General features: G+C 39.6%; 3 protein-coding genes across 3 annotated transcripts; all 3 read left to right on the top strand.

The window, feature by feature from the left end:
* The first annotated feature begins 8,099 nt into the window (after window positions 1-8,099).
* On the top strand, window positions 8,100-22,780 carry LOC128464624 (complement component C9-like). The gene is made up of 11 exons (XM_053448106.1): window positions 8,100-8,228; window positions 9,149-9,242; window positions 10,747-10,891; window positions 11,260-11,410; window positions 12,075-12,213; window positions 12,525-12,746; window positions 14,144-14,384; window positions 14,814-14,942; window positions 17,987-18,159; window positions 21,690-21,918; window positions 22,514-22,780. Exons 1-11 carry the CDS (start codon window positions 8,140-8,142, stop codon window positions 22,666-22,668), a joined length of 1,767 nt encoding a protein of 588 aa, XP_053304081.1. The 5' UTR covers window positions 8,100-8,139; the 3' UTR covers window positions 22,669-22,780.
* A 4,379-nt stretch (window positions 22,781-27,159) lies between these two features.
* On the top strand, window positions 27,160-37,902 carry LOC128464640 (complement component C9-like). The gene is made up of 11 exons (XM_053448107.1): window positions 27,160-27,247; window positions 27,868-27,952; window positions 28,514-28,658; window positions 29,382-29,532; window positions 30,154-30,292; window positions 30,534-30,749; window positions 31,554-31,794; window positions 31,941-32,069; window positions 34,776-34,954; window positions 35,548-35,776; window positions 37,613-37,902. Exons 1-11 carry the CDS (start codon window positions 27,165-27,167, stop codon window positions 37,768-37,770), a joined length of 1,755 nt encoding a protein of 584 aa, XP_053304082.1. The 5' UTR covers window positions 27,160-27,164; the 3' UTR covers window positions 37,771-37,902.
* A 12,454-nt stretch (window positions 37,903-50,356) lies between these two features.
* Window positions 50,357-93,549, top strand: FYB1 (FYN binding protein 1). The gene is made up of 20 exons (XM_053454514.1): window positions 50,357-50,435; window positions 50,897-51,429; window positions 57,272-58,337; window positions 73,510-73,672; window positions 76,885-76,928; window positions 79,510-79,532; window positions 80,183-80,229; window positions 81,562-81,685; window positions 82,078-82,234; window positions 82,790-82,931; window positions 84,597-84,619; window positions 85,802-85,865; window positions 87,475-87,612; window positions 88,360-88,379; window positions 88,903-88,966; window positions 89,860-89,968; window positions 90,637-90,799; window positions 91,391-91,424; window positions 92,909-92,940; window positions 93,516-93,549. The coding sequence occupies exons 1-20, from the start codon at window positions 50,357-50,359 to the stop codon at window positions 93,536-93,538; spliced, it is 3,048 nt and encodes a 1,015-aa protein (XP_053310489.1). The 3' UTR covers window positions 93,539-93,549.
* The last annotated feature ends 9,318 nt before the right edge of the window (window positions 93,550-102,867 follow it).

Raw genomic sequence — 102,867 nt, forward strand, 5'->3', positions numbered from 1 at the left:
TGTTAAAAAAAACAAAAAAACTGATGACATTAGTGGAGATATATTGAGGAGGAGATTTTGAGGAGGAAAGAGATAATGAGATAAAGGAGAGATGGGAGATATGGGCAGGCATTTGTAAGGGCAGTGTGCCTAGATATTACAGTCTATCCATTACAATTACGGTTTTGGGCCTAAAGAGTATAGAATGAATAAAGGGTGAGCCTGAGAGGAGTTCTGAGAGGAGCTATGAGCGCCATCTAGGTGCCGGGTAAATCCTGTGGATGAAATATAGGCAAGTACTCTGTGTGTTTGCTGGGAAACGTCCTTATGCATGCAATCCGAGTGCTGGGCAAGTCGTTTGAATGCAATCTGGGCGCCGGGGCAAGTCCTATATAAATAACAAATCCCGTGAAATAAAATGTAATATTAATGTTCATTTTAGGTATGCATTGGTTTCATGGAATTACTCATAGAAAAGCAATCCTGCTGTCATTAAACTTTACATTGATTCTTATTGCAACAAAATAACAAAACTTTAAAAGCATGTCCCTTCTGAGTGACCGATATATATATATACAGCGCCAAAGTAAAATAGTTAATATTTTGGGGGGTTCTTTACTATGTACAAACATATTGCTTAAAAATGTGTCATAGAGCCCCACTGCCAGAACATTTTTTAATTATGACACAGTTCCTTATATAATAGGGACCCTAAATCATAAGTGACATAATTTATATTATATGAAAAGATTTTCACTTTAACCACATTATGTAAACTATGTAAATGAAAATACATTTAGGTTGTGCATTTGTATTGTAATTTAAAGGTGTAATTTTAATTTTCCCAGTAATGCCACTAATATTGCCATTCCATTCAGTGATATACGGGAATTCATTTTTACAATTAACCATTGGTACAAAAACACATTACTAAGGATTCCATCCGATCTTCTACGATAGGAGATCCAGGAGGGGTGACACCATGAGTTGCTGAACTGGTTGTCAACAAACCTAGTGACTTGGCAATTTCTTGGCTAAGTTTCCTAAATACCCGGGCACGTATACTATTTGGTCCTGGGGCTTTATGTTTTTTAACTTAATTAAGCAATTTTATCACCAGGTCTTGTGTCAGCCAATCACAAGCTTTTTGGTTCTCCATTTGTATACACAGAGGCAAAAACTAATATAACATTTCTGCCTTTTCCCGAATTTTCTTTTTACTAACTCACCAATTCCAGACTTCAACAGACCAACAGTTTTTTGTTGTTAATGGGTTTGTCTTTCTGTCATCTGCTATCATTTTCTCATTATCTACTTTAGCCATTCTGATTGCCCTTTTACATTTTTTGTTACCATCTTTATATTTTATTAATGATGATGCTGAACCCTTTAATTTACACGCTTTAAAATCCATTTTTTCCTTATTTCCAGACTACCTAGTCTATTAAGCCACTTTGGTTTAAAAATGCTTCTTTTTTATTTATTACCCAATGTGAAATATATTTTTGATCAATCCCAGGCATGCCCTTAACCTGTTGAAGTCTGCCGTTCTAAAATTCAGTGTTTTGGTGGAACCTCTACTAGTTTTCTTTTAAGAATTAATCTCCAGTGTTGCCATGTAAAGGTCACTGTTCCCCAAATCCCCCCCCTACTTGAATATTCTCAAGATTGTAAGTTTGTGAGCAGGGCTCTCTCCACCTAGTGTATTGGTTTGTCTTACTCTCTCAATTCTAGTCTTGTCATACCCCTTGAATATACGTATTGTAAAAAGAGCTGCTTAATTGGTTGGTGCCATATAAATAAAAGATGATGATAATAATAATAATAATAATCTATTAAGGGTTTGTTATCTGGATCTGGTGATAGCAGCTATCCTTTCTAGTTGATGCCTCCACTAATTGTGACATTAACTGATCAGTTAAGGTTAAAATTTGCTCCCCTTTGCTAAAATTACCTGTTCCACTATTCCAATCAATGACTAGGTAATAGACTTGTGCATCAAGTCCAAAATCATTTTGTATGACAGGGAGCAGGGGGAGAGTCAGTATGTGAGACAGTGTCCTCCTGCATAGGAGTGTGTACACACGCAGTACCTGCAATAGAAACTGCTCGAAATTATAATATAATCCTTGCTTGAGATAAATTAATGCACAGCTTTCCATGCAGACACTGAAATTGTCATTTGCATATTAATTATGCACCTCCTGAGATTTTTACTTTTCTTTAATGTAATAAAGTTTTACTTAATGTAAGGAAGACTTACTTTAATGAGAGGGTGGTGGATATGTGAAACAGCATCCTACCAGAAGACCCTTAAGGTCCACAGGACCCCTGGTGTTAGTACTTGTATTTAATGTAGTAAAGTCTTAATTAATGTATGGAAGATTTACTTTACTGTGGGGAGGTGGATATGTGGAAGAGCCTTCCAGTAGAAGTAACTTGAGCTCCAGAGAACCACTGAGATCTGTCACCTACCTAACTGATCTGCTGTCCCCACGGAGGAGAGGGAGACCCCCCTCCTCCAACCTGCAGCCGCTGCCACCGCCACGGAGGAGAGGGAGACCCCCCTCCTCCAAACTGCAGCCGCTGCCACTGCCGCGCAGGAGAGGGAGGCCCCCTCTACCTATCGGCAGCCGGAACCGCCGCCATGGAGCAGAGGGAGACCTTCCTCTGCCAGCCAGCCGCAGCCCTCGCAGCCACTGCCACGGAGGAGGGGGAGACCCCTCTCCTTCGGCCAGCAATCCCAGTTGCAGTTGCAGAGAGGAGGGAGTCCTCCCTCCGTCTTTCAACAGCCGCAGCAGGCGGCACGAAGGAGAGGAAGACCTCCTTCAACCTCCGTGGTAAGACCCGGAACTGCAGGTACCTATACTTATAGGCTACGGTCTTAGCACACTTAAGATGGCTGTGGAATCCTACCTATGGGAAGTGACGTCAGACATTTTTGAACTTTTGGCGCCAAAGTCTCTCATTGACATCCAGTCACTTCCCATTACTATTTAAACCCTCAGTACTCAACCAGTCCTTGCCCTCTGATGGTCGTACCTATTCCATAGTGTTACTATGTGCGTTCTGGTTCCCGATTTCTGTTATTGACCCCGGCTTGTTATTCGTTTCTCCTGACCTCTGGATTCCTGACCTCGGCTTGTCATTCATATTTCGTGATCTCTGGTACCCCGACCTGCACCACTGTCTCCTACCTCGCTGTGCGTGACAAGATCTTTATTTTTTCTTTTTCTCATCTTAGCCCCTCTCTGATATAAGTTTGTGCTTGTCAGGGTTACTCAACTGTTTGATAACGAACTGTTTTATTTGGAAATCCCTTTACAAAATAACATTAAATCTTCAAATATTGTCAGGACCCTGGTAAGCAGGTCGGGTAGGAGCCCAGTAGCAGGGGATACGAGGGGTTCTGTTTGCACCCCACGATGCATGACGGAAGTGATGTGGTACGGACAGGCGAAATAACACACAGCACAACAGAATATGAAGAAAGGTACTGTATTGTAACAGGTGATATGACCAGCAAGTAAAGGCAGTAGTCTCTATGCAGGATGCCCACTGGCAGGGCTGACTGGTACAGAGGCCCACTGGGTGGGCTGACGGCAGGAAGCCCACTGGCAGGGCTGACGGGTACGCAGGCCCACTGGGTGGGCTGACTGGTACGGAGGCCCACTGGGTGGGCTGACTGGCACGGAGGCCCACTGGGTGGGCTGACTGGCACGGAGGCCCACTGGGTGGGCTGACTGGTACGGAGACCCACTGGGTGGGCTGACTGCAGGAAGCCCAACTGGGAGGGCTGACAGGTCCGGAGGCCCACTGGGTGAGCTGACGGCAGGAAGCCCAACTGGGAGGGCTGACAGGTCCGGAGGCCCACTGGGTGAGCTGACGGCAGGAAGCCCAACTGGGAGGGCTGACTGGTCCGGAGGCCCACTGGGTGAGCTGACGGCAGGAAGCCCAACTGGGAGGGCTGACTGGTCCGGAGGCCCACTGGGTGAGCTGACGGCAGGAAGCTCAGGTACAAGACACGGGTAGCTCAGGTACAGGCAGGTAGCTCAGGCACTGGCAGGTAGCACACGGTACAGGGCCAAAGCAGAGCGGTCCATGCACCTCAATGCAAAGGCCCTGACTACAGGGCAGGGCAGGTTAATAAAGGCAGGGCTTCACTCAGGTGATCAGACCCAGCTGACCTGGTAATCTGATCCTGAGCATTGCAGAGAGAGGGAGAGGGTGGCCACTAGTGGTAGCAGCCGGACATAACGGCAAAAGTAATCATACATGATCCGGGCTAGCAGGGTGGAATCCTGACATATGCCCACCGCAAGGAGCAACCTCTGGGTGCTCGTAGGACTGCGTATGGCAGTAGTGTCACCGTCTGTGGCGGGACAACCTAGTTCTGGCACGTAGCGCTTCCTCAAACACATGCTGATCTTCACGGCGTATGACAGTTCCATTGGAAGCCACTACACGGTCTGGTGGCAGCGCCTCAGGTGTGCTGGCCTGGGTGTTCCGGACCTTAGCCACTGGTGGCACAGATGCGAACGTCGTGGTAAGTACAGAAGTCGGACCAGGCAAGCATTCGCCAGGGGATAGGAATACCCCCTGTACACTGTATCCCTCTGAGTGCTGTTGACTAATACCGGGACTGGACTGTGTGGAGGCAGGAATGGAGGAACGCCTACCAGCTGTTTGATCACGAAGATGTTGCTCATAATATTTCAGCTCCTTTCTGTGCACAATTGTCCCATTGGTTGCTAGGACATAACCAGGAGCCCCAAGGGAGTGTCTTGCGGTTTGGAGTCTCCCGTTCTTACTCCTGTGAGTGATGGGAGTTGTGGTCCCAACCGCACCAACAGCCATGGTGTTCTCGTTCTCAGGTTCGTCCGCTATAGCAGCCTCAGAAGAAGCATCGTCCATGTCAGGCCAGTCAGGGTCGTCAGACATGGTCTGGAGGTCATCTGACATGACTTCAGACGACGTAGGTAGTTCAGGTTCCGGGAGTTGGTTAACTCTTGGATCGCCATTCTGGGGAAGCGACAGGGTGTGCTCCAGCTTTGCTGCATTCTCTCTACAGGCAGGTTCCTGGGCACGGGGTTTGTCTGAATTGGGTGCAGATGGTTTGGCTGGTTTCAATGGACAATATGAAATCCTATGACCAGTCTCTCCACAATAATAGCATAGGTTATCTACTTGCCTTCTTTGTTTTTCCTCCTTGGTGAGTGGCTCACGCTTGTAGCTCTTCTTAGGAGCCTTCTTGCTTTTGGTCTCTGTCTTGGTCTTGGTATCACCATGGTCGGGTTTTAAAACAGTCCGTACAGATATACATATCTGGAGAAGACATTCCGCCAGCAATTCCAGTACTGCAGGTATCCCCGCGGACTCCTTGTATTGGCCTTTGCATTCTGTCAGGACCCTGGTAAGCAGGTCGGGTAGGAGCCCAGTAGCAGGGGATACGAGGGGTTCTGTTTGCACCCCACGATGCATGACGGAAGTGATGTGGTACGGACAGGCGAAATAACACACAGCACAACAGAATATGAAGAAAGGTACTGTATTGTAACAGGTGATATGACCAGCAAGTAAAGGCAGTAGTCTCTATGCAGGATGCCCACTGGCAGGGCTGACTGGTACGGAGGCCCACTGGGTGGGCTGACGGCAGGAAGCCCACTGGCAGGGCTGACGGGTACGCAGGCCCACTGGGTGGGCTGACTGGTACGGAGGCCCACTGGGTGGGCTGACTGGTACGGAGGCCCACTGGGTGGGCTGACTGGTACGGAGGCCCACTGGGTGGGCTGACTGGCACGGAGGCCCACTAGGTGGGCTGACTGGCACGGAGGCCCACTGGGTGGGCTGACTGGTACGGAGGCCCACTGGGTGGGCTGACGGGTACGGAGGCCCACTGGGTGGGCTGACTGGTACGGAGGCCCACTGGGTGGGCTGACTGGTACGGAGGCCCACTGGGTGGGCTGACTGGTACGGAGGCCCACTGGGTGGGCTGACTGGTACGGAGGCCCACTGGGTGGGCTGACTGGTACGGAGACCCACTGGGTGGGCTGACTGCAGGAAGCCCAACTGGGAGGGCTGACAGGTCCGGAGGCCCACTGGGTGAGCTGACGGCAGGAAGCCCAACTGGGAGGGCTGACAGGTCCGGAGGCCCACTGGGTGAGCTGACGGCAGGAAGCCCAACTGGGAGGGCTGACTGGTCCGGAGGCCCACTGGGTGAGCTGACGGCAGGAAGCCCAACTGGGAGGGCTGTCTGGTCCGGAGGCCCACTGGGTGAGCTGACGGCAGGAAGCTCAGGTACAAGACACGGGTAGCTCAGGTACAGGCAGGTAGCTCAGGCACTGGCAGGTAGCACACGGTACAGGGCCAAAGCAGAGCGGTCCATGCACCTCAATGCAAAGGCCCTGACTACAGGGCAGGGCAGGTTAATAAAGGCAGGGCTTCACTCAGGTGATCAGACCCAGCTGACCTGGTAATCTGATCCTGAGCATTGCAGAGAGAGGGAGAGGGTGGCCACTAGTGGTAGCAGCCGGACATAACGGCAAAAGTAATCATACATGATCCGGGCTAGCAGGGTGGAATCCTGACAAATATATATATATATATATATATAAGGGTAAAATGTTAAACGTTTATTGTATCCATTTACAAGTTCATGAAAAACATCCAAAACCAAACATGGCCATAGAACTCTGGTTTCAGTGTTTCCAATGCCATTATCAAAGTGTTCACATACCAAAACACCTATACTAAGGGGATAGGCCTCACTCTCTAATTCAATACCTTGCTAGCCTGTTATAAAATATTACAACTACACTGACCAGTTTAATTCCCTGTTGAGTCCTGTTGAGTCCTGTTGTATGTAATGCATTAAACTAAGCCTCATTTTATTTATATTTCTGAGCTCTTTCACCTTCTGTGTTAAACTTCTAGTCCCACAAATCTAAGAAGTATCCTAAGAAGATCCAGGGACACGTGGAAATGATCTGTCTGTGAAGCACGAAGCTATGATAAGCTAAGTAACACTTGTGTCAAAGTTGATTGACATGTCCCTAGCAGACAGAATAATGAAATACCCCCAACAGTTTACACTTGTCTTGGACAGGTGCTGTTATTCCTTATAAAGTTTGGATTTGGAAATATAATTGAGCAACTGGTATTTTTATGATTTTAAGCTCTACATATAATACTGAGAGGTATAGGCAGGGCCGGCCCAAGACATAGTGCCTGGGGCGAAGTTTAAAATGACGAAACCCCCCCCCGCCGACACCACTGCTCATTATCTACCCTTCCTCTCCCTACCTTCTCATTATCTACCCTCCTCCCTCCTTATTATCTGCCCTCCTCCATCCCTATTATCTACCCTATCCTCCCCCTTCACATACCTTCCAGCAGTCCTGCGGCGAGTCTCCCTGATCTGCCGCTGTGCAAGCTGCTTCACTGCTGAGTGGCGGAAATTACGTCAAATTCCGGCGCTCAGCATTACAAGCCGGAACCGAGACCGAGGAGAGAGAGGGGTGCTGAGCGGGTACTGACAACTTGGTAAGCGAAAACCACTCTGCGCCCCTCTCTCTCCTCCGCTTAAAAAAAAAGGCGCTTGGGGTGGCAAAGTGCTGCCTCTTCAAAAGTGCCGCCTGGGGCAATTGCCCCACTCTGCTCCATGGCAGGGCCGGCCCTGGGTATAGGGTTTAAGAAAGTTTGCTCTAGTTCTTAATTTCCCTTTAAACTTGGATGTAGGCTTTGGTATCCATGTAATATGTTGGTGTCTCCAGTAAATGAAACCATGAGGAAAGTCCTTTTCCAGTAGGTTTATAAGGCAAATGGTTGCCATGGGAAAGTAAAGCTGTGATATATTATTATCCAATGCAAGGCACGAAGTTAAAGTGAGATGTAAGTCCAAGATGATTATAACTTCAGATCATGGTCTAGAAAGAACTTTTCTTTCTAGTTTTCAATATCTTTTTTATGAGATTTTTTTGTTTGTTTTTCTTAGGAAAGAGTGAACCTTTGGTTGTGTTATGTTTGATGCTGTTGCAAAACCACCCACTTTTGTAACTATGTAACTAGGTAAATTTGACCTCAATAGTGTCCAGAACCTTTAAGTACATACATGTTCAGTTGAACAAGTGAATATTTTCTCCAGACCCTTCACCAACCACCATGTCAATCAACATTTTACATTATGTACTTGGAGTGACTTCTGCATTGTGCATTTTGAAATCCGGTGTTTTCACCTCAGGGGACACAAGGTAAGCTGGTATTTGAAGATTAGGACAATATCGCATGATGTCTCAAAGGTTGTGGTTGGGCTCAATTGATTGTACCTTGAACTTAAATTGTGGCTTGTTGATTTGTAATATATCGAGTACATATGAACGCAAACCATATAATTTCAATATGTGTCTGATTTTATACATATATATAAGATGTTTTCAGATAAATGGACATCTGAGGTCACAAACAGCTTATATGACTCTATATTCTGTAGGCTGGGAGTTTTGGTCCAGTAAATATTATCACATACTTCTTTAGGGAATATACCTCAGTTCTGGCTCAAGCCAGCTGCCGGCTCGTCATTTGCTGAGAAGTACAAGCCACAATTAGCAAAACATAGCCTGTAATCAACTGCTGGTAATTGTGGCTATCAATTCCGATATCCGCCCAAGCATTTGCTCATGCACATGGGCCATTTATATTGCCACAACCCAAATGTTTTTTTTTTTTAACTCCAGCTGCACAGTTTATGATGAAACTCAGCGACTGTGCCATTGGCACACTAACCCGCTTAACAGATTAACACACATGGTCTTTGAGACATGAGAACCTTTTATTAGTATGTTAATCGCTTCGGTAGAGCAGTGCAGGACGGTGTTCACCCCCCATGAATGGCTTTGCCCCATGACTCAGAGTAGGCATCCCTTGGGACAATTGTGGTAAAATTGTCACCACAATATCGGAAAATACTGTTACGCTTTTCCAGATATAATGGCCGCGTTAACTTTTGAAGAAATGACTGAGGACTTCACATATGTGTGGTCTTTGGGAAACACTTTAAGGGGCAGTACAGAATCTGCTTTGTTCATATATAATACTCTGATATCTTTAATACATTGTTTAATAAAAAATAAGATACCATGAAACTAAAAAATGATTGTTTGTATTTGAATAGCCTGGACACAGAAGTTAATGCCCCGCCACCAATTGACTGTGAGCTGAGTAGTTGGGGCAAGTGGAGTGAATGTGATCCCTGCACTAAACTACGGGTAACGGTCTAATTTTCACACTCATTTGCTGGAAAAAATATGGTCAATTCATACACATGTCTGTACAAAGCGATATCCTTTGATACCCGTGGAAATGGCATTTCAAATTGAGGAACATTTAAGATTAAAACTGTAGGGGCTGTGTAGGTACATCGTTTGAAGATTGTTTTTTGGAAAAGTGTGATAAATTAAGCAATAAGCACAACCAAATGCTACGTAGAATTGAAGAGACTGTATTATTTTCTGCTTACTGGAAGATAGATCATAAAACACATTGTACAGCGCCACGGAATTTGATGGTGCTATATAAAACAATAAATAATATTAATAATAACGTGATGCATAAGAAGTTATTCTGGAGGGACACCACAACTATGACAACAAATGGAATGTTCATGTGGACCACTTAATCTGTTGCTATGGTGATAAGACCACTTTCCAAACCTTGTATCAGGATTGATTTTATATGTAAAATTTGTGCGTTATGAAGTGATGGGGATATGCCTTTTGACCTATTCCATTAGTGTCATGCCTTAACTCCCTATCATTCTCTTGTGTTACGGTCTTTGTATAATGTTTCCAGTTAGCTGCTTTTTAGTCATGTTACTGTAATCTACTAGACAAACACCTTGTCTCCTTACCAGGGCCGGCCTTTGGGGTGTGCGACCTGTGCGACCGCACAGGGCGCCACACTCCAGGGGGCGCCGCCGCCGGGTCCGCCGCCGCTGCCACCGCCACGGGGTCCTCCGCCGCCGCCGCCGCCGCGGCGTCCTCCTCCGCTGCCGCCGCCGCGGGGTCCTCCTCCTCCGCCGCCCCCTCTGCACCTAAATGAAAACGTTGTTTTTTTTGTTGTTGGTTTTTTTAACTTTATTTAACATGGAGGATGTTAAATAAAGTTAAAAAAACCAACAACAAAAAAAACAACGTTTTCATTTAGGTGCAGAGGGGGCGGCGGAGGAGGAGGACCCCGCGGCGGCGGCAGCGGAGGAGGACCCCGCGGCGGCGGCGGCGTAGGACCCCGTGGCGGCGGCGGAGGACCCCGTGGCGGCGGGGGAGGACCCGGCGGCGGCGGCGCCCCCTGGAGTGTGGCGCCCTGTGCGGTTTGAAGGGGCAGAGGGGGGGTAGTTTGAAGGGGCAGAGGGGGGGGGTAGTTTGAAGGGGCAGAGGGGGGGGTAGTTTGAAGGGGCAGAGGGGGGGGTAGTTTGAAGGGGCAGAGGGGGGGGTAGTTTGAAGGGGCAGAGGGGGGGGGGTAGTTTGAAGGGGCAGAGGGGGGGGGTAGTTTGAAGGGGCAGAGGGGGGGTAGTGAGGGGGGGGCGCCAGAGGAGTAGTTCGCACAGGGCGCCGGAACACCTAAGGCCGGCTCTGCTCCTTACCATATTGTTTTGTGGTAAACAATAGAATAGCCCAGTCTTAATCACTCAGACTGACACTCTGAAATAAACGGTCAGCTGATTTTATCCATTAATGTTGGTGTATTTTGAAACATGTCGTTCTGTCTGTGAAGTATCGTTCACGGAGCATTGTGAAGTTTGGCCAGTATGGCGGAAGGCCTTGTCGGCATTCATTGGGTGACAGCCAATCCTGCAAGCCTGACAAAATATGTGAGGAACGATCTGTTGACTGCGGGAATGATTTTGAATGTGAATCGGGTAAGAAATCTCATTTTTATCAGCAATTTTGTTTTTTTAATAGAGTTGGGCACAGCAAGCGAAATCGATTCAGATAAAATCTTTGTTTTATTTTTGCTGCATTTATTTTCGAGTAATTTTGAAATTTGGAGGTATTTTTTGATTGGAGAACGACAGCAGCGGTAATAGCAGGGCACTGGGAGTAGGTTGACACTGGCACATATCCCCCAAAATTAGAAAAAGGCACAGGACAGGCACTGCCAGACAGACTGAACCCCCCCCACCCCGCGTATTAGAATATTTGAATATTATTTGAAAAATATTTATTTGTACACTTCAAACATGATGAGAAATAAAAAATGAGGAGGTTTTTCCCTTTAATGCTATAGGTAGATGTATTAAGACGCGCTTACTGTGTAATGGTGATAACGACTGCGGTGACCATTCTGATGAACTATGTGAGGATGGACAAGATCCAAAGTCACCCTGTCGCAACATGGACATTGAACTGTCTGAGCTCGGGCGAACTGCTGGGGATGGGTATGTACAGTCACGGAGAGAGCTCCCACCTATGCTACATAGGCAATTCCCCCTGGGTTATGGCACCCAATTCAGTTGAAGGACGGGACTGGCACGTGCTGGTTTTAAAACATTGCTGACTTGCTTCTCTTTGCTGTCCAATGAAATAAACTCAGTGGGCTAATTTGCTACGACTACTAATCACAGAGGTTGATTGGATACTTAACGTGGACCTGTCAAATGCTAAGACCCACCTTCTTAATGCATATCAATATTTACTGAAATTACATTGATATTTTAGTATCCTTTTGTATCTACATAGCAGCAAATGCAGCTAATAAGGTTGAGTTTTAAAAAGGTAACATCGTTCCTTGCTTGCATGCCTTGGAACTACACAGTGCCTTCAACGTCCTGGTCTAGAGCCAGGCTAGTCCCTACAAGATCTGTGGCTAGTATAAAATAGGCAAGGCGAATGTCGGGATTGGGGATGGGTACAGCTACACAGCTCTCCCACTCCCTGGACATCAAAGGCTGCATGGAGAACATCTAGCTAAACTGAGTATATCAAATACCACCGAACAGAAAAACATTTAATTGTGCAAGGAGCTGGGTGACACTTTCACTTTACCATGCATTTTGTTGAGAAAAAAAGTTAATATGGTGTTGCATTTTCTTATTATTTTAGTTTGAACATCTTAGGCATGGACACATTGAGGAACCCTTTTGACAATGAATATTTTAATGGTATTTGTGATAGAGTTCGTGATGGTAATACCAAAACATATTATCGCAAACCATGGAATGTTGCTGCTTTGGTGTATCAGGTAGAGTATCTACATACACTTATATATGGCTAGGATATTATTTTATATAGTATGGAGGATACAGTATACTGTATATCCGAGGTTGATCTGTACATTATATCATACCTCTGAACATTTCAGATAGACACTTTACGGGGCTGTGGTTAAAAGTGTGTCTAGAGGGCAGGGCTTTGTCACCATGTTTTATGGACTATTGCGACCTATTGATCAATTGGTAGAATTTATAGGGTTTTCTTAAGAACAATAATGTATTGTATTTACACAATTTAATAAAGCTCTTATAGGTAACAAATTGGTTTGTCTTATTGCAGACTAGATCTGATAAATCATTTACCACTGAAACCTTTGAGGATGCTAAAGATGTGATCCATAGGATTTCTGAAGAAAAGACCAGTGAATTTGAAGCATCGCTGTCTTTGAAAGTGACGCCCACTGAAATAAACAATGACTCTGTAAATATCACAGGAAAGTTGGGGATAAATACATCTAGAAATGAAAGCCTTAGCAACCTCAAAAAGTACGAAGAAAATAAGGTAATGTCAAAAGAATCTGTGCTGCTTTTTTTAATTATATATTTTAGATAGTATTAGAAGATGTTTGTTTCAGAAAGTAATATTATCAAAATTATTAATGAACAGTTGAAGGGAAAAAACACTTTTTTGTTTGTCAATTATAGCCGTCCAAGCTATGTGTTGGCTCAGCTTGTTTCTGAGACATTTAGCTTGTTCGTTCAGCTTGGCTCATATATAGCAACATCCGGCTCTACAACTTGACATTGCAATTTTAAAGCTTTATAACAGTTAGTGAGTCTTAAGACTCAACCATTTGAAATACCCTGGGGTGTCTAGTTTTCCAAAATATTTAGCGTTTGATAGCGGTAAATTGAATTGACCAGCTTCAAAGTTGTCCCAAATAGGAATATATGGTTTGATAGGGGTAAATTGAATTGACCAGCTTCAAAGTTGTCCCAAATAGGACATTGGTGCAAGAAGACTAGATGTAAAATTCCAGGTTCAAAAACTGAAATGCGCACGATAAACCTATGCATGGCTGGTATCACTGTATTCAGGAAATGTTGCTGAACACATATGTGTTGTTTTTTAGTAACCCTTTAAATTCTCAGTAAATGTATACCTGAATTGCAATCTGTGTGAAGAAATCACCAAATTTTTACCTCTGCATAAGGCCTGGCCTTTTTAGCTTTGCAAAATATGTACATGTTGGGGTGAGTCAGGGATTTATGGCAGATATTAGTGTTACAATGTTGCAGGGGGTTGATGTATTTTATTTAGTTTTGAAAGTGGTGGGGCCAAGGACAGACTGCAGCCCATCTTGGTAACCACAGAAGAACCGACATGACTAACCCTCTGGATACCAGAACAGACTTGCCCATCTCTATTAAACAATTTACACTGATTGCCAATCAACAAAAACCAACTGTAAATAATTTTAATGAATGTGCTTTATCATTACTATTGAAGAATTCCTTCACTTGGTGGACACTGGATGAGTGAAAGGGATTGCTGATTAGTTGGGGGGGAATCAGGCTGAAATGTATGGCTTTTATAAATGTCAATCTCAGCATGGTGACCAATGTCACATGGTAAGTCATTTTTCCCCCTTATGCAATTAATTTGCTGCCCTCCAAGCATCTTTTCTACTCATTCACCCTCAACCTGGCCAGTTGAAGAGTTTACATATATTTTTTGTATAGTTTTTTGTTATGCAAGTAGGTTTTATCTAAGATATTCTTTAGAGGTCCACCGTCACATCTTGGGTTTAGAATTTTTTCAGTTTATCCCGTAGTGCATGGAAATTTCATATTTCTGACTATTTTTGTCAACGGAAAACATTTTTGTTGCACCAAAGTTATAACGTTACAAGATATTTTATTGCTTTATTTTTCATGCATATTCTTCTTTTACTGCAGACAAAAACATTCTTCAAAGTGTCCGGATCTCTTCAATTAGCAACATTTCAGATGAGAACGAGAAGTCCTATGTTATCAATTTCTTTTCTCGAAGATTTAAGAAGTCTTCCAACTTCTTATGAAAAAGCAGATTATTTTTCTTTTCTGGAAATGTACGGAACCCATTACACAGTTTCTGGAAAGCTTGGGGGAAAATTTGAGCTTGTTTATGTGTTGGATTCCAGTGTAATGAAAAACCAAGGTAACTGTCATTTCTTACATTTTATTAACATTTATTAGATTTAAAAAAAAAAAAAAAACATCTTGTCAAAGCTGTCCAAAGAAGCTGTCCAAAGAATCCAAAAATAAACTTCAGGATTCTCTTTTTATGAAGTCACTTTTGAGGTTTTGAATGGTTAGGTATGGCCCGATCAAAAGTAGCAGTTTTGACTACGAACTTCGTGTTCTCGTTGACCAATACCAGCCGTATCTATTTTTCCTATTGAAAACATCTATATATTTTTCTCTAAGTTAATGATTTCCTAATTATTTGTTGACAGCTCAAACTAATATTTTAAACTCCCCCCTTTCTTGGCATAGTCTGCTATTTATGAAAAAAGTTAAATGTTAATATATTCAGACCTTTCTTCCATGTTTTAAGGCATGTTATTGCATAACTTTTATATTCCAGCTATCACTACAGAAGATGTAAAGGACTGTCTTGGATTTAACCTTGATGCAAACGTCGCCAGTCAAGGAGTCGATCTCAAAGCTGAAATAAAGAATCCTAAATGCACACAAAACAACCAATATGATGAAAGTGAGTGCTATTATTATTATTATTATTATCATTATCATTATTATTTAACATAACACTTTTAGGAGTGTTTAACCTCTTCACTGTTTTAGAAGTAATGCAATGAAGTATAATGAAGTATACTGGAAAGGTAGTAGATAAGTTGAACAACCTCCCAGCAGAAATGGTGGAGGTTAATACTAGACTTGTGCATTCGTATTCGGGCGAACATGAACACTAACACAAAGGGTGTGTTTTCGTTGTTCACCCCGAACATGGCGGCGGCAAACGTATACGAAAACGGAGACACACAACACAAACAATCTTTGTGTTCATCTTCGTTTACTAATCTCCCTGGTCCCTTCCCTATCTAGCTTACCTTATCTATGCAGCATTGCAGGGGTTAAAGGGAGCAGAAATCCGTAGGTTTGCCATCAGGAGTTAAGGGACTGTGCAAGTGACTCTATTGGTGGCCTGCAGGGGCCTCCTCTGGCATCAACCAGTTGGCATCAACCTTTAACTCCTGATGGCGGAACTTGGCCTGGGGAGACCATGGCCTCCCCGCTTCAAGAGTTAAAAGGTCCGTATGAGCGACTCTATTGTCCCCCGGCCAAGTTGCGGCACCATGATTTTAAAAGTCTGTACGAGCGACTCTATTGGTCGCCAGCAGGGGGCTCGTCTGCCATCAACAAATGAAGTGCAGGTGCCGGCGACCAATAGAGTTGCTCGTACGGACCTTTAAAATCCTGGCGCCAAAGCTGCTGCGTAGTGCATACCGCGTTAACCCCGTATTAACCCCTTCTAAAAAAAAACTAAGAGAAAAAACGAACACGAAGAATGCACACGAATATTCTCCCGAAAAAGACATCAAGCAATACTAAATCTAAGGCAAGACCAAGGATTGATTAAGGTCTATGCATCAGGAAAATTGGGCAGGCGACATGGGCCGAATAGTTATATTCTGCTGTCAAACGCTTCAAAGGCTTCATGAGATGTTATTGGATCCAGAGTGAAATGGATATATATTGCCTTTATCAATGAGAACCTTAAAGAAAATGAACATGGATGGAATTACTTTCCTGGCATCTCTAGTAACTAATACCACCGGTGCATTTGTAGGAGGGTTTGCAAGCGGAACATAAGAATATAAAGGGTGGGACTGATGGCAGAATGTTCATTTATGGGACGTTTCAGGAAATAGAGCCATTAGCGTGCGCGGTGAGGTCAATCAGCAGATTATCAGTATTTATATACTACTTTGGCAGTGATCTGCATTCACCCAAGAACTACTAAATGTACAAAAGTAAAACTAAACATTATACCCTATTAATATAATTAATATAAGCCACAAACCAGAGGTTTATTTTATTCAAATGTTTTAGTAACCACTTCTGAGCTTTCTTACTAAAAAAATAAAAACCTCACACATGCACACAGACTCAGGCAGTCTCTCGCACAGAGAGACTCAGGCAGTCTCTCGCACACACACACAGACTCAGGCAGTCTCTCGCACACACACACAGACTCAGGCAGTCTCTCGCACACACACACACAGACTCAGGCAGTCTCTCGCACACACACACAGACTCAGGCAGTCTCTCGCACACACACAGACTCAGGGAGTCTCTCGCACACACACACACACACACAGACCCAGGCAGTCTCTCGCATACACACACACACAAACACACAGACTCAGGCAGTCTCTCACACACACACACACAGGCTCAGGCAGTCTTTCTCTCACACACACACAGGCTCAGACAGTCTTTCTCTCACACACAGAGACTCAGGCAGTCTCACACACACACACAGAGAGACTCAGGCAGCCACACACAGAGACTCAGGCAGACTCTCTCACACACATACATACACACACTCAGGCAATCTCTTTCACACACAAACTTAAGCAGTCTCTCTAACATACACACACAAACTTGCACCCTGGAGCAGGCATGAGACATAGCTCTACAGAGAAATGAGCAGGATGCTGCAAGCTGGGAATAGGGAAGCTAAGCAGAGTAATAGCAGAGACATAGCAAGCAAAGGGGACAGAGCGAGCAAGGGGAGGCCGAGCAAGAAACATAGCCAGACAAGACATACATGGTACAGGACACAACAAACTAGAGCAAACAAGGCAAGGAACACAGGGGATGGAGTGAGGAGCCAAGATCCTGAGACGCTTCTCCTTTAAGTAAGAATAGGACATCTTAACTGGGACATGGGGAGAGGAGAGAGGAACCGAGATCCTCAGATAATTCAGGGAAAAGAGGGCAAAAGGCACATAAAAGACAGACACACATGAATACAGGACTAGCCTAGGACTATAGGATAACAATTGGAGATTTAGTCACATCATATGGCGTTAGTATGCTTAAATCTACACACAGAACAGAGAAGGACATACCTATAGACTGCTGACTGAGACAAACATAATGGGTGGGACACACCTTATAAAGGAAACAGGAGCTGAAGCTAAGAGCAGGACTGAAACAAAGTATCAGAAGTAAACGTCAGAGCACAAGGAAATCCAGGAATGGATTACAGCAAAGGGGGAACTGTAGCGAGACAGGGCAGCTGTAGCGAGACAGAGGAGCTGTAGCGAGACAGGGAAAACCAGAGATATGCAGCTCTGCAACCTGAATGGGGCCTGACAGGTGAGTTAACCTGAAGGAGTTGAGACTTGGGTAGAGTCAGATAATCCAGGGTAGGGCAATTCAAAGAATAGGAGCAGTCGTTAAGCAGTTGTTGAGCAGTCCTGTTTATGAGCTTGAGAGGTAGCGATTAGAGCACAGGACTGATGAGTGGAGGAACCGTGTAGTGGGTTTGGAGTACAGTGAAAAGATGCTGGTAGGGGAACACGGAAATCTGTGTAGGTTCAGTCAGGATTTTAAATTCAGAATATAGAGAACCAGTGAAGAGCTTGGCAGCAGCATTCATTGTGAATTGTAAGGGGGCAAGGTAAGAGGGAGAGCCGATAATTGTTTCTTGTAACTTTTATATAAGATGTTTGACATATACATGTTGGTGTATATTTGACAGGGACTTTAAATGCAACTCTTTTGCAGATAACCCAATAAAAAAATCTGTGATTACTGACGTCATCAGTTTTGTTGAGGGAGGAACAGTGCAAGCTGCAATACTTCTTGATGAAAAGCAGAAAAAACAGGACGTTGATGTAGAAGACTTTGTAAACTGGGCCTCGTCCATAGTCGATGCACCGGTTGTGATAAAACAAAAGGTAAATATTCTCTTTACTTCTTGAAAGACTTACAAAAGAGGAAGAAAAGTTTAACACAGAAATAAAAACTTTCTTTCCGTACTAGTTCTAAAATTAAATTGTCTGAAGGACCAGTTATTACAATAAATGTTTACTGAATAAACACATTTAAATAAGTATGTGTGTATAAAGTACAAAGTCACATTGTCGGACATTGCCACACATCTCACGTAAGGAGTTCAATTATTATTATTATTGTTATTATTATCTTTTATTTATATCGCTTTATTGCATTTTATTTATATTTTGTGTATTGCTATTTCTAGTCTATGCATATTTTTAACTATTAATATGCATCGTGCTTGAGATCTATACTTGTATTGATGGACACTGTTTTTAAGTTTTATATTCATTCATATTTGATATCATCTGATTGCATTTACTTCTCTATTTACGCGACAATTTAATCACTTGTATTTCTGTCCCATAGCATTTGTCTTTTTTGCGGATATATTTTTAAGTAAGATTTTACATACTTAATTAGATTGTATTCAGCTTTTGGTAAATTTGGCAATTTATACAAAGCTCCGAAAACGAGGCCAGACGCCCCCATGAATCAGATTAAAATGAAGCCAGAAAAAAAGATTTTCCAGCTGAAATTTGTGGGTCCACATTCACTCATACTCTCTTACACACTCACTCTCTCACACTTGCATTCTCATTCACTCTGTCATGGTCTGTAAATGTTTCCCTAATCTACCAACCACTTCCACTTCTGTATCTTCTTACGCATCTTTTCCTTTCTCGTCACTTTTCAATCTTCAATCTGCTATCTTCTTTCTTCCTCCCCATCTCCACGGACATAACCTGGCGGGAACCTCCATCTAAATGGCAGCTCTTGTGGTGACGTCCTCCTCCGATCCTCCAATCGGCGAATCGTACGAATCGTTTTTGGCCCATTTGCACATGTGTATTATATACTTAAGTGAGTTTGTAACTGAATTACTATCTGTTTCACATTTTTTGTTGGTATTAGTAGTATACCATATATACAACCCCGGCCATAAATACAAGATCAATTGATTTGCTGATGTTGGCATGCGACAATCGGTCAAGTTAACTCTTTACTGACTGCTCAACTGGTTAGCGATTAGACCCAAACGAGTAAGCTGTTACCACCAAAATATATCTATAGTAAAACCGCAATAAAACTGGCCTCCCAGTTTTTTTTTTTTACCAACAAAATGTGGACACTCGCTAATGCTTTTCAAGCACCCAGAGACTACATTCTACTGATTAAATCAAAATAGTTTTAGGTGATGTGTGCTTTTACTTTGTGAACTCACTGTTTCTCTTTATAGTAAAATCACTGTGAGGTCAATGTCCAAAGCCAAGTAAACAAACAGAATCTGTCCAAAGGTCTGTTTGCTTTGAACCATGTACAGGAGGGGTTTATTAATGGTTGCCACCTTTTGCCAAGCTGCTTCCTGGACACTCTTTGAGATGTTGTGTGCGGGAAGTGGTTGCAGCATGGTCATGGTTGTGACCATGTGAGTTAACAGCGATAGCTTAAAAGTTTGTGTTCTGTGTTGGAAACAGACACTTTCAATTGTCCAGAGGCTACCCGATGCCCTCTTGTGGAATGTAGGCTCACATGGCCACCATCTCAGCATTTCCATGGACATAGACATAAAGAGGTAAATCCCAGATCTGGGACATACCTCTTTACTCCTGGACTGTCCAGGTGGCAACAAAATCTCTCAGCAGATGATTACATACCAATTGATCTGAGGACCTTATTTATTTAATTGGGGTCTAAACTCTAGTGTTTTATAATTAGACTTCAGGTAACAAGACAGAGGTCAAGTCTGACCATAGGGCAGATAGGCCAAGTCAAAGGTGGATTGCTATTCCTACCTTTCAGTTGCAGGGCGTATGTAATCATTGAAACCGGGTGGTCTTGTCTGCTTTAAATGCTTAGGGTGGTAGATAAGTGGAACTGCCTCCCACCAGAAGTGGTAGCGGCTAATACAGTGAGGGAATGTAAACATGTAAGCATACGTTATGTCAGGGCTCGACAAATCCCAGGCGCCAGGTCGCCATGGCGACAGAGAATTTTGTCCTGGCGCCTAGGTTTTGTCAGGCTCTTACACTCAGAAAAAATTGTGGATGTAAGAGGCTTAGTCACCACACGGGGGCGCTGCTGTCTGCCCAGAAGTCTGGGCAGACAGCACAGCCATTCCGAGCCCGCCCCCGAGCCTGAGATCACTCCCACGGAGTGAGCCTGTAGGCTGAAAACGCGGTTGCTGGAAAAGCAGCACTCGTGTTTTCAGCTGCCACAGGCAGCCTCAGGGAAGGGGTTTGTGTGTTGATTGGGTCCCCACACAAGTCTGGGGACCTCACCCAACACCCCCCAGCTGCCTGATCGCTCCATGGGAGCGACAGCGCAGCGTTAACCCCTTCAATGCCGCGATCGCGGCATTTAGGGGTTAATTCCCGTTTTGGGGGCTTTGCTGCTGGTGGTCTGCCTGGAAGCCCAGGCAGACCAGCAACAGCAAAAAAACGAGCCCCCACAAGCCCTTTAATGATTCCTGTAGGCATAGAAGCCTACAGCAGTCATCATAGACTCCCCCTGCAGTGGCTGGTCTATAGACCAGCAATTGCTTCCCAGCTGCCAGAGGCAGCTTCAGGGACAGGGGAGAGGGTTCTTTGGTCTCGCCATGAGTGTGGAGACCAGCCCCAACCCTCCCCTGCTGCCTGATCACTCCATGAGAGCGACAGTGCAGCGTTAACCCCTTCAATGCCACAATTGTGTATGACACATTCGTGGCATTGCAGGGTTTAACATTTGTCCCAACAAGCTTGTGGGGACTAAATATCTGTCAATGCTGTGCTCCAATGGAACATCAGCATCGAAAGAGTTAAAAAAATGAAAAAAAATTAATTTAAAAAAAAAAAACAAACAGCACTGACCTGAAAGTCCAGGGTGCTTCCAGGTCAAACGCTGTGAGTTTAGTAAGTGGGCTGATGATGATCAGATCCCTCCTGACCAACTGTTAGTTTAAAAAAATCCTGGCTCCTAACTTTTTTACCTGGCGCCTAGATTCACAACAAATTTGTCAAGCCCTGCGTTATGTATATGTTATGCATAAGACTGAATATAAGGACTGCATAAGGATTGAGGTTTTTACAGCAGCAAAAAACAGGCAGTCTAGATGGGCTTGATGGTTCTTATCTGCCTTGACACTCTATGTTTCTGTAAGTATTCAGGGTGGAGACAATCTTGCAGAATAAATGGACTGAATGGTTCCCATCTGCTTTCAGATTCTGTGGTTCTACATGTTTCCTATACCCAGCTAAACTCAATGCCACACACGCACACACACTAACTCAGTGTTATTTGTCCCTGTTATCAGGCTTTCCGGTGTTTTCTGTCTCTATTATAAATTGCTAATATTTATTACCTCTACATAGTCAGTGCATAGTCAGTTCTACTTATGTAGTAATCATAGTAACATTTTTTTAAAATTATTTTTATTATAAACCCACAGCCAGCTCCAATTTACAACCTAATTCCTCCTGAAATGTTTAATGCCTATACAAAGACACGGAACTTAGAACGAGCAATTGAAGATTATCTCGATGAACACAGTGTGTGCAAGTGTCAGCCTTGTCAAAATGGCGGCACAGTGATGGTTATTGACGGCATCTGCCTGTGTAAATGTCCTATACGTTATACCGGTGTGGCCTGCCAGACACCAAAATCAGAACTGTATGAAAGTAAGTAATTCTATGAAAATTGTGGGCTTTTTAAAAAATGTTTTCCCTTTCCTTGCACAAGACAATCCTAATGAATTCCCTTGTGATATCTGGCCTTCCAATCTAACTGCCCTCCATGCTCTCTCCATGTCCTATATCTCCTTTAAACTGTTATCACTTCTTCCCACTGGCATCTAGGATTTTACCCGTGCTGTACCAACTCTTCTGAGGTCCCTACCTCAGCCTTTGAGACTTTAAACCCTTACTAAAAATGCTTCCCCTTGTGTGCCAGTATACCTTAACGTGTGTTAATGTTTTTGTCAGTTTTGTAAATTGTCAACTTTAATTTTCACCCCCCCCATAATAGTGCTACAAAATCTGCTAGCACTCTATAAACAAAATGCAACGTAATGATGTAAATAATTAACTCTTAAATACCAAATTTGGAAACTCGATACACATCTTTACTTCATTTCATCGTTAGCATTCTGGGGTAATTAACTCTCGCTTTAATAAAGTATATAATGAATTGAATTTACCTTTAATTTTGTGATTATATATATATATATATATATATATATCAGATATTAACTGTATAATACATTTGTGTCTACAGGAGAAAGTGCAGTGCATGGAAACTGGGGGTGCTGGTCACCTGTATCATCATGCACCAACGGAGAAATCAAACTAAGTCGCACGTGTGATAACCCTGCACCTCAAAATGGGGGTAGACCATGTGCAGGAGACAACACAAGAACTTTGCCATGTTAGTAATGCTATGGAGAAACTTTGTGATAAAAGCAAGTGGGAAAAAATGAAGCACTAAACAAAACAATAAAAAAATGAAATGTGAAGTAATTAAAGGAAGAATGAAACAGCAAAACATTGCGTACTTTGACATTGTTAGTCTGCTATAGGTTTTTAAGCACTTGGTGCTTTGGCTAGTAGTCCAATAACTCCTTGATGACTCATTCAGACCTTGACATCTCTTCCTCGCTCCTTTAGTGAGCCATGGTAGCCATTATTGGGTGGACTCTGTTATTTTAGTTTTTGACCTTGGCTTATCCACTCAACCTTGCTTGTTCTAAGCTAGCTCTTCAGTTTGAAGGAGGCAGATAAGTCCCTATAGTCAGTGTACCCGAAGGACTAACCAAAGGTGGACATGACTAGCAGAAGAGCTTCTCTCCTCAACTTAAAACAGACTTGAAAAGGAGAGACATGAACATAGCACTCTTCACCTACAGATACAAACCCACTGACTCGTAGTAATCAGCTTTGAGAAACCCCTCTTTTTTTACTTGAAATTACTACACAACAGCTGCTATTTTATGGTAGTTCTAAAACATTTCTGTGGGGAAAAAAATTAAGAAAAATAATGACCTTCTGAGTTCTAGGGAAATGAGGACAAGATAAGTACAGACTTGCTACAATGCATTCCCTGATGGTGGGGGGAGACAGAGAGAGATACAGAGTACAAGTGCTTTTAATATTTGGTGTGACCACCCTTTGCTTGCAAAACACCATCAATTCTTCTAGGTACACTTGCACACAGTTTAAGGAACTTGTCAGGTAGGTGGATTTAGGCAGCTTCACTTGCTTCTCGCTCTTGACGTAATCCCTGACAGACTTGATCATGGTGGCCATACCATCACTTCCAGGAGGTCTTGTTCTTGTTTATGTTAAAATTAATTCTGACTTTGACTTTATGTTTGGGGTTGTTGTCATGCTGCAGAATATATTTGGGGCCAATCAGATGCCTCCCTGATAGTATTGCTTTATAAAGAGAAGAAATGGAGCTGCTGAGAATTGGTCAGGGAAACAGGTGTGGTCAGGGGAGAAGATGAGTAAGAGAGTGCGAGAAAGTGAGTAATAGTGTGCGAAAGTGGATCAGAATGCGAGAGCAACAAAAGCAATACAATGAAAAATTGGAGCTCTCTGCTTCATTTTCGTTTGTTTAGTTGGGGGAACCAAATCAGCAAGGAACAAAAAGAATAGGGCAAACAAGAACTGAAAAATTTGTCCGAATCGTTTTTTGGCACATTTACACTTATTAAATACAAGGAACGGAAAAACACAAAATAAAGCACACACATACAGGGAACTGCATGCACCATATTGTGGCAGCATGCAAAACAGGGAGCCTGACACAGAGTCATATTTGATTCACTTTGAACCCGCCAAATGAGGTTTAAAAATGGGCAAAAGAAAACAGCTAGGGTACTGCAATGTAAATGTAGTGGCACAGGAGCCCGTAAAACAGCTTCCACCCTTCTGCAAAGCAACCACAGAAAACAAGAAAGACGCTGGGGGCAGGTGCTGGTGGTGAGAATAACGGGGTTGCAAGGTGCTGGGAGTAAAGAGAAGGTGATGGTGAGAAGGTGTCAGTGATGAGGAGGAGAAGGTGATGGTGAGGAGGTGCCAGTGATGAGGAGGAGAAGGTGATGGTGAGAAGGTGCCAGTGATGAGGAGGAGAAGGTGATGGTGAGGAGGTGCCAGTGATGAGGAGGAGAAGGTGATGGTGAGGAGGTGCCAGTGATGAGGAGGAGAAGGTGATGGTGAGAAGGTGCCAGTGATGAGGAGGAGAAGGTGATGGTGAGAAGGTGCCAGTGATGAGGAGGAGAAGGTGATGATGAGGCGCTGGTGGGAAAGAAAAGGTGGTGGTGGTAAGGAGGATCTGTGACACACATTGTTTATTATACACCTACATGTGAAAATCTTTATTGGTCTTAACATCAGTGCCCCTTTAAATGCTACAAAATAATCACAAAAAAATTAACAGTTTTGCCTGAAGAAGGATACATTATTTCCACACTTTCAAACCCTGTTATTAAAAATGATCCAGTGACCCGGGTGCCAGTAACTTGGAATTTTAAATTACACTCTTATCCCTAGATCTGTCAGTAAATATCTAAGTTTATGTGACTGGGAAGGTCAGAAAGCCAGAGTCTGATTCTTTGAGTAAATATTAACCTTGCAAAATGTAAATAAAAAAACATTCTGTCTGTAAATGCATGGCTATTTTCTCTTCGGTATCAGGCAACTGTGAATACACAGACACACACTTTAACATACCCAGATACTCAAACTAACAAATCCAGACACACACACTAACACACCCAAAGATACATGTTCACACACACTAGCATACCCAGGCAAGCACATACTAACATACCTAGATAAACACAGTAACATACCAAAAGACACATGTTCACACACTAAAATACCCCCAAGCTTACAAACATACCCAGAGACACATGCTAACATACCCAAACACACTCTTTCACTAACATACCCAGACACACACTAACACACCCAAAGACACATGTTCACACAATAAAATATTAACGTATACAAATATACCCAGACAAAGACACATCCTCACACACATATTAACATACCCAGACACACACAATCTAACCAATCCTTGCAATTTACAGGACTTAAAGGATCTGCTACTAAAGTTTTGGTACAGATACCACAGCAAACCTTCAGAGGTCTAGCGGAGTCCATGCCTCGATGGGTCAGGGCTGTTTTGGCAGCAAAAGAGGGAACCTACACAATATTAGGCTGGTGGCCATAATGTTATGGCTGATCTCAATATATATCCCTATACTGTAATTGTTGCATAAATATAAACTACAAATAGGAGATAAACTTGTTCTTTTGTTATTGCACTTGGATGCAGAAATTGTTGAAAATGTCCGGGACTCCCAGGCAAAAAAATTGACACTCTGTCACTCAAAAGGTTAAAAGTGGAGTGCTGAGATATTTCAGGATCATATCCCTATGCCCAATAAAAAGTAAGTGGAGCGGAGGGGGCATAGGCAGTGCTGCCCTGGGGGTAGGCCTAGGGCAGTGCCCAAGGTAAGTACGCCACTGGTCTAAACCGTTGCAAGTCTAAACTCTAAATCATTATAAGATCAAAGCAAAGTTCTGGGACATCCAAATGGATCAAACTAATTGACAATTGAATTATGTTACATAAGTCGTACAACTATTGCAGAGCTTCTCATTTCGTTTCTGGCCCATTCATTTTTTTGCGCAAAAAATATAAAAATCTAAATTTTTAATTTAGAAACGAAATTCAGTGCCCAGTGCCCACAGTCATTCTTATTCACTCTCTCACACTCACTCGCTCATACTCTCATTCTCACTCGCTCTCACGATCTCTAAATGTTTCCCTAGCTTCTCTGCCAACCACTTCCACTTCTGCATTTTCTTGTTCTTCATCTTCTCTCTTTTATCTTTTCTCTTCTGTCTTCAGCTGCATCACCAAGGACATAACCTGGCGCAAACTTTTGCCAAATGGCGGCATTTCCGGTGATGTCCTTTTGCCCGATCCTCCTGTTGGGGTGGAGGACATCACTGGAAGTGCTGCAATTTTGACAGACGTTGACCTTTTGGTGACCTTTTGAAGGATCAGACATAACTTGAAGAATCAGACATAACCTGGAGAATCGGGTGGGAGGACACCACTGGAAACGCCAATATTTTGGTGGAAGTTTGCACCAGGTTATGTCCGTGGAGATGCGGATGAAGAGAGAACATAAAAGAGAGACAATGAAGCAAAAGTGGAAGTCGTGAGCAGAGAAGGTAGGGAAACAATTAGAGAGAGTGAGAGAGCGTGTGAACGAGAATGACAGAGTGAGAGAGAGTGCTTCGTTTTTGTCCGCTTCATGAGGGGTCTGCCCTCATTTTCATGGCTTCATACGAAATACGAATTTGCCAAAATTCAGTCACTTGCTATTCGTACGAATCCCAATGCACAAGTCTACTATGTGTGGTATGTTGAATTGAGCAGTGATGCCATACTGATATAAACAAAATCAATTAAAACTCTATTCCTTATCCATATAAAAGAAAAAAATACTAAACAGTAAAAATGTATTTCTAAAATCTAACGCCTAGCTACTTCTGCACCACATAAAAAGGATACGTATAATGTTAGATGTAATGACTGCTAGCTGATTCTTTTTTCTTCATTATACCTAATGAGTTGTTATTATAGTTCAAAGTAAAAAAAAAAAAAATCTGTTTTGTTATTTTTCTTACATTTTATATTTAACTCTAAAAGCTAAGAGCTAAGTCAATTGCAAACAAGAACGCAATCAATGGCTGGTTACAACTGGCCTCCATGTCTGCTAATCCATGTGATAAGCGAGTATTGTCTTTTAATGGAACCTTATATTCTGTTTATATTCAGTTAATGAATGACAGTTTGCATTATATATGGGGTGCAGTTAAGCCTTGCTTCGTAAACAGTCACAATGGCCAGAATACATTATATCCTACGACTGAGTCTAGTGTTATGTTTTATAACGTGTGCTGTATCTGGACCCAACAGGGAGAGGTAAGCTGACTTTATCTTTACTTGAGATACTGAATATAAATTTACAAAATCCATAAATTAAGAAATAGTAATGTTAATGTGAAACGCTAGAATCCCCTGCTGTTCTATGCATAGGACTATTGTTTTTATTGAATGACTTGGAACCAGTGGAGGACTGGCAAGTGTGGAGGATTGTCCTTTTGGATTGTTAAGATTTAAATGATATTTTACTTGCAATTCCACATGTTCCAGCCCCTCACGGAGGTTTAGACAGGACTGTATATAGCCCACATCGAGAACACTGTCTGCAAAAGGTGCTTTGGGCTTCTTTATTTCTTGGCCACTTGGCTAGACTTGTCCCTCAAGCTGAATGCAGCCAGTCCTCCCCAGCTTGGAATCATCTGAGGAGTATATTGAGTACACTGGAAATTTCCAGAAGTTCCCTGAAAGTTGGAGTTTGTGGGTGAAGTCAAGAGGTTATTTAGCATCGTTTTCGTGTGTTTTTAGTGCACCCACGCAAATTATATATTCTAATATTCTTTACTCTCAAGTTTATAGCATAAATTGTTAACTCTTTTATTATGTGTTTTCGTCTCCAAAAAAACTAACAAAAAAAAACGTATTTTATTCAGGCTGACAAGAGAAGCCAATGCACCACCTCCAACAGACTGCGTGCTGAGCTCCTGGGGCAAATGGAGTGAATGCGATCCCTGCACAAACCTCCGGGTAACTCACCCACGACTGTAAAGAGCGGAAAACATAGGGGTGCAAACAAAATACTGAGATTTGACTTCAGGAACACATAAAAGTGTTATTTCACTTAGAAAAAGCATTAACTGTTTGTCAGTATGCTAGCCACTCTTTTGTATTTGTTTAGATCCGACCCATCTACTCTACCGATTGTTCCTGATATAGAGAATTCAGACCATAATCCGTTCTTTGTGTTTTCTTAAGACAGGATAGCCATATTCCTATCACATGGACGTTTAAATTCCCTCATTGTATTAGCCTCTACCACTTCTGCTGGGAGGCTGTTCCAATTAATCTACCACCCTCTCAGCAAAATAAAACTTCCATGCGTTACAAGCTCAGTTTTAGCTTCTGGCCTCTTGACTAGGTGGGACAGTGTGTTCTTTTCTATGGTCCCTGTATATATATATATATATATATATATATATATATATATATATGCATGTACTGTTAGTTTGCCTATAAGTTGGCACAGTCAGGTCGTATATAACGCCAGATGCCAAATGCGTTGTAACACTCACTCTTCTTACATTAAAGCATCGATCTCGTAGCATTGAGAAGTTTGGTCAGTATGGAGGACTTCGCTGTCTGAGTTCATTGGGAGAATCTCAGCTCTGCAAACCAAGCAAACCTTGCAAGGAAGCCCGCATTGACTGTGGAAATGATTTTGAGTGTGAATCAGGTAATTATTATCTTTCTTTATCAAACAATGCCTCAACAACCTTGTAAGACTTACTTTTATCCTTTGCTTAATCTTTATTTATTTTTTTATTTAACAGTAATATTGTCGTTTTAAAGGACCGTTCTACTGTTTTTCTAACGGGAAAGTACCCATACATTTTGTAAACATTGAGGACGGGAAGAAAGATAGTACAGTATATAAAATGTTTATTGCATGAATAAATGAATGAAAGGCTATATACTGTCTTTCTTTCCGTGCCCAGCAGTTACTAAAACAATTTGGTTTATGCCAGTGGTTTGCCTTTATCACTGATTTGTTTGTGTTACGACCATACCTGGGAACTTCTGGGCTCCGGCTACCCGGAGCTTTCCCTTGCGGGACGCGGCCAGGACTGCACACTGACGTCGCTGGGCGGTCCCGCTGATGTCGGTGGGCGGTCCCACTGATGTTAATGGGCGTTCCCACTGACATCAGCGACATTCCTGTTAACATCGGGGGCGTTCCCTATGACGTCAGCGGGAAACAACCCCAATTAAAGGAAAAATGGGCGGGGAGCGAGGATTCGGGTCTTGACCCAGAGAACCAGAGGAGAGTTCCCAGGTATAGTTATTGCACCATATGTACAGTGATTTTTTTTTTATTATTAAAATTCATTATTTTCAATAAGCCTGATTAGGGTTATAGTGGATTTTGATAAATTGTCCTTTGTCCTCTAACTCACAGGTAGATGTATAAAGAGAAGATTATTGTGTAATATCGATAACGACTGTGGAGATCATTCAGACGAGTTATGCGAAGATGATCAAGAACCAAAGTCACCTTGTCGCAGCATGGACATCGAGTTGTCAGAAATAGGAAGGGTTGCAGGAAATGGGTGTGTATGATGCAGAACAGTACTAAAAAAAATTAAATGTTTTTCTATAAGCATTACATTTTTTTTAAAAAAAATGGGTTTGTTTATCTCCTTTTGAGACCCTTCATTTTTTTTCCTGTGGCCCTGAATAACCACAATCGGACATGTTGTCTCTGTAAGTCAGTTTGTTATGTTACATACTACTTGTTATGTCCTGTCCACGCATTGTACAGCGCTACGGAATTTGATGGCGCTATATAAAACAATAAATAATAATAATTGTGTCACAAAGTAAAGCATCCTTCACGTGACATATCAGTCAGTAGAGAATAGTCACTATCATCATGGGCTGATACACACATGTTGGGGTCAAAATGTTTTGAGTTTGTATTTCTCATTTGCGCAAGCTGTGTACACTTTATAGCAGGTAAAACTGTAAAACAATGTGCGTTTTTTTATATATTGCACTTTTAAAATATTTTTATCATACTAAATGATTATATGGATAAATAAGACAGAATTCAATTACGGTTGGAATAGCAGAAATGTTGAAAAATGCCTTTGTCATTAAGGGGTTAAATTATTATTTTTTTTGCCCACATAGAATAAAAACATTTATAAGTATATTCTAATTCCTTTTAGTTTGAACATTTTGGGCATGAGCTCCAGGAGAAACCCTTTTGACAACGAATACTTTAACGGTGTTTGCGAAAGAGTTCGGGATGGTAACACAAAAACATATTACCGCAAACCATGGAATGTCGCAAATCTAGTTTATCAGGTAAGGAAATGAAAACTTATAGAGAACAGAATTTTATACAAATTACACCATGCTTCTCTTCCTCACTAAAGCTGGTACCATGGATATAAACATAATATAGAGTTAAGGTTGTCAGCAGGACCAGACATTTTCATGTATTTCTGTCAATAGTATCCTATTATTTCTATGAATTTACACATATTTGTGTTATATACACGTTTTAGAATGCTCACACGTTTGACCTTTTTGTTTTTCTTCTAAGACTAAGGCTGACAAGTCGTTTACCACCGAGATCTATGAAGATTCTATTGAACTGCTAACAAAAATCATTCAAGAAACGACGCAGGAATTCCAAGCGTCGTTGTCTCTAAAAGTGACTTCAACAGAAGCGAATGACACGTCGGTTACTGGAAGTCTGGGAATAAACACATCAAGGAATGAAAGCATACAGGCTATCAAACAATATGCAAAAACTGGGGTACAATTATCTAATTATTTATGATAAATCAAAAATGAATTAATACAAACAAAATCTGCCATTGCCTTCTGAGATACCTGAGGAATCATTGCATTAGAAATACACATACTTATGGCTGATAACAATACAGCCCAGTTTGAGGTCAGTCCTGTCTTACCTACAGAGTTTGGGTCATACGAGCTGTCCTCAGTTTTGAACACTCACTCATCTTCATATTCATTGAGTACTGTCAAGTTGAACTCTGCTCACCTACTTCAATGGGGACTCGAGTCTGTAGAAAAACATGGACATAGTTGCACCTCCAATCTCCTTACCAACAATTTGTCTGTAAATGGCAGGTTTTAACTTTTAGTGAAGATTTATATTGCTGTTCTAGCTTTCGCCTTGCAGGTTTTGAGTAATTAACTTGGGGCCCTCATGTCAGCAAATACCTTAATGACTTCAGTCCAAATGACATCATTGCAGACATTAAGTGAAGGCTCTGTAGGGATCATGGCGAATTCTCATGTTCTACCCAATAACTCACAACAAATGTTCCAAAAAACTAAGGGTTCCATCAAATCAAGGTCCAAGATAACAAAACGTTCACCTTGGTAAACCCATGTTTCGAGGGTAATACGTTCTAAATCTTTAGCAGATCATTTTTGTCCCATGGAGTGCATGTTCTAACTCTCTAAACTGCAGGTTCCAACTCAATTTCAACATTAACATCTTGAAAGTAAAATATCCATGTATACATCAAGTGCCTTTCATATATTTTTTCTAATGACATCTTTTTCTTTTTCAAATTGTTTCCTCATATAGAAAAAAACATTTATTAAAGTATCAGGAACGTTGCAGTTGGCCAGCTATCATATGAGGACTCGAGGTGTTATGTTGTCTTCTTCTTTTCTTGATGATTTAAAAACTCTTCCGACCACATACGAAAAAGCAGAATATTATTCATTTTTGGAGATGTATGGAACCCATTATGCATTGTCTGGAATACTTGGGGGGAAATATGAACTGGTATACGTTCTGGATTCAACAACTTTAAAAGCAAAAGGTATGGTCATTTCATTCTTTTCATTATTTATCTGCATTCTATTGTGTTCTAGTAAAAATCTAAAGGTTCCATTGTCTTCTTTCTGCAGCCCACTTTTTCTCTGATATTTCTGTTTCTCTTGACATTTCTATATGCTTTATCTACAGACATTACAACCAAAGATGTGACAGAATGCCTTGGATATGATCTTGGCCTGAGCGTGGCAAGTGAAGGAATTGAAGCGAAGGCTCAAATAAAAAACCCGAAATGCAGCAAAGTTTTGTCTTATGAAGAAGGTAGGCCTTCGAAGCTACTTACTACCATAATTATGAGAGGAACACAATTTGTTAATTAAAGCCAGTGCCAAGCCTTGTTAAGAAACATAAGTGATGTGTTCCTCTTTCTCACATGCCCAAAAACCTTGGGTGGCTTCTATTTTAGTATAGACACATGCTACATATAACACGCCATACATTTTATGGGTGTGATTAGATGCAAAAATAACGAACAAAGCGCCAGCTTAGACCATATCAGTAAAAAGCAAGGCGAAAGCAGCTATCCCGCACGGGTGCTCAAGCAACAAGGAGCATCCACTCCAACACTGATATCAATCAGAGAAAGGAACACCGGCACTCCACAAAGACAGAAGTAATCAAATTAATGTATAATGTAAAAAATATGTTTTATTTGGATGCTTGATCCCATATATATAAAAATATGATGTAGAACAAAATATATATCCACCTCTACATTTATACTATGTCATTGCATTTCTCCTCCATTGACATATAAATCCTCCTATAATTTGTTTATGAATTTGAGTGTTTTAGGTGATGATTTGTAATCCCTATTCATTCCTTTGAAAACCTGATACTAGAAGCATTATTTCAAATACCTATGCATTCTATAGAAACGGTAGATTATGTAACTATTAAACTGAAACGCAAAAATAATGATTAAAGACTGATAGAGAGCATATTATAAATACATTTGTAGTGAATGCATTGATATTTTTTTATTTTATTTTCCCTATTTTATACTTTGTCTGGAAATGCCCGGGTATTTCTGTACACAGAAACCAATGTAAATGAGGAAAAATGTAACATACAAACAATATCAAAAGATCATATAATAGTTACTCATTACAAAATGACTCTTACTTGTATAATAATCATATAATATGGACAGTAGGGGGCAGTGTTGTATACTCCTGACACTTAAATAGACTTAAACAAGAGCGTGCCAATTACAATATTGACTAATGCAACATTGATTGCGTATATACAGTTTCCTCAGTGAAGAGTTTTTGATTTGCTTAAAAAGAAAAGGGAAATATATATAAAATAGTGTGTGTATATACTGTATTTGTATAGTTTTCCAGTGAGAGCGCTTTGATGTATGTTATTGAATAATATAAGCATGCATAAAAGTGAGGTGTTAGCGTGTGTGAGTGTACGATGTTGGTGTGTGTGTTATCGTATGGCATTTGTGTGAGTGTATATGGTAGCATATATCGTTAGTGTGTGTATTAGTGTATGGTGTTATCATTCATGATCATATAGTATTGGAGTATGCGTGTCTGCTACTGTGTTGCTATATATTACAGCGTGTATTTTAGTGCATGGTGTTGGCATGAGTGTGTATATGTCAGTTTTATGGTGTTGAAAAGTAAGGGGTGAGCATACGGATAGCGGTGTCTGGTTTATGGAGAGGAGGAGCAGGGAAAGAATATGTCTGTGTAGATATGTGTAATATGTGTTTAATATGTGGTGTTAGAGCTTGCGTGTTAGTATAGCTGTACGGCAAGAAAAGTTAAGGATACAGCGCGAGTGTGACTCCAAGTGCAATATGTGTATACATTTATATAAAGAGATAACCCACTATCAAGTAATGAATTAATAATATATATTCCCAAACTCTAAAGCGCTAAATACATTCTTAGATCCTGTCTACTTCACCAAGGGCATGAATGGTAATTTTCAAGAATATTAACTCTTTCAGTGCTGAAGTGTTTACTTATTAATAGATTAGATATCACGCAGCATGCATACATAAATACCTAATATAATATAATAATATATATATATATATATATATATATATACAATATAGTATCAATATGAAGAAAAAAACACAATTCAATGATATAAACAATTCAGAAAATACATAATATGTAAAAAAAAAAAAAAAAAAAATCTTTGAAAAAGTTGATCTACCAAAGATAATACTACAACCCTAACATACAAGGCCAATCACAGTATAGAACAATTCATTGGCGAAAGAGGATTGGAAACATTACTTCACAGAAAAATAAAGTTATAGTAAATATAAGAAATATACATAAAATATTATATATATTTATAAATAAAAAATAATTTTAAATAACTCTTTAGTCCTCTAAAATGCTTATAATTCAAAATCGATGTTTAAACCTTGCAGGTTCAGGGAACATCCATCCATAGTTTCTGCCCTATCCCGATCCTTAATATAAGTTATTATTTCTAGTACCACAAATACAGTGTAGCTGCCTGATATTATTGATGTCTAGCTCTTTAATAATTGTTAGGCGGTACACTTTTTGTTTTAAGGTGGTTGCTGTCCCTAAGGGGTTTTTTTTCCAATTAGCGTTCCTCCCAGAGTTTCCCATAGTATCTTTTGGGGGACTCATTTGGTGAGACCTTACTTATTCCCCAAGATACCTTCTTCAAGAGAAAATACACAAAATACTAATTCATAAGCAAACAGTTCTAGAATCAAAATGTCTTTTACAAAAGAACATAAGAGTATTTACAAGTAAATGGAAATGTTCTCTTTTTTATGTTTTCAACATTTCCTCTCCATTTTCTCACTTTTACCCATTTTTTCATGATCGCATACAGGCATTATATGGAAAAGAGATGTTTGATCACTGCAAAGAAACACCATTTCACCCTTTGTATATAATTATGATTGTCCTCTTGTAGAAATTTCTACATTGTTTTATAAAACATTTACATTTCTAGGAAACACACTTAAATCCGGTGTGATCGAGAACGTAATATCTTTCGTCGAGGGAGGAACATTAAGTACTGCAACAGGTCTCGATGAAAAGCTTGGCAAGACAAACAAAGACGTCGGTGTGGAGGACTTTGTTAAATGGGCTTCATCCATAGTCGATTCTCCGGTTCTGATAAAACAAAAGGTGCAGTTTTAATTTTTCAACTAAAATTATTTGCGTGATTATGCATGTTCTAAAAGTAGATTATTTGGCAAATTAAAGTGCAATATCATTCCTAGTCCTAAAATATGTTACAGATCAGCTGAGCGTGAAGTCTAAGGGCTGAGGGAGCAGGTGGCTGCAAGTAGCTCCAAAAACTTGAGGTTTCCTTCTTGTTTTTTGAGAATCTGGATGACAATGCTCTGGGTTGCAGCCCTTCAGCCACACCTAGTGATGCCCCTTATGCTTTATATGTCTTAAATATAAGCACATTATTACCAGGACCCTATTATTCAAGGCAGTTGGCTCCCATTTCTAGAATGCTTTTTAGATGCTTAAATCCCAAATTATCTTGATGATTGGTTCTACGAGATGAACTCTAAGGCTGCATTTTTACTTTATTTTTTACTTTATTTTTACAAAACATGTCACTAGGGATGTCCTACCAAACCTGATTACCCTACTATAAAAGATAACATACCGTAAATAGAAATACATTTCTCACAATATCAGGCTCATTTGGTACCATCTGGCTTTATTTCTAATTACGTTTTGTTATTTTATTCTTATATGTACAGCCAGCTCCAATTTACACCCTTATTCCGCCTGACATGAAAGATGCCTATATAAAGTCACGGAACTTAGAACGAGCGATCGAAGATTATCTCGATGAACACAGTGTGTGCAAGTGTCATCCTTGTCAAAATGGCGGCACGGCGATGGTCATAGATGGTGAATGTCTGTGTAAATGTCCCGAATATTTTACCGGAGTGGCGTGCCAGACAGTGAAGTCAGACCTGTACAAAGGTAATAAAGTATGCAGGCGTGATCAGTCCTTAAATCACATAGCATAAACTGTCAAATATAATTGCATGTTTTACGTTATATCTTTTCCCATGAGTGTTATATAATTTCAATATAAATGTGTGCATTGAAAACCCCTTATCTGACTTTTACCATGTATAGCTCTAGTCACAAATGGTAGAGTTTCATTGAGCTGGTAGTCAAGACAAGCTTCTCAGGCCAACTATCGCAAATTACCAACATAGTTATATATTAAAGATCGTGTTTACCTTTTCTTCCAGCTGAGTGACAATTTACTTCTGCTTTTTCACTTACGTGATGCCATCTTTATTTTTCCTACCTATGGGAGAGTGTCGGTGACACAGTGTCGGGGAGAGAAACTTGTATTTCTTATGTGCTTTGATCAGCTTTCACTGATCTCCGCCAAAGAAAGTGTGAGCCTCTCTCCCCTAGTGTATGGCGGCCAACAGTCTCCTATAGAAAGGCTTTGTCTAGGAGACCCTCCAAAGAGAGTCCCAGGGCTGAACTGCTACTTTTGTCAAACACAGCACTTCACCTTGTAGGGAAGGTGTAATATTTAATACATAATTTGAGATATCTCCCCTTTAATGATAAAATCACGTGTCTAGCCTGCGTTATACAGAATATGCGCCTCGCTTTAGCTGCTTCATAAACATTACCCATTTTTTCCGACAGCTTCAAGAGGAGCTTTCACCATTTAAGTTTTCAAAACAATTGTGCAGTCTTCTTTTTTTAGAACAGTTTTGGTTTTTGCATTATATAATGTTTTCAATTAGCCGCATCATAGTCATTTGAATGTTTTTTTTTCTAGATCTTTTATTTCAGCCCTATCACCCCGACAAAAACCCTAGGTCCTTACCACACTCATCATACACCCTTATCCCCACCTTTTTAAGTGTACGGCAATCCCAAATCTAAGACAAGGACTAATTAAGGTCTGAATCTTTACATCAGGAAGAACTGGACTAGATGGGCTGAATGGTTCTTATCTGCCATAAAAGTCTATGTTTCTGTGTCTTGTGGTAAACAATAGAGTGGCTCAGTCTTAATCATCCAGGCTGACTCTCCAAGTAATTAAAGTCCATAGAGGACAAGTAAGAACCTCTATAACATAGTGGTAAAGAGCCCAGTATGGTGTTTTTAGCAAGGAAAGTCACCCAAAATATCACACAACTGCCAAAAACGACTGTATATTACTGTAATGCTGAAAATATTTCCTTTTAATGTGACTATCCTTTTCAGCTCATTTCTGTGAAAAATCATAAGGCCAACTGTCAGCAAATGAAGAGTTACATTTACAGACAGGACCAAATATTTTTAATTTTTTACAGAAAAATATTTATACCCATAAGAACGAAACCCAATTTTAGAAAAAACATCTAAAATCTATGGGACTTTTTCTACAAGGTGTATACATTTTGCTTGATCGCTCCAGCTATCACGGCTGATTTCATACCTTGGAGGTCCAGGCTACCCAGGAGCTAGCCATGAATGATTGGCCACGTGATTGGCCAAAAGATAAAACTGTATGGGAGTGTGTAGAGAGTGGGCACGACTAAACAACACTGAGAATGAGCTCAGTCACCCAGAGATCAAAGGAAGCAGCGCTTTACCCAGAGACTCCAGGTAAAACCTAGAGAGTTCCTAGGCGTTCTCATTTCCAGACCTCTAAAGACTTAATCTTCAGGCCCAGAGAGTGGCATTAGGCTCCAGCCATTATCCATAGAAGTTCTTCCTGTGTGTTTCATGTGACACTACTGTGGTTACCTGCCGTATGATAGTACTGGTGATATTAAAAGCCTTTTTGTTTTCTTACAGGGCAACCCAAACCTATTGATGGAAACTGGGGTTGCTGGTCTCCTTCGTCATCATGCCTTAACGGTGAAATAACCCTAACACGCCAATGCAACAATCCACCTCCGCAAGCAAATGGTAAAGATTGCGATGGCGAAAGAAGAAGAACCGTGCCATGTTAAGAACAAAGTTTTTTTCTTACCGCCAATAAAATTAAAAAATTGAGAACTGTAGAAAGTTTTAGTTGCCATATATGAATAAAAATAAATGGATTTTCAGAAATGTGTTTTGTCTTTTAACCAAAATGAGCTGGTTTTCTAGTAATTCAACTAGAAATACTATACTATACGCCTTGCAAGCCAGCTCAGGCTTGTGTGAGAGATTCAGGGTCTCTAACGAGAACCCTCCCAGACTCAAATGCAGAAATTACTCCAATAGATTTCATTAGGAGCCCTTTCTTGTCAGTGACTAGCTCATTTTAGCCAAAACTAGAATAAATTATGAAGTTTGGAGGGACCATTATGCTGCTGCTCTGGACTTGTCTTCAGCAGGTAGCTTTTTTATTTGTCTTTTTTTTTACATAAATGCATATTAAATAACTTAATAGTACTTTAAAATCGATTTCTTTTTTGGTGGATCTGTACCTTTAAGATAATTACATTATTTCTGATCTAGGCATAAGACTACAGCACATTCACAGTACATAGACTTGTTCTTTTTGTGCTATACATTAAAAGTATATTTCACCCATCATATGCACTTTAATGGTCCCAAATGGTTGTCCCTGCAGAGTCCCTCATATGTATTTGTCACTTTCTCCATCCTCCACCAAAATGGCTGCATATGGCTAGATACGCATGGGCAATTGTGTGAGTATGGCAACCAAGCCTGTGTATGACTATTCCTCCCTTATTTTCGCTTGAATTTGATTAGATAATGATAGTTCTGCCACCTTGTGCCACGTATCTCACTTTTCCTATGATAAAATGATATCTTATTGTTAACCTAATGTCTTACAAAAAATGATACCGATGAATAATAGTTTTAATAAATATTTACTGTGTGTTCAAAAAAAATATATAAATATATATATAAATATATATATATACCATATATATATATATATATATATATATATATATATATATATATATATATATATATATACACACACATATTGCCCTTATCATGGATAATGACACGAACAGTTTTCTTTGTTAAACAGAAATTATTGCAACAAAAAAAAAAAAGTAAAACGGGAAATTGAAAATACTGTTATAAATACATAGATATGGCATGCATAGTTGTAATGTGAAAGGAAATCCATGATGTTGCTTATGACAGCAGCGCATAGCACTAGGGAAATTCGGACTCTGGCTCATGATTTTCTTTTAAATAAATATAGGAAATGTTATAAATAGTAATCTTTAAGGTTTCTAAACATAGTACTCGTTAGTCGAATGTGTAATAATTATATTTATATTTGCATCCTGCATGAAGACTCAATTCTTAAAGATTTTAATGTAACTAACTATAATTTACAAAAACTCACTACATTATGTGCTTTTCAGCCTTTTGGCTAAAATCGAGTGAGACCCTGTAAGACTGAGAGCTTGGTCCTCTGGCTTGGAGGCCGAGCGCATGACGTGTATGGGGAGGATCCAGTGGATACATCCCCGCCTGCTGAGGATCTCATGGGTCCCCAGGGGTCAGCTACTCCCCGCATTACCTGGAAAACTGAGGCGTTCCTGGCACCTGTGGGCTTTAAAGCCCAGACAGTCCCTTGACTCCATGCTGAGTTATATCCTTGTACACAGAGACAAAGAGTTATAATATATTCCTTGCCCACCCTACCCCTACCGATATTATCAGACTTCCTGGCTTTCGAACCTTGGCTTCCTGTTTTGACCCTGCAGATTGGACTGGCCACGATTTTTCTTACCCCCTCATCTGTTGCCGCATTCTGGACTTTAATATTTAGTTATTTGGTTCTCTGCCACTGGGTTCCACAAATAGGGAAGCTCCCGTTACAGTAGTGTCCTTTGGCTCCTGTCTCTCCTCGAAGACTTCAGTTGACACTCATGAGGGGGGACGAAAAGATCCAAACCTCCTTCAGCTGAGAAGGGAAGGAAGGTTTGGCTTTTCCTATCAGTTTTTCCACAGTGACGTTTAGTGAGTGATTTTTAAATTACCTCCCCACACAGAAGCATTAGCAACAATGAAACAAGGAGCTTTCTGTTTGAAGATTTTTGGTTTACAAGTAAAGGGCTATACCTTATTCATTTAACTAAAATATTTAACTAAATAAATATATACACACATACATACATACATACACACTATACTTGTATAATAAGTTAAACATACTACACCTCCTAAATGCCGGCGCTTTATAAATAAATGTAATGTAATCTCATTTACAATATAAATGGAAATAATGAAAGTGTAATCCAAAACTCATGGAGAGATGGAACACTGTGGATACGGAGACCACATACAAAGTAGCCAGGCATCCGCATAATTGGGCCTTTTATGTTTAAGTGCCTAGCTTGACACCAATGTCTTTTAGTATAATTTGACATTAAAATAATATTCCTATGAGAGATCTGCTGTTTATTTCTCTAAAAACGAAATACAATTAAAAGGAAATTGATGATATTTTTAACAATAAAATGCAGTGAAAAAAGGAAAATTAAAGAGGAACCAAACGCCTCATGACCAGAGGTTGCTCATAGGTCAGAGGAGTGTTGACAAAATTCTCTCCCATGGGCAAGTCCAGCCAAGTGCCCCAGTAGTAACTAAGCAGCCCTGGCTTTTTTAGGTAAGTGGCCACCAAACGACATATGTGTGTGCAGTATTGGTAAGTATGAACCCCCTTTGGCCACCGCACAACCAGCATTTGCCCAGTGTGTTACATGGTCGGGCCAGGCCTAGAAGACAACATGCTCAACATACACTCTCCAGTCCTGTCCAAAAACTATTTAAAGAAAGGGATGACTCAGAGACCCTACATAGGGAACAGAGAAAGGTTCCAGTCAGGATATAAATGCTGTCTAAAGTCTTTGATACTCTTGGCACCCTAGTGGTTATTATATGTGGGTAATTTCACATTCAAAAAAAGTTTTTTAAATAAAAGTAACCCAGGGGGCAATAGCACAATAACCTCTTGCCAGCCTTCCCCTATAATATGGCAATACGTCCGACATATATTGTATGTTTTTTTCCTGTAATACTTTGGTTTAGTGAATTCCCGGGGTAACCACATCTAGTTTTTACTGCGGCACAAACACACACACACATGCTGATTTTATGATAATGGTGAATGCATCGCAAACAAAAAAGGGGAAGTGTTTAATGATAGCGACAGATCTTATGCATGGAATAATTACTAAACTACGGCAGTACATGTTCATTACTCGCACGATCACTATTGGTGTCAGAATGGTAAGTTAGTATGCATTTTCCTTTAACTTAAATGGATTTTATGGGATAAATAACTGACTTGGTGAATTTTTTGCCTAATGCAGTTTGCAAAAACCATTCCAAAATAGCTTGCACAGCAGGAAAACGATAGACTGGGTAAGAATCAAAAAAGAAACCAAAGGCTGGCCAGTAATCAATATAGCGCAAGTGTTTTTACTGTCCATTATATTTAAATCTCAGGGTATGCAGAAGTTGTCCTGAGATATAATTTTTTTAAATTTGAGTTGTAATGTGCTAGCTGAGCTGTCTTAACGTTATATTTGATAAAGAAAAATAATATTATTCTAATTATGATTTTAACTGTTTATTTTTTTGTGGCAAGCCAATAAACACAGCAGAAAAATGTATACATTTTCACTACAAAAACTCCCCGTAAGGGATATTGCATTAGGTATGTATGTATAATATATGTATTTATTCATGTGCTTGGCTGCTTATTTGCTTATTTGGTCATGTATTTTGATCTGGGCTATCACATTGTAACCAGTGTATTTCATCGATTTTTCGTTTGCTCTTAACCAATATATAAATGAATGCAGTTAAAATAAAAAACTGTCAGTAAGAATTCAAATAGTCTCGACTTTTTTCCCCGATGTAAAGAACAGGAGTGGGCTGGCCCGGGGGGCAATTTCCACCTGGGTTACTCCACAATTTCTTAAAAAAGGGCCAGTCAAACTTGCACCGGCCTGCTTGCGGAGATGAAGCATGACGGGGTCGCATAATGCCATGTTATGTGACTCAGTAGAGGTAAAAGCCTCAGAGAAGCTAAAGGGATGAGGTGAGAGAGGGAGGAAGGAAGGCAAGGAGGGAGGGAGAGGGGGGTAAGGGAGAGAGGCAGGGAGATAGTGAGAGAGATGAATAGAGTTAGAGACGGAATATGTATGTATGTCAGTATGAGTGTGTAGGTGTCAGTGTTAAAATAAATGTGTATATGCAGGTGTTAGCATAACACTGTTAGCATAAATGCATATGTAGGGTGTATGTGCTAGCACAAGTGTGTAGTGTGTGTGTGTTAGCATGAGTGTGTGTGTTACCACGAGTGTGCGCTACAATTAATGTGTTAGTGTGTGTATAAATATGAGTGCCAATGTGTATGTTAGTTATGGGGGGGGTCAAAGGCCTAGGCTTTACCTGGCCCAAGGCCAGAAGGTGCCAGCTCTCCCCTGGCAAAGACTCATACTTTAATCAGTCTTTGGACTCATCTTAGATCCAGATGGCTTTATGTCTATGCCATGCATCAACGTTTAACTTTTTTTTAATTTGAGAATGTCATTTCAGCGGCAAGGGGGTTTCAGCACTCTGTATAGTAAGACTATGGGTGGACACCATTTAATATAGAGGCATTGATCCTGTAGCTACTTCCTAAATCTCTCATCCACAGGGAGATTGTACTTCTATAAAAACAAAAATCTTCTCTAAAAACATATATTCCAACTCACGGAAAAAAAGATTAAATTAAAGTAGAATTATTATCTTTGCCCCTGAATTCTAAGTTCTACATGATGGTCTTTAACAAGCACATCCAGCAGTTTCCCGAATCAGGGTTGATTTGTTTAAAAAAAAAAAAAAAAAAGGTATCAGGCAAGTAACATGTTCAGGTTCGTCACATTTTGATGTACTATGGGTATTGAAGCCTTTTCTTAAGGTCTTATGTGACTCTCTATTCGGGTTGAAGAGAAAGACTCAATGTCCCTAAAAACCTGAAACCTCAGCTAAGCTGACCCTTGAAAGGAGCTCTATATTCTTGAAAAAAAAAAACGGGAATTATTTACCACTCACAACTTGTGGTATACCTGCTGCCATTACAGAGGAGTTAGAGTTTGTAGGTTTGCATAATACATTGAACAATCAATACACTAGTCCTTTGTTATAATGTTCTCACAATACCAACCAGTGTTGTCTCATGCAAAATGAACACACAAAATGTTCTGCAGTATGATGTGAAAGACTGTGATGCATTCTGTTAACTCATTTTTTTTTTTAACAAGAGGAAGGATCTAAGGATTTGCTGATCGTAGATGTTGTAGGGCTGCCATAGCTAGCACAGATGTTGCCGGATCACTAAGTAGCATTTGTGAATTCAATGCGCACTTCCATTCTATCGTAAAATTTCAGGCTGAAAGCTCAAGGGAAGGCTACAGAAACATAGAATTTGACGGTAGATATGAACCATTCGGCCCAACCAGTCTGCCCATTTTTCCTTGTGTAAAGCCTCAAACCTTAATCAGTTTTAAATTGCATGTTTAAATTCCCTAACTGTATTATGGGAGTCTGTTTCATTTATCCACCACCCTCTCATTAAGTTACAGCTTTGCCATCTAAGCCTTGTTCATTTTCCCTCCTGTACTTTGTTAAATCCCAATATAAATGTAAATGTTTCTATCACATCCCCTCTCTCTTCTTTCCTTCAAGCTATACATTTTGGTTTCCCTTAGTATTTCCTGATATATTTTATCTTGCTAAACGCTCACCATTTTAGTAACTCCCATCCGAAGTAGATGGGAAGCTGCCTCCTTTAAATAAAAACTCTAAATGTAAAAATCCTGGTGTCTGGCATTCGCTAATCTGCATTGTATTTTATAAAATATGCTAATTAAAAGACTTTTGCATTTTTTTGGATTCATACAAATTGCAAAATTACCGAATTTTGGTAGCGCTGTCATTTTGTCCTAATTTGAACTCAGGGCAATATGGCTGCAGTCCTCTTCTTGGTTATAATATTACATATGTGCTGTAACCAGATATTCATATCCTCTTTCAATACAATTCCATCAAGCTTCCAAAGCTTCAAGCATTCCCTAAATAATGATAAACTGTCACTTACTGGCATAACATCATTCATACACACTAAATTCACCAGCTTTCTCTGTTGCATCAGAATAAAATAGGATCTGTCACCTCCATTAAAATGATTCATTAATACTATCTATATTTATTGATTAATAATATCAAATAGTATTTCTGTTAACACTTAAACCGTCAGCATGGAGCCATTGATTCTTGCTCGTGCCGACAGGAGAGACTCCATGGAGTCTTATGACAGCCTGATCTCCTGTTACAACGGGGAACGGTCCTGGTGCAAAGGCCATAGGACGTACTATTACTTCCTTATAGTCATCTAGCACATGATTCTTAGATGGTAATATGTCGTTAAATGGTTAATAAATGTTTTACTCGTGTGAATGTTGCTTTAAGAAGTTCCTACTTACTTTACTTTCCAGCTTCCCTTTTTAAACCAGTTCCTTTTTTAAAAAGATTGTTCCTTTATTTTGCTTGTATCTCCTTTGGCAAACTGTGCTATTTCTTTCAACATATAAAAGCCTTCTTGGAAACAAGCTGAAAATATAAAAGATGAATGTTAAATATTAAGCAAAGATACATTTCCCTTAGTAGAAAAAAAAGAAGATCTTTGTACACCGTGTGTCCTGGTAAAATGTAAGTACTGTAGTATATTTATTGTATTGTCATAAAGGTCATGTCTGCAAATGCTGGTTGTGCCCGGAGTGCGGATATTCTAAACTCCCTACTGGGATTATCTTTAAAACAAGTAGTTGAGGACCCAACTCGTAAGGAGGCCATATTGGATTTAGTGTTCACAAAGGGAGATTAGTTAACAGATATTTCTGTAGGTGAAAGTTTGGGATCTAGTGATCATCAGTCTGTGTGGTTTAATATCCGAACAGTGACTGAGTCACACCACACAAAAACAAAAGTTTGAGATTTTAGGAAAGCTGACTTTTCTAAAATGAGAATATGTGTAGAGGAGTCGTCATCAGACTGGGACAATTTAAATGGTGTTCAGGAGAAATGGGATTAATTAAAAGTTGTATTATTGAAGATAACAGAAAATTGTATTAGGCTGGTCAGTAAGAGTTAAAAATTAAAGAAACCGCTGTGGTACTCTGCAGAAGTGGCCAAAATTGTAAAAGGCAAGAAGTTAGCCTTTAGTAGATACAAAAATACCCAAAGTGAGGAAGATAGACAGATCTATAAAATTAGGCAGAAAGAGGCAAAAAAAGTTATAAGATCTGCCAAATCACATGCAGAAGAGAGAATTGCCCCCAAAAAGGGAGTTACGACGTTTTTTAGATATATGAATGAGAAAAGGAAAGTAAAACAAGGATTAGTTAGATTAAAAACGAAAGAAGGAATGTATAAGATGATAAAGGTCTAGCTGACTGTCTCAATGAATATTTCTGTTCAGTTTTTACAGATGAAAATGAGGGAATGGGTCCTCAATCAGGGAAAAATTTAAAGTCATTTGAAATATGTGAGTTTATCGAGGCGGAGGTTCAACTTCAGTTGTCTAAGGCAAAGACAAATACGTCGATGGGGCCTGATGGGATACACCCCAAGTTATTAAAAGAGCTTGGTGGTGACCCAGCAAAACCTTTAACAGATTTATTTAACAAATCATTGGTAACGGGAGTCGCCCCAGGGTCTTGGAAATTAGCGAATGTTGTGCCCAGTCACAAAAAAGGCAGTAGGGAGAAGTCGGGCAACTACAGGCCCGTAAGTCTTACATCTGTAGTGGGTAAATTAATGGAAACAATGTTAAAAGAAAGGATTGCTGAACATCTGAAGTCACATGGGTTTCAAGATCAAAAACAACATGGGTTTTCCTCAGGAAGATCATGCCAAACAAATCTTACTGATTTTTTTGATTGGGTGACTAAAGTAATTGATCAAGGTGGTGCAGTAGACATTGCGTATCTGGATTTCCGTAAGGCCTTTGACGCCGTGCCACGTAGAAGACTTATAAATAAACTGCAATCTCTGGGTTTAGATCCCAATGTTGTTGAACGGATTAGGCAGTGGCTGAGTGACAGACAACAGAGGGTTGTAGTCAATGGCGTATATTCAGAACAAGGTCTTGTTACCAGTGGGGTACCTCAGGAATCTGTACATGGACCCATTCTCTTTAATATTTTTATTAGTGATATTGCAGAAGGTCTTGATGGAAAGGTATGTCTTTTTGCTGACGACCTAACAACAGGATTAAAGTTCCTGGAGGGAGAAGCCAAATGGCAAATTATTTAGGTAAACTGGAAAAATGGTCAGAGCTGTGGCAACTGGCATTTAATGTGGATAAATGCAAAGTAATGCAACTAGGGCATAAAAACCCAAGGGCAGAGTATAGACTATTTGGTACTGTCCTAACCTCAACGTGCGGGGAAAGGGATTTAGGGGTAATTATTTCTGAGGATTTAAAGGTAGGCAGACAATGCAGTAGAGCAGCAGGTAATGCTAGCAGAATGCTTGGTTGTATAGCGAGAGGTATTAGCAGTAGAAAGAGGGAAGAGCTCATGCCGTTGTACAGAGGACCGCTGAGACCTCACTTGGAGTATTGTGTATAGTACTGGAGACCAGATCTCCAGAAGGATATAGATATGTTGGAGAACGTTCAGAGAAGGGCTACTAAAATGGTTTATGGATTACAGGATAAAACTTACCAGGGCAGGTTAAAGGATCTTAGCCTATATAGCCTGAAAGAAAGACATGACAGGGGGGATATGATAGAAACATTTAAATACTTAAAGGGAATCAACAAGATAAAAGAAGAGAGTTTTATTTATTTAAGAGAAATACTACCACAACAAGAGGACATAGTCATAAGCTAAAGGGGCAAAGGTTTTAAGGTAACATCAGGAAATATTACTTTACGTAGTGGACGCATGGAATAGCCTTCCAGCAGAAGTGGTAGATGTTAAAATAGTAAAGACATTAAAGCAAGCATGGGATAGGCATAAGGCCAAGCTAGATATAGGATAAGGCCAGGTACTAAGGAAAGTACTCAGGTTGGGCAGACTGGATGGGCCTACTGGTTCTTATCTGCCGTCACTTTCTATGTTTCTATGTTTGTCATACCCAATTACTAAACACATTTTTTAAACAATAGATATTATCATTATTATTAAGAATGCTCAAAAAATATTATGTGGTGGCTATTGTATTTTAGATATAACCAGGTAGACCAGTCTGCCTATGGATCTAGCAATATTGTCGTTTTTTTTATTATTATACTTTATTTATAAAGCACCAACAGATTCCGCAGAGCTGTACAAAGAGGAAACTGATAAAGATAACAACAAATACAATACAGCAACTGACATACAGATACAAGAGGAATGAAGGGCCCTGTTCCCTTATTTGTATTGTGCCTACATTTTATATAGTTATTAGTTCCATGTATATGGAATGTGGAGTTAGCTAACTGCTCAGATACCTCGTCCTCTACATCTTACTATATTGAGAATGAATATGGTAATTACACATCCTTTATTATAGGGGCAGTCATGTTTTTAATACTTTGTTCCCTTTAGAAAAATGTCTTCCAAAAATAATTTTGGGTAATTAAATCATTGTTCAACAGTGTATTGGTCTGCACCATAATATAAATCAAGTAAATAAAAAAATAAATAAAATATAAAAAAGAAAACAAAGAAAGAATCAAGAGAGAAAAAATTATGTAATAGAGGAACTGTTGCAATAGTACCAGTTGGTAGTGTTCCCTAAATACAAAAAAGAAGACTGTACAAAATCTATAAATTGCGGTGTGTGCGCTAGCTCCAAAACAAATAAACAGGTTACAGAGTATAAAAAAAATATATATAATAGATGCGTATTGCATCAATATTTAAAATACATAATTGAACATATAAAAAGCAATTGATATCAATATACAATCAATTTGCAAAGCAAATACACAAATGCCAGTGACCTGACGCGTTTCACCCTCAAGGGCTTCTTCAGAGGATTTTTAGAGCTGGCTTAATAATATGGACACTATAACCTTTAAGGCCTGCTTTGCAGATTATAAGCAGTGTAGTATTGCCGGATTCAGTATAGTGCAGCTTGATTTAGTTCAAAACTGTGTATATCCCTCACCAGGTTCAATTCTATTTTAAAAGTGGGGCATTCGCAGAGGTCTACTCGCTACCCAGATTGTAGCGTCATCAAAGAGCATACCTGGTTAAACCATTGTTAGTGTGAAATAAGGGTCAGGTGAGAGGGTGATGGTGCGTAGACATTATTGTCTTCTGCAAGAAGAACGTTGTGTGTTATACAATCTTTGCTGTTTTGAAAGGTTTCCTTGCCCACTGGTCCATGTGTTATGCAGGGCTAGCTTATCCCTTTTTTGTGTGGATACAGGGGTTCAGTTTCTGCTGATGTTCCCCATGTTTTAGCACTCGGTGTCTCAAAACTGTAACGTCAGCTGGACATCCTCTGGTAGGAAGAAGGCTGATTGTCTTAGCACTGTTAATTGTATAGGTGTGAAGTGTTTCCCCTGTTATTGTGTGAGTTAGCCCTTGTCTTAAGACCCCCTGTAGGTATGACAAGGTGTCACTGCTGCATACCTAATTATCAATTACACAACAGGTAGCTGTTAATCCTGTGAGCTCCTGTTATCCCTGTGTCCTGGCCATTGTCTGTCTCAAGTCAGTTATATGTCTATCATCATTCCACGTCTACGTCCCCAATTAATGTAATTATTTATGTCTCATTTCATTCTGTCCTTCCCCCCGGATATTGTGTTGCAGGATTTGATCTAATTACTTCCTTCCTGACATGGTAATTAGATCATGTGATATTTGTCTTGCCCCTTTCCTTACTTGTGTATATATAGATCTGTCTTTGGTTTTAAAAAAGGAGTCCTGTTTTCACCTCAACATGAGTTGTTGCCTGATGTTTGGGGTGGGCTGTAGCCACGCTGTGTAGCTAAGCTTTGGATAGCCACAGCGCCAATGCAGCTTCAGTGCAGTGACGTCCCCCCTTCTATCTACAACTCTGGTTCTGCCTGGCGCTGAAGGGGTTACTTGTTGGTGGGAGGAAGCCGGGGTACAGGTCGGTCCCGTCACAGAAGCCACATAGAAGTTGCTGTCAAGAATAAGAAAAAGTACATTGAAGAGGACTTCTTGAAGGGTAAACTGAATAATACAACACAAAATTGGACCACACAAAATTGGTCTAATAAATCTGGTTAACTCCATTTTCTTTTGAATGGCCTGATGAAATTCAGTAATACAATGGATCTTAGGTTGGGCAGATAAGGCCTTATGGGAATCTATAGCATGGGTTAAAGAGCCCCAAGAGTCCGATTTTGGGCTTTGGGTCTGTAAGAGGTGGTGGGCCCATGCTTGAGGTTCACCAGAAATTACACTTATTATTCCATACAAGTCCATACAATAAGCAGGGGGTTGACAGAGAATAAGACTTCACAGGCAGTTATGAAAGTATGATAAATAACTTATTTTACAAAATGCTAAATGACTCTGCCTTTGGGTTACCTGAAATTTGAATCCAAAGTAACAAGTGCCATGTGTGTCCTTATGTTAAAGCTGTGCAAAGGCCTCTGCATTATTGGAAATATTCATGCAAACACCAAACAATTTTTTTTCATTAGATTGGGAAGTACTTGATACACTATTTCAACATTAAAAAAAAGCAGCATGCTGTAAATGTTGTATGGGTGTTATTTCCTTACAGGTTGTGGTTATAATTTGTACAGCCTTGCATTTTTTTTTTATTTTGCAAGACTCTGTGGAAATGTCTCATGTATAGTCGGTGAAAACTTAAATCAATCACAGATATTTATAAAAACGAAGCAATCCTTTACCCTTGAATTTTGATAAGTTGTGATTTTGCCAAAACTTATTATATAGTGTTCATTAAATTTATAATACCAATCTGTCATTTTTTGTGTGAAAAAGAAATTACTCTATCTTTGAATTCTATGGGTTTACATATCAGGACATAATAACAATCTGCTTCTTAGCAGGTCTAAAAATTAGGGAAATACAACCTCAGGTGAACAACAATACACGACCGTGTCATGAACAAAAATAAAACCAAATTGGAGAAGCCATGTGTGAAAAACTAAGTACACCTTGTGATTTAATTGCTTGTAGAGCCACCTTTAGCCGCAATAACTTGAAGTAATAGTTTTCTGTACGACTTTATCAGTATCACACATTGTTGTGGAGGAAATTTGTCCCACTCTTCTTTACAACGTTGCTTCAGTTCATTGAGGTTTTGTCGGCCTTTGTTTATGGTCTTAAGTTCCCGCCACAGCATTTCAATTGGGTTGAGGTCTGGACTTTGACTGGGCCATTGCAACACCTTGATTCCTTTCCTTTTTAGACATTCTGTTGTAGATTTGCTGGTATGCTCGGGATCATTGTCCTGTTGCATGACCCAACTTAGGCCAAGCTTTAGCTGTCAGACAGATGGCCTCACATTTAACGCTTGAATACTTGGTATACAGAGGACTTTATGGTCGACACAATGACTGCAAGGTTCCCAGGTCCTTTGGCTGCAAAATACACCCAAATCATCACCCCTCTACTGCCACACTTGACAGTTGGTATGAGGTGTTAGTGCTGATATGCTGTGCTTGGTTTTCAGTTTTTCAGTAAACATTGGCCATTGTGGCCAAACATCTCCACTTTGGTCTCGTCTATCCAAAGGACGTTGTTCCAGAAGCCTTGCCGTTTGTTCAGATGCAGCTTTGCAAACATAAGCCGGGCTGCCATGTTCTTTTTAGAGACCCTTCCAAACAAACCATACTTGTTCACTCTTTTTTCTAATTGTACTGTCATGAACTTTAACATTTAACATGCCAACTGAGACCTATAGCGTCTGAGATTAAATTTTTTGCAATTTCTCTGAGCATTGCACGGTCTGACCTTGGGGTGAATTTGCTGTGATATCCATGCCTGGAACATCTTAAATGTTTTCCACTTTTTAATAATCTATCTCACTGTAGAATGATGGACTTGTTTTGTTTGGAAATGGCCTTATAACCATTCCCAAATTGTTGGACAGGTACAATTGCTTCTCTAAGATCATCGTGGATTTCTTTCATCAAAGGGCCTGAGGGTAGGATCAAAGCTTGGCATAGAAATCACCTATTACCTATTGCCTTCTCTGATGAAAATTCTAGTTCTGAGGAAGACACTGGTGAAGCCAATACGAATTCTAGCATACAGCCTCTTTCAGAAACTGACTCAGACAACCCTGGAGAAGGTCCCAGTGGGACATCGCCAACTACTGATAAAGAAGAAACTACTGCTTCCAGCCCCGAAAGAGATTGGTGGACAGTGCCAGAAACACAGTCGGTGTCTCCTACCTCTACTCCCTCTCCTTCTTCCTCCTCATCCGGATTGAATGCTGAGAGTCCCAGCTTTGTTCTCCATCCACCAGTTAGGGACTTTAACGCTATGGAAGGATCTGGGCAACCACAGAGCAACCTGGGGAGATGCAGAAGAAATAGGAGACCCCCAAGATTCTTGACCTATGATACCATTGGGCAACCCACCTATTCTCAGGACCCCCACACTTGCACTAAATTAATCAATGTATTGCATGTTTTGACTGAAATATTGAATGATAGAACTTCCTTGTATTAGATTTTGTTGTACCATCTTGTAAAACCGTATGATAGATTGCTCTTGCCAGTGGAAGGCAAGAATTTTACAGAGGGGATGATGTAACAGATTTTGCTGTTATTTTGCTGTTTGCTTTAAGTTGGAGATTTTGAACTTTGCCCTTTTTTCCATGTCATGTAAGGAGGAGGGGCTAGAGTGGCAAGAAGAAGAGGACAGGGGTGAAGCCATGTTCTCTGGCTCTGCGGAAAGAAAGTGTATTCCTACTGGGTTTTTTTCTTCTGATTATCCACTTCTGCTGGGACATTGAAATAAAAGCAAGGGAGGTCTAATGCTCTGCAAGTGCAAGAGTTTGAAGACTGTCATTCTATGTTCAGCTCCCTGCAGATTCTGCAACCTTCTGCAATTTTCACAGCCTGTCAGCAAAAGAAAGAGAATGGAGGGCAGAAGCAGGATAGCAGTCCTTTTTGCTGGACCTCTGGTTCCTTCTGGTAAGGTGCACTCACAGCCCTGTCAAGGACCAGGGGAATCTGCACCTAGCCAGTTTTCCTTGTTTGTTAGAAGTGGAGATATCTACAGTTACAGGTGTCATTCCAAGGTACTATCTTCAGAGATTACTTCAGACTTTTGCCTCATTGTATCTGGGTAGCGCTACCAACATCTAAGGGCCCCAACGTTGTGCACATAAATTACCTGCAGGTACCCATGAGTTTTTTTTTCATGTTATTAAGGGAAGTTTATTGGCTGCATTCCGGCTGCTTAAGACTCTTGTGACTGTATTATTCCTATACCAGGGACTTTATCATCATTGCACATTAGCCAGGAACTGCATGTTTATTTCTGCTGTTATATGTGTATCTCTTTAACCACAATATAGCCTGTATTTCCATGGCTGTACTTATTTCATGTCTTTGAGGTTTTATTAAGTGGAGGGTACTCATCTACTCAGTGGGGTGGGTTTTCCTATACATAGAAGTTGCACTGAGTGGAGGCACTGTGTTAGAACAAGATGTCCCGTTCTCCCAACTATGGCGGAGGCTCAGGATCCCTGTCAGCGTCAGAAGAAGATGTAACTTCTGCCAACTACCGTTTGTCGCCAGGAGTTGGTGCAGAAAGGGGTTACGTATAAATTGTATTATTATTGCTTTTAACTTTACTGGCTAACTTAATTGTATTAGATGCTGAGGTTTCCTCTTCAGGATAGTATATATTTGAAGACAGGAAATGTAACAGCAATTCTTTTTTGCATTTTGATTAAGAGGATTAACAGCTTTATTTTCATGGGGTACATAATAGTATCTTTCAAGTGATATTGAATTGTACTGTGTTGTGTGGCTGAGAGTAGTGGATGGGTACTGTATGGCGGAGTCTGATAACTGGCTAGGAATAGAGTGTGTGTGCGGTGAAGTGTGATCTGTGTGGCTGCGAGTGGTATGTGGCATAGTAAGAGACTGGCAGTGGAATGGGCCTTATGTCTAGGTTAGTGTTTATGGTACAGTGTAATTTGTGGCAGAGTGTAGTTTGTGTGGTTAAGTCTGACTTGACACATACATACACACACACCTATTTTTTACCTCCTGCTTCCAGACTGTCCCTCAAATTTTGAGATGTGTGGCAACCCTAGTGCAAAATTAAAAGTAGTAGAAAAAGCAATTTCCATACCAAGGAAATTCCCAGAGTAGACTATTTGTATCTTCCTCTTTTATGGTGGTGTGAATGTGTTCAGAGGCCAGTGTTAGCCATGTGTAGGGAATAGCTAGCCCCAAATAGACTTGAATGGGCCAGGAGTGGGTAGAAAGTAGGATAGCAAGTAAGTGGGAAATGGACAGAAACAAGTCAAGGAGCAGGTATGATCAGCCACTGTTTCCCTGCTTGGAGATCAGAGAAAATGGCCCAAGGAAGAAGTGCTCCTGGTCAAACCCCGCTAGTTTCTGGGTATAGTATTCTATATATGCAGGTTGCTCATTTTTGAAACAATATGAGCTTTAAGTGTGTGCGCTGGGGGTTAAGATGTGTTGTTATACATAGTGTCGATGTGACTTCAGCAATGACCACAAAGCATGTTGTGATGTCACGGCTCCAGCCACCAATTATAGCAAATACTGGGAATGTTGGGCTCCGTTTCAGGCAGAACAGAGTCTCCTCTGCAACTTGATCTGCTACTGATGTTTACAGAAAACACAGGGTGGAAAAGAGGAAGATATGGAGAAAAGACAATGAAGTAAAAGCTTAAAAAAATGTAATAAACAAAAGAGGAAAAAAAGAACAAAACTGTTACTTTTACATCCATAATATGGCATCAAAAATATCTTTCATTTTTGACGTGGTGTTTAATTTTTTTAAAGGGACATTTTACTAAAATAAGGCATTACGTGGTTTATTGCAGTTTTCTTTCTGCATGTAAGATAGTGAAACCTCAACAGTATATTTCCTTATTTAAAAGTGTGTATGAATAAAGTGACACTCAAAAACACCTATAAAAATCACTTAACGTTATTAGGATTCTGAGCTTTGCACATGGAGCACAGAAAAGGAGCACAGAAAACACTCAATATGAGGTAACAAGCTACCTTATTCATGTAAGTTTCTGTGTCTTATTCAGAGGAGCTCTGATCTAAACACTAGAAAACAATCAAGTCTAATCACAAACATCTCTGCAGAGAAACCTTAACCATAGGACTGAACAACTTACTGACATAAAGGTTATACAAAAGCCAAACCATAAAATGAGATCGAACTATAGTATTAAAGAGAAAAAAAACAGGCAAAGTGGACACAGCCTGGTCTGATGTCATGATCACGAGGTCAAAAAGTTACATAATATGAGAAAAACAAAGTCTACTCTTTTTTTTTTTTTACAGCCAAGCCTCTTTACTCATCACAATGTTGATATGGACAAACAAATAATTTATAATAAATGAGGAATCTCACTGAACCCCATAATCTGTGACCTCTGTGTGAATTAAAATGGTCACGTTTCTTAGTTAAATTGATAGAAAGTGTTACATTGTAACACTTTCTATTACACATTTCACGAAGTTGGTTAGAGATAGGAGTGCTGCAAACTGCAAATATGGTACACATTTACCAAATATTTAAACAAATACAACAAGTGTTGTTACTGATATTGTAACAAATAGGCATTTTACATTACGTAGTTTTTGTTATATTGTAATATATGTAAGCGCACACCTCCCGTATACTTTGGTATATACAGTAAATGCTCTGTATGCACTGTTGGCAATCAGGATGTGGTTAGAAACCCAACACTCCTTTTTAAATGACAATGGCTGATCATTTTAGTGAAGTAGCACTCCTACAGTACACAGAATGTAATATTCTTTTTTTGTAATATGTTTAAACATTTATTGTTCATTAAAGTGAATGAGGAACAAATACAGATCATGTGAAAAAAAGTTGGATGCTTCTTTAGGAATCCTATATGACAATTACTGAGATGGTATAAATAGTGTTTGCGTTAAACCAGTTCTGTGGATTTGGATATTTAGGAATAAACTGGGGGACTGACTTTATAAGACCTCCTTATTATTTCCATTACGTTCTAGATGACTGCGAGAGCATTATTGTGAAGACTAGTTCAATAGATCACAAGTTTCCAATTTTTCATTTTTAAGATGGTTTTGTCTCTTTGTTTACTACGTGAATTTGAAACACTCTTCCCAGGGCTTCCAGGAAGCTATATATGAAATATGATCAACGTATCCTCCCTTTCTTAAATTGCCTATGACTATAACTATCTTTTACAAACAATATTATGTCTCCCTACACAAGACAAAATGTATAATATAGCTAAAGCCGGAAAACACTCGAATATCAAATTTTACTTGTGTAAAATGTCAAATGCCTACAAGAATGAAGACACGAGATACTTTTCAAGCATACAAATGAAAAGATAAATAATGCCTAAGACAGTGACAGCACCTTGCTATTCAGGATTTACAAAATGATTTAATATTTGGTGATCAGCCTTAGAGATCTGCATACACCCTTGGCTGTTTTTCGGCCAGTGTCTAATCCTGATGTCAGCACAGAGAACATGCAGCCCTGGGAGGAGGTAATCCATCTTAATGCAGATCCTAGGAGGCTTGATGTGGGTCACTGTCCATACATATCAAATGGATAGGTGATAGTATAAATGCATGGTGTCTTCCGACATATTGTTAATGGGGATACCAATTTTTATTGCGGTGGATAACATTGGAGCATCCATTATTTGGTGTCTTGGTTAATGTTTTCTCACTTGCAAACTCTTTATATTGGTCTTTGAGACCACCCATGATTACATAGGTTTCTGGTGGAAAAACTTTATTTATTCACCTGCCGGCAGTTGCAGAAGAATTCCAGAATTCAAATACAAATTCTGTAACAATACTTTGCAGTATGACTTGCCCAGCTTAAGATAGGCAAATGCAATTTTAATCTTATGTAAAACAAGTTTCAACAGCTAGCTCATTTGGTTAATAGGGTCAGTTTTTTTTTTTACCGATTTTCCTACTGATTAAGCATATTATAAGCTCTTAAATCCCCACCTTAGGGCATATGATGACTGGAGTGTCCCTCTAAATTTGAGTACTGTAGATACTTGATATCCATAATATGATAAAAAAATGATCCCTGTGTCAAGTGGTTTTCTTAGTATAGGAACCAATGGAATGGTTGTGTTGCTTGGGTCTCTCTATTGATTGTTATTGAGATAAGACCAATGAAACTATGCAGCCCAACGCGATTTAAGTACAGAGATAGTTCGTGTGATGATTTGACATGTATGGTTTGTCTTGCACCATAAACAGTTCCTTAATACACTTCCTGATTGAGTGTAATAACTATCCATCAGTGATACATTTTACATAGAAATGTATAAATATACCTACTTCCTGGATCCAATATATATATATATATATATATATATATATATATATTAAGGTCTAATCTAAGCCTATATTTCATAAACATATTAAAGCAATACCTAACCAACCTATAGTAGGTGATGTGCCTGGTTTCACCTCAATTGCTAATGAACATTCGTGCTGAGCTGTGGATCGCGGTAGGCAAGTGAGGTTCTGCTGCTTATGCGTCCATCAAGTTTACTGCTCAAACTAAATGTTATTAAATTATCGGGGAAGATTAAAGAATCTCAATATGTATAGCTTGTAGGAGAGATAGAAGACATGCGATATAACTATTTAAATATCTAATGGGATTTAACAAAGTGCAGGAGGGGAATTTATTTTGAAGGAGGAAGAATATTAGCAAAAGATGTCAGTCTAAAACTAGAGGGTCAGAAGTTTACATGTAAGAGCGTTTTAGTTACAGAGAGGGTGGCAGATAAATGGAAAAGCCTTCAGAAGTGGCAGAGGCTAAAACAACATGTATGGGAAAGGCATAAAGCTATCCTGGATCTAAGATGACACCAACGACTGATTAAGGTCTGAGTCTTTACAGCATGAAGAAACAGGCAGATTAGATGGGCAAAATACATAAATGAGTATTTTTTTAACAAATTGTTAGGGCTGTAAGAGTAATAGCATCATTCTCCTTAATTACAAATAATGCTACTAAAATACAAGACGTTTTAGGGAAACGGTAGTCAGGGACAGCAATTAAATAGAGAGATGTCAAAAACTGTAACAGAGCAAAAATAACACAATGATGTAGCCATAGTGGAGGAAATGTGTTACAACACAGTCTAGCCAATCAGCTCAGCTCCAAGCCTCAAACCAGGAAACCTTTGTAAGAGCGGTGACAATGACAAGTTCTCTGCACAATCTCTCACTGTTTTCCTTTCCGTTCATAGGATACAACTATAAATGTAAAGTCCCTTGCGGCGAGGTTTAACGGGGTGTCTAGTCCCATGGAGGATTCGGAGAGTTCACCAGGGCACCCTGCTCTAAAGGTCATACAGGCAAGAAAAGCTGGCTTTGAAAAAAATTCCTCCTCTGTTCCAGGACTTCTACCCATAAAGCCTGCGCCACCAAAACCTCTTCAAGGACTTAAACCTGCAGCAGATGAAGTGAAACCTCCGTTTGCAAAACCCAATGTGGGACTTAATAGAAATGGCGGATCATTTCATGTATCTAAAAAGGAAATGGAAGCAAAAAGTGCATGTCTAAAACCAACAGGATTTAAACCTACAGATCTACATAAAGAGGAACCAACATCCCAATTCCCAAAACCAACTGGGTATAAGCCTTCACCTTGGGCCCAACAAGAAAACAAGTTAAGTGATATCAAGTCAAAATTTCAGCCTGCTCCTAAGGAAAATGAAGAAAAACCTATATTTCCCAAACCGTCAGCCCTAAAGGCACTCAATGCAACCAGTGTTGAGAGTGAATTGAAACCTTTATTCCCCAAAAAGACACAGCCTGGGACAAAACCTCCTCTGAATGCCAATGCCTCTCCAAGTGAAAACACTGTGTCCAAAAATGCTTTTGTGGCCAAAACATTTTCATCTTCTCTTGAAAATAAGCAATCAAAGCCATCCAAAGAACCAGCTGAAATCAGTGAAGCATCAAGTTCTGAATCACAACCTTTTCCTGGGGTGAAATTAAGACCAACCGGACTCAAACCCATCCCAAGCCCAGTTCCAAAGCAGGATGATGAGAAACATAATGATGACACAAGGCCAACTACTGCAAGAGATATTTTCAACAAAGCAAGCCAAGATAATAATTCAAGGTTCTCAAAAACACAACAAATAGGTCAGGTGGTCAGTGCTTGGGACAAATCAAAGGAACAGAAGGATCCTTCTGAACCAAAGAGGAAACCTCTGCCGCCATTGTTTAAATTAGGTCCTGCACCTCAGAAGCCACCCAGGCCACCAAAGGTAGACCTGGGACGATTTAAAAATGCAGGTGGAAATGGTAGGTTCTATTTAATAATTTGTATGTATCTATATTTATCTTTATGTTAATTAAAATATACGTACACTACTGTGCAAAAGTTTAAAAAATGTTACGTAAAAAGCATTAAAATGACATGGAATGGATCAGGAATCCAGCACAGATGGGGTTAATGCTGTAAATGACTATTGTAGCTGGTTTTTAATGGAATATATTCGTGTACAGAGGCCCTTTATCACTCCCATCACTCCTGTGTTCCAATGGCCCTTTATCACTCCCATCACTCCTGTGTTCCAATGGCCCTTTATCACTCCTATCACTCCTGTGTTCCAATGGCCCTTTATCACTCCCATCACTCCTGTGTTCCAATGGCATGTTGTGCTCACTAATTCAAGTTTGCATTGTAAAGGGTAATTGATCATTAGAAATACATTTTGCAATTACATTTTCCATGAAAAAAGGCTAAGTGACCCCAAACCTTTGAACAGTAGTGTATATATATATATATATATATATATATATATATATATATATATATATTATACATATGAGAAATGATAAATATATGTTTTCATAAAAATATTCCTCAAATATCCTATCTACCAAATGGACTAGCAAATTTATATTTCCTGAAACCATATTCATATATAAAACCTAATTTACTAAAATGCAACATTAAACGTAATTTGGGGAATAGATCAATAGCCAGTTTCATATTTATTTTTATGAGAGAAAGCTCTGCATTTTCTGACCTTTCTTATTCCAAGTACCACTAGTAACAGCTACAGTGTAGGGCGACAGGACCCCTGAACTGCTGGTTTCCCCATCAAATACCCCTGTAAAAACATGTATTTAAGTACCCCACATACTGCCATATGTGTCAAGCACGGCACGTATTGAAGAACACTGCCCTGTAGGAACTGGGTGCATTTGTTAAATGATTTAAAGTGGAAATGTAAAAAATTATCTAACAAAAATGATTACACAGACTTTAGTTACATCGACAGTAAGCCAGGTAAGCCTGTACGTCATTATTATTTATTGTTTTATATAGCGCCATCAAATTCCATAGCGCTGTATTCATTGAAACATAGTGTGGGATACCGCCTCGTGTACTGTGCAACAGACACCAGGTTTTTCTAATTATGTTTGATGATGATAAGTAGCTTGAGTCTTGTCTAAACCTTAATTGGTGTTAAATGTGGTTAAAAATGCATACTTTGCAGTTCAGTCCTGCAACAAAACCCAAAGTAGTGGTTGCGGATTTTATACTACAACCGCTATACAAAAACTCAATCTAAATCAATAAAAAATATCTTCTATTAAGCATTTCGTAGAAACACAGAATTTCACAGCAGGTAAGAACCCTTCGGCCCATCTAGTCTCCATGTTTTTCATGTAAAGGGTCAAACCTTAATCAGTTGTTGGTGTCATCTTAGGTTCAGGTAGCTTTAGGCCCATCTCGCGCATGTTTAAATTCCCTCGCTGTATTAGGCTCTGCCACTTCTGCTGGGACGCTGTCCCAGTTATGTAGCACCCTCAATGGGGTCCATAGTGCAAATTACCGTATTTGCTCGATTATAAGACGACCCTGATTATAAGACGACCCCCCAAATCTTAATATTAATTTAGGAAAAAAAGAAAAAGCCTGAATATAAGACGACCCTATAGGAAAGAAGTTTTACCAGTAAATGTTAATTCATTTAAACACTTTTTTTTAATAAAAACTATGATTGAGAAAAATATTTTGGTTTTATTTCCTTCTATTTTCCAACCTGCCCCCCAGTTATGCACATCTGCCCCAGAAGTGCCTTATACCCCCTATATGCCACTGTGCCCCATGATATGCCTTTTAACCCTCTATATGCCACTGTGCCCCATGATATGCCTTTTAACCCTATATGCCACTCTGGCACTTAGAGGGTTAAAAGGCATATTATGGGGAAGAGTGGCATATAGGGAAGTTTAAGGCATTTCAGGAGGCAGAGTGGCATTAAAGGGGTTAAAAGGCATTTCACAGAGCACTCTGCCTCCAGAAATGCCTTACACCCCCCATTTAACACTCCCCCTCCCTCCTCCAAACTTACCGGTGCTTCTGAGTTGGGGGGGGCGCATAACACAGGAGGGTCCAGGTCCCCTGCATCTGAGCCCCAGGTGCTTAGTCCGAGCAGCATGTAGAGCTCCACGCGAATCGCGTAGAGCTCTACACGCTGCCCGGACTAAGCACCGGGGACTCAGAAGCACCGGTAAGTTGGAGGGGGCATAACACAGGAGGATGCAGGTCCCCTGCATCCTCCTGTGTTATGCCCCCCCCCTCCAGCCTACCGGTGCTTCTGAGTCCCCAGTGCTTAGTCCGGGCAGCGTGTAGAGCTCTACGCGATTGTATCGTGTAGAGCTCTACACGCAGCCCGGACTACGCACCGGGGACTCAGATGCACCGGTAAGTTGGGTCGGGGGTTAACACAGGAGGATCCCCAATGCTTAGTCCGGGAAGCGTGTAGAGCTCTACACGCAGCCCGGACTAAGCACCGGGGACTCAGAAGCACTGGTAAATTGGGGGGGGGGGTTAACACAGGAGGATCCAGGTCCTCTGCATCGCTGCGGGGGATCTGGATCTTAGTCTCATAATCAGACCTATTTGAGGTCTGATTATAAGACGAGGGGTATTTTTCAGAGCATTTGCTCTGGAAAAAACCTCGTCTTATAATCGAGCAAATACGGTAGTACTATCCCACATTCTAATTTACTGTAATAATTATAGCTTCTGATCCAATCATATGTTTTCCCTTTCGTACTGATATTTGACACGTAAACGCAACTGTGCTATTTTGTATAAATATTATTAGGCAAAAGCCAGCAAGAAATAAGTTTGGGGAAACTGACACATTTACTCTGATCCTGGCCTTTTCCATACAAGAAAACAGCCATGTAGCTTCTACATAATGACTTAAATAACCCACAGGGAACAGAAGCACAAAACAACCATAAAAATGTATACAAAAAGTACAAAAAGCAACACCAATCTGTGAAATGTTACTGTGTGAAATAATTTAAATTCAAACGTCTTGGACTGGTCTGGCATCAGCCAATTAAGAGCAGCTGCCCTTAATTGGTTGAGGCCAGAGGAGCCCCCTGACTGTGACCAATAGAGTCGCTCTTATGGACCCCAAAAAGTCTGGCACCAAAGCCAATGGTCTCCTCAAGCCAAATTGCTCCGAGGTGTACCTTGCTCTGCCCTTTGCCAGGAGGACTAAAATCCCCGCTCCTCTCAGGCCAAGTTACTAAGAGTGGTTGTCTCAGACTCAGACAACTCAGCAGCTGCCCTTCATTGGTTGATGCCAAAAGAGCCCTGCTGGCGACCACTAAAGTCGCTCTCAGGACCTTTAAAATCCTGGCGCCAAAGCTGCTGCTGTTACAGGGTTAACCTGGTATTAACCCCTGCTAGAAAACGAAGAGAAAAACGAATATATGTACACGTATATTTCACAATTACTATTTTTTGGGTGCTAAACCTGCAATTGGGCTAAACCTGCAATTGTTTGAGATCGATGGCGGTGTTTTTTTGTATGTATTTTTTGAAGAAAAGATCAAAGGGTTAAACAATAAAGACAATTTTTCATAGCATTTTTTTCTCATATTTACCAAGGGTACCAATATTAGTGGAGGGAACTGTATATGTAGAGGCATATAAGGTGCATAGTGTATAATATATACCCCACACCTAAATACATATAAAATAAATATAAATCCCAAAGGAATGCGGAATAAAGGGCAATGACATAGCTAAGGGTAAATACAGAAGTTGCAGTGTGGTTGAGCGCTTCAGGTAACAAAGTAAAGTCTTGAGGAAAGACTTTAAAAAGATTTTGGGATTGCTTTTATATCTGAATATAATCTGAATATAATATAAAAACATTAATAAAATATCTCTACACATTGGAATGTAGTCAAAGGTGATGAGAACCTAGGACCCATTTTACCAGAGAAACAAACAATCACCTTCAAACGAGCTCCCAACCGGAATTGGCCCCCAGTGTGATAAAGCGAGGATAGAAATAGACGGCACCAACTGGCTTAACGATAAAGCATAGGGGCAGCTGCAAGGCCTGTATGAATCAGGCTAGGAAATCGACGGGTTCACATCTAAAACCACAGAAAAACATATAAAATAAATGAAATTAGACATTTTAATTGCATGTGGGAAAGGAGTACAATATGTGGCAGGATTAAGCATTCACGGCTTGAAACATGTTAAGCCTTACAGTTTCCATTTCCCCGAGTGTCACTGGCATCTATTTGCACATTAAAATAATTAAATTCAAAATTAAAAATAAATTAAAGTCAGGTTATTCACCTGTGGTTGCACTCAGGCCACCCTGAAGGGTTTAATTGGCGATAAAGAGTTGGATACCATGGTATCAACAACAGAATTACAGAAGACAACAGGAGCGATGTTGCACAAGCTGACAGCTAGAGCTCTCATTCGAGATTAAGAAGATTTCTAGGGGAAGAAGATGAACATGAGCTGAATAAAAGACTAAAGAAGATGTTAATGGTCGAGCTCAGTAAAGAATATTCCCTTGTAACTCCGTTTACAAGCTTCATCGCAGTAGAAAAACGAGAAGCAGATGAAAGCCAACTGGACATTGAACCGAACATTCAGGAAATTATTGCTTCAGAAGATGTGGATTTCTTGCCATACATGGACTGGGACCCTACTTTTGACCTTCAAAGTGAATTAGTTGAAGAAACAAGGTTATGTTTAGATGTTGTGGAATGCTTAGCAGAAGAAGTTTATTGAAGGGATTTTGAGTCTGTGTGTTCGGATCAAGACCTCAAGGCCTCTGACTTCTTATCATCTCCACACTCACCTCCATATTCATAAAAACACGCACATATATTGAACACAGATACATGGCTATTATGGGGCAAAGATGCACATCACTTTTTTTTTTCAAAGTTGTCATGCTGTAATAGTGATCACTGATCTCAAAACCACCCCCTTAATCAAAATGTTAATGAAAAGAAAAAATACACCAGTATGCAATATTTCCTCTAATTTTTAGTTGTCGGTGTTTGTAGAAATCTAATGTTGTGCACTTCTTGTTCCTGTTACAAAAGTATTTGTGCGCTGAACGCTTCTGCAAATGTAGACCTGAAATTGTTTCAAGATAATTTTGGCATAGCCTCTTTCTCTCTCATGGCTAATAAAATCGTATCGCCATGTTTTACTATATTACAAGTATGAATGCAATCTATGAAGTTATGTATTTAGTCAATATTTCATTCTATACATTGAAGAAAAAAAAGAAAAAAAAATTAAATTAAGTGTCCTTGAATGGGGTGACCCGAGTGGAGACTACATCTCCCTTGAAGCTCATGCAGGCGCTGGATGAGTATGACTGCAACTTCCAGCAGCTGGAGTGCCAATTCCACCATACTCATACCATAATATCTGCATTGACCTGCCTCTCTCATGCCAGATGCAGAGATTGGCTGAGTAGAGTGGGAGTTGCAGTCCATAGCAAATGGTATTATGTAATACAACCACCATCATGCCAAGTCAGTTGGTGGCATGATGGGAGGTTATAAGGAAAGACAGCCTACTTCAATGCTACTTTCGTTATTTATGTCGGGAAGGGTCATTAATTCATTTTATTTAGAATTAATCCTTGTGAACTATATTTAAGTTATGTTATGGAAAGGGACACGTTCCTTCTATTTTTTGCTATTTGTTATCATATGTGTACTTGCTACAGGAATACAAGCAAACATATTGTGGCGAGCTTTATCTTTGCAAGCAATTTCCTGTCTTCTGCATGTTATTTTAGGAAAACTGCCTATTATCTTTATAATTTAATGAAAAATAGCTTATGAAAAAAAACATTTTCCCAAATCATAATTTTCTATTTTCCATTTTCATTCCCTATTTATTATATACAATGGGTGAAGCTATGATTTTTTTTCAAATGTCCAACCCCTTTTATATACGGTATATTATTTATTATTTAATATACTTTTATCACATTTGTGTGATTTCAGCTGAATTTAGATCTAAAAAAAGAATGAAAATCCTTTGTTCTAAAGGGGTTAAGCCTCTTCTTCCCATGAGAGAAGCATTTGTAAGCTGATTTCACTTCTCTCTTTTCTTTTAAACTGAACTGCGACAATGGGTTAGAAAAGTAAGAATAAGATATAAAGGATATACATCAGAGTTATGGGAAAACAATCCAGCATTAACGTATTGGAATGTTTTATGAATACTCTCCTTGTCTTCTGCTGCCGGTGGCTACAACTGAGTCCACCTCAAACCTGCTTTAGATATCCAGTGCCACCCCTCGGATTTAGAGCGCCAAATTATTAAAAAAAAATAAAATAATCTTCTAATAATGTTATTATATTGAATATTGTGCGTTTTTTACATTTATTTAATATTGCTAACAATAACCTGGCCAGTCTTACTGAATACACAGTTCACCTCAATTCAAAGAGCTGCGTGGCTTTAATATGATTTGGTGGCCTGGCTCAAAGCATGCATAGGTAAGGCTATTTTGCCAATAAATACATGGACTGGCAATCAAGCAAGCTGGAAAAATGCCCGTGGGACAGTGAGGCTGCCCTTATAGAGCCAGTTTAAATCCCCAATCCATCCCTGCTCCGATGTTTTCATTATTTCAGGCAAATGTCTTCTATTAAATACCTGAAACAATCATCTATCGGGTGCACATAAAGCTCCGAGCCCTAACAATGAGCCAAAGAATTATTATATTTTATTGTGTTGGATATTAGTTATATCCATGTATAATTATTTACTTTAGCCCAGTGTAATAGCGTAATCTGACTCACACCTGGACTTTACAAAGCACGAAAACACGTGGCAGAGTCATAGCACGAGATCGTGGGGACCCCAGCATGCTCTTTGGAGGGCCCATTTTTTCCCAGGACACATATACATTTCACATGTTACTGTGTGGCACATAGAAGCCACAGCCATGCAGTATGTGGGCTTTATAACTGAGAAACTAATTACCTTCTTTCAGTTTATGCGCCTCACATCCCTTCCAAAAAAATTACTGCAGTTTTTCTGAAGTAATACTGCAGTTTTTTGGACATGAAAAAACTGCAATACTGCACTTTTACTACAGTATTACTGCATATTTACTGCCGTTTTACTGCATTTGTACTTCACTGTACTGCAGTTTTACTGCAGTTATTTTTGTAAGGAAGTACAAATGCAATAAAGCTGCAGTACATTGAAGTACAACTGTAGGTTTGCAATATAAAAAAAGTGCAGTAATACTGCAGTAAAAGTGCAGTATTGCAGTTTTTTAATGTCCAAAAAACTGCAGTATTACTTCCGAAAAAACTGCGTCCTGGAATAAAATGGCAAATATGGCAACCCCATGTACATTCCTGGGACATTTTGGCTCTGGCTACCTGAAGCCCCCCGTGCGGGATGTGGCCAGGACTACCCAATGACATCCAGAGGTCACTAAGTGGCCCTGGCAATAGCCAGTTGACAACAAATGTCGTATCGGTGGCTGGTATATGCCCGACTGCATGTTAAGTTTTTATACTCTTGTAGCGCGCATGCCCCACTAATTCAGTTGGTGGCTGCGGTACCACATCTGCCGCTGGATGCCATCTGCCTGTTGAGCCATATGGCCCGTCCAAACCTGCCACAGAAAATGTGCATGTGTGATATCGGTTCACATGTTGGGTAGTTAATATTCAGCAGCCATTAGTCATTAGTGTCAGCTTCCAAGGACAAAGTCCTGTGGGTCCTGGTAGGAAGCTATGTTATGCAGGGTAAAGTATTTAAGGAACTTAATTTAATCAGTAGGCGTATATACTTCATATTACGTTAACCTGTAAAGGATGGGACAGGCTTATTATGTATGTAAACATGCCAAATACTTAAATACGTACACGTGTGTTACTTACACGTAACCGAATACAAAATATAAAAGTTGATTGTAGAATTAAGAATCATTTGTACGTTTTTTTGTAGATGATTTGCTTTAAGTGTTTTGTGTATCTGAGAATTTATAGCCATTCCCAGGAAATTTTGTGCAGTTTTTCTGTTATTTGAAATTATTACATAATTATCTGATTCTTGGACCGGCCGATTTGTGAATGGATCTTTGTTACTAACTTCCTCTTTTGTCATCTGTTTTTTTTATGGAAATTAATGTAAAATAACACTTTATGCTTAACATTGCTACTCTGCCTCCACACGCTAAAAATCAACTTGTAACTAGAAATTAATCTAAAATGAATGATTAGAGGTGGGTAAACACTTTTGTCTATATTTTTCCGTATCCACAGGGGTACACTAAGGCAGGTACAGCAGGCGCACAGCACCCAGGTGTCCCAGTAGCAGAGGTGCCCACCAGCGTCATGTAACATGGAGAAAGAGTGTTTGTGCGTATCTGTGCATATGGTATTAAAGTCGGTGTGTTAGTGTATGGAGTTAGAGTGTGTGTATGGGGTTAGCGTAAGTGCATGTGTTAGTATTGGGTGTTAGCATGTGTGTGAGTGGGTTAGTTTATGGTGTTAATGTAAGTATATGATAACAGTGTCACGGGTGAGGCAGAGTTTTTGTGTGTGTGTGTATGTATGTGTTAGTGTATGGTGAGTGAGTGGGTGTTAGAGCAAGTGTTAGAATGGGTCGGTATGTATGTTAGCTACAAGGATTATTCAGTTATGTCCTGTTCCTGTATATGCCCCAGCGAAGCTACAGAATCGCTTCAGAGAATGCTACCTTTAAATATATAGAAACATAGAATTAGAACACAGACAAGACCCATTCGGCCCAATCTAATCTAGGGTGACCACACAAAATCCCGCAATGGGGCTTTAAATCCCGGGCAGCCTCAATCCAGGAATGAGAATTCTAAGTGAAGGAGGTCTCAGCCAATCAGGAGAGACCTCTCTGGATAGGCCCTCCTTCACACTGGGCTCAGTGTAAGCGCCAGCCAGCACTGTGTTTGGCTGTTTATGGCACTGTGTGTGTAATGTCTGGTAATAGAGGGGTTAATCCTCTGGATCTACTCCTGTCTGGTAATAGACAGGTTACTTATCTGAAACTGCTTATGTCTGGTAATTATTATATGTATATATTTTATTATATATTTTTTTATATATATGCTTTTATATGTGCTTATTTTTTCTTAGCGTATGATAGTTTGGAGACCTTTAACACAGGTCTTGTATCCCCACGCTTTGCAGTTGCACCGCCAAACAGCCTGTGGTTACTTTACTCACACGTGTTGACATTACCATTTTTGTGGCTGCAGGTGATATTATCTGTTGAAAGTCATTTAACACCATCGTATAAAAAACTAAACTGTGTGAGAATTGTTCTAGAACAACAAATGTAAGAGCCGCAATAAATAAAACGGAACGCTCATGCAGGGCCGGCCTTGCAGGTGTTAACATTCGTTGTTGCTTCGTGCAGATTATATTTTCAATTTTCTAATTATTTTTTAAAAATCATTTTAAATTCACCCGCTTCCTGTCTCAAATTACATTCCTTTTACAATTTACTACCTCTCCTACCGCAATCTAACCATCTTGCAACTGATCAAATCACACTGTACGTTACAAGAAAAGCAATGGTGCAGAGTAATTCATTATTATTATTATTATTAGCATTATTAGGAGAATTATTAGGAGAATACTAAGACATATATTAAAGGGACGGGAAGCATCTTCTTAAGGCCATTGCTATAGAGTGTCATATGTCCAAAAATGATCCTTCACGCTGTCAGTGTACAAACAAGTTCAAACATACTACTGTGGTTATTCTTCCAGTTGTATTTATTTAGTTTCTCCTATGAACTGTATCAGCAGATTTTAGTACTAGGAGTAGTGAAGAAAGTTTGGACCTCACAGGTAACTTGAAAAGAGGCAATTTTTGTTTAGCCCTTGCCATCGTATAGCCTAAATAATGTATGTAAGCCTGGTTCGGCACTTGCCATGAAACATTAATATCCTTGGAACCCAATGATGCATAGGTGAATGTTTCTCGAGATTCTGGTTAGTTTTTCCTTATAACCTTTGCTTTGTCAAATCCTCCATGAAAGACAGTTTTTGCTGCTTTTATTATTATCTTTTATTAATATATTTTAATGGATGCCACAAATCCCCTTCTGCTTCCTAAAAGTGCTTTTCCCCTTAGTATTAATGATGCTGATCTAATAAACATAGAAACATAGAACTTGAAGGCAGATAAGGCCCATACGGCCCATCTGCTTTGCCTGTTTTTCCTGATTCAGACCTAAATCGGTCCTTGGTTCCGGATTCAGGATAGCTTTATAATCTCTCTACCACTTCTAATTGGAGGCTGTTCCATTTATCTGCCTTCCATATCTCCTTTGTATGATTCTCTCTGTCTGTGATATACCTGACCTTCTGCTTTTTGTTCTTTCGCTCCCTGTGGTCTTTCTTATATCTTTACGTATTATATGTTATTTGTATATGTGGAATCTTCTGATCTCTTATTTGGATGCATGCCCCGAACCTCATTTAATTCTTTGCCCATTTAGGCAAAACAAGTTAACTTAAAACAATATTTAATGGTCAATGTGGCAGAAAGTGAAGAATTGCACATGCATTTACATTATATAATAAATTACATTAAGTAGACAAGTAGCATATAGGAAATGGGAACTGCTTGTAAAGAGGAAGTTCATAAATGAATTGAGTTGCCAACATGTTGTGTGGCTTTAAAACATCTAATATGGCTACTGTTGTGAGAAATATGCCAACAGAACTTAAGGAACTTTCTTTTCCCCCTTTCTAAGAATATAAACTGCTGACTTTGATAAAGAAGCCTTGAAAAAGCTCGGCCGCATGTTGAGCGATATTAGGAAATTCTGCTTAAACAATAGAAATTGTAGTATTTTTTGAATATTTTTTACTCCAGAAATTGATCGTAGATATGTAAAATCATGTGTTATTCACTTCTGTTTAAACCAATTAAGATTTGGATGGGTCATTGAATGGGGCTTAGTGTTAATAGCAGGAATGCAGCATAGGGGCTAAAAGTCAACCACCAAACCAAATTCAGTCTAAAATTGTTACACAAATGATATTTTTTCTCTTTTACTTTTAATATTTTAGTTAATAACTTTTTAACGTTGATGTGGAACTAACCATTTCCTTCATTTTAGTTATAGTTCAGTCTTTTCCTGTTTGTTTCAGTCTTTTTCTGTTTGGCTTCCTCGCATCTTGTTTGAGATATTACTATAACACAACTAGTCAATTCAGTAAAATGTGGGTGGGACACCAGCCTCCAGTAATTACTGCCGGAATTACCGTATTTGCTCGATTATTAGACGACCCCCCAAAATCTGAAAATTAATTTAGGAAAAAAGAAAATACCTGAATATAAGACGACCCTATAGGAAAAAAGTTTTACCAGTAAATGTTAATTCATGTAAACTATGAAAACTTCAGAGTATTTGCTCTGAAAAAATCTTGTCTTATAATCGAGCAAATACGGTAAACTCTTTACAAAATATGATGTTTCATTGCCAACAGTATTACCTACAAAATCCCCTTCAACTATCCTATTGGGCATATAGAATCTCAGATTGAGCCTAGATTTCTATTTTTTTCATAAAGACCCATCTGACCATGGCAAATGTTAGAGCTTTCTCATGGCCTACATCCATTTTGTCTATGGTTGGTATCATTTGTACCAATGTAATTGTAAGGGACCCGATTACGGATTAAGTTGGGGATGCTCAGGGTCCACAACTTACTTGCTGCTGGTTGGACATTCAGTGTGGCAGCCAATAAAAACAAGAGTGCGATGACATCATTTACATCTACCATGGCTACGTTGTTTACTGGAGACATAACCCGTAGTAGATGAGGCAAGAAACATGAAACTTGGGTAGTTTGATAGCAAACTTCATTTGTACATACATCTACCACGTTACTTTTTTATTCTCAGTAAAAGTACTTCTCCGTTCGGCTCAACATGATTGAAGGATGTAGCAATATATATTCTAAACAAGAAGTGTTACTTCCTTTCACTTTGCAAGTTCTGCTTGCCTGGTAGGGTATAATTAATAGTCTTCCCTTGTGAATATATATATATATATATATATATATATATATATATATATATATATATATGTATATATATATATATACATACATATATATATATATATATATATATATATATATATATATATATATATATATAGCACTAAAGTGCACACATCACTACTAAAAAAGAAACTAGTGTTGATATAATCCCCAAATGGTTAAAAACATTTACAAATAAGACACCCCAGATGTAGCAAATAATAAAAAAAAATCTGGTGCTATTCTTTGGGCTACAGTCATATCATACAGAAATAAATCAAATATATAAAGACAAGATAGACAACCCTTAGAAATATCCAAGAATTGTGTAATGACTGCACATAATCACACTAAAATAACATAAAATACAATATAAAACATAAAAAGCTGGATAAATAGAACCTTTTGAGAGCCCTAATATACAATACTTTTTTCTTATGGCATCAGCTGCTACCATACATGAAGCAAATGCCTACAAGTCCATTCAGGCATTTAAAAGCTGTCAGAGTAACCAGGCTAGCACTGAGCACTGTTACATTGTCTCTGTCAGTACACAGCCTGATGCCGGGAGTATCACATTCAATGTAGGAGTATGGTCATGAAGGCCATTGTTATGAGGATTGCATACAATGTTCTTAGTCACAACGAGGTTAAAATTAATGAATAGGTAGCAGTTTTTACAATGTTGTATCTTTTTGGAGGAGGTTTGATCACGAGATGTTACCAGATGTGACTATGGCTGGATAAAATGGCGAGGGGTCTCAGTGCTGGACTGTCAGTAGCTAAACCAACACAGCTTTTCCCTCCTGCTCTTAATGGGATGGGATGTAGGGTTGAACACGAGGTAGCTGCACACAGAAATGGGCACTGCCAAGCATGCAGGGATGTCCTGAAGACCAAGTAATTGTGCCAATTAGCTAAATAAATATAAATGTGAATCCATTCTAATGTTTTAGAGATCATAAGGATTCCAGGGATCAGATTTGCATCTCTACTGGTCCAGAACCTGATTCTGTTTTCCATGCTAAATGCCTAAACTATAGGGATTTGTCTAGGGATGGAGAAAAGAGTTGTTCTGAATAAGTTCCCCCAGCAAGACCCCCAGGTCTATCAAATCCTGGACTCCCCCAAAAACCTATATACGGGGCTAGAAAAATCCACTCATGCGATGATTAAAAAAATGGGTGGATGAGTGGAACACCTCCCACAAAGTTCTGAGCACATTTTCAATAGTTTGTATAGCATTATATTCCCCCTGATTTTAAATACATTCTAAATCCATTGAAATAAGGTTTTATGCGGTTATATTCTGGGTCACTAAAAGTGATGCTACATCGCAGTGTCAATCCCTTAGCACTGTCTCGTGACAGAGGTTCTCACAGTGGAATTTCCCATGCACAAACGTGAGAGTGCACACTAAGCAACACATATAGTGAAACCTTCAAAGGATTTTGGGTTTCATAATTCAAAGTCTTCACACAACTCGCAGCTTTCGCTTGACTTCCTCAATCGTGACCAATGCGTGGAGGAAGTGCCGGGCTCCATGTTGTGTAGTCAGGAATATTGCAGGGTATGCATCTTGCAGACAGACCTTCTGCAATTTATTTTTTAAAAAAAGGATTGAGTTACTATTTAAGTTAAATAAATATATCTAAAATACATTCATTTTAAGCCTCTGAATAACAGGTTATTGGGACATTTGGAATTTTTGTCTCAAATTGTAATGAGGAAAAATAAGCTCGGTCAGCTAAATATCTGGGGCACCATTAGACACAGTGTGGGATGCAGCATTGTAAAGGAGTAATTCTGTTCTTGTGGTTATATTTCTAGGACCTGGAGTTCAAAATTATAGTTTTATCTTGCAATAGTTTCATGCTACCATCTGTTCCTGTATTACTGCACATGGTCTTTTCACATGGACCTTAATAAATAAAATGGTGTCTCCCAGGGAAGAGTCCAGAGCCTGACCTCAAGAGGGGCACTCACACTAACACACACCCAGACACTCAGCACACAGACACTCAGCACTAACACAACTAGACATTGAACACTAAGACACAGAGACACTCAACACTAATATGAATGCACACACTAGCACATACCCAGACACTCAGACAAACATAGCCAGACACATACTAACACAATCAGACACACAGACCTTCACTAACATACCCAGATACACATTTTAACATAGCCAAACATGTTAACATGCTATAATACCCACCACACACAAACACACACACAAAACATACCCAGGCACTCACACTCATACCCAGACAAAGACGCATGTTCACACACTAACATACCCAAACACGTGCTGTCATACCCAAAGACTTATGTTCACAGACTAACATACACATCCACTAACATACCCAGACACACATGCTAACATACCCAAAGACATGTGATGTGTGTATTTGAAGTAGCCCTACACACACAACCTCCATGAGTTATATATAGGTGGGAGGACCATCCAGCCAATAGCAAGGATTTATCTCATCAGCACTTTTATCCACAGATACCAACACTCAATGTAACAATCACCAACACTCACATACACCCTCCCTCACTTCCTTCTTGAGACTACAAAGGGAGACTGGGGTTCTGTTTCAGGTTGAGCATTGAGCCTTTATATCCTATATACTGTATTTACATTCTTCACTCAACCTCAAGAGGGTAAACCTCTTAGTGCTGAAGATGTATATTAATGTATATTATTATGATAAAATATGATTTATAAAAATTATTTTGTGACTATAAATGTAACTTTGGCAAAGTCTAGGCCACCAAGGAGACATTCCTCTTAGCATTATACTTCTGGCACCTAAATAACTCAAGAAAAAAAAATATTTTTAAGGAATGTGAACGAAGGAATTATTTTTGGGAGGAGATCAGCCAATAACAACGATTGAAGACATCATTAATAAATGAAAATAATATGATGCATAATCATTTTAATTTCTGTTCTGTATTTTCTAACTTTTGAGAGGTATTGTTAGTTATCCATCAAAATAGTTACCACTTTAGACCGAGGTAATTTGACAATCCTTGCAGAATCATTTAAAGTGATTTTTTTTTTATGCCTTAGGTAACAGCAAGGCAGTTGTAACTGAGAAGAAGTCATCGGCACTTTCCGCAGCACTACCTCCCCCACCTCCAGCAGCTCAAGGTGGGCCAGCAGCCAAACAGCTGGCAGGTCCACCACCACCTAGTTTACCTCCAAGAAACATTAGACCTCCTGCAGACACAACGTAAGTACCAGTCATATATATTTGTGATAGGGGCAAATGGGTAGGAATTAGGAAGGAAGTTAGCAAAAATGAAAACTTGCTCGATTATAAGACAACCCCCCAAAATTTTAATATGAATTTAGGAAAAAAAGAAAAAGCCTGAATATAATACTACCCTATAAGAAAAAAGTTTTACTAGTAAATGATAATTCTCATGTAAACTATTTTTTCATATTTAATAAAAACTATGATTGAGGAAAATGCATTTGTTTTTATTTTCTTTTATTTGCCAACCTGTCCCCAGTTATGCACATCTGCCCCCAGATATGCCACTCTGCCCCCAGAAATGCCTTATTCCCCCTATATGCCACTCTGCCCCCCAGATATGCCTTATACCCCCTTATATGCCACTTTGCCACCAGATATCTACCTGTCTTCTCCTGATCTCTCTCCATCTCTCCTGTCCCGTATTACCAATTGCTTGTCTGCTATTTCTTCATGGATGTCACAACACTACCTGAAACTTAATCTTTCTAAAACGGAACTCATTATCTTCCCTCCCTCCATCTCCACTCCACTACCTGAATTCTCTATCACCATTAACAACATGACTATCTCTCCTACTAACCAGGCCCGATGCCTTGGGGTCATCCTTGACTCAAACCTCTCCTTCATCCCTCACCTAAAAAAGACCTAAAAAACATCTCTCGTATCCTCACCCAAGAATCCACAAAAACCCTGGTTCACTCTTCTGGTTGGCACTCCACTGTCTCGACTCTCTCCTCTACAGTCTATCCTAAATGCCGCTGCTAGGCTCATCTTCCTTGCACGCTGCTCCTCTTCTGCTTCCCCCCTCTGTGAATCCCTCCACTGGCTCCCAATTACCTTTAGAATTAAATTTAAGATCCTGGTACTGACATATAAGGCCATCCATAATACAGCTCCTCCGTACATTTCTGACCTCATTAGCAAATACTCTCCTACTCGATCCCTACGTTCCTCCCATGGGCTAAGGCTCTCCTCCTCACTCATCACCTCTTCCTTTTCCCGTCTACAAGATTTCACTCGAGCTGCCCCATATCTCTGGAATCTACTTCCACCGAACCTTCAGCATTCACCCCCCCCCCAACATTCAAGAAACATCTCAAAACCCACTTCTTCAGAGAAGCCGCACCATCTTAGCTGCTAGAACATCCTTGTCACTGATACAACCACCACACTACCTCTCACCCTTTCTCTATGCCTTATGTTTGTCACCCCATTTCCCTCTAGATTGTAAGCTTGCGAGCAGGGCTCTCTCCACCTAATGTATTGGTTTGTCTTAGTCTGTCAATTCTTGTCTTGTCGTATCCATTGAATTTATGTATTGTATTAAGCGCTGCGTAAACTGTTGGCGCTATATAAATAAAGGATAATAATAATAATAAAGATATGCCTCTTGATCCCCTATTTGCCACTCAGGGGATATGCCTCATACACCCCTATATGCCTATATGCCACTCCGCCTCCCTGATATTCCTTTTAACCCACTATATGCCACTCTGCCTCCCTGCTATTCTTTTTAACCCCCTACATGCCACTCTGCCTCCAGTAAAGCCCTTACACCCCATTATGCCACTCTTACCCTCTCCCAACAGCAGCGGAGGTTGTCTGCACCCAGCGCACAGACGCCCACTAGCCAGAGAGGAGGATCCCTGCAGCGCTGCGGGGCATCTTGATTAGTCTTGTAGTCAGACCTCTATTTGAGGTCTGATTATAAGACAACCTCGAATATAAGACGATGGTTATTTTTCAGAGCTGGGAAAAAACCTCATCTCATAATCGAGCAAATACAGTATATATATATATATATATATATATATATATATATATTGTGTCCTATGGGACAAATGAATATGTCAGACTTCATCATTTGTTTCATGTTGTGAAAGTAAATTGTTATTGTTATACAGGGCCAGATTAGATTTCCTTGCAAGAGACGCCCCCTAAAATTAGCCCTTACTAATGCATGGTGACGGCAGGGAGCTAAAAACACACACACACATATATATATATTATATATATAATGTTCATATTGTCTCAGTGTTAATCAAATGTCAGAATCTTAAAATTTCTCTGATTGACATTTAATCAAATATTTACAACTAGGATTACTGACCGTACTTTGGATAAGGTGATGTCATCAAATTCTAGTGACTCTCGGTCTTTTAATATATTTCTAGGTACTTTTAGTTCATTTTTCTATTTTGGAAAAAGCCACAGTCTGACGCACTTTAATGATGTTATTTCTATGATGTGCAGGGTATTTGCTGAAGTTATAGCGGTTCCTGTAAATCTAGCTCTAACGCTCCATCTATTGGCCATACTAGATGAGGCCAGACATTGTGAGCGATGCCTTAGCTTCTCTATAAACAGAAACACATCTCAGACTTCTTACTGACTTTTATAGCATATAAGAGGTGGCATTACACTATTTTTTATTTTTTTTTACAAATTGTAATAGTTTAAGAACTTAATATAGCTTTAGAAACATAATTTATCTCAACGCTGAAATAAAGGGCACCGGTAGATTCAGCCAAATCTTTGATTGTAACAGAGCCCTGGGCAAACTTTTGTTGTCGGGCCCTACGCTATGTATTTTGTGCATTTTGAAGACCTGTACATGCGCAGGTGATCACGTAAAGCCCTGTTGCTTTATCCTAATACATGGAATACATGCATGTGTAAATATATGTGTATTACATGTTCATGTGTGTTTTAATAAATTTATTATTTTAATTATATTTTTCTATATTGTTTACAATAATAAAGGGCACATGACTGGAATGTATGGCACTGTCGCCCAGCGGCCCACTGGGCATGTGCCCGCTGTGTCAGGTGGCCGGTCTGGGCCTGGCCCTCACACGCATGCAAATTAATTGATTGACAAACGGTAGAAAATATTCCATAAAAGGTCCTATTTTAAGGTACATACATGTTTAGTTTGGTTCTTCATGATGCATACGCGAACAAACAATCAAAGGAGACAATAAAAAGAAGAGCTGCCACGCCTCAGTCCGCAGACTTCCAGCATAAATAAAACATGCACTCCATACCTTGTTTTTTTGTTTCATGTAACAAGAATGTAATATTTTATCTGTATATATTATTTTTTCCATGATGAACAATGTCTAAATATTGAGTTAAGACTGAAATAAATAAATAAATAAATAAACATTTACCGTTATTCACAGGTTTCCATCTGATGATGAAAACTATGACGACGTTGAGGGTAAAGGTATGTATAGTGTTGTTTTCTAAAATATAAAGTAAACTGTGAAATGTTATAAATAATTTAGTCTCATCATATTAAAAAGGTTCTGTAGAAATATTCAGTTATATAGATTATATAGATCATAAAATCATTTTTCATTGGCATTGCTGGCTGCATCATCTAAATCAGGCCAATTGCGGCCCGCGTTCCGGACTGATACGGCCCCCCAAGTGAGCACCGGGACTTGGCGTCATCAGCCGGCGCAGGGAGAAGGAAAGCGCGAGATTTGGGCATCCACCGGGTACTTACCAAGCCGGAGGTTCCCACGAAGCCACCAATCTCTAGGGGAGGGGCGAGTGAAGAAGCCGCCTCCCCTGGGCCGGTCTTCAGGGCCGCGCCGAGGTAGGTGCAAGATCGTGATCTCCCCCAACTAGCCCTGATCAGCAGGGCTGGTTGGGGAGATCACGACCTCCCTCTAACTAGCCCGACATTAGGGAACTCGAGGTCTGGCACTTCAGACCTCAGCTTCCCTGCTCTCTAATCACTACGTGTCGGCTATTGATGGCGAGCGCAGGGATGACGTCATGTCCCGGCGCTCGGCATCAATTGCCGGCGCGTAGTGATGAGGGAGCAGGGAAGCTGAGGTCTGAAGTGCCAGACCTCGCGCTCCCACAACTGGATGGAAGAAAGAAGACAGAAGATAAGGTAAGAGATGGGGAGAAAGGGGTGTGAGTGCAGTGTATATATATATATATATATATATATATATATATATATATATATATATATATATATATATATATGTATATACATATACATGTGTGTAAAGGCAGGGGTGTGTGGTGAGGGCAGTGTATAAATGTGTATGTATGGACAGGCATATGTGTAGATATATACATATATATATACACACATACACATATATATATATATATATATATATATATATATATACACATATATATATACACATATATATATATATATATATATATATATACACATATATATATATATATATTATATATATGTGTGTGTGTGTGTGTGTGTAAGGGCAGTGCATGATCTCGCTAGATTTGGGCTTTCCTTCTCCCTGCGCCGGCACACACAGCCACAAGGGCATCTGATGAAGAAATTGTAGGCAGTGGCGGAACTACCGGGGTCGCGACTGCGACCGGGCCCTGGAGTTCTGCCAGTCAGGGGGGCTCAAAGGGTGCTGAGCGGTTGCTGAAAACGACCGCTCGGCACCTCTTGGGCCTCCCTGACTGACAGAAATCCAGGACTCCTCTGCTCGCCGCTGCCGCCGCCGCCTGCCTCTGCGCTGCCCAGAGTGCAGTGTTGGAAGCGTGAGGCGTTTGTCTCGGGTGCCGGCGATTCACGCTGAGCGCCGGCATATGACGTCATATGCCGGCACTCAGCAGTGAAGCGCCGGCACCCGAGACAAACGCCTCACGCTCCCAACACAGGAGTTGACGGTAAGTGACCTACAAAGGGGAGTAGGGAGGGAGTGGGTAGATCGTGAGAAGGGGGGGGAGGTGTAGATCGTTAGAAGAGGGGTAGGGAGGGAGAGGGTAGATCGTGAGAAGGAGGGGTAGGGAGGAAGAGGGGAGATTGTGAGAAGGAGGGGTAGGGAGGAAGAGGGGAGATTGTGAGAAGGAGGGGTAGGGAGGAAGAGGGGAGATTGTGAGAAGGAGGGGTAGGGAGGAAGAGGGGAGATTGTGAGAAGGGGGGTAGGGAGGGAGAGGGGAGATTGTGAGAAGGGGGGTAGGGAGGGAGAGGGGAGATTGTGAGAAGGGGAGATTGTGAGAGGGGGGTAGGGAGGGAGAGGGGAGATTGTGAGAAGGGGGTAGGGAGGGAGAAGGGAGATTGTGAGAAGGGGGTAGCGAGGGAGAGGGGAGATTGTGAGAAGGGGGTAGCGAGGGAGAGGGGAGATTGTGAGAAGGGGGGTAGGGAGGGGAGATAGTGAGGAAGGGATAGATGTGGTATGTCGTTTTCATTAATCTTTGCATAAAATAGTTAATTTGCATTTAATTTTAATGGTTCAGAAAATGTCAGGCAAAATGGTCGGCCCTCGCACATGTTCACTTCATCAAATCTGGCACTCTTCGAAAAAAGTTTGGACATGCCTGGGGTAGAAGATATGTGGAAGAGGACTGAGCCTCAGGGAATGAAATTCTATTTATTCATATAGCGTCAGTAGTTTCTGAAGCACTGTTACAATAGGGGGCAACGAAAATACAAAGACATTTTAAAATTGACAATATGGGGGGACAGGGGACTGTCCTTGGAAAAGGCAGTGGCAGGAAAGTGTTCCCATTGAAATCAATGGGAGCGCCTTCCACGCAAGCACAGTATTGGAGCTGGCTGGCGGTAAATATGACTTGGTGGTTGATATGTTTGGACGTGTCTCCTGCATGGAAAATAACTAGGGGCTGAGGAAAGAGGCACATGCATATGGAGAGATACTCCGTTTAGGTGCATATGATTGTTGGAGTGTCCCTTTTAGAATACAACCCAGCAATTACATTCTGATATAATCTTAGTAATGTTATATTTCATTGGACAACAATGCTGTTAACATTTAACATAACATTTTATTTTTTAGGTGGCTCATTTGTTGATGACATGGTATGTTATTTCATTTATCTTGCTTACACCTGGTATTTTTTAAACACAATAAATATATATATATGATGTCGAAATTCAAAGCCATTGTTGAGTAAAACTATAATGTAAAATCTGTGCATCAGAAGGCAGAGTTGGAGCCAAAGACATTTCAGTGCTACGTTGGGTCAGGGTTGTTCTGGACGCCCTCAATGTCTGGGGGGGAAAAATATCCAATGATAGTTTGTTTGTATGATTTCCGAGTGTGAGGGACTGAAAGGCGATCTGTAATTACTATTACATAAATCATCCCAACAGAAAACCGTGTACGTTTCTATACTCACACAGCATGCGGCTGGGCATATCCGGTCGGTGGCCGACAAGTGCGGCATCCGATCTGCCTCTGGTGTGGCTGATATGGGGTTCTGACACACAGTGGCCCGTCTGGCATTTGCCAGATGGCCTGTTAAGGCATCCAGGCAGAAAAATTTGCCACACTAACAACAGAACTGTATAAAGGCATTAGCTGGTGGTTACATAGCAACAAGGATGATTTTCAGACACCTGCTGGTTAGAATAATAATGCGTATTAAACCCTTCCGTAATGATGGGAATTCTTTTTTTTTAATTAATTTTTTGTCGTTTACGTCTCTATGGTTTTGTTTTCCCTGCAGAGTCTAGAAAGTGATGAGGAGTTCTATGAAGGACTTGATCAGGAAAGGTAAAGTTTGAAGGAACAACAACCAACTAAATGTAATTCCATACGTCAAAATGTGCAGTCACAAAAGCAGCTATTTTTAAAAATGTATGAAGGTGGCTGTAAAAGACGCATTCCTACAGGTTCGACACATTTTTGCCATTTTTAATATCCACTTTTCCCTACTCTGCTCAGTTTGTTTATAGCTACATGTAGTATTAGAGAAAGCAAATTTGGTAATGAGGATACATTTATTTTCTGACGTATAATGGATTGCAAGCTTTTGAGACCACCTAGGTCTCTCCGTCAGATATATTGTGACTCTATTCCTTTATCGACATGTAGTATTAGAAAAACATCATCCCGGCTTTTTCACGGTCATCATTCTTTAACGATGAGAATGTTTGTAATTTTTCAAGCAATGCTTAACTGTCATGTGAAACAAAAGCACTGAAAGATTGTTGTCATGTGAGAAAAGGCTTTATATAAGTTCTGCTGCGGTCCTGTATAATGTATGGCTACATTGTTGAGATTTCTGTCCTCATCCATCAAATCGTACATTATATAAGCCCAGCTCAGCCCTTCTTATCAAACAGGGGTCCCAAGTGCATCTCATGAATTCAACCTGCAACCAGGCAAACACTTAATATGGTTCTTTGTCAAAAGCCACCTGAGATGCGCTTGGGACCTTCCTTTTGATAACACCCTGCCTGCTATGAGTATTATTTACATATATTATTTTTTCTATTTTTCTACATTTTTATATTTTTCTACTATTTTGAATAGGTTTTATGGGATTATGGATCTGACAATAATAATATATATATGTTATCACTATTTACAATGAAGCCTGGTTCCTGAGTGCCAACAATGTATTTCTTGTTTCTGTTGAATGCAAAAAAAAAAAAAAGAATGTTGCAGAATCTTGTAATACCTTTTTTTTATTGGAATAAAATAATAGATGAGCTTTCGGAAGTCCTCCCTTTATCAAGTCAAAAGCATTTCTGACCAAGCAAGTGAGAGATCCTAAACCACCACTCTCCTACAAACTCTCCAGCCAACTCTCCTTATAGTGAACAAACTCAGAAGTCAAAGCCATGTGAAGGACTCATATCATTTCCAATTAATAAACTATTGTTTTTCATAACTGAGCTGAGGAAGGGTGAAATTATACAGGAAAGAGTAAGAAAATATGCGCATGTAGCGGACAGAATGATGGGGGGGCATGCAGAGGTTTTTGGGGCTTCCCCCTTCCTCACCTCGTCAAAAGTTACACCACTTGTGATGGATCGGTGACGCAGTAGAAGATTAATTTATTAGCTAAATGAAACCCCCTAAGAATTATCTTATTTTTAGCATACAATATCGAAAAGAAGAAGAAGCAAAAAGAGAGAAAAGGGAAAAGAAAAGGCTGGAACAAGCTAAAAAGGAGCAAAAGGAAAAAGAAAAGAAAGAACAAGAAATGAAAAAACGGTTCAAAGTAGGTACTTTTATGTTTACAAGTCAAACAAAACGAAGAGATAAACAGGCTCCATGAATGTTTGTGTCTTGCTTCAAACATTTTATGGGTATTCAGAAGAATATATACGATAATGATAATATATGATAATGATGCTGTATGATATAGAGTTATGTGCAGGGTTAATACACATATTTGTCACAGTATAACAATGCACATTAACATAACAATGGATATTATTTTGGTTACAGAGAAGATTTTACTTTTAAGACGTTTCTCATACCACTTATTGGGCCAACATCCATAAATTGAAGGTGAAATGTATTGCTCACTGAAGGTATCCCTAACTTCTTATGCCCATATGTAATTCATATGTGTTACTTTCCGTTATACAGTAATTTATTTCATTTCAGCTCACAGGTTCAGTTGAAGTCCTTCACCAGGCCACGGCTTGCAATGACTACAAAGGTGGAAAGAATGAGCTTACTTTCAAACAGGGAGACCAGATTGAGATAATCCGTGTTACAAACAACCCAGAGGGAAAGTGGCTGGGTAGAATGAACGGATGCTGTGAGTAACATGGCGTATCAGTCAAGCAAGTTACTGAAGATCTCATTCTCCATTATTCTTTTTCGGAAGGCTGTCTAAGCACTTCTTTGTACCCGTGGCTAGATTTTAGTCCAGGCTACCTCTGGCACCGGTGTCCTCATGCTTTGTCTTTAAAACTGAAAGGCTTTTTTGAGGAGCACAGGAATAAAATGATCATCACATCTTGGTCAGCGTGACTGGGACTACCATTCAGCCATTCTTATTTTGACTCCCAAAGTACACCTAAAAGCATAGATGCTCCACATATGGCACAAAGAGAATGTCAACTTTATAAGTCTTATGAATACCTAGCCAAGTGTCTTAGTAGGGCAGTTGTGGTTCATAGATTACCCCTAGCATTACCTGGGATATAAATCCAGCTATTTGTAAACGAATTACCTGTGAAACAGAATAATATAGCTGGGAAGGGTGCACAATGTATAATATTCGGAATTTAAAATATGACTAAACTTGAATTCAACTATACTTTGCTAAATACAACAAATATTCGTAGATTAACACACTGATGTGTTTCAGATGGCTACATCAAGACAACCATGGTGAATATCGACTATGATTCACTTAGAAGGAAACAATCATCAATGCATCGTCCAGTAAAGCATCATGAAAGTGACCAAGAAATATATGATGATGTAGGAGAGGAAGACAGCTTCAGCAAGTAAGGATTTGCGCTGTTTTGGGTTTGATTAGTTCAAAATTCCCAATAAGCACTTTTTAAAGAGCTACATCTAGCATAATGCAGCCAGACATGCCCTAGCCAGTTCCCAATAGAGAAAAGAGTCCTGAATACATTTTCAACCTTGGCACCCCATCTCTGAGCCCTCATCAGAGTTAATATTTATGATCTAGCTCCTAATAGACCCCACGCACCACGAGCACAATCATACCTTAGACCAGGGGTGGGCAATTAATTTTCCCATGGGGCCACATGAGAAATTGGAATGGTTTTAGAGGGCCAGACCAACATACGAAGGCTCCATGCACATTGCCGTAATGGGGCATTCTGCATCAATTTTTCTTTTTTTAATGTTAGCCGCCATATTTAAGGGTTAACAGCTAACCTCGGAAAATAGATTTTTTTAATACACAGTAGTATGCTCCTAGGAGAGGGCACAGAGAGCTGCCCCAAGAAGAGAGCTTAAAAAGTGAATATTATTAGCATTATTATTATTGTAATTACAATGCAAAGGGAAAAGTCCTGACACTTACCAATGACGAGCGTGGAACGATTGTCCTGGCACTCCCCAAGGTCCGCAACGAGCATCCTGGCACTCAGAAGTTACAGTGGCATCACTTACTCAGCATCGGGAAGCAGTGAAACTACAAACTCCGAAGCCTTGTCCATTTTGTTAACTTATGTGCTGTTTAATAAAGTTATTCAAGCCTACGTCATTGGTAGAGGTGCTTGAATAAGTAAGGCCTGAATAACTATTAGCACAGCACAGAAGTGAACAAAATGAACAAGGCTTCGGAGTGCATAGTTTCGCTGCTTCCCGTTGCTGACACCGGACTCATTGGTGAGTCACCAGGACACTCTTTGCGGGCCGGTCCGAGCTATTCAGCGGGCCGGATGTGGCCCGCGGGCCGTGCTTTGCCCAGGTCTGCCTTAGACAGTTGCCTCAATCACCGGACCAGCCAACCACGTTTTAGCAACAATCATAAATATAAAACAATACATTTCTAGGGTCTAATTTCCACATGCCCAATCTAGGGGTAAAACCCCTGCCCAAAATTACAAAACTCACAAAGCCCGCCAGAATGAATCCACCTTATATAGCCTATCCCCTCATCCTGTAATCATATAATTATGTATGGGGGCAAAAGTTAATCAGGAAGCCCACCGAGGTCATGCAAATGACTCTAAGCAGAAATCTGTTTAACCCTTTAGGTGCTGGGTATGGGTTCTCCTTGTTCCTCACCCTAGTCATGGTGCCCCTGCACTGATTCTCTTGCTCCATCGCTGGTCTACAGCAACAGCATAAGGGGAGCGGAGGGAAGGAGTAATTGCCCCCTGGGCTGGGCTGATTTAATGATGTTTAGTGTTTTGTAGTAATTCTACATATAGCCACTAAGAGTAAGAAGGACTTTGTGGCAATTATGCGATTACTGGATCCTTTGTCTGTGCACTGTTCCTCCTTATTTCTATGAGATTTCTTTCTGAACAGAACTGAATAGTCAGATGTGTTTTATTGCCGGTCTACTTGCCTGGACTCAATGTTGGCAGATTGACCGCTCACTGAAAAGGACTGCTTTTTTTGGCTACTCTGACTTTAACATATTCACTAAATCTGTTGCACTTGTCTCTGTTTTATTCTTGTTTTAGCCAGAGTGTTGGTGGGGGTGCGGGTAAGTATTTTTCTGTCTTTGTCTTGTGATAAAACAAACTTGAATTGATGTATAATAATTCTAACGAAAATTACAATCACTAGTGGGGATAAGCTTCAATGGTGAAACAAAAGTCAAATAACTAGGTATGACCCTAGAAATGAGTCAAACAAAGAATTTGGAATTGACAGGCATTCCAAAAAGTAAAGCTTATCCATATCACCAACACAATACTAAAAACAAAAATATAATCATATGATTTTATGACAAGGGTATGATCCCTTTGGCATTTGATGTGGCTGATGGTTTTTAGTTTATCAGCTATATGTGTAGATTACCTAAAAAAAATCCCTGTTAATAAGCATTTAAACGGGGATACATGGGAACTTTACGAGCTAACCCTTTAATAGTCTATCACAAAACCCTCTGATCTCGTGACTCACAACAAAATGGTTTTAGAGATGATACTTAAACCACAAGCTGTCAGAGGAAGATATTCTGAATTGAGTCACCTGTATTCATGCAGGGGATTTGTATTCAGAAAAATATCAGCTGGGATGCTCAGGTGTCACTTAATCAAAGAAGAATATGAAGGAGTTCACTGAGGGGTTCATTCACTAAATAGAGAGTTGGGGATTCAGTTTCCTCAATTCACTATTGATTATGAAGGATCATCCCTAGCAAATCACGAAGGGCTGAGCCGGCAATGTATAAATTATAATTCAACGTTTGAGGGGAATCTCATGGATTTAACTATATATATTATACTGGGCCACCCAAGCTCCCCCTCCAACTGTCTGGGATTGGGTCTTCATACTGTATAGTGAAGTCAAGGAGTTCAAACACAATAACCTTGAAATCCATGGTCTGATTAACTGAGACTTCAGAGATGAAATGATTATTTACGGATTTATATAGCACCATCACATTCTGCAGCGGTGTACAAAGGGTAAACAGGACAAGTGTTACATCACATAACAACTTGTCCTACAATCTGATATTTCCGGAAGACATGCCACCGGAGTCCTCACACTTGTACATTTCAACCCTTGGTAAATGTACCAATGGTTATTGTAATCACCTTATTTCAATCACACGTGGGATTGTGACTTTGAAAGTATTACAATACATCATTTGGGGGTGTTTTTTATTCTTCTTTTTATTTGTTTTTAGACTTCACTTACATTTTTTTTTTTATTAAAGGATTGTTCCCACCACCTCCAAGTAACGAGGACATCTATGATGGTGTTGACGAGGGCAATGACAGGTATACATATATCTATATTTTATTATTCATAATATCAAGAACAAAATGTAAAGAGTTCCGTGCATAACCATTATCAACAATTAATGAAGCCAATCGTCGAAAAGATCAACCAAAAAAAACCCTGCTTTCAGGACATTAAGGAAACCTACTTTGAAGCAGTCATATTACATAATGGGATATCCTAAATTATATATTTCATGGTTCCCCAGCCCCAGAACACTATGACGCTTATATCCATACTGATTCTATTACTTTTAATTAATAATTGTACAAAATGAATAAATAATAAATCTGTTCTTGTTAAAAAAAATGGTAACAGGTATCTTACCAAAAAAAAGAAAAAATGGCGATGTAAAAGAAAATTTGCATTAATGTTTTTTTTTATTTATCTTTTTAGAATGGTAACCCCCCTTGGGAATGATAGGGTTCAATAAGATAATTTAAGTGGAGGTCCTAGCCTAAATTTGGAAAAAAATATATTGGAAAGGAGCTTTTGGATTCTTTCTGCCTTGAAAAAAAAAACAGATATTTTAGCCAATGTGACTATCTTAGATGCCCTTCCTAAAAATTACGTGCACAGATCTTTTTTTCTTTTCATACCTTTCCTTACTTTCCTTTGGTCTCAAATACCACGTTTCTCTATCCCACCCCCCATCATGGTCTCACACAAATCTTTCTTCCATACTCTCTTCCCCTCTCCAGTCTCACACAAATCTTGTCGCCCTTTCCCCTTCAATCCCACGTAAATCCCATCTATCGTCTCCTCTCTGGTCAAACTGACTGCACTAACTCCTCTATCATTGGACCATTATCCGTCATAAGTGAATTTTAGCTTACTGGCTTTATTACACATTATGGGCCAACCCGGGTCGACCCTGCATAATGCATAGTTCAGTGAACGAACGTTGTCCCCTCACAATGTATAATAAAGGACGGTAAGTTGACATTGCAACTCTTCTGCAAACTGACCTGTAAACTCTTGGTTCAGGCAAACTCATGAAAAGAGTGAGCTGGAATAGTTCTTACCCGCCATCAACTTCTAGGTTTTATGATCCCGAGCTGGCTAAAATGCCTCCTCACCTTTAGTAGTGTAGCTGGGTTGAAGTGCAGATCCATAAGAACTTCTGGTATGATGACTGATCCAGCTTTGCTTGTTTGTGGCTTAACAGTCCACTCGGGGGTCTGACTCATTTCATATATTATACCAGGCATGGCTTACTAGCCTCCAGCTTTAATAAATAAACCCAGAGAGAGATAACTGCACACATTAAAAAAGTAAGAATATGATATGGGGAAAAGGAGCGACACAAAAATATCTCCACAAAAATACCACAAAAATACCTAGACAGAGATCAAGTCATTAACAGGTGGCGCATCAGGATTCCAGTGGTCAGTGAGAGTTTTAGAGCCTGAAACAGCTGTTAGAACATACCTTGCCATCTCACAGGCACTCAAAATAACACAGGACATGTTTATGAGAATATATATGGTTCGCTAAGGTTCTATAAAAGACATATTTAAAATTTCCCCTTTAGAATATTTCCTGACTTTTCTGTAGAATCCTGAGATATGTTTCTAAAATCAATGATACTTTCTACATACTACAAAGCTCTGTACCACAGGACGAAGAGAAAACAAACGGACGGACGTGGGGGATTTTTAAGTTGCTGAAGGGGGCTAATCCAAAAAAGAAAAATGTGTTTGCAAAATCAGAAAAAGAAGATCTGGAAGATAATGAGTTTGTCTTGTAAGATCCTAAAACGTTGGAAATATGCACCTATGCTAACAGCAGCCATATAATACAATTAAACAATCACTATGCAAAGCGCTCTCCACGATCAACACGCTTGATTTGCTTCTATTAACCCAATGGATGAAAGTTTCACTCGAAATTAAGTAGCGCTTTGAATACATGTAAAAGTATTCTTATATATACATTGATTAAAGAGCAGAATGGTTTTAAATGGATAGTGTGCTTGATTACCAGTTCTCATATTAAATTGAATTTAAATTAAGGGGACAGTGTACCGCAACAAGCAATCTCACCATACATTAACGGATATCAGAGCCGGACTGGCGACAAGGAGGTGGCTCTGGCACTTTAAGGCCAGCGGCCGCCTTATGACAAGTGCGGCTGATGGCTGGATACCAGAGGCCATACATTTTTGTTTTTATGCCCACGTAGCATATCAAGCCAGAGCGGGAGAGGGCCAGTCCGGGCCTGATGCATGTTAAGCACACTTGTTGTTTGAAATGAGCACGCATGATAGCTACCACACGCAAAAGGGGACAGGTAAGTGCCTGAGACCTTCCAAGCCCTAGAATGCCTTAGGGTTGTGCAGCATAATGCAATCTTCTACTTGATAATGATTTTGACAATGCTATCTGCTGAGAAATTTTAAATTTCAACATGATGATATAATGATTAATGAAGGATACAACCAATTGTTGTAATTAAAATATCTAAAATATTTTCATTTTTCATCCCCAACAGACTATCGCCATTTGCACAAGGTAGGTAAAAATATAAGGGGAGTAAATATGTATCAGATTCTCAGGGGTTTAATTATAGATAATCCCGAGAACTGCTTTTCAGTTTTCACATTAATAGAACATAAACTTGCCTTTGACAGATTACTAAAAAGCTGTAAATTTATAAAAAGCTATAACATAAAAAATAAACTATCAGGACCCCACGACCCTCTGGTTGCAGCTATGCCTGGTGGCATTTATAGCAGAATGCTTCTCTTTTTCTGCTCCTTTAGGGTCTTACGTTTAAAGGGGTCTCAATAAGGTTACCTGGCAAATCCACTAGATTTGCACTCGGGTTCGTAAATAGTACCCAAGATAACAATTATTTTGTTATTTGTTTACCCTCAAGGAGGGTTAATGTAACAGAAGAGAGGAAAAAATATGAATAGATAGGGACACAGAAGAGAGGCAAGCGTGAAGCATTGAAAAAAGTCAAACTATATTACAGAGTATTGCGAGATTTCACCCAGTACAACATAAAAATATCCCTGTCTTTCTCTTACAGAAGGTGATGTTTATGATGATGTGGACTCGAGTGACTTTCCTCCTCCTCCTCCATTGGAATCCAGGTAAAAAATGTATTTGCAAAAATGATTTCACTATATATAAAATTCTGATAACGAGATTCTGTGCTATAATTTTAATAGTAAACATAAAAAACAATTATTTTCCTCAAGCTTTGTTTGAATAAAACGTCCGTATAACATCGGGGAGTAGCTCCTCTAGTCAGACATTAAGTACCTTTTACACGACTTTTACCCTGGCGTGGTTCCTATCCCTTGGGTGCCTCATACCCCAATACAATGACATTGTATTCAATGGCTGATCTCCCAATTTTGGGCAGTTACCAATGCCCTCAAGTTTTGATGTGTTCTGAGGAACTCATGGATCTCTACCAGGGTTGCAGGGAAATAAGAAGCAATTATCAACCTGGACTGTCTTAAAATCAGCACTGCCCATGCCTATAACTCAGGGTAGTGCAGTCCCTTTACGGAGTACCCTGCTCAGTGTCTCATGATAACGTATTTCCATTACATTGTGTCATTATGTTTTCACTTATACATTAATTAAAGGGATATATATATATATATATATATATATATATATATATATATGTACAGTATGTGCGCATTAATTCAAATACACAAATACAGATTATGCCACTAAAAGGTATCAAAAGCAAATATATACAATAATATATATAATTTTGCTGATATATGTCTTATTATGCAGATGTATTGGCATATCTCTGCCTGAATATGTCTAAATTTGCAAACTAATTCGAACTATTACTATAATAGCTGCTTTGGTTGCTGAGCAACGTAAGCATATTTTTGTACTGCTTCACACACCGTGTCACTTCATTCTAATTGAGCATAACTTGTATTCGCAAATTAGAAATTTCCCGTTAGGGTTTTTCTAACTGAATTGGAAATGTAAATGCTGCATCATGTTCGTTTAGCTTAGTGGTGAATAGCAGGTCCTCAACTCTTGGAAAATCCACTGAAAAAGATTACAAAACGCTGAAAAAAATTGAAAAAGAAGAGAAGGAATTCAGGAAAAAGTTTAAGGTACGATTTGCATAACATCCTATTAATGGAATTCAAAATGCCATTAAAACAGTCTTATTTGTATGGGTTCAATTGGTTTGCCTTAAGTAACAGCTAGAGTATTAATTATCATTCCAAGGTCTACGTTCATAAGACAATGCAATGAGAAAATCTTTTAATATGTCTTTCCGAGAAAAGAGAAAGATTACAAGGAGATGTGATAGAAACCTCAAAATATTTGTGTGTGTGTTTATGGATGTGAAAATGGATGTGTGTGTGACCATGGAACTGTACTTGTGTGTGTATTGTGTGTGCGTGAGCATGCATGTGTACTTGTGTGTGTGAGCATGGATGTGTCAGTGGAGTGAGATGGAGTGTGTGTTAGGGAGTATGAGTAAGTGTGTAATTTGTGTAAGTGTGTTTACATTTGTTGTATGTTGGAAGGGGGAGTAAAGGTTAAAGAAGGCACAGACAAGTTGTTTGTGGGCAATGATGGCAAAGTCTAGCTTTTGAAGTTTTCGCTCCAGGGCCCCATGGTTTCTAGTTATCCCCCTGGTTAATAAGCTGTGTGATTGGGGTGCCAATATTTTATAGTGGGCTTTAAATGACAAGTCACTTGCAACGCAAGAGGCGACCCTATTTCCAGGAACACTAGTAGAGTCTGTATCTTATCATTCATGCTTTTTCAGTACACTGGTGAAATAAGAACCCTCTCAACCATCCAAGTGGTGCACAACTTAACAACCAAAAAATGGGGTTCAAAAGATTTACCTCTGAAGCCTGCAGAATCCCTTGATGTCATTCAACACACCAACGATACTACCCTTCTGTGCAGGAACAGTGAAGGAAAATGTGAGTGAAGCGTGAAATTTTACAAATCCCTAGTAATCAAAGTGTTAACAGAGAAGAAATATTAAGGATTCAGAGTTTACAATTACAGCATTTAAAAAGGGGAACTCCCACCACCCTACCAAAAAGTTTTTAAAATAAAACATTATGTATGTAATAAATACTTTATGTTTTATTTGAATACATTTTAAGCCATTGACTTTACTTATCTTAATTGGAATAATCACCTACCCTTTTGCTGGCACTCTTCATGTGTCACTAGGAGGCTCCCTTTTACTGGGATCTGCGCAGCGATGATGTCATATGTAGCATAGCACGTGATGCCATTGCCTAAGTATGGAGGCTACATATTACCAAAAAGGCTGCGAGCTGTGGCCTTATTTTTGTCAATACACAGCATCACACTAATGGCATCTGATATAAAATAGCATCCAACGTCCTACGGGGAACTGTGTATCCCCGAAATACTTTCCTAATGCTTGGAAATATAACAGCTGTGTATGTTTTTATTATGATGTGGTCATTTAAAAAAAACATGATTCTATAAGAATTAGTCTTACCTAATGCCACTAAATTGTCCTCTTTTTGTTCTAGATGGTTATGTTTTAAGAAGTAACGTGGTTGATGAGTAAGTTATTTTCTTCAATATTAAGTGGAAATCAACATTTTATTTTACTTGAAAAAATATTTCTTATGCATTATTTGTTGTTACGTTGATGAATTTAACACTTTTTTATTTAAAAACTTTATTTGAATTATCATTCCTAATACTGTTTAATGTAGCAACCTTTTCCAGAAATATTTTTTTTTATCAGTATACAGCACTGCTACAGAGTACAATTAATATTTTATCTTTAAAAATGAAAGAACCGATTTCTTTTCTTTTAAGTTCTCTCTAATTTTCTTTACACTTTTTTTCTTACCCTTGTCATTTTTCTATATATTCCATGCCTCCCAACTGTCCCTCTTTGTGCGGCACAGTCCCTATTTTGCCATTCAATCCCACTGTCCTGCCGAGCTCTACCTCTGTCAAGCTTTCAGTTCCGATCTCATTCTCTGGTGTCAGGGACAAAGCAGAATGCATGCTGCGCATGGGCAGAATTGTGAGCATGCACAATAGCCCTGCCAGTTTGAGTGACACAGTAGTTGGGCGATATGATATTCTGCACATACATTCTATACATATATTTTTCTACTCCAATTTTTTTTTATTTTAGGACATGCGGTGTATTATAAGATACACTATATGACCAAAAGTATGTGGACACCTTTCCTAATTATTGAGTTTAGGTGACACACATTGCTAAGAGGCGTATAAAATCAGCACACAGGCAGCCATCGCCATAGACAAACATTGGCAGTAGAATGGGTCGCACTGAAGAGTTCAGTGACTCTAAACGTGGCACTTTTGCCACAAGTAAGTTTGTGACATTTCTGCCCTGCTAGGTCTACCCTGGTCCACTGTGCTATTATTGTGCAGGTACAGCCCCCGACTGGCCATCTAGCACGCTGGGAAGTGCCCAATGTATCACGTTTCACTATCTGGAAGTCTGATGGGTGAATCTGGGTTTGGTGGATGGCAGGTGATAATAAGATAATGGTCTGTGGCTGTTTTTCAGGGTTTGGGCCTCTTGTTTCCAGTGGAGGGTAATTTTCCAGTGGAGGCATTTTAGATAATTGTATGCTTTCAATTCTGATACCAGTTTGGGGAAGGACCTTTTCTATTCCAGCATGACTGTGCCCATAAAGACATAGTTTGATAGGTGTGATGTGGAGGAACGCTGATTATGATGAGCCAGGGCTTCTCGTCCAACATCGGTGCCTGACCTCACAAATGCTCTACTGGATGAAGGGGTAAAAATTCCCACAGAAAGACCCCAAGAAGAACGGAGGCTGTTATAGCCGCAAAAGGGGGACCAACTACATATTAATGCCCAAGGTTTTGTAATGGGAAGTCCAACAAGCTCATATTGGTGCGGTGGTCCACATAGTCTTGATCATATAGTATATATTTAGTCTTATATTTTCAGCATCACAGGGTTTGTTTTATAATAAGTATATGGTGTAGTTCTGTATGCCTAACAATATGTATTAAATATTTTGTGTTTACAGTGATGGAGAAATATATGATGACATTGGTGAAGGTACGTATCCCCGCCTAGGACTACTTTTCTGATCACTTATATATAACTATTTTTTATATAAAAGGTAGACATATTCTTCACCCTAGTTCCCAGATATATCGTTTATTTTAAACACATGTTGTAGTCCATTTTGCGTGGCAGCATGCTATATTAGACACTTGATTTAGTAGTAGCGGTAGCAGTTGGAGGACATTAGTTTCCTACCCCTGTCCAGTACTTGATGTCTGGCTAACACAATCTGCCTGGTCCTGTGAATGTATATCAAGGGGCTGCTAGCTGGCCTGTGGCACCAAAATAGCTACTTCTACATAGATTTAGTTAGCATTTTTAACAGATCCAAGCTTTTAACCATTGATGGTCCAGTTTTTGGATAGCAGCAGCACACCTCATGTATGCTCTCCTGACATCTACACCAGAGGCCTTTCTTGGACACAGGATATTATGGTTTAACAAAATACGTACTACGTAGCCAAGATATTTACTTTTGTGTAAAAAGTACATCTTTCGTAATTAGCAGCAAATGTAGTTACAGAGAACAAGGCACTTTATGTGGCATTTTCCTTGTTTCCTCGCAGAATGCATCTACGACAATGACTAAACAGACGCAAACTATATGGAAGAATTTGTGGAGAACTTCATTCTATGTGTCGTTTGCATCCCAGATACACAACCTCAGTATCAATGTAACGATATCAGCGTAACTGATACATTCTTGGAGAGCATGTATAATTGTATTAATAAATAAAAAAAACACTGATGGTTTTATATGCCCCTTATTGTAAATTACCAAGATATACAACAGACCCCATAAAAACAAACTTATTTAATTTCAATAAATAATCCTGTTTAGAAAATACCTAGAAATTTTAGTTATACTGAACATTTTGAAGTTTTTTATTATTATTTCTTAACGAAAGAGAAGCCCCGTTCGGCCCAAATATTTATTGCTAAAGCTTCTTAGTTCTTTCTTTCTAACCATTTAATTTCCCATAAGCTTCAAACCAGCAGGGTCCTCTCCCTTTTCTCACTATTGGCATCGGTGATCCATTCAATACATTTATGAAGTCTTTACCGGCAGACACAACATCAAAGGAACAGGAACTTGTTATTTCCTAAATATCTGAGTTCTGCTTCTTGCGGTGGTGGGAGAACATGTCTGGTACACACAGAGGAACCATGAAACTGCAGCTTAGTTTCTTAATATATACCCTATAACAGTTACTAATCTAATTATGGATAGGGTACCTAACACAACACATTATCCTACTCATTAGTCACAATTCACTTTTATTTTAAATTTTTAGGATTTTAAGGAAAATGACAAATGAATAAAAGTATATAAAATTAGTATGTAATACTAAATGCTTTCAAAAATGTAAACCGTCACTGTCACTATACATAGTGAAATGTAAAATGTAACTATGTATATTACATATGTGAATTTTTGAAACATGTCCTTTGTTTTACGATTGTTTTTTGTTATCCAAGTAAGGAGCGTGCACGAGATTATGCTCCATTCATTTAACTGTCCCGATACATACACTTAAATAGTAAAATGATGGAAAATACAAGATACATGTTTGCTGAGTTTTAAGGATATTTTTGTTGTTTCTGGGATATATACATAATATAACTGGGAATGCTTTGGGTTTGGCCCAAATGCCCTGATTAGCCCTCATTCCTCTCAGAAGAAGAGGAACTGGAGCTTCTAGGGGTTGGAAAAATCCCAGGTGTGATATCTACGTAAAAATGTACAACTATGGACAATTGTCATGCAAAAAAGTAGAAGAAAATATTGCCTTCATTGCTATAAAACTGTTTTCTATGTTAAAATACCTACATGGATGTGTGTATGCCTATTTTAAGAGTAAAATATAAAGAGGTTTAAATAAAATTAGTGTCTATGCTTTTTATCACAATCTGGTAGCAAATAGACTGAAGAATGAACAGATGGGAAACGTGTCCATTTGTATACCTTCTATTACTTCTTTTCTAGTTTGGGGTGGTATTTGGGCTATTTCAAGACATATTAGGTTAGTCAGTTACACTTCTGTATATATTGAATTAGTTAAGGTCAATTTAGTACCCATCAAGTTGAATTAATTTCTATACGCATTTGGGTTGGTTAGTTGGGACCCCTTCGGCACAAAATACGCTACTCGGGGCTATTTATATATTCATTGGGTTGGTTATGATAATTTTAATACATACTGGAGAGGTTAGATCCACTAAACTACACACGAGATTAGTTATGCATATTAAGTATGGGCCGAGCATAGTACATTTTGGAACCTATATGCATATCTGGAACTCTCCAACTTTGGCCTGGAGTCTAAGGGTAAAACACTGTGTCTCCGGTTCTTTGAGTTACCATGCGCTGTCTCTGAGTCATGGGATAGGTATTTAGGAGTGCCTACCCCCCCTATTCCCATACAGATTTAAACCCTATAGAAGTGAATAGATGTAAACCCTTATAGATGTGAACCCCGCCCTTCACTAAGCCACTCCCTTGCCCCTCACCAAGCCACTCCCTTGAAGAGGAAGAGCTCAGGATAACCTCATCTGGAAAGTTCCCAGATATGCCTATAAGGTTGGGGTGATAAACAGCCCAAACAAATTCTAGGGAAAATCATATCCCCCCCCAGTTCTAAACTTTTTTTGTCAGCACCCACTTTTGTGGTGCATGATATTTTGTGCTTGATTGGGAAATGAGTGACACTATACAGTATATCTATCTTGATTCTGTATATGGCATTTGGTGCAGATTGGGGCCACTGGGTCCCCATGCTCAATTTACATATTGGTGGGATATCTGGGCTTGGTGGGTTCTTGTGTGCACAGTGCAGGCCTTACTTTAGTACCATGGGGAAGTAGGACTAGAACATTTTAAGTCGCCTTAAATATCTGAGTCAAAGTTTAAACTTCAATCGACACAGAGACCAATGCAATGTCCATACTGATTGTTTCACAGTTAGAACATTGCCATTGACCTGCCTTTGGCACATATGCTCTCTGAAGAATGTTAGAGAGCAGGTGACTATGGCCCGGAGCAGCATTTCTCAAACAGGTTTCTAGTACATGTATATTAAACTTGTGCATATGGATTCATACAAACTTTACTTTTAACAAATGTGGTCAATATTGTGTGTTTGCACAAATCTCCAGTAACGAGGAGATCCCCCAAGTAAGCCAACGAATCGTGAAACCTACAAGATGTGTTCGTTTGTTTGCCTGCTGTAGCTGAACCATCTCTCCCCCTCCCTCTCTCTCATTTCTGGTTGCCGGTTAATTAGAAGATTTGTTGGGGTTCAGGCAGTTAAACAAGCTGAGAGTGGCATCTTGATCCCTAAAAAGGGGGGTTACGGCTCAACATGTTAAGCATTCATGAGTTAGTAAATCTAACAGGTGCTGCTTATCAGGTTAATGGGATCTCCCAGGAAGAAAAAGAAAGGCTATAGTTAATACTGAAAAAACATTTAATAATATACCGTATTGGCTCGAATATAGGCCGCACTTTTTTCCCCCACTTTAAGTTTTTAAAGTGGGGGTGCGGCCTATATTCGGGGTCTAGCGCCCGACGCCCGGGACATGCAGTCCCGGGCGCCGGGCAGGCAGCGGGGTTAAGATACAGATCCCCCGCAGCGGTGCAGGGGACCTGCATCCTTCTCCCCGATACGCTCAGACAGCCTCCCCTGCCAGCACTTCCCACGGGGGGGGGGTGCCGGCACGGGAGGTTATCTAAGCGTTTTACCTCTGCCCACCCCCGACTTACCGGAGCAGACTCCCGGGTGTCTTGCGGGGCCGGCGGGAGACATTTACGCAATACGCAAATGCAACTTCCGGTAACGGTACCAGAAGTTGCATACGCGTATTGCGTAGATGTCCCTCGCCGGCCCTGAAGACACCCGGGAGTCTGCTCCGGTAAGTCGAGGAGGGGGGGCAGAGGAGGACAGCGGCAGCGTATCGCGGGGAGGGAGGACAGCGGCAGCGTATCGCGGGGAGGGAGGGCAGCGGATCTCGGGGAGGGAGGGCAGCGGATCTCGGGGAGGGAGGGCAGCGGATCTCGGGGAGGGAGCGCAGCGTATCGCGGGGAGGGAGGACAGCGGCAGCGTATCGCGGGGAGGGAGGACAGCGGCAGCGTATCGCGGGGAGGGAGGACAGCGGCAGCGTATCGCGGGGAGGGAGGACAGCGGCAGCGTATCTCGGGGAGGGAGGACAGCGGCAGCGTATCTCGGGGAGGGAGGACAGTGGCAGCATATCTCGGGGGGGGAGGACAGTGGCAGCATGTTTTTTTTGGTGCTTTTTTAAAGAAAAAAAACTTTTTCTTTAAAAAAGCACCAAACTTTTAGGGTGCGGCCTATATACGGGGGCGGCCTATATCCGAGCCAATACGGTATTTAAACATCTTAGCCAAAACACCAACTTATAATAGTTCTGTGGGCCTCAAGCTACTTCTGCTGGGAGGCTGTTCCACATATCCACAATATGTTAATTACATTAAATAAAAGTAAGCTGAGTGAGGCAATATTTGTTTTCTATTCAAGCCATTGTTTGTTATTTAAGGAATCCTCTCTCTTCTGTCAGTTTCTTCTCTGCAACTTCACTCTCTCTCACACTCTGACCCCCCCCTCTTATGTCTCCCTTCATTATCTTCTCTGCAGCCTCACATTCTCTCACACATTGATTCCTCTTTCTTTGCCCCCCCCCCATTCCCCTTGTCAGTATCTTCTCTGCAACTGCACAGAGAAATCAGTGGGAGAGAGGACAAGGGCAGAGAGATGACAAGGTTGGAAGAGAAGGCTGTGGGGAATGGGTAAAGAGAGCATGAGGGGGATAAGGACAGGCCTGGAAAAGAGTGCGGGGGGCACAGAGAGAGAGATCTTTGGGCAATGAATTCTGTTCATGAATAAAAAAAAAGCCCAGGCAGGGGACTTAGGATCTGTTCTCTTCTATTATACAATAACAATCTAAAATACAACACACAATTCAGAACGATGAATTTGTAGCAATTAATGTAAAATGTAGCAACACGAGTCTAGCAACAATCTCAGAAGTCTTAGACGTGAAGAGAATTTCACTTTTCGATATCAAGAGGAAAATCAACAAATACATCATGCACTCGACACAATAACTCATCAGCCATTTGGAAAATAACTGAAATTCACAATGTTCAATAAAAACCTTATTTGTGACTCGCGTGTAATTGCAGCTTTGTCTCAAATTGTCAGTAAAAGAGGAAGCAGATATTATGTTCTATATTGGCAGAAAGTACATGGAAGGGATTGCACTGGAAAACATGGCTGAAAAATGTTTATAGGTAAATATTTAATATTAAGTAAGCATAGAAATATAGATTTGGAAGGCTGCATGCAATTTATCAACCCTCATTTCACCTCCAAATGATGACATCACTAGGTGATGTCTCAGTGTGACATCACTGAGGCCACACATAATAAACATAATGAATGAGATCATCCATGACACTACTGATGACAGCTTTGTACATCCCTTGTGACATCACTTGGCTGTTAGCAAACCCTTCCCAGAAATACTTCTTAAATCGAGCAAACTTTTGCATTATTCAGAATTTTTGCATGGAGCACTTAATTTAACAAAGCATACTGCAGAACTGGTCAGAATAGTATAAAAAAAAAGTTAGCATTTAGTGAGTCCCAAAAAAAAACAAAGTGAGAAAAGCCAAATCTATAAGAAAAGGCAGAAAAAAGCAAAGCAAGATATAGGAGCTACGAAACCACAAGCAGAAGGGGACGTACTAAACAGCATATTGGGGATGATGGGATGATGGGATGATTGGCTGCAATATTCAGCACTATCAATAGGTGTCAGTATACTTTTTACACTCATGGTAAATCAAAGCATGTTCTTTCTGGTAGTTCTTGATACTAAGTTGCAACGAATACATTGCAAAAAGAAGCTGCAAATGTTTAACTATTTATTTGCTGAAATATATACAGTTTTATAACGGAATCATGGTAAATTATATAGAAATAATAGAAACATTTTAAGTAATCAACATATTGATATAATATGGTACATGTATGTGCAAACACCATATTTTACCTGTTTTGATTGGCACAATATGGGAATATATATTATTATTATTATTACATGGGGATTATGGGTGGAATATTATAGTTTCACATGCTAAGGAACACATTTGACCCATTTCTGATAAGAATATGGGAATATTATTATTTTTACATGGGGATTATGGGTTGAATATCATGGTTACAGATGCCAAGGAACAAATTTGAACTTTTTCTGAAAGGAATATGGGAGTATTATTATTTTTACATGGGGATTATGGGTGGAATATTATAGTTACACATGCTAAGGAACATATTTGACCCATTTCTGATAAGAATATGGGTATAATTATTTTTTTACATGGGGAATATGGGTGGAATATTATAGTTACACATGCTAAGGAACATATTTGACCCATTTCTGATAAGAATATGGGTATAATTATTTTTTACATGGGGGAATATGGGTAGAATATTATAGTTTCACATGCTAAGGAACATATATGACCCATTTCTGATAAGAATATGGGATTATTATTTTTACATGGGGAATATGGGTGGAATATTATAGTTACACATGCTAAGGAACACATTTGACCCATTTCTGATAAGAATATGGGAATTTTATTATTTGTACATGGGGATTATGGGTGGAATATTAGTTACACATGCTAAGGAACACATTTGACCTGTTTTTGATAAGAATATGGCTATAAATTTTTTTTTTACATGGGGATTATGGGTGGAACATTATAGTTACACATGCTAAGGAACACATTTGACCTGTTTTTGATAAGAATATGGCTATAAATACTTTTTTTATATGGGGAATATGGGTGGAATATTATAGTTACACATGCTAAGGAACATATTTGACCCATTTCTGCTAAGAATATGGGTATACTCATTTTTTTACATGGGGATTATGGGTGGAATATTATAGTTACACATGCTAAGGAACACATTTGATCTATTTCTGATAAGAATATGGGTGTACTCATTTTTTTACATGGGGATGATGGGTGGAATATTATAGTTACACATGTTAAGGAACATATTTGACCTGTTTCTGATAAGAATGCGGCTATAGATATTTTTTTACATGGGGATTATGGGTGGAATATCATGGTTATAGATGCCAAGGAACAAATTTGACCTTTTCCGATAAGAATATGGGAGTATTATTATTTTTACAGGGGGATTATGGGTGGAATATTATAGTTACACATGCTAAGTAACATAGTTGACCCATTTCTGATAAGAATATGAGTATACTCATTTTTTTTACATGGGGATAATAGGTGGAATATTATAGTTACACATGCTAAGGAACATATTTGACCTGTTTCTGATAAGAATATGGCTATAAATATTTTTTTACATGGGGATTATGGGTGGAATTTTATGGTTACACATGTTTAGTACCTTATTTAACAAGTTTCTGTTAAGAATATGGCTATAATTATTTTCTACATGGGGATTTTGGGCGCAATATCAAGGTTACACATGCCATGGAACATAATTGACCTGTTTCTGATAAGAATATGGGTAAAATCATTTTTCTACATGGGGATTATGAGTGGAATATTACACATAGCTAGTGATGTATTTCACTTGTTTCTCGTAAGAAAATGGGTATGATTAATTTTTTTCATAGATATTATGGATACTATGATATGATTGCATGTGCCATGTAACATATTTGATCTATTTCTGTTAAGAAAATGGTTATAAATGTTTTTCTACATGGGGATTATGGGTAAAATATGATTTTACCCATATTCTTATCAGAAACAGGTCAATTATGTTCCATGGCATGTGTAACCTTGATATTGCGCCCAAAATCCCCATGTAGAAAATAATTATAGCCATATTCTTAACAGAAACTTGTTAAATAAGGTACTAAACATGTGTAACCATAATATTCCACCCATAATCCCCATATATAAAAATTATTTATAGCCATATTCTTATCAGAAACAGGTCAAATGTGTTCCTTAGGATGTGTAACTATAATATTATAATATTCCACCCATAATCCCCATGTACAAATAATAAAATTCCCATATTCTTATCAGAAGCAGGTCAAATGTGTTCTTTGGCATTTGTAACCATAAAATTCCACCCATAATCCCCATGTAAAAAAATATTTATAGCCATATTCTTATCAGAAACAGGTCAAATATGTTCCTTAGCATGTGTAACTATAATACTCCACCCATAATCCCCATGTACAAAAATAATTGTACCCATATTCTTATCAGAAACGGGTCAAATATGTTCCTTAGCATGTGTAACTATAATATTCCACCCATAATCCCCATGTAAAAATAATAATATTCCCATATTCTTATCAGAAATGGGTCAAATGTGTTCCTTAGCATGTGTAACTATAATATTCCACCCATAATCCCCATGTAAAAAAATAATTATACCCATATTCTTATCAGAAATGGGTCAAATATGTTCCTTAGCATGTGTAACTATAATATTCCACCCATAATCCCCATGTAAAAAAATAATTATACCCATATTCTTATCAGAAATGTGTCAAATGTGTTCCTTAGCATGTGTAACTATAATATTCCACCCATATTCCCTATGTAAAAAAATAATTATACCCATATTCTTATCAGAAATGTGTCAAATGTGTTCCTTAGCATGTGTAACTATAATATTCCACCCATAATCCCCATGTAAAAAAATAATTATACCCATATTCTTATCAGAAATGGGTCAAATATGTTCCTTAGCATGTGTAACTATAATATTCCACCCATAATCCCCATGTAAAAAAATAATTATACCCATATTCTTATCAGAAATGTGTCAAATGTGTTCCTTAGCATGTGTAACTATAATATTCCACCCATAATCCCCATGTAAAAAAATAATTATACCCATATTCTTATCAGAAAGGGGTCAAATATGTTCCTTAGCATGTGTAACTATAATATTCCACCCATAATCCCCATGTCAAAATAATAATATTCCCATATTCTTATCAGAAATGGGTCAAATGTGTTCCTTAGCATGTGTAACTATAATATTCCACCCATAATCCCCAAGTAAAAAAATGAGTATACCCATATTCTTATCAGAAAGGGGTCAAATATGTTCCTTAGCATGTGTAACTATAATATTCCACCCATAATCCCCATGTCAAAATAATAATATTCCCATATTCTTATCAGAAATGGGTCAAATATGTTCCTTAGCATGTGTAACTATAATATTCCACCCATAATCCCCATATAAAAATAATAATACTCCCATATTCTTATCAAAAATGGGTCAAAATGTATTCCTTAGCATGTGTATCTATAATATTCCACCCATAATCCCCATGTAAAAAAATGAGTATACCCATATTCTTATCAGAAATGGGTCAAATATGTTCCTTAGCATGTGTAACTATAATATTCCACCCATAATCCCCATGTAAAAAAATAATTATACCCATATTCTTATCAGAAACAGGTCAAATATGTTCCTTAGCATGTGTAACTATAATATTCCACCCATATTCCCTATGTAAAAAAATATTTATAGCCATATTCTTATCAGAAACGTGTCAAATATGTTCCTTAGCATGTGTAACTATAATATTCCACCCATTATCCCCATGTAAAAAAATAATTATACCCATATTCTTATCAGAAACAGGTCAAATATGTTCCTTAGCATGTGTAACTATAATATTCCACCCATAATCCCCATATAAAAATAAGAATACTCCCATATTTTTATAAAAATGGGTCAAATATGTTCCTTAGCATGTGTAACTATAATATTCCACCCATAATCCCCATGTAAAAAAATAATTATACCCATATTCTTATCAAAAACAGGTCAAATGTGTTCCTTAGCATCTGTAACT

This window comes from Spea bombifrons, chromosome 1 (assembly GCF_027358695.1).
Source record: "Spea bombifrons isolate aSpeBom1 chromosome 1, aSpeBom1.2.pri, whole genome shotgun sequence".
NCBI classification, from domain to species: domain Eukaryota; kingdom Metazoa; phylum Chordata; class Amphibia; order Anura; family Pelobatidae; genus Spea; species Spea bombifrons.

What these genes read in the sequence shown, in the direction of transcription:
- LOC128464640 (XM_053448107.1), top strand. Translation starts at nt 27,165, where the DNA reads ATGGCCAGAATACATTATATCCTACGACTGAGTCTAGTGTTATGTTTT. An exon ending in TGATTTTGAGTGTGAATCAG is followed by an intron (nt 28,659 to 29,381) that starts GTAATTATTATC and finishes TCTAACTCACAG; the next exon opens with GTAGATGTATAAAGAGAAGA. An exon ending in AGTTTTGTCTTATGAAGAAG is followed by an intron (nt 32,070 to 34,775) that starts GTAGGCCTTCGA and finishes TTACATTTCTAG; the next exon opens with GAAACACACTTAAATCCGGT.
- LOC128464624 (XM_053448106.1), top strand. Translation starts at nt 8,140, where the DNA reads ATGTCAATCAACATTTTACATTATGTACTTGGAGTGACTTCTGCATTG. An exon ending in AAACAACCAATATGATGAAA is followed by an intron (nt 14,943 to 17,986) that starts GTGAGTGCTATT and finishes ACTCTTTTGCAG; the next exon opens with ATAACCCAATAAAAAAATCT. An exon ending in AAAATCAGAACTGTATGAAA is followed by an intron (nt 21,919 to 22,513) that starts GTAAGTAATTCT and finishes TTGTGTCTACAG; the next exon opens with GAGAAAGTGCAGTGCATGGA.
- FYB1 (XM_053454514.1), top strand. Translation starts at nt 50,357, where the DNA reads ATGACTGCAAGGTTCCCAGGTCCTTTGGCTGCAAAATACACCCAAATC. An exon ending in ACTGCCACACTTGACAGTTG is followed by an intron (nt 50,436 to 50,896) that starts GTATGAGGTGTT and finishes ATTGTTGGACAG; the next exon opens with GTACAATTGCTTCTCTAAGA. An exon ending in CTTGCACTAAATTAATCAAT is followed by an intron (nt 51,430 to 57,271) that starts GTATTGCATGTT and finishes TTCCGTTCATAG; the next exon opens with GATACAACTATAAATGTAAA.